This window comes from Scomber scombrus, chromosome 4, assembly GCF_963691925.1.
Source record: "Scomber scombrus chromosome 4, fScoSco1.1, whole genome shotgun sequence".
In the NCBI taxonomy this organism is placed as follows: Eukaryota; Metazoa; Chordata; class Actinopteri; order Scombriformes; family Scombridae; genus Scomber; species Scomber scombrus.
The window spans coordinates 26245113-26375737 of record NC_084973.1 but is presented as its reverse complement, the minus strand read 5'-3'; the positions used below and the strand labels follow the sequence as shown (position 1 = coordinate 26375737).

General features: G+C 39.3%; 4 protein-coding genes across 4 annotated transcripts; 3 read left to right on the top strand and 1 right to left on the bottom strand.

The window, feature by feature from the left end:
• Positions 1–73784: 73784 nt before the first annotated feature.
• On the bottom strand, positions 73785–85850 carry prodhb (proline dehydrogenase (oxidase) 1b). Its single transcript, XM_062417546.1, has 14 exons — positions 85402–85850; positions 84186–84394; positions 82067–82101; positions 81825–81974; positions 81467–81531; positions 81241–81357; positions 81041–81114; positions 80314–80395; positions 78920–79012; positions 78237–78383; positions 77258–77433; positions 76350–76448; positions 76116–76204; positions 73785–75050 (listed from the first exon to the last, which is right to left on the bottom strand). Exons 1-14 carry the CDS (start codon positions 85753–85755, stop codon positions 74860–74862), a joined length of 1881 nt encoding a protein of 626 aa, XP_062273530.1. The 5' UTR covers positions 85756–85850; the 3' UTR covers positions 73785–74859.
• A 2088-nt stretch (positions 85851–87938) lies between these two features.
• On the top strand, positions 87939–106446 carry scarf2 (scavenger receptor class F, member 2). The gene is made up of 11 exons (XM_062417376.1): positions 87939–88543; positions 91091–91149; positions 91247–91348; positions 91595–92114; positions 92645–92863; positions 93126–93254; positions 93567–93670; positions 95068–95182; positions 95498–95595; positions 101294–101449; positions 102734–106446. Exons 1-11 carry the CDS (start codon positions 88434–88436, stop codon positions 103969–103971), a joined length of 2850 nt encoding a protein of 949 aa, XP_062273360.1. The 5' UTR covers positions 87939–88433; the 3' UTR covers positions 103972–106446.
• An 8686-nt stretch (positions 106447–115132) lies between these two features.
• selenoe (selenoprotein e) lies at positions 115133–117140 on the top strand. The gene is made up of 4 exons (XM_062418206.1): positions 115133–115240; positions 115593–115669; positions 115960–116038; positions 116966–117140. The coding sequence occupies exons 1-4, from the start codon at positions 115133–115135 to the stop codon at positions 117107–117109; spliced, it is 408 nt and encodes a 135-aa protein (XP_062274190.1). The 3' UTR covers positions 117110–117140.
• Positions 117141–117891: 751 nt separating this feature from the next.
• Positions 117892–120091, top strand: zgc:112294 (transmembrane protein 17A). Its single transcript, XM_062417913.1, has 4 exons — positions 117892–118018; positions 118798–118904; positions 119356–119469; positions 119771–120091. The coding sequence occupies exons 1-4, from the start codon at positions 117892–117894 to the stop codon at positions 120089–120091; spliced, it is 669 nt and encodes a 222-aa protein (XP_062273897.1).
• The last annotated feature ends 10534 nt before the right edge of the window (positions 120092–130625 follow it).

Genomic DNA, 130625 nt, shown 5'->3' with positions numbered 1-130625 from the left:
GTCAGCGATAAATATCCAAATTGGGATCAGTAGACACACCAGTCGACACCTCCCCGAAATATAGGGCGCGCAAACAGCTCCGGAGAAGAGCTCAAAGTGTTAACACACAAGTGAAGAATCAACGACACAAGCGAAAAATCAGTATTGGATCCATGTTTTGAAATCGCAGCACATATCCAGTCCGATCACTTACCCCGGTGTATATTTCCCAAGTACACGGAGAAAAGTGAGTGGATGCGCACGGATGTCGGTCGCACTGGTGAGCGTCAGTGTGCGTTTACCACGGGGAGGTGGAAAGGGAGGGCGGGGCAGAGAGGTGCGTTTGGCAGAAAGAGAGAGAAAGAGAGAGAAAGAATTCAGAGATGAATGTTTTATGGGACTGTATCACGCTGCAAAAAAAAATCCTCTTAAATCTAAAAGTGGAATTTTCACATCAGTCAAGGCAAAGAGACTTTATTTATTTATTTTTCCTGCTGCATTTTCTGCCTGGTTTCACGAAACCTGGAGTTATTTATAGAAAAATCACACACACAAACACACGTGTAATGGAAAAACAAGTAATTTACATAACTGATGGAAGATTTTAAGAGTTAATCCGAGACTTAATAACTTATTCAGACAGACATTTCTTGCAGCGCAGGGCTGCGCTCTAATGAATGTTTTATGTGCAGGGGGTGGTGGGTGGGTACGAAGGTGACATGAGGCGAATCTATTTGGATCGGACACGGCCAGGCACGCACATGCATACGAAAACACCCCAAAAGACAGGCGAAGAGCCAGGCCTGCTGGTGGGACCCGCGCTTCCTCCTGGGGACTGGACAATTTGGCTGGTCTGATGTCGTAGGCGGAGTTGGTAAAAGCTGCCAGGAAAAAAACAAAGATTTCAGTTCTGTTTGGTTTACTGGACAGACAGGATAACATTTTAATCCTTATACTTACCTGAGACCTTAGGGCTGTGGACACTGCTAAAATGTTCTCCTGGCAGCTATTTTTTTTTAATGTAAAGCTTTACATCATTTGGTTTAAAAAAGACCAACAACTTTATTTCCCCCTTATAGTTAATTGCTTATATTTTTAAATAGTCTTGAAAATATAATTGCATATTATTATTGATATTATCGTGATCATATTTAAACTTAGATATTTTATTTCTCTACATTTTCCATATATGGAAAATCAAATAAGTATACAAGTCCTTGCACAGAATCCAACATTATTCATGACATTTACATGCGTTTGATGTGATAATGGTTGCTTTTACAAGGTGATTAGGCCTAGATTATTGCACAGCATATACACATTCTGGCAGTGCTGATTGGACCACAGACCAATTCACTGTCGCTCTTGTCTGCAGCTATGCTGGGATTGATGAAAACCAGGGGGATTGGATTCACAGCAGCAGGATATTATCTTTAGGTACCACACGCCCCCTACCGGCAAATATGAAAATAGATTTTTAAGCACCATGGACAGAGACAGAAACGCCTCATCTTTGGTGGATGATTCCCTGCTCCCACTGAGACAGCAAAGAATCATATATGTGTGTAAGCTGGAGCAGATAAATTATTGAATCGACTGTGGAGACTTTGTTTTATATATTCAATACATTGTCTATAAAGCAAACTGTAATATGTCTATCTGCTGGCATGTGCATGCAAGATTAAATATGGGAAAGTTTCCAAACTGCAGACTTGACGCTCAATATTTCACTGACAATGGCAGCTTAGTTGTTGAATGGTGATATATGCCCACAATACAAGCTTGTGTGTATTATGAGGCACACTGGTACAGGATCAAATGTTTACGTTAATTACAGTATAGCGAGCACACTGAGACAGGGGAAAAAGGCAAGAGATTACCATAGGGAGCAGGTGAATGGAAACCACAGCCAGGTGGGCTTGTGTAGTCGAGCGAAATGTAGGTATGAGTAGCAGACTAATCCCAAGCTTACAACTACCACCGATATTGAATCACACCATCAGAAATATGTCAGCGAGCCACTTGCTTGGTATTTGCTCACAGTGGAGACCGGCAGGGCCAGATGGCCAGTAGAGACAGTCCAAAGGCACCGCAGTGACCTGCTGAGAACGAGGTCACCCCGTGAGAAGAGGAAATGCTGTCACCTTTCACAGTTATCTCTTTCCTGCTTTATCTGAGTGCATTCATGTGAGCAAATACATGCATGTACATAATCGTGTTTTGCATTTATGAGCTTTGTGTTTATGTGCACTGAAGAGTTTTGTACTGTAACAGCTTTTTGAGCGGAATTTTATTAAGCTTTTCACAAGAGAAAGAAAAAATAATGATGAGACTTATCGCCACTACTAACACAGTGGGGAGTAACAGACAGCACTATAGCCCATCGAAAATGATTTTTTGAAGTAACCCAGTTCTGGAGACATGTTTACATACTTGCTGTGAAATAACTTTTTTGCATGTGGTAAGTAACTCTTAAGCTTAAAACAGAGGCATCATTAAACAGACAAGAACACAAGTTGCATATAAAACAGGATTCTAATTAAGTCACAGAGTACAGTGTTGACATGATCACAAGAATTGGCCACAACAAGACATTCCCGGGGTGTGTAACTCTTCCTAAATATATTCCCAGCTAAAAAAAAACACTTGGCTCACATGGTTAAGCTGTCTCCTTGTGCCAGGAAGTGAATGGTGTACTGTAACTGATTACTATACCTCCTCCAGTTCATTATACAACATGCCCACTCACTCCTGAGCCCCCACTTATTCCATTATATTATATCACAATGATATGCGCCAGCAAGTGAAAAGGACACAGGTAAATTGTCATGGGAGCTATGAGGCTAGAGGCCTTGCACAACGAGCAACTGTAAATTAACTAAGGGTGGATCATTGCCATGCGAATGAAAAAAGGAGATTGGGGATCTTTAATTCATGACAGTAATGAAATGAGTCAAGCTGTTGAGTCTCAAAGGCCGTGGGTCCCTAGGCTGAGGCTCTACTATTCTTTTCATCACAAGTCTGACAGATCAAAAGGAGAACAGGGGCATAAATGACTTCCTTTGTTAATGGGAAAGTTGTATCCTACTGCCACAGGAACTAAAGTACAGTAGCATGTTAATTACATGAATGGAAGCTGCTTTTTACTCACTCTCTAGATTAGTGTAAAGTTAAAACATAGTGTAGTTATTCAAGTGACCACACATACAAGTTATTTGGACTGTAGCATTATTGTCAAAGGTCATAGAGTTTCCTGTGTGGGATATGTTACATGTTTGGAACCATAAATCCATCATACACTCAAATCAAGCATTACTGTGGCATATTCATTTTTCCTCCTGACTGAGCATTCCTCCTATCTTGAATGTGCTCAAACATATGCAAATATGGTATAAGGGATGCAAACTTTTGCCATTATAACATATTCGCTGCTGCATTTGTTCATTGCTAGTCCATAACTGAGCTGGAATAGTACATTTTTCACTTTAGGCAATACCTGTTTTTACAACTTCCCCTCCAAACCTGCAGCAAGGGGTGACTATGATAAAACAGCTTGAATTTAATAAAAGGAACCAAAAGCATTAAAAATCTGTGTAAAGGAAAAGAGAGAAAATGCAAACCGTCCCTGGGGAGGGAATCCTTGCTGGCTGAGTTCCCCAGTATGTGTGTTTGAAATATGATACGTAAAACCAGTTCAGATGTTAGTGGTAAGAGTTTTTATTTTTATTTTGTTTTATGGTCTCATAAAGCTGCACATAATGAAGAAGTCGGTGGATTGCTCCTGTGGGTCACAGAGATATGAACATATATCAGTAGGTACAATAAAGTGCATGTTTAATTTCAATTATGAGATATAGAATATGGCATTTATGTGCACTCCTGCTTTAACTATAAATATTTAAAATAAATAAATATTACCAAAATACACACACACACATGCAAATGCATTATCTGCAGGCTTCAGCTGCCATCAGAGTGAAAATGTTTATCTACACTGTAATGCCAATTTACAGTGTATTGTGTGCATATACTTTTTGCAACATTGGCCACCCATTCATGTAAATAAGCCATATTTGAACATGAACTGGTGTTGTACTGGAGCCACAGGCAGGACTTTGGAAATGCTAAGGTCCAAGCTAAATTGTCATGGGAGCTCGAGGCTAAAGGCCTTGCTAAATTGTCATGGGAGCTCGAGGCTAAAGGCCTTGCTAAATTGTCATGGGAACTCGAGGCTAAAGGCCTTGCACAATGACTGTATTGTAAGATGTAAAAATCCCCAAAGTTCCAAGAAGAAAATACATGACCTCATTGTCCTCAGTGGTGGCTACAGCACCACAACCCTGTGAACTGTGTTCCTGTGTTTGTATATGTATGCATACAGTATATCATAGCTACTGAGAATTTAGGGTCACTATATACATATGCACTGTATAAGTGATTTTAGGATAGTAAGTGCAGGTACTGGACATAAACAGTGAACTTTACAGCTACTACTACCTAATTAAGTCCTTGTTTATAGTTTTGTGGTGTAAAGTGAAACACTTTGAGAATGTTGTTAATTTTCCGATCGTTGCACTGATAAGGCATCTTTGAATTCAAATTGCCCTTGGGGACCAGAATCCAATCACTGCAATGTATTCCCTCACAAGTACCATTACTCTCTGCCCCATACATTTCTTATTTTCTCATATGCTCTCTTATTTCTTATTTTAGTCATTTATTTTTTGCTTTTCCTTCTCTTTCTTCTCCAAACTTGCAGGACAAAGAGTTCACTCAGCTCTCCCAGCTCTTGCTCATTAGGCCTGGGAGTCAGATATTAATTCTGGCCTGGGTGAAAACTCTGTCGCCATTAAGATCGGGTGACAGCTCATTTTACTTGGTGGCCTGCAGAAGACAATAGCAGTGATGGAATTGTTTTTTCCAGTCTGTAACCTCATTAACTCATTGGAATAAAGACAATGTGGAGTTGTTTGCATTAAGCTGTAATTATGCTGATTCACTCAGTTCCTACCTCTCTCTCTTTTCTCTTTCCATTTGGCACTTTAATTAGATTCTCCTCTACTCAAACACTGACAATATGGACTTGTTTTGACTCATGAATTAAGCACCTACCCACCTGTCATTTCCTATATGGATTTGAGTGTTGTGTGAGAGAGGACAGAAAGGTGTGGGAAGGAAAGGTAGACAGTTCAAACATGCCATACGTCTTTGCTAGTCATATATTACCTAGCTTGACAAGGCTACATTCCTTGAGACTGTCAGCAGGTCGGAAAGGACAAGTATGTGGAAATTTATTCTCCTGCAACTTCACATGTTCGGTGGCCTGACCTTGATTTTTTCTCCTTCTTTTCAAGTTAGAGCTGGAGTGAAAAAAAAGAGAAAGAAAGATAGAGAGACAGTGAGACAGAGTGATGCTTGGATGAACACAGGCTTTGTGCATCTGTCTCATATGGATTTGATTTGATCTTGTCTACTGGGTGATAGGGGCACAGGTAGCAGATGTCAGCCATGACTTCTTCCTGTTGATCTTTTCAGTCAACAGCAGTAACCTATACACATAATCTTTGCATTCAATGAATTAGATTTTTTTAAATTATATAATCAAAATTCCAAACTTACTTTAGAATCAATTCACAACTGTATGCCCATATGATTTAAGGGAAATATGGGTTTGTATTTGTTGACAACTCACTACCTTAAGCAATCATGATTTTATTCAATGTTTGCTGGTCTGGTTATTAAGCAATAACTCTTAATAACCAATGCACATTGGTGTACAAATTAAAGCTTTGCCCCCAGGAGCATTTAGAGCTGCAATTTCCACAAATCTAAGCTAAACAGACCCCTGATTCCAAATTCTGAAAATGGAAATATAACATTTAAAGTCATGCATTAGTTGTCTCCAGTAGCAAGTTGGAGAACAGTTCACTGCTGCCAGACATTCTGTCTGAATATGTTTTAGTTTTTATGTCAGCACTTAATGAGGAACATTTGTGTTTCCAAAGTGTATTTGAAACAAGTTCACAAAGGTGTTTGAAACCTGAAGAAATCTGTTGGCAAGTACACACACTTTTATTACACACATTTTATTAGATATAAAAAAGCCTTAAGGTCTAGTAGCTCCCAGAGGTGCCAATATTTTTTACACCTCATGATGCAAAAGTGTTGGGAAGTTGGAACAACATACTGATAATTTTGATATGTTTAGCTTGCCTTAGGGCTAAACATATTAAGTTTTTCTTGAGGGTTCCAGAGGATGAAAGGCCATTAAATACACCTGAATTTCTTCCGCTATGAGCATGAGTGTGCTCAGCAAATTTCATAGTGTTGGTTTACAAGAAACAGTATGTTTAACTGAACAATACTAATAGTCTACTGTCATGATTGTGGTTCTGTGTGGCTGTACTCAGGCATAGTGGTATTTTGTGTTTAATGCTAATGCGAACAAGCTCATGATGACAATGCTAAATTGCAAATGTATAGCAGCTATAATGTTTATTATCATCTTAATTTAGCATGCTCACATGTAAACACAAATATTATAATAATATAATATTGCTTTTATGTGTATTTGAACATGAACCAAAATATTGGACAAATATAGACCTGATGGATGCACTTGGGGGAAAAAAGTTAAGAGCTCAGCAAAAGATATTACAGTTAATCCTGAGAGGGATATAAATGATTACCAAATGTCCATTCAATAATTGTATAGACATCACACCACAAATATCAACCTCGTTGTGGCACAAAAGTCCAAAATCATTCGGATGTATAGCCTGGGAACCACAGATGTCTGCACAAAGTATTGTGTCAATCAGTCCATTAGATGCTGCGATACAATCCATCCAATAGTTGTTGAGACATTTCAGTTTCATCCAAAGTGGTGGACCAGAAGACATGAAGCAATAATTAAACATCTTGTAACGGCCATATCTGCAGCTTTTAAATATTCTATTTTACACATATCTCTGCCTGCTATTCTTTGTGCATGTTGTATTTTGAAAGTCTTTCTTAAACTCAACATTATTTATTCATAAAGGACAAGGATTTATTGATTCTTATTTAGCAGTGTATGGTCATTGCATTTTAAAAGTAGCCGAAACCCCCCTTCAGATCAAACACTTGTCTTTTATGTACTCTGCTTTGTCTAACTATGTTACTAACAGCTACACAGCAGAACAATTTGTCCTTACTTGCCTTTACATAATGAAGCCATATTGCGCTCCTCGGACTCCAGGTCAATGCAGGTTTATAGATTAAAAATCTTCAAGGTGAGCTGACAAGCACCATCTGAGGCACTACTCTCTCAGTTCCCTATTTCTTAAGTCCTTCTCATTCCGGATTATTTAGGGCTCTAATACCATCTCCATAGCAGATAAAGCCGATTATACACTGTCTCTAAAATGGAATTAGGTAATTTGCCTCACTTCATACAGTGTAATCTCCAATGCTTACATCGCTTCAACTGCTCCCTCACTTGACTTTTCATTTACTATTAAATTTAGAACCTGATAATGTGTTTGAGATGTTTTAGGATGTCATGTCGAAACTATGGTAATTGAGGCACAGTAGCTGGCTCCCTTTTCAATGTAGATGTCACACTCTCTACATACTACAGCTGTTATGCAATTGGTTGAAGCACAATGTCTAAATTCCACCTATCAAATTATTAAGGAAGTCTAGGATTTATCACAACATTTCTAGCTGTTTTGGGGCTTCTGTTGTGCACAAGCTGAGTGAAGCCAGATCTCATTGTAGTTCTGAATCAGATTGGATTATAAGCTTAGTCTATTTTTTTCTGTTCTCTCATTGTATTAGTCTTGGGTAAAGCATCACAAGGGGTGCAATGATGCAATGCTTTTTCCCAGCACAATCAGATTTGTTGTATTCTTCCAGACAATTACTGTCTAAAGTCATTCCTTTTCAGCAAATGTAACATGATACGGCACAAAGTTATTTCAGAGAGCTTTATCTATTGATGATCTTTGAATCCACTGGAGTTCAGTGTTAAAATTCATATGCAATCCCTGGCCACAGTTCCTGAGTTTATGATGTGAAATCATATAATGAGATCTTCTTACTCCCAAGATAAATAAATGGTATCACAGAATGACATCAGTTAAGTGTGGCATACATGTATTGCACATTTATAGTGCCAGATTGATAGTTTGATGGCATGTCCATGTTAGAATTTATAAGCAGTCTGCTGTTGAATATTTCCGAATAATATGGTTTCCTGTGAGATATTGAGATTCTGTGAACATGCATAGTCAATCTCTCATAGAATCTAAATCTTTTTTCTTTAAGCATACAAAAGAAGATAAGACACGAACATCAAAATTGCATCACCGTGGATACTAAAAGATGACCCCTACACGACGATTAACCACAAAAAACATGCTACATTTCTCTGATTGTCAGTAATCTGTCAGTCTGGCTCGCACATCTATTCATTTTCTTTAGAAATCTTCTCTGACTGCTAAAAACCTCTTAAGCCTAAAAACCCTAAAAGCCTCTTAGCAGAACATATGAATATACATAGAGTTCCTAGAAATACTGTGTAAATCTTCATTATCCATTTCACAGGTACTAAAAGAGAACTTTGCCCAAATGAATAACAGATGAGGCAGTCCATTTGAGTTAAGGAACTTGCCCATGTACATGTGGCTTCAAAGTAGCCTTGAGCAGAAAGTGAAAGAGGAAGCTGGGTAGCCCTGAGCCTGGCAGACTGCATCTTATTGCTGCATCTTCTTACTTTACCAGCTTTGCTTATGAATTGAATGGAAAATCACAAGAGATTTAGCCTAAGGATCCTCTGCCTAGATATCTAAGAAAGCGGGCGATGGTAAATCCTAGGTCTTTCAAATTCAGTTTAGAAGAACTTACTAGAATTGCTGACTTTAATTTGCATTTCACAACAGACAGAGCTAATGTGTTTCCCAGTAGGCATAAGCAAACTATAAATCCAAAGATGCATACAGCTGCCACTATTTACATTAAAACCAATGACAATCCACTCTAAGTGAAATAATGACTCCTACCCTTGCTAGCATGGTCTCTCATGGAGAACATGTTGTTATGTGATGTGAACATGAGGTACTTAGGAGCTCAGTGCTCTGCAGAAATTAATGAACAATGGATTGAAATCCATTACATTAACCATAAAAGGCACCAGGGGAGCATGTATGGATAGACTCACGAAACGTGCCAATTTACAACAGAAAACAATGATAAATGGATCTATTATTCTAGGGTCAGCTAGTAGTCTATTTTCACCTCTCTGGTCCAAAACATTTCTGAAAAATTCATAAGTGATTGATTACTCACATGTCAGCTTGTGACACCCTTCACGTGTCCTGCAGTCACAGATTTGACTGTTGAACCTGCCATCTGCACAGCCAGGCACCACACAGAGATGGACCACTGGGTAGCATTTTAGTGTCTCTGTTGGGCATTTATTGTAGTATCTTATCACAGTGAAAATAATAGATAAGAACAGATATTCCACAGCAGGGCATTTTCAAACCTATAGTTTGCTTACTCTTGTCTGAATCAGTAGATGAACTGGTAAACTTGCTGTGTCTGTGTATTTTGATTATTTTACCTTTCACACAGAAAAACATCAAGCAAAGCAAAATGCAACTGAAAGACATGATAATATTTGCTCTGCTCATTGCTCAGATGTTTCTGGAATAGAAGTACCCAAATATTAATCATGGAAACATAATTCATTGTCAGTGCAAGTCAGACCTTGATCCATTCTCTGGGCCACACTTAGAGCAAGTACTGTTGGAGTCAAATTTTGGGAGTTTATTAAGAAGCAAAATCTCATCATGTAAAATTATTCAAACTAAATCAAGGCAGCCCAACTCTAAATTATGGTACTTTCTGCACTCCAAATATATAGTTGAAATGACAGTACTAATCATTCGTTGCATTAATTAAAAAAACATGATGATTGATTGTGGGTGGGCTTCAATTCAATATGGAGTACTGCACATTGATTGGTGGGTGTTGGTCATCTAACATTTAGAATAGCTTTCTAGTGAGGGGGAAACAGTAGGGAGGAGCTGTTTGTGAGTAACGCACTACACTTAAGCCCCGAATGTGGAGCTGCTCAGTGGTCAAAAGGCTTGTACTGGGAAGCCCCCTGTTGGGAATGTGCAGAAGCGTATGCACTCATTTTAATTTGATTGAAAAATAAAGATTTAGATAAAAATGACTGCGAATGAGTATTGGAGTAATCACAGTAATCATGGGATGTTCACAGGTAGGGTGGCTTTGGACCCGACATGATGAGCTTAAAGGCTGGACTTTATCCCTGCTACTGCAGAAGATCTGGGCAGCTGCTTCCATACAATCCCATGGCTAACAGCTCGCACTTTGTCTCTCTACAGGCGTCTGGCCCCGGGCTACTGGCTATCTCCGCAAAGGTCAGCAGGAACCCTCTGGGCTCATAAAGACAGGCCAATTAACACACCCACACTTGGAAACCTGCATTATTTATTCAGGATCCCTCCTTAGCACAAGAATGGGAATGAGGAGGGAGGCAGGGAGGATGTAGGAAGAGATGAGGGAGATCAATGAAAATGTGGAGTTTAATTACCGTCAGCTCGGCAGGCCATCTTCACAGGACTAAATCCTTGGCAGGGCCTGGTGGAAACAGACCGGCAGCACCCGGAGCCAGTATCCGTGTTTCTGACACGTTTCACTATTCACGGTGGTGTTGTGTTAAACAGCACTTAGATCAGGGTGAAAGCAGTCCTACTTGACAAGGCCGACACGCTTTATGATGAATAATGAAAGAAGTGTTTTCGTCCAAAGCCCTTAATTGGCTTAAAGGAGAAAAGCATTTGCGAAGAGTTTGAAAAACCTTCCTTCTTGTCAGGATGTAATTGAGCATCCTCTGTAGATAACTTTCCAGTCATGATGCACTTACAACATCACTAAACACAAATGTGTTAGCCCGGCTCAAGGATAAACACTTAGTTTCACACCAAGTGAAGGAAATGTGATTAAGTCCCTACATCAACACATCAAGCGATAAACATCATTAGATGGAAACCGCCCCATCTAATTTGTTGTGATGTGCCTGTGATGTCATGATTGGATGTGCTCCTCTAAATGAGAGAGAGGCAATTCCAGCAGGTTCGGAAAAACACTTTGATTAATCATGCTATGTTGTTCACTGCAATTACGCTGTGATAATGAAACTGGCTATTTCAAGCATGATTCACACCAGATGAACAAAGAAATGTACAGCCTAAATGTGCCCATACATAATGTGACACAACACTGGCATGTTTTGGTGGATATCTTTTGCACGAAAATAAAGAACACCCAGCATGACAACTCACATGTCTGGACGTGGACGCTGTTTTCATGGGGGGGAGGATTTTGTCCATTTTAGCTGTCATACTAAAAATCCCAAGACGGCATGAATTCTTCATGTAAAATAATATGTTTATATTCATGTAAGTTGTGTTTTATTTTTCCTGTGATATATGCAAAATGGCGATTCACATCCCCTTTGAACACATAGAGGAAACACATTTCCATGTGGTTGTTAGTGCTACTAAACAGCAGTCGTAGCGGTGTGATCTACTTCCATGACATCAAAGATGCAAGTATGTTAACCCACCAATACATTTTTGGTATGATTGTAGCATCTCGGCTGTTTGTACAGGGTGTCACAGTAAATTAAATTAACTGCGAATCATATGCCTTTAATTGCATTTAATTAGTACAACAGCATGCAACAGCTAATTTGGCATATGATCTTTAATGGTAACACTACCTTGTTAGTAATTAATTGCAATTAATAAATGCTAATTTGTGAATTGGTATTTTAATATAAGGTTTGTCAGGTTGACTTCAAAATAAACCATCTTGCTTTGCTCATTTATAACTCCAGCCAGGCAAGATAGCTGCCAACTTCATCAGGAACCTCAAAAGAAAACATACCGGACTCCTCTATGCACATTTGCTTATGATACACAGACTCATCCATGACCTGAGGGCAGAAACATGACACTGAGGGTGTAGACAGGAGGGCAGTTTCTCGCCTTTGACCGCTACCCTCAGTGTATCGACCGTGCACAGCACAGCAAGTGGTCAATACACTCAGATCCAATTAAAGGCTTCTACTTCAACACAGTCAGTGGGGTAATTTAATTGCCTTCCCAGACGGACTTCATACAACTAACATATGTACTGTATGTAAGTGCATACGGTGTGTCATCTCAAACAATCACATCTGATTTAACCAAGTTGGTTATCTGAGAATACTTTACAGTAACTGTTGCTGTTATCAGAGCATTGCAGACTATACAATTTCATCAGCTCTTTTGGTGCTAATCTTGGCAATGTGTCAAATAATATTTAACAGGCTGTCAGGAATCTGGAATTTGATGCTAAAAATGTTGTCAAGTTATGTTTCTTCCAGCTCAAGATACTCACTAATGTTAGCCCATTTTTATCAGTTGCTGATTTACAAACAGTTGTAAATGCTTTTAGCTATTATTGGCTTCATAACTGCAATTCACTTTACTTGAGTATCAGCCGGGGCTTCCTCCACTGTCTCCAATTGTTACAAAATGCTGCTGCTCAAATTATTACTGGAACAAAACAGCATTGTCACATCACCCCTCTACTTGCTACACTGGCCCTCTGTTAAATTTCGCATTGATTTAAACATCTTATTGTACACTTTTAAGGCCCTAAACGGCCTCTGCATACATACATCTCCGACTTATTGACCTGGTGTGTGCCCTTTTGGCCATTAAGATCCATGGATGGAGCCCTCCTGGTTGCTCCCAGGTCACAGCTGGTGACTAAGGGTGATTGAGCATTTGCTATTAGAGCTCCCACACTATGAAACTCTCTGGCTACTAAACTCAGTTACACTGATTCACTAGCTTCTTTTAAATGTAACAGTCACAGCCACACAGTCTCAGCTTGGATTTTGTTATACCTTGCTGATATCTTGGCTTGGATGAAAGAGTGACACTTTCAACTTGACTTCTCTAAGACGGAGTTCCTTGTTATCCAGTTAGATCAGTATCCAGTTCAAATCAATCCAACTCGTGCCCACAAAGTCAGCCTGAAACTTGGGTGTCATGAATAAAAATCTGCTTCTATATTTTCTATGCACTCTATGCATCGCCCCTGTGCGATGCATAGAGAAACTTAACTTTATGGCACTTACTCAATATATTCTCAAAATATTTCAAAATATTTGAAGCCTAATCCTAACTAATGAACCTAACTGGAGTTTTCCAGAATATTCTCTGAAAGTTAAAAGAAATATCGTCACACAAAACACAATTCTACAAAGACAAAAAAACAAACAACCTCATTATCATTATCGGGTTGGTGGTTCAATCCCTGGCTCAGGCAGTGTCACTGTGCCAGACACTGAACCTCAAAATGCTCCCAATGTTTGTTTTAAATTGTAAGTTGCTTTGTACAAAATAATTTGATTTTAGTCGCTGGTTGACACTATGCATGACACCAGTCACTATTCAAAAACAAAAACACAATTTCCCTGGCTATGACACTCTTATGTTTTTGCTTTTCAATTGATTTCTACATTATGTAGCCTTAGACCTTCTGGCCCAAGCACCCTCTCAGTTATTTTCCAGTGTCCATGCCTGTCATATTATTCTAGTACACAACACAGCAATGTGCATTAGTACACCATATCCATTGAACTGAAGTGGCTACTGTGTTCTTTAGACCAAGCAAGTGGGTGTTAGTCATTAGTCACTGCTGGGGTTGCTGTTGATTTTCTCTCTGTGTGGGTAGGGGATGTATATTATGAGATTACTGCACTGATCCTCACATCCTCACAGTTATAATTAATGCAGGGCTGCAGGTTGGCTGAAAGCTTGCTGGTTTTTAGACCATGCAAACTTTAATGTACCCTTGAAAAAGGTACTTTTCTGATGAGCCTTCTGAAGTTTGGTGGTTTGATGTATTGCGAAGGTCAGCCTCTTGTGTACCATTACTATTATAGAAGCATAGGCCTTCTTTATGCATTTAAAGTTGATTTAATGTCTTCAAATTCAAATTCCCAAGTGACAGCCAAACATTGAAGGAGAAGTAAAGTGGGAGATACACATGCCCCCATTCATCCATTTACTATAGGCATGTAAGTGTCAAAAGATAGCATCAGATACCTAAAATATCACCATCATGATAAAACGATAAGCCTTTGGTCAGATTTAAACTAGTTTGATTACAGAATAGGGACAAAAACATGTGTAGTTTTGCTTTTAGAATCAAGATGAATGTACTGTGGATATACAGTATGTGCAGGTGGCCTTTATATTCAAGTTACAACATGGGTCTTATTTTCATAGTTTTAGCCATCAGATAAGATGATAAGGTTGTAAACAAGCAATCATGATCTAAACCTTTTTTTAATACCTTTTTGGCCTGGCTATCAGCAAAGTAGTCTATAATTGTGAAGCCTCCATCATATGATATAGAATGTTCAATTAAAGTGTGACTGCAGCCGAAGAGTATCCAGGATTTCTTTAAAAAAGGAAAAATAAGAGAGAAGTCATAAATAAACATTTTTTCCCCTTTATCATCTTGGGAACCCTCTGATTCATTTTAGGATATAAACCACTTTATGTTAAAGTGAAACTGAAAGTGAAAGACTGCATCAAAAATGTTTATAATAATCCTGTATTGCCCATGAAAACTGGATGTGCTGTGCACAGTAAGAGCAGTACATGAAAGTTAAACGAGGAAATTAGTCCAACAATTTTACTGTTTGTCTTTGTTTTCTTTTCTAAACAAACATGGCTAACCTGTACATTTGTTTTAAATCTGTATGATTGTCGGACTGCTCATGTTTCTTTCTCTATCAGATACATTTTTGATGCTGCCAGGTCCATGTATTACCATTTGACTTGTTGAGAACAATTTTATCTTTAAAATCATGATAAACAAAAACTACAAAAAATGAGACCCGAGTTTTAAAACCACAATTAGGACCCTGTATGCTACAGTGACTCACATCAAGTTGTGCCTACTTGAAATCAGTCTTCCTAAATATAACTGCAGTGGCTTTGAGACCAGACTCCAGAGCAACAGCCTTGACTATAAGCTCACAGGTTGGTTATGACTTTCACAATGCCTCTTACCTTTATTACTTTTCATAGCATCAGCCCTGCCAGGTAAGTATGGTCTCAAAGCAAACAATACACATAAATTTCACAGGAGAGCTCCACATGAGAAAATTGAAGGAAGCTTGCAACAGACTTGTATCCTGTTTAGGATGACCTTGTCCATCAAAATGACACATGCTACACAATCATAAAATTGCCTCTTGGTCCAAGAGATAGTTATGGGCTTGGATTTTAGTTATACCGCTCGACTCCCTTTACCTTTATTATTTTCTAACTTGAGCCCTATAGGGGTTGCAATCCAACTTCAGTTTTAGTTTTATTTACCATTATTTATTTATTTATTATTCATTTAACTTGTGTGTCTTTGTTTCTTTTGAGGTGAGGAGTTTTTATAACCCCCTTGGGTTATTTTTTATCTCCTCTGCATAATCTGTTCTTTTTTTTCTTTCCGTTTTATCTTATTCCACATGTGCACACGAATAAATCCTCAATTCTCAGCATACTTGAGAGCTGGGTATAGAACGAGAGTTGGAACTACAGTTGACCAGGACTGTGACAAAAAAATCATGATTTCTTGGGGAGCACTACACAGTCATTTCAGTCAGTGTCTTGCCTCAAAAGTGAAAGTTAAAATACAGATTCCCTTCCACAGAAACAGTCTATTACCATATTTGCACTTAAAAGTATATGCAACTACTGTACATACTGTTATTTCTGCTGTATTAGGGTTAATACAACAACTAACAAATACTCAAATGCATACACTAGGAGAAATACAGCAATAGCAATGAGTTTGCTTTGAAACAAAGAAAATAAGTTCAAAGAAATAATAAAATCAAGAAGACTCGCCAACTTTGGTTCAGATTAGAGTAAACTGCTAAGTGTTTTTCAATAGATTCACACAGCAGTGAAATAAATACAGTTTTATTACAGCTGATAAGTTCAATAAGACGTGTTGACAACTTAAAGTCAACTTAATCTGCATCATGCTGAGTGACAAGCTGACAGAACTGCTGGATGCATTTTGAATTGAGTATAACAAAACCTGCTTGTTCCCAGCATCAGAAAGTATTACATAACAGAAAACAAAACAAAAAAAAACAACTAAAAAAGCAACTCAATCTGCTGCTATTGTAAATTGTTCTGTTTAAAGCTCTAAAATAGTCTAAACGCCCTGAGTGGCTTTATGATTGACATACTGTATGTGTGCTGAGATGCAAGCCAAAAAACGCTTCAGACTGTTATTTGATTTATGTAGAGAGGTACTGTAGAAAGATGTTTTTGTTCTGAATCAAATGTTTTTGAGTGAAAACCAGCACCAAAGGCAATTTGCCTGCAAGCTTTTATTAATTCAGAACTTCATATTTCTACATAAACTAAAACACAAGATGGGTACAGCTATTAAATCAGAAAGAGTTACAATATTATGAATAAAAAATTACAGTTTAAAAAGGCATTCAATGGCAACACAAAAATACATCACAGACTATCAATGCATATCCTAATTTCCTTCAGATACATACGAGTCACATCCTTAGCATACACTGATTATATGTCTATACCCTGTTGTCTGTATTCTTCTCCATCCTCACTGGCTGCTGTATTCTAATATCTCATTTGTCCACTGCGCCTGTCTCTGCCGCTCCAGTCTTGTCAGCGAAAGGTCACTCTGGCCCTCCAAGCAGAGTGCACACTTTCTCCAGGGAAATTAATGGTTTGAGCCTCCAATTGCTGCTTCTCTCTTTTCTTCGTAATTTGCCAGCATTGGCTTGGTGGATGCCTTCAAAAGGTAAACGTACACTTGGCCACGTATGGAGACTGGAGACAGATGGACAGTCCTCTTGTGTTGATACATTTATAAATTGGAGGGTGCTTCTTGGTTTCTGTTGTTTTGCCACACATGACCAGGCAGTGAAATAAGCCAATGGAACAAAACTTAGTTTATGTGTTAGTAAATATTAACACATTACATCTGTGTGTGTGTGTGTGTGTGTGTGTGTGTGTGTGTGTGTGTGTGTGTGTGTGTGTGTGTGTGTGTGTGTGTGTGTGTGTGCATGTATTTGTGTGTGTGTTGCATCAGCCACCCACCCACTTCCTAACGTTATGTTATTGATGATGTTCTCATCCTCCCAGACAATCACCAGGGATACATGGACAGACGAGGGAAATATGTCTTCATTCTCCTGTCAGGAAGGTTTACGGGCAGTTGATGTTCAAACGCCCAGCCCTGCCCCAGAATGGATGATCAGGAGTGGTGCATAGTTGTGGGAGTTTGTGATGAGGGCAGGCCAACCTTCACAGAGGCATAAATCTGGAGCATTATGTTAATTAGTATGTGATAGATTGGAGGTGACACTTTTATACCTAAAAACATTGTTCACATGGCAATTACACTTTTATCTTACAATATCAATTATTGGCTGGGAATGAAAAAAGTAGTGTACTTGGGCCACAGAGTATACAACTTGACATCAAAGAGCTCTTTATGCTGTGGAACATTGTCTTCTTCTTATGCATTTTAATCACTGGCTTTTCAGCACATTCTTGCCTGCTCTTCCGTGTAGTTATCCATTATCTTGGGACTAAATACGGCCTTGACTGTCCAGTTGTTACATTAGACCTCAGCGGAAGTCTCGCCAGGCTCAATAAATCACATATGCAGATACTAATGGAGATCTTCTGACCATTTATAAGCCACTCTCTGGCAGGGAGAGAAGGGGGGAAGGGTGGGGTCTGCTTGAGAATACTCAAGACTTGTTTTCCGGCTCAAAAAAAGAGATCTTAATACATTTGAGAGCAAAGTGGTCAATTAGGCATACCTCTGGGAGAATTGGGTTAGTGCCAACAGCAAAATCTGCATGGCTCTCATCCAAAGCGATAATAAAAACTCATCCAGTCTTGATCTTGATGCCCAATCTGTATTCACATATATTAACTTCACGGTTGCTCTCACACCTGTAATTAAGTTCCCTTTGTACAGAACAAAAAAAAAAAAGAAACATTGTTGCCTTTTAGTTCAAATCCATAAACACACACACATCTAAAGAAGGGTACCTAAAGAAATGCAAGAGATAGGGTGTATAGAGTGTAATAAAGAATATAGACCCCATAACTAATCAGTTCAGCTATTACAGCTTTCTGAGCTATAGCAACTCTCATGCATTAAAACGATAATATCGTGAATAATTAGATATTAAATTCACATGGGGTTGTGCAGTCCTCAAAATCTGTCCTTTAAAAAGAGTTTTTATTTGTATGTGTAGGTTAAGCTTTAAAGCACAAGGACTACGTAGCTCTTATGATGCAGGATGACAGCTCACCAAAACTATGTAGCGAAGGAGTTACCTGTCAGTTCAGGTGACGTCAGCTCTTGAACTGAGCCAAGCAGCAGGTCTGAGAGTGACCTTAAAAATTGAATCAACACATACAACTTAAATGAATCAAATTCGTTGTCTACAGTTAAAAAAACACACATTTTCATTTCTAATTCAAGTAACTCCGTAAACTTTGCACAGAAGTTAAAGCATCATCATGTTCAAGTTCCAGCATTGATAAATACCACTTCAGATATTCCATGTGGCTAAACCACACTTTTTTAAAAAGTGACATAATGTTATCTTTTCTGCCACACATAAACTCAGTTGGACGGCAATCTGAAGAGAACTGTGCTTCAATGGTCTGTTGATGGGATCAATACTTATGGAATGATGTGTGTTAGTGTGCAGTGAGTTTAACATTGTGCTGGATGGAGGGTAGACTCTCTCTTCAAGGCTGCAGGAGAGATATGATAGGTGTGAGGCCAAACCGCAGGCCTTCTCAGGTCTCTGCGGGGTGCCCAGGGCATCTGCAGTTCAAAGTCCACATTGAAGACATTTGAGGACAACACAACACCGGATGACTGAGAGGCTATCTAATGTGTGTGTGAAAAATCCAGGGGGAGACGGGGTTGGAATGATGAGGATGAATGGAAGGATGGTGATAAGGACAGAGAATGAGATAAGAGGCGAAGAAAGTTCATGTGACTGTACCACAGCAGACAGTAAGAAGACTTGAGAGCAAGGGAAGAAAAAAGTCTGAGCCTGTATGCACCATCTTTTCATCAGGGTTTATGAGTTGTGCTGTGTGACAAACATCATTTTTACACAACATTTACAGCACACTTGAGAGAACATGGAGCCTGCGGGATTACAGTTTGCTGTGCTGTGATTATATGGTAGAACCCGCTAAAGTGTCCCACTTCTGGGGTTAGGGATTAAGGATTTGTAAATGGGAAAATGTGAGTGAAGCCTTGCTGGTCAGATGCGAAACAGTGGGTTCTGAGTAGAGGGCCATGCACCTCAGTGCTTTCCCCTGGTGTTGATCTGCTCCTAAGGGGATTTAATACATGAACCTTACTATCTCATCTCACACACACACAAACACAGTTAATGCACAGGTTGTGTATTATGCATCACTAGGGTTTAACCCCTTTCCTGATAAACAGTACTTTTCCCCCCCTGACTGTAATCTCAGTTTCTCTAATCTGCCTCTGTGTAGGTTTTGGAAGCTGCAACCAGCTATCACCAATATGTTCCCACAATCCCTTTCTCTTTCTGCAATTAGAAAGCAATTGATACAGCTTTAATGTGCTTCTCTGTCGCATTGACATTTTCCTGACTGTATTTTGTGCCGTGTGTGTAGTTCTCTCCCACACAACCTCTAACGGTCTGTCTGTATCATGTCAGTATTTGTATCATGTACTGACTGGAAGCCACTAAGCTCATAATCTAACTCGTAGCAGCAAATCCTATTGTCGCCATGCTACATTGTAAGGGACAAAACTGAATATGCAGTGACAAGTGACCTCTGTGTACTGTGTTTTGGTAGTCACGGGGCATCAGTGATCAATGGCAGGCTAATCGTGAGCACAGAGCCTGTCTTTGTTATTGACTGTGAAATGGAAAAAGTCTAGACAAAAAATGCTGCTCTTGACCTCATTTTGGTGCACTGCAGTACATTTTGATAGCTGTAGTTGAAAGTTAAAGTTTATATTTAGATACAGAATGTTGTGCAAAATCTTTCTACGGGAGAGGGCATGTACCTCACCTCTGAAACATTTACAAGTTGATGCTTGTATCAGCATGTTCCACTCTGGATATTGTTTAGGACAAGGGAACAGCATACAACATTTGTCACTGAGGTGTCACTGGTGTATAACAAGCCGTGCTAAGTCAAATTCCCCTCGCTTCAAAGTCTATGTTGGTTTAAATGTGTTCCACACTTGTCACCTTCAAAACAACAACTCTAATCTCTGTGAATAGCATTGCTTGACATGTCTCACTAACGTTACAAAAAGAAAAAAAAAAGTGTGCTTTTTTTTTCCTTTCCTTTGAGTCTTTTGCTGAGGCGGGCAAAAGTGTGGACCGCTTGGAGTGTGCAGACATTTGTTATTCTTTTTTCGTAATATAATTTAGTTGAAAAGAGAGGGCGCACTGGCGATCAATAGCAGGTCAGCCAATGATGGATGGCGGCGCGATTACTAATTTCACTGCGAGACAAATAACTCTGCGCTCGGCCCTCAGAGCTGAAAAATAGAGAGAGAAAATGGCAGACCAAGCTACACGGGGAGCCTCAGCTCCCCAATCCACTTCCCTATTCACATGACCATTCATCTCCATTGCTTCTGCACTCCCAGCTTTCACTCTCACTCTCTGAAGGATCATAATGACTGCTCGGGTAATCACATGTGGGAAACGGTGTGCCTACCATCACTGCACTGACTTTACCACGACTTACACAGCTCTAACTTCAGTAGCTACAGGAAATCAGGTCAGCTCAATAGCATTCGATCTTCACTGTGCTATGTGTTATTGATACACAATAATAGAACAAATTAACAATGAGGTACCTGCATTGTTATGTGACCCGAGACGGTTATCAACCCCAGATTGGAAACAAATAATCCATTTTGGGTTACTGCTCCGCTAATAGTAATTTCAAATGTTATAATTTAACTATTCATCAAAATGGTCCCAAAAGAGGAAAGAGTGACATCACAAATAAAAACAAAAGATGATCCTCGTTGTGCCTTCAAATCAGATCGATAGATGCAGGAGAGGTGGAGAGGAAAGGCGGGGGACGGGATAGGTCAGAGAGAAAGAGACTATGGGACGTGTCCAACGTTCTGGGTCTCTCAACGCTCAGATGAACTCATTAGAAGTTAATTAATCACAGGTATCGATCCGTTGTCACTCTTCCCCGCACAAGGCTCCACTAGATTCCAGGGCTCGGGTTCTGCTCAGCCGGTTGAAATGCTGAGTTTTCTTGTCTCTCTGCCTTCTTGACTGGGCTGTGGTATTATTCCTGGCGCCATGCTATGTGTCAGTGTGTAGTATGAGATGGCAGATCCATGACTGGGATGTAGGGCATTCAATAGGACTAAAGTCTGGTTAGGATCAGACCTTAATTGAGTGTTAATGCAGTATAGATTTCCATACACATATCACATTATTATCACCAAACAATCCATACTGTATTTGTCAGTCATCCATTAAGAAACAACAGCATTTTGTGAAAACAAAACACACTCTCTGTAGAACATAGTAGACATCCTGTAGTATCTACAAATTTCAATAAACATAATTAATTTCTGTGTTTCCTGATCAGAACTGATTATTTGCTTTGCCAAATTTGGCAGCTGGCTTATCCGTTTTAACTATGTGTACTTTATTGCACTCCTCCTCTGTCTGTAATTATAATAACATTTTAAATCTATTGACACTTCCATCCATCAACATTGTCTGTTTAAAGTCAAATGCTCCAATAAATCTTCATGATAGAGAGGAGTGTATTGTTGAGTCTTAAAAAGTTTCTCCCTCAACTCTTGCTTGAGAGTTGAGATTGTGTGAATCTAAACTCTGAATAAACTGCACATAATTCACAACATAATTCAGATAAATGGATCATTAGCAAAATTCAGATGTGAGGCTTTATAACACTTGACCCAAGATTCAGCTGGTACTTAAAATTAAAAAAGGCCAGGCATTGCATGCATAATCTCTGTAGTAACTCATTGCAGATAATGACTGGTTGTTGTATTTATGTTTTACCCCAGCTATTCTTTTGTTGAAAAAAAACAAATGTGTGGCTGCATGCTAAGTGCAATTTTACCAGAGTAGTTAATTTACCATTAGCTGGAAAGCCATATAAAATCACAGAAATCTTGCACAACATCCTTAAAAATGGAGTGGGTCATTTACTTTCCTGAATGTAGTTATTTAAAGGTTTATTTAGTTGTGTCACTGTGTCCCAGTTCAGGGATCCTCTCAAGTGCTCGGCCCACAAAGCTGTGTCCTTTGGAGAAGCTGGAGTCTGGGCTGAGCCTGTGCTTCCTCCTGGAATAAGAAAGTCACAGCGACCTGGTGGCCTATGTCAACATATAAAGTTAAAACTATCCAAGTTTATTTCTAGCACATTGCCCTCAAATAGCTGCCAAAGTGTGAAGAATGTGTTGAAAAACCACATTTCCTGATAAGTTTACAGTTTGAGTTGACATTTAATTTGAATAAATGTACACCTACAACACAATTTACCAGGTTAGTGAATATATCCCTACAGCCAGTTCTGTCTCCTATAAGTTACATTAATCATATACTACTAAATTGTTTTCTCATTCATATTGCTGTCTGGATTATGTTCACAAGCAACATTATTTGAAATTAATCAAGCACACAAGGAGCTCCTAACTGAAAGGCAAATAATGTGGATTTATGTATATTAAAGAAAATATAACAATATCCATAGATATTAAGGAAGTTACAGTAACAGTTACTTTCGCACACATGCACTAAAGTTTATACTTTGTGTGAATATATCTTAATGAGTTGACACCACACTTACTATGATGAGTAATTGATTTTGTTTAAGTGTCACAGTACCAGGATATTAACAGCTTTGGCTTCAAATATCAGATTCACTGAGGCAATAGTATTACCACTACTTGCTTCATAATTCTGGTCTCAGTGATGTTAACAGTTTGCAGAAGGTTGAACACATTATTGACATTTTCTGCTGATGCATTTGAAATTGTTTTTAGACAAATCTGGAACCATAACAGAGTAACACTAATACATGTGCTAACAAAGGGTGTGAGTGTGTGAGTGTGTGAGTGTGTGTGTGTGTGTGTGTGTGTGTGTGTGTGTGTGTGTGTGTGTGTGTGTGTGTGTGTGTGTGTGTGTGTGTGTGTGTGTGTGTGTGTGTGCATGTGTGTGCATGTGTGTGCATGTGTGTGCATGTGTGTGCATGTGTGTGCATGTGTGTGCATGTGTGTATGATGCGTTTCTGAAGGGGAAATTGCTTTTGTCGGCAGTCTGACCTCTTCTTGGTTCAATTCGCCTCAAAGATTTGTCATTTCTGTACAGACTGCAAATAGTTTAGGGGTTTGTGTTAAACCCCATTGTACAGAAACCAATAGTACATTACACACACACACACACACACACTAGAGTATAAATGTATTCAACAGTCTGATTAACCATTCAGCAGTACGTAATCTCTTGTCTTGGGAGAATGCAGCGGGCAGGTGAGGGTCATTTTTCCAATTGTAAACAAACACAACATGTCTGAATGGCTGTTTCACCCACTTCATTCGCAAAGAAGGCTACACACCCTTTTATTTATTTATTTATCGCTGACATTCTGTTGCATTAGGATAGAACTTAGTCTACATCTCTGGAGAGTGCAGAGTGGATGTGGCTGGAAATAGAACTGTCTGTGTGCCCAGTGCCCTCGGTGCATGAGCCCATAGTGCTGACTGCTGCCATTTTTGTTTCATACCACTGGGGGGGGGGGGGGGCGGCGACACCTCTCTGATATTTGGGGTTAGAGAAATGAATAATTAATCCATTATTTGGTCTGGTTTTTGTGGTTATGCAACATAAAACCGACTGAGGCATCCAACAGATGGTTTGAGTCATGAGCAGAATTTGAAAAAAGCGATGTTAAATATCCCTATTAATTCTATTAAATATTTTTGTTATGACACTGAATTATTCAGAGAGAAAGCAAACATGTTGCCCACCTTTTTTTCCTTCTTTAATTTATCATAAGTGCTGTGACAGGGCATGGATTGGTTATGCTTTAGGGGTGTGATACTTAAAAAGTGTATTCATGTGTGCCACAGCAGCTATTAGATCATTCATAACCCACACTAACAGTCACTGGATGTCCTATTTAAACTTACCAATCTTAAATTCAGCTGCTTAGGGTTAGTGGCCTATAGATCGACAAAGCATATAAATGGACACATATGGTTGCTATTCGTAACACAGATTGTTTACTCTTTTTTATTTCCACTGCTTTAGTTTTACAGATTAACTCTCAAGAGTGAACATTAGAGTGTGAGAGAGCAAAATTGTTGAAAAAAGATGAGATGATGCATCCACCTTCCCTGGATAAAAGTGAGTGAAAAGGACACGGAATAAATATTTCTTTAACAGCCTCATCATTTCTTCTTTCATTATGTAAAGATCATTTCTACTGTGGATACTGGCTTATGTCAGCTTATGTTTTCTGTAGTATTATTACTAATATTAACAGTATTAAAGACCACAAAGAAAGTAAGCGTGTGTGTGTGAATATGGGTTGGTGCATGCATGTCCCAAACTCCCCTCAATTGTCTTTGTTTGGATTACTTAAACGATTAAACAGTATTATATTTATTTATATTTTATTTCATCATAATTTGCACAATTACAATGTGGCTTTGTGAAAGTATAATTTTTGAAAAGGAATACATAAATTAAAATTTCAAACAGTGTTAAAAGAACAAGTCATCCCTGTAATGTATGCAGAAAACATTTAATGAAAGTATTTAAATCTTGTCTTAAACCTTGCAAATGTACATCTTGTTTCAAAGACTGGAGTAGGTGGACCCAAATGCAGGAAACAGCAAGATCAGAATCCAAGAAACAGAACGGGTGGAATCTAGGAAGCAGGGGCTGGGAACCATGACTGAAACACAGGGCAGATGGGTGGAGTCATTCAGGAGGGGGACCTGATGGCAGGACAGACAGCCGGTATTATTCCAGAGGGCAACCGGGAGGCAGGACAGACATGCAGAGTCGCTTGAGAGGGGGCGACCAGAAGGCAGGACAGACGGTGGTGCTGCTGTGGAGGGTGACCAAATAGACTGAGCAGCTCTAGAGGACAGGCAGATTAGCTCTGGAGGATGACCTGGAGGCCAGTGACTGCTCTGGAGGTCAACCAGATGGCAGATTAAATGGGTGGAAACGTTCAGGAAGTTGACCATATCAGCAGGAACAGGGGAATGCAGCAACTCATGAGTTACAGAAGATAGCTGCAGCTCAGCAGGAACAGAAGACAGCTGTAGCTCAAGCAGGAACAATTGTATGCTGCAGCTCAGGAGCAATGCCATTATGGTGCTGGACTGCTGAGAGAGCCAGTATCTAGGGACCATGCATCCTTTTGGAGACTCCATGGTACCCTATGAAAATGGCAACGCCCTTCAAAGGATGACTGCTGGACGTCAGGGTGGCTTCTTAACTGTGCTATATAAGGCTCCTGGGTACAAGGAATGCTGGAGCCAGCACCGGGGTCTACAGGCCAAGATTGGAAACCTACAAAAGCCCTGGATCTGGTGGCCACAGTGGCAACATGGCCCAGGGAAACGCAAACTATCTGCCAACAGGTTTGAAGGCTTGGCTGGCAAATTGACATCCCCCAAGTGCCATACAGGTTACTCAGAAAGGGTTTGTCTCTGTTGAGTCAATGACTGGTTGGATCCTTTTCTTACAAAGAGTGAAGCAGGTGGACTCGAATGCTGGAGACAGCAGGCCCAGGATCTGGAGAATGTATCTTTATTCAACATTTGGGATAGCAGGCAAAGCAAACTGAACGGAAAAGAACAAAAGATCCAACAAAGGCTGAACTCAACAATAAGACTTAATACAAACTGAACAAGCTGAACAAACTGAACCAATGAGGGAATCAAAAACAGGTGTCTAAACAGAAGAACAGGCAAAGAGTTGATTAGCTGAGGTAAACACTGGGAGCAGGACAGGGATGACGAGACTGATGCAGGGCAGGTGTGGAGGGAAAAGCAGGCTGGGGAGGACCACAGGATACTTGGGACCACAAGAAACAATGAAACGAAGACAGGACAGTGACAATTCTGAGACAGAACCCCTCATACTGTGCAAAGTCAAGTGTGTCTTTCTCAAAAATAGAAGAATAATCACAGCTCCAACAACGTAAGAGACAATGACATCCTTGTCTTTAATACATAACAACAAACAAAAAATAAAAAATAGAACTACTATCAGACTTTAAGAACCGTAGTCTGCCCATTTCAACAGCTGATTGCTGTATTTGTCTGCCAGTGCTTCACTACATATCGGATAGTGATCCATAATCCTCGCCACAGAGCAGGAACAGGCAGCTTGCTGTCAAAACTAATGTTATATTATGTGTTGGCCTTGAAAAGCTGACATTATGTTCTGTTACATAAAAAAAACAAAAAAAACAAAAACCATGCAATGTGATTTCAATATGATGATGGACTGTTTTTTTAGTCACTACATGGTGTAGGAAATATTATAAGGCTAGATTAAATTTAATGTCAAAGTGATTAAACAAGGTTAGAGTTAGTTGGGTTAGGGGTCATGAAAATCCTTGCATTATTTGTGAAATGAAGTATGAACTGCTTTAGTTAAAAGGAAATATCTGCCTATGTGCTAACCCTTAGCCTTGAACCACTTCACTTCCCACTGCTTTATTTCATTGTCAAACTACTGCCTGCTTGTGGTCCCATCTCTGCAAAACCTCATGTGGGTAGGAAATGCATTTCTCTCAATGTACATGCATGAACCATGTTATTTGCTTTTAAACGCATCACACTAATTTCACTCAATTTTCTCTCAAGACCAGGCTCCATTAACCCTTCATACTCTTTTACATGGGTCATTAGGTTTGCGCTCTAACCTTGAAAGATATGTTTTACCAAGGCTTCAAACCCATTACTTCATTTTCTACCCTCTCTTGAAAGATTAATCCTTCTCTGTCTCCTGCTCATGAAAGTAGGGTTGCTCATTCTCAGGTATCCAGGGGTGACTGGCCTTGCAGCAGTGCCATTTCCCTGAGTCTAAATAGCCAATTAGCTGAGACCTTGGGAACCACAGCAAGGCAACCATTAGTAATTAGCCATTGACATTTTGGCTGCTATAGCAATGGAATAGTAGCCTGATATTCAGACTGAATGGCCATTTCATCGAATCACTCGACAAAATTTCAGACGTTGGCGGCGATTCAGAGCTCTGGAACCAGGATAATAGAATAGTTAAGGTGTGGCCAAGGTGATGCATCGATGCTTTTTCATCAATACATTCAAATCTTTATCTCTCAGTGACACCTTCTTGAAAGGATTTCATCTCGCAAGATCATTCAAGCAATTCAAGTCAGATCATATTTAATGGGATATTACAATAGTATATTCCTCCATGCTTTGCAAGGCATAAAAGATTGGTTTGACAGCCAGGGTTGTTGCTTAATCTTTTATTTTATTTTCAAAACATCATTGCAATTCAGTACAACTCATACATGATGGAGGAAATCGAGTATTGGGAACATTTGGTATAGTTCAATAATTTCCAATTCTATGATGTAGGATGATTATGTATATTGTAAAGTGAAGCTTTACAATGAATATATTTTACAGTTGATTATGATTTTTACTATAAATTTTATAGCATTAAAGTATCAAAATGCAGCATATTTTAATACCTATAGTATGTCCACTTCAAACAGGATTCTGTGCCAAAAATGGTTTCATGTTTTATTCATTTGTTGATTATTATCCTAATTGAAAAAACGAAAGAGTCAGAAAGAAGTGAATTATGCCTGTAAAGTTTTTTTTTCTAAATCCCAAGGTGGTATTGTCACCTTGGACGTGATGCTGTCAATGTATGTCCACTAAAAGTGCTTGCTTATGCCACTGGCACACTGATTGCTAAATATTCAGCCATGACTTTGAAAATCTTTTAAATACACTTTCTGTACTCCAACACAACAACACAGCACAACAAACTCCTCTAGGCATTGCTTTCCCCAACTTTCCCCAACCCACATTTTTAGTGGATGTACATTGATGGGGTGCAATTGCCTAGTCTGATTACATTGCAGCCCATTTTGCAGCTGCTGGCTGCAGTGATCTCACTCAATGCTGGACCATTTCCTAAAATTGTTGTCCCCATTAGTCATTTAGACACAAAAAGATGGGAAAATAAGGTACAGGTCAAAAAATACTGACATTTCCCTAGTAAATAGTTTTGTCCAACCAACACTCCACTCCATCTTTTTAGATAGTCATAGTTAGTCATATTAAAATAACTTCTAAGTCTGCTTCCAAATCTACTTGGATGTACAACTGAGGACAAAGAGGTAACATTATCCAGAAAGAAACAAGAAAGCACAATAAATTAATTATTTGGTCCATAATTAAGAAACAGAGAAAGTGAAAACCTCAAAGGGATTTGAGATAGTGTTGTATTAGCTACTTTTCTTTGAACAAAGTTTTATCCAAAGCAAAGTAAGCTCTATGCTAATAGAACCCCCTGTCTGCATGGGGGGAGTCCAGATCTTTAGTTTTCCGTGTTAGTGTCTTCCTTCAAAGCTCACAGCCCAATACGCGTCTGTGTATTTCTACATGTAAGTGAGGAGAAACAGAAGTGTAAAAAAACAAAAACGTATTGATGTATACAGCTGCACTGGTTAAAATAGATATAAGTCTGTACAGTGAGGCAGACAGATTAATAAACCAAAAAAACCAAAAACCTGTCTGAAACATCAAGTACAGATAGGGTATGTAAAGGACGCCTGGAAAGGTTCTGTGAATGGATTGCCATCAGAACACTTGTATTGAACTTGTATAGTACTCTGCATATTCCGCAGGGTGCATGTAATATTAAGATGTGCAACAGGATCTCTGTCCTATTAGCTTTAATGTAATAATTAAATAATAATAATAATAATAATGCTTCAGGCTGAAGCTAAGAGCTAACCTGTGTTTGCTCTTGCTGGGTGAACTGAAGGCAAAAGAATGAAATTTCAGGCTTTCCTCTGAGGATGGGCGTAAACTCAACATCCAGTCAGTGAGTCAGGAGCTGTGACAGGCTGGGCAGCAGTGTAAATCTACCTTTCAGCAGACCGTCAACAACCTTCCTCTGACCTACATTCTCAAAAACGGACAATAACAATATGAGAGAATATTGTGGAATTAAGAGCAAGCAGAGCAATTTTATCAGGACGCCCTGGCTGTGCTCACAGTTCTTCCAAATCTCCTGGGACAATCACTCATATTACTGGAGGCAAAGGATGATTTTTGTCAGGCATTTCCCATCTCAATAATACATCTACTGTTATTTTTGCTATTCTATGAGCTGAGAGGTTTGGAGGCAGAGTAAAAATGCTTCAAGGCTTTCAAAATCTATTTTTCATGAGCTTCGTGGCCTTCAGAGAAAATTGCTATGGAGGTAGTACTCATTTTAGTAGGACACAAATGTTCAAAATATTTTGGAAGCCACAGGGTAAAACCTAAATTGCACATGAAGAAAAAAATGTTAATGATTAATGAAATAAGTAAGGCACAGTCATCACCTTGGTCCAAATCGAGACCGTCATCCCAAGAACAACACCATCATTTTGAGTAAATAACCTAAAATGAAATGTTTACATTCGAGTGCCAAAGCAAAGGAGGAAGTAGAGTGTTGTTGTTATAGAGCTACAAAACTCACAGATAGAAAAGGTCAGTGTGGTCAACACAAATATTGACATGGAAGACTGTTGTTCATTTACCATTGTCTACCAAAACCCAAAGCTGTTCTTATAATCATGGCCATGGCCCGTAACCTGAACAGTAAAGGAATTTAACCCAAACCGTAATGATTCCCTTATCCCAACCAGGTAATTTTTGTACCAAAATCTAACCACACTTAGCCATAGTGGTGTCAGATCATTTTCAAACGCGTGAGGAATACAGAGACAAATGATTTCGTCTTGCTGATGAGGGCATCAGGTAGAATAATACTTGTGTATATTTTCCTGGCGGGAAGACATTTGGAGGACTTGTCCAAATATAAAACTGGTTATTCATGTAAAAAAAGATAATCATTGATGAGTCTCAGTTAAAACAATCTGAAAGAAAATCTCTGATACTGTAATGGCTGTAAAGATTGCAAACTAAATTATACTACAAACAATTGCTCGGACTACCAATATGAAATAATAGTCCAACCAACACTGATCAATATGTTTGTCACCACAGACACCATCTGTTTACACTCATAAAAGTCACAATAGGGGTTTTCCAGTGCCTCTATGGAAGCAGCATAGATAGATCTGGTAGTCTGCCTTGGGAATTCTATTGTGGTTACAGGATATTAAACAGTGTGGGCAGAGGGAGATATAGATGAATAGTATTTAACGACCAGTGTTTAGGATTTTGTGGCATCTAGCGGTGAAGTTGCAGATTGCAACCAACTGATAATCCTTCTCTACTTCTCTACCAAGCATTTAGGAGAACCTACAGTGGCTCAACCAGGCTTCTCCAGAGCTAGTGTTTGGTTTCTTGGCTACTGTAGAAACATGGCGGGGATTGTGGAAGAGGACCTGCTCCCTATGTAGATATAAAGAGCTTGTTCTAAGCCAGGGGCATCCAAACTATTCCACAAGGGCCATGTGACTGCAGGTTTCATTCCAACCAAGCAGGAGCACACCAGACTTGATTCATTCAATCAGCTGATCTCAGTCTTCAGACAGCTGATTGGTTGAATGGTGCGCTCTTGATTGGTAGGAACAAAAACCTGCAGCCACATGGCCCCTTTGTGGAATAGTTTGGACATGCCTGTTCTAAGCTAACGAAAACATGATTCTTGTTAGGTGATTTAATGAAAACATACTCTTGAATATTATATGCAATTTCTGCCAATATGTCCTCCTAAATGTTACACACTGGTCTTTTAAGACATCCTTTGATATGTGGTGTTTTACTGTGATGGTTGAGCATCAACCTTACTGCTGAGAAGAAGATACCAAAGTATCCCTTTGGTTTCTTATTCATTATTTATTGATAATTTCAGTGAGCAAAATCTCCCAAATGTAATTTTCCTAATCTTTTCCATTACCTCCCTGGCTCCGATTTCCAGCAGGAATATTATATATTGGCATTTTTGACCATATACCTGATTAAGATCATGTCAAATGTTGGGCCATTCTCAGCAGGGCCTGTGTGAAAGGAGACAGAGTGTAGAGAATAAGCAAGGAGAGAAGAAGGATAAAGTGTAGGAGGTGCATTCAAAATGCCAACAGCTACAGTCTCATCTGTAAAACACCCAGATGGCATTTACCTGACAGCAGGAGAGTAGACGAGTAGTGCCTTTGCCTCCCTTGGAATTTCCATTCCTCCTGTTTCCCTCCTCCTTCTTGTCCTCTTTGTCTTTCCTTTCCTGTCTGCACCAATTGCCCTCACCTTCATCCTCTCTGTCCCCCCCTCGAAGTCCTCTCCGACCCTCTGCCACTACTCCTGAATAGCCGCCCTTACAACGAGGGCGCTGTCTTGTGCAAGATGTGTGCCTGATGAATAAAGATCCAGTCCTCTGTTACATAGGGGGCCCTGGAGCTCACCGGGGGCTAAATCACCACCATTGATTTTGCAGCTTCAACGCACTGACAAAAGGCCATGATTGTTAAAAGCGGATTATCGGCCTGTTTGTATCTTGTTACACCCATAAAGATTTTTCTTCCTCCATTTTCTCCCATTTTAACACATTAGATGTTTTTCTTTGGTCTAATTTGCTGAACGGATAATCCTCCACGTTGTTTTTTTGTCTCCAATGGAACTATGGATTTGATGCTATTTAGTATTGTCTTCTTGTGAAATGACTGACGGTGTGGTGATGCACTGATTCATTAAGAGGCTTCTTTGATTTTCTGGTTGGTAAAAAAGGCATGGTGGATATGGTGTTCAGCTCTTGGCCTTGGCTGCTTTCTGTTACAGTATGGAGATTAAGTTGACCCGAGTGGTTTTCATACATGAGTGCTTTGTTGGATCCAGGAAATGAATGAATCAAACAGTCCCCACCCCCATTGTTTTAGAGGGTTGCAAATTTGCAGAGCTCACCTTTTGAACACCTACTGGTACACTTACTGATACGCACTTACACCTAGTGATTTTGTCTGCAATAATTAACATATTTATTGATGAAGTAATTACACAGCAGTGTATAGAATATAGATGTGATATGTACTGTGGCGTGCCGCAGGATCGAGCCAACGGTATCGTGAGTCATAGAAAATTAGATGGTGTGGTGTTCTGTTTCTGTCATGAGGATCGTGTCATCTGCATAATGATTTAGTCGTTTTCCAAGACAGGATGAAAGAACATGTGATTGTGTGTGTATTCTGGGGAGCAGGGGTCTAATGACATATCACTGCCAAATCCTAAACTCCCCAGCACAAAACCATTTACCTCCCTGAGCTTTTTGTCCAAGCTGAGCGCTCAACGCAGACAAATGACAGATGAGTCACAGAGAAAAATGGAACACCAGCATGTTAAACTGTTGGTAAATAAATCCAATTTTACAGAAGTGGCTGCTCCATACAATTAAAGCCAATGGACGTTAATCCTTGCTTTCACATTTCTCTATAAATAAAGATAAATCAAGTCTGGATAAAAGTTAGGGTTAGATAAACTGTATCTTATCTTATCTTATCTATTTTAACTAAATGCTGCACATCACACAGGAGGAGTGACACTCTGTCAAGTCTGTGTTTAGGTTTTTAATGTGTTTTGTGTCCACTACTTGTTTGCTTGTTTTTTTGTAGTTATCATTCTTGTGTATTTTGTCAACAGTTACTTGCAGTCACTGTTTCAGTTTCCCACCAGTTTCCCATAAACACCTGTGCCTTGTTGTAATTAGTCTTGCCCTATTTATACCCCAGTGTTTCCATTTACCCGCTGCCAGATTGTCATAGTGTCACTTGTGTGTACATGCGCTCCAGCCGTTCTCACTTTGTGATTGCTTGCCTGGTTTTTGTCTCTGCCTGGATTAATGGACTTTGGTTTTTGTGCTTTTTTTCCTGAGTGGATTCTGCTGCCTTCACTGACTGCTTTCCCATGTATGACCTCTGAGTTTTCAAGTAAAGATTTTTATTATATAAACTGTTCTTGGTATCCTAATTTTCCTCTGCGTCTGAGTCCCAGTTTTGTACAAAAACATTACAGTTGTGATGTTCATCCTGGTTTCATTGTAAAAATAAAGTCTATACTTAGAAGTAACAGAAAGTACAGTAAATGTACTGGCTAGGACTATAAATCATAAATTGAAAAGGGTCATTCTGCGGAAGCTATATGTGTCTAACAACATGAGCTTACATGAATATACAAACACACAATGAAAAACAAAGGATGAACAGTTAAATTAATAACCCCTTTGAAAATAACATTGGAAAAAGAACAAAAAGGCAAAGATAAATTGACAATAAAGCACCCATACTGATAAGGTTTATCGGATGATTATTTAATTTTACTTTTGTACATGGCAGCCACATCTCTGACTGTTATCACTGGAGTCAAATCAAACTGAAAACACAAATACAGGATATAGGAGAAAAGAAAGATAAGATGTGTTCCTGGTGATGCATTGCCATTGGTTACGCTTTTCTGCTGAGGGAGATTTGCAGATGTCAGTGGCCATATGAAATAGATGTTGAGCAGATAAGACAATTCAGATGTTAACAGGTGTGTGAATATGTGTGTGGAATGACTCCAAGTGAGTATATGACAGATTATTTGAAGGGAGACAAGAAACGGTGGCAGGAAACTTTGGCATGGCAAACATGTAGTGTTGAACCCACTGGTCACCCTGCTGCAGGCTAGTCTCATCTAGTGTCACCACCCACATTTTAATTGTTGTTGAATAAATTAGTGTGCTGCTTTTGTGAATAACTGGAACAGGAGTCAGAAAAACAAAAGCTTTGTGAGCGGGTAGATATTACACCATCAGCAGAATAAGTAACTAAATAAATAATCAAATTAAAGTGAACACTGAGTACATGCAGAGCTTATGTAGATCACCTTTATACCTTATTATATTGCAATTTTTAAAAATCTGCAATGACAAATATGTTTATTGATTGAAAGTGATTCAAATGTAATTAACAAAAACTATGCAGTGACAGGGTACTGCTCAGTCGTGCAAAGCCCATTTACCTCCTTTAGCTCATTGTCTAAGGCGAGCATTCAACATTGGCAAATGACAAATGAATCAAAGAAAATGGAGCACCAGAATGTTAAAACCGCTGGTACACAAATCCATTGTAGTGTAGTGGAAGTGACTGCTCCATCTAATTACAACCAATGGAGGTTAATCCCTGCTTTTGGAAAAAAAGCAAAAAAAAATTTCTGCTTCGCTCTCCCTCACTGTACCTACTGCATCTATCATCGTTTGAAAATATGTGCCAACAGAGAGGATATCCAGCCTACCTTTTAACCGCAAACCTTTATTCTGCTGCTTAATCCTAACAGCATCCAGTTAGAAGCCTCAGCCTCCGTGTCAGAACAACATATCACTTTTTGCTGATTGTAATGTGGGAAGAAACATTTTATATAAACTCTTATAATCCAAATTTGGCAGCATGACCTAGATTGGGATTGGACAACAACTGTTTCCTTTTGATTGGCTGATCCTCTCTTACTTATTACATAGTATTTAACAAGCCCTTACAGGCAGAATATCATCTACTCTGCCACTTCTACAGGTCTATTAGTACATATTATATTAATATTATAGTGCTTTTCAGATTTAGTATTAAGGGTTTTGACATCATTATCATGGCATTTTAGGCAGCTGAATAAATGCCATCTCTAAGTTTACAAATTGCTGCGGACACCAATGGGGAACCTGCTATAATAATCTCACAGGGAGCTTTCAAATTAGTGTGCCCACGAACAATAAGGCAAGTCAAACCAGAAGAGTTCAACAGGATTACATGATTGATGAGGTGATTCCCCTGCAGTGTCTTGGGAAATGAAGACCTCTTTAGGGAAATATTTGAATTAATGGTACAGACTGGTGGCGCATGGAGTCAACTGTGCCAAGAATTACGTATTGTGAGTCAAAGCGACATCTTTTTTTGTATTCAGTTCCACACTTGGTACATGCATCCTAAGAAAAGGCTGGTTTTCTGCTTTTTCACATTATTTTAGAACTGATTGCATGAAAGTAATGGGTTCCTGAATTGGGTCTCAGTCAGAGACAAATTACAGCATGGCAAGGAATTGGCCATTTATTTCAAATGGTTATAAAGTCAGATTTGGCAGAAAACACTCTGGTTTTTGAAAGAGTTGTCTACAAATTCAGACAGCAACAAGAATTCTGCTGATAGAACTAATCTTGCAAACACATAATGGTACAGACTCAGATATATTGTTGTAAAACAATCAGGAGAGACAAGGGAATAAAAGACAACAAATTGTTTATTATACAGATAATATTGATGATTATGTCTTGTCAATAGTCTTTGGCGGGAGAGAGGGGAGATTTTGTAATCAAAGGACATCAGTCCTGAACAGCAGCAAGATAAATCCCCCCCATGGAGTCCAGACACTGGTGGTGGTGGAGGCTGCTGAGGCTGATAAGGCTTATGAGGTTGATGAAGTGATGCACGGATGAATCTGTAAAGACTAGGCAGTGATGGGCAGTTGGTTGGACGCACATACTGGTAGCATGAAAGGACTGAGGCAGAGACGGAGATATCATATTTAAAAAGACAGCCACAAGATGATAGGCTGACAGTGAAGGTGAGTCACCATGCTATTGGTTAGATGTGACCAGTTGATGTGAACAGCTGATGTCTCAATTTATGGCTGCAGGCAAAGACAGCAAGGAGTAAGCATGTGTGAGGGATGGGAATGATAGATGGTTGAGTAATAAAACTACAGACCTGAGCATGCAAAAGATAGTCCTCATGACTGAACTTTTGCTAAAGCTCTATTATAACTTAAACAAGACAACAATATCAAAGCTTCTGTAAATAAGGAGGCGGTTAGGATGATGGCGTTGCAGCAGCACAGGAAATTGGTATTAGGAATCAGCAGAATAATAACACTGAATAGTAAAATCTGACTTGAAACACAACACAGTTCCAGTCAGTCAGGTTATGTTCATATGCAACATTTTCCCAATCCTGAGGCATTCCTGTACAGAGAGGAAGATGGGCTAGATGGATGAGCGTACAAAACTCAGAGCCTGGGTTCACTTCCTGTATCCCATACGTTTCTACTAAAACACTTACTGTAAGAAACCGTTCAGCAAATCCTGATGACAGTTGAGATCGCTCAAGTTAATGTTGAGCTTGGGAAGTCTGAGGTGTGTCATTTTTTTGCAAAAGATTAACAGTGAGCCTGGAGCTAGCAAGCTAACAGTTGTAAATTATTCTGACAGCGTAGAGGAGTGGATGTCGTGTCTATTTACAACTTTCTCTTACACCACACACCAAAAACAGATGCAAGCAAACACACACACTCACACCCAACATGATTCTAATGAAGTGAGAACTACTTCATACAAAACTTTCCTGCATGCTAAAACAGTAAGTCACAGAAAATGTCTTAGTGTGAGGGTGTCAGACAGAAATGACAACAGTGTTGGAACAGTGGTTGAGAGTTGATTCTAGCTTATTGCACTCACAGTTATTACTGCTGTGGAAAAGACATGTTGATAACTCCAGGGGCAGTGCTGCGCAAGGCAGAATGGAGCTTGTCTGATTTATTCAGAAGACCATATGTGAGGCAGATTAAAGTACCAAAACCCCAGATTAAAGGACTGCTATCCTAGCTATAACTGAGCCCTAATGAACCAAATGTGACGGCTTCTCGTTTTACAGGAATTGAGTAATATGTCCCAAGCCCCCTGACTTTTCATCAGATATGCACGGCACGAAGGTTAATGGTTTCAAGAGAAGAAAAGCTGTAAAAAGGAACCAGAGAAGGAACTAGGGATTGAAGTCATGGGGAGATTTAAAGTGGTTAAATTAATTTTTGGAACCCCCTACCAAGGTCTATGGAGCAAGGATTAACTAAAATGGCTTCCTTGAGGGACTGACAAGGGGAGGGCTGTAGTTTGTTGTTGCTGTTTCTGCTAAGCCCATAATGTGTTCACAGTAGTTGTCAGTGTTGAACACTCACAGGGGTTTTGTAAATCACTACCTGTTGTGCTTAAACACAGTGAGACATATTGAATATGGCTCACACTTAAGTGAATTAAGCTGCTGTGTCATTTAAAGAGTTCCTCAAAGCTGCAACACAGTCCTCTGTGCCTGTGGTTGAGTGCTGAACCTAAGCCAAGTGGTGAAAATCACCATTTAAATGTTCCTGCAAAATAGAACAGTAAAACTAAAACCACTTGACTGTAATACATTGCTAAAATAAAGTGAGGAAAATGCACCCTGAATGTTAATTGGCAGTCTGCCCACATTAGGGGAATAACTGACGAAAGATGGTGAAAAACAAAAGATCTCTGTGTCCTGTCCACGTGTAATTAAAGAAATGGATGCGTTACAATTTAATTGATCTTTATCCATGCATAGATAATAAGATCATCCACGGTTCCCATTACATACGTCACTTTGATGTCAGTATCGCTACTGAATCGTATCAAAGCATGCCATCTTTCACAATAGCAATATCTCCCATCTATCTAAGCTGCTTTGAAGTTGCACCACATGCCCTGTCTCACTGATATCATCACCAAGCTGTTGCTGCTTTTTTTTACCAGCTGTCATGTTACCCTCAACCCTGTTTCCTGTGACTTCTGAACCATCGCTTAAACCATGGCCTACTGTAAATGTAGCATATAACAGGTCACTGCAGGTACAACATGGGACACACATCATGTTATGACTACAACCTGCCAGATGGCCCATGTTTTATAAAGTGATATACACATCTACTCACCAACAATGGATTATCTCTCTGGACAGGATATTATCATTATTTCTCATTTAATTCAAACAAGTTACTTTTTGATTATTCTGATAAGGTAGATAGATTCTGAGGTACAAGCAGAATGATAAACCTGTACTGTTCTGCTGTCAAAATGTCTGCAGCAAAAAAAAAATCATTTTGAGCTGGGCTGAGAGGAAATTGAATCTCAAAGTGCTTACACCGGTGTTAAACATTAAAGTCAGTTGATTCATTGGGCAATCAGAAAAAAAACATTTCAGACTGCAAGTAGCTTGTACTCTCTGATCTGCTTCCTGTAGGGAAAGCAGCAAGCTGGTCCTAGGTGGGAAGAACAAGGCCGCACATACTTTGATGCAGTGACTAACAAGATGAATTAGGAAATGTTTTACTTAAGAAGAGGCATCTCGCATAGAAGTTGTAGTTGTGCACAGCTCATAGAAGGAAACTCTTATTCAATTATTCAAACTATAAAGAAAGAGGAGCAAATGGAGAGCAGATGCCCAACAAAGCTGAATGAAAAATTCAGTTTAATGAGTTTAAATGTTAACAATGACAATTATCAGTTAAGTGTAAGTCATTACTCTGGCAGCTAGCCTTTGTTGCAAACTATCTCATTAGCAATTCCATTTCATTTCATGTTCTTCCTGAACTCCCGTCTTGCAGTCAACAAAATGAAATTGTCACTCAGTCACAATTAGTTATTTATAGTTATTGAAGGCAAATTTGTGGAAACCTACTTAAGTGGCCAAAATGTCTTTTTTTATTATAAAAAGTGTTTATGAAAATGTGAAAATGAAAAGTGAGTTATGTCCTATCTTCTCAGAATACAAAAAACACAACAGAAGATACATGAATGTGTTGCATGTTAAGCTGTAGGCAGATATAGTAATGATGAAGGTGATGGTAGGTTACAAAAGTGTGAGAGGAAAATGACATATGACAAATGACATGTCATATATGAAACTAGAAAGACAGCTTTGTTTTTTTGATATAGAGGAAATAACACCAACGCCTGACATTTACCACTGATGTTAGATACAACAGAAGAGATGAGGATGTGTTTGTTTGTTTGTTTGTTTGTTTGTTTGTTTGTTTTTCCCCCCCATTAAACTCTATTACAGATACATACAAGTTTTTGACATGATATTGATTATTCTTTTTAGTGAAAAAAACAACATAAGATAACAAAATAGGCCTATAAAATGAGAGTACTATGCCAACAGCTGTATTTTACCAGTGCTAAAATGTTTCACAGCAGATTGTTCATTTATACTTCCTGAGAAGGGGGCAGATGAGGTGTGTGTGTGTGTGTGTGTGTATATGTGTGTTTCCATAGCGTGTCTTGGCTGGCAGGAGGAGTTGCATAACACCAACACAAGCAGGCGGAGGTGCCCAGCCGGGAGCACAAAAGGATTAGGAGAAACTCACCCTACAGAGATCTGGGTTAATTAAAACTGTTTTGGTGAGCTTGGTGACCTACCCAGCGAGATGTGCAGAGATGCCGACTCCATCTGTTTACGCAACGATAAAGCTGCAGTCCACAGTAAATTATTCCGTTCAAAGCATCCCACGTACAGCAAATACATGCTGGATTGTACTATTTTGGCAACAGTTTTACATCATGCCGTTAAGCCTTGCCCCTGTATAGTGTGATCAGCATATTGCATGGGGTTTTCCTCATCTGAGTCAGGATCTAAGGATAGATAGTGCAGTATGTTGGCAGACTGTAAAGCTCTTTGAGGCACATTTATGATTATAAGATACATTAATAAATAACAAATGATAAATAATTTATTATTAACAAATAATAATATATAACATTGACTTGACAGTAAGTACAGAAGTGTTGGTAGCATGCAGAGAAACAGTATGTTAAATGCATATTACATCTACATAAGCAATAGAAACCAAGTGAGAGATTGGGTATATACTGATATACTACAACTGAAGGAACTTTCTGCCTCTTGATATGCTAAATTGTCCTCTATATTCACCAGCTAGTTGATTTTTTTAATGTGGCTTTGTAGCTATTTTGTCAAAAACAGCTTTCTACTGTTGGAAACAACACTGATAAACTCAGTAAAGTTGAAAGTAACTGCAGACTGATCATTTTGGTGGGTTTGTCACTGCTATGAGTTACCCTGTAACATTACTCAAAGTCTTTCATTCAGATAAAGAATATTGATAATAGCAGCATTAAGGCCCTGTACACCCACATGGGTGTTTGAGTTTCTGGCTAATTAGACCTCTGATTAGTTTGATATCAACAAACTTAATATAGTAATAAGAATGATGAAGAGCTTGGGAAATGTCAGTCAGTCACATACCCATAGATTCCAGTTAGTTATTATACTAAGTACTTAATGATGATGCCTTACAATTAAGTGACCTTCCACCACTGACTGTCCCACTAGTGAATATGTTTTAAGTAGAATAAGAATAAGTATTGAGACTATTTTCTTTTGGTTCACTAAGGCCATTTTGTATATTTGAATCTTTGAAAGATCAAAACTAGTATTATTAATAATACAATTTAAAAAAAATAATAATAATAATATCTTCATAATGCCACCCAAAAAACCCTAGTGGGAAAGGGCAAATGCTAGCTGAAGTTGCCAATATTAAATTAAATATACTGATGGGTAGTTAACAGCGTTACATGGTATAAAAGCTAATTGTACTTTACATGTAAAATCCAGATCAGAAAAATAACTATGAATTATAGCTGTCAAATGTAGTCCAATATCCCCTCATAAAATGTAAATATGGATTGGAAGTATAAAATTGGAATGCAAGCATATAGTAAAGTACAAGGACATGAAAATTGTACTAAAGTACAGTTGTTAATGTGATTATATTTTTTGTGCACTGCTTTGAAATTGAGTAAAAATAGAGGAGGAAAATGGATTGGTATGTGGGGAGTACAGCTAAAATATGCTCTATGAGTAATGCAGTCATCATTATGGAAGGTATTAGGGATGAAATGTGGTTTGCCTTTTATATGATGAAAAGTAGGTTTATTTATCTAAATCTGTCGATGCTTGCAACCGTTGGGAATAGAAATATGATGGATCTTGTATTCTGCCCTGGATGAATTTCAATTTTAGAAGGTATAGGCATATATCTGCTGGATCTCTTTCTCTCTCTCTCACACACACACAAATAAACACGTTCCTACCTTGCATCATTTTCCCTATGTCCTTCAGGTTTTCTTGCTTATTTCTATGCTACTCTGCTACCTCTCTTTTCTCACATACATACTCCTCCCTGTCTATTGGCCTCCCTCCCTCTCCATTCGCAGCACTCAGTGTTCTCTCACACACATTCTCTCTGTCTGTCTCTTTCTGTTTCTCTCTCTGATCTCTAGCCTCCTGAGCATGTCTTGGAAGCGGATTGGCCACAGCCAGCCAAGCAGCTGTGTGTTGTTGGTCTTATGCCACCACAGAGGCGCTTTGGCTAACCCGCTATCTATTTGTTTAGAGGAATTAAAGGATGCACTCTCTCCAGGGACCTCTGGCCTCCGAGTTGCCAGAAGGGGCCCATATCAGAAATTGCACTCAGTAAACACACACCCTGAAGTAGATAGACAGAGTTGGGCTCATATAGAGGAAACACTGATAATCTATCACTGATCTTTGGAATGATCATCACATCTGATTCCCGACCACTGTCCACTGCATTGTGTCAATGGACAGGGTGGGGGTTACAGATGTGAGCTTTTGAGGTAGTTCTCACGGGTGTCATTATACTTACTACTTGACTGCTTTCATTTTTTTCTCTGTGCTCATGGGGGAGCACAGGAATGATTCAATATCCATTCTGCCACGCAGTGTGCACTGCACGTTAATGCAATCCATTTTCTATTTTCTTCAAGCGCTTTTAGTTACGGTGCAGTGGGAAAATTGGTTTCCCTTCAAGCTAAATCATAGTGTATATGCATATGTATAACATGTCACGATATAAATATGATTTGTGCAAACTTAAGTGGGTGAAAAAAGTAGTTCTGTGCCATATGTGTAGCTAAATGAGAAAAAATTAAAGTGGCAATCAAATACCTAATATGCTTTGACGAGGCTATAGGCTTGAAAATTGCCTTACCACTTTTCCCAGCTTAACTTAGATGGCACTTTTGAAGGAAATGTTTGTTTGTTATTTTCAATGGACTCAAGCTTGCATATGTAATGGGAGGTATAAAACTCGCTCAGTGGGTGGGGAGGACATCATTTTCTCCTGTCCGTTCACCTTAACAAAAACACATTCGATGGACACAGCAATTAGCATACAGGCATGATGTGTATGCTCCCATGCTGTGAGCCATGTATGCTTAGCCTTGCTCAGCTGCTGGTGGGCAATGAGCTGAGAGTACACAGGCTGATATCTGCTTGCCTGCCAGCAGTTCTTTTGGGAATTGCATCACTTGGAGGCTAGCGAAGGTGAGATTTAATTCCGACAAAACACTTTCAGAAATAACAGTTGTATTCTCAAGAGTTCTCTAAAATTTGGCCTGCCAGTGTGACAAAAACATGCTGAAAAATAAAGCTGCATTTTACATGCAGGGCAGAGGGTAATAGAAAACACAGCCACAACTAATTAACTGCTACCTTGTTCATTCCGGAAACTATGAACACTCAATACAGGATCCTGTTCCTTACATAAACTAGAACCCACGGCTCCATTGAAGTAGGCTAATGCAAAACTTTCTTTTCACCACTTGACAGTTCACTAGAAGTAATTATGTTGTATATTGGTAGAAAAGAAACAGCCATCTATATCCATACAGCTGAAGAGAAAGGGTGAGACAGAGTGCTCGGCACTGACTAATCATTATTGATGGAGATTCACTTTCACTTAGCAACCGGATGGCTGGCTGACTGCTGATGCTCAGAAGGGGAGGACTGAACGTGAACCGCCATTGGCTGGTTTTCACGGCCTATTGAGCCATTCAAGGTGACAGTATGAATGCCTGCTGCTGGGTGCCACCAAAATCTTTGCAGAGTCTTGGGTGAAATGCGGTCCAGTTCCACTGTACTCATATTCCCTTACTTCAAAGCAGGGAGTTTGACTAAAGTGTTGAGATTAAACTCTCTGTTATATCAGCATTAAACCACTCCGGGGGGAAGTGACTAACTGTCACAGCACTGGACATGGATCCTTTTTAGGCATTCCTATTGTGTGTAACTTTTACCTTCAAACATTTCAGGGGTTTTTTTTACCTCACAAGTTCCGTAAGTTTTTCTCTGCTCATATTGCCACAAGGAAAAGCCAGTCTCCACCCAGAAAGCATCTGCATAAATCATGTGGATGTATTTACCATGATGTATTCTCCTGCTTGTGTTATGTTCATGCTTCACAGGATTCCAGTGTATTGCATGCTCGTGAATATTCATGACTCATTCTATATTTGATCTTGATTAACCCCGTTAGTTGTATGTACAATGCTCAAAAATTCACCCTCCTCTTCACAATTCGCTCACACATAACTATGCATGCTCATATTGTTCATGCAGTTATTCTTATACAAAAGGTTTTTGTTTTTGCCTGTATTTTTTGTGTATTTATGTGTCTGCCTGCTCTCCTTTCATATTGCTGGTACATCATGTGCCTTCATGACTGTCTGACACTTTTTGTTCACCTGTTGTGTGCATGCTGTGATAGTCAGTGTGCGTGCTTTGCCACCATGAGCATGTAAGTTTGCATGTGTGTGCAGGCCTGTGTATTCTCTGTGCACCAGAGCATAATAGCATGGAGCAGCTCTAGTCATGCTTCAGTCACAGGAACATCCCTGCTTTGAGTTGCCCATACAGGTGAGAGGCCTGCTGTTGTTGGTGCAGATGACTGTACATTGAAACTCCTGTATGGGCTTTCTGCATGCAAAGTACCGAACTGCACCCAGCATGTCGCATGCAATAAGAATCCTTCCACATGACATAACATTCAGCCTGCAGTCAGCAAATTGTATGCTTTAGAGAGAGAATAATAGAGGACAGTGTGTGGTAACCTTCTTGAAATCCACTGCTTTTATCATTCAATAGGATTAAATCAAAGTCATTGTGTGCTGGTCTTAAAATTTGTGAAATACAGCTTATTTTGTTTTTTGTAAATATTATGGTAGATATTAATCCTTAAGTGTATTATTGTGGTTAATGTGATATCAATTTAATTCGTATCCTTGAGCCACACCTGCTGAGTGAATTTTAACTTTCATAGGTATTCATGAAAGCAATAAAGGCATGTGGCCCCAATAAATATGAATTTACTTGTCATTGATACCACACAGTAAATATGTAGCTGGAGCCAGCAGCCAGTTAGCTTAACTTAATGTAAAGACTGTGACTGTAAACAGGGGAAAACAGCTACCCTGCATCTGTGGTAACCAACCAGCACCCCTCAAACTCATCAATTAACACTCTTTATAATTGGATCAGTAACTTCATAGAGTCTGGTTGCCTTGTAACTATCAGTTTCCTCATATTTCCAGTATGGTATTGTCAGGTCATTTAAGGTAAAGTGTCAGTTTCATGGTTCGTGCAAAGTCATTTTGGGTGAGGCGCTAGGTAAACAGGAAGCCATCCTGACTCTTGGCAGGCTGGATATCAGCCTCTGTGGAGCGATAAGAGAAAGGTGGTTGTGTGAAAGATAGACCATTGCTTGCAAAATGTCACAAAAACAGGAAATGTTTGTGTTCTGGCTGATGATGTCTGATACGTGTATAAATATGAAATGTACAAATGGATTTCTGGATTTCTTGGGTTTCTTGCAATAAACCACTTCAATTCTACAAGTCGATGCATAAGTTAGATTTTTAACCCTCTGAGACACGACACCAGTCATTATACTGAACTAAGCTAACCAGCTGCTGGCTCCAGTGGAAGAATATTTCCTAAAATGCTCTAATATTCCTTTAAGTTCAGCAGACTTCTACATACTACTAGTTTTTCTTACTTTTTCTTCTAACCAGGGTGCAACTTTCACACATTGGAGTGGGGAACAAAGGATAGTTATAGCATTTACACTGAATTGACAAGACTGTGATGAAACACATTAATGCTGGTATATATAATATTTACATTGACTTTATTTTTTTTTTTAAAAATGGCTCAACACACCACTTACTGTTTTAAATCAGCCTGAACCTTGCATGGTCCCTCAATAGCAACACCATTGCTATATACATTCGATGTAAATTATATGCAATCTGCATTTTTCAGTAGATTACCATTCCAACTACATGGAGGTTTTGTTGGGATTTGTGTCAGCCCACCATTTTTCTGTTCATCCTACAATGTTAACATTGTCATAATTCTACCCTCTAACTAACTTCATGCAATCAAACACTAACTTGATGTTACTGACATTATAATGTTACCACATGCAAAATGCTGTTATTTTGCCCATTTCATTAACCTGTCTAAAAATAACATACACTGGCTACTAGAGCTGTGTTTTTAAAAAGGCTGTGTGTCAGACTCCCGGTGAGAGTGACTTTGGAGTTAAATAAACTGCATGTCAAACTAGTCCAGTCTGCAACATGCCATTGTACAAGCTAATGTGAAGCTCTCGAGGAGAAGCAAGGTTGAGTGTCTACCTTTTTTGATTACATTTATTAGAGTGATTTTTTTGTTGTTGTTGTTGCAAAGTGGTATGTGTGTCAAATATCATTCCTGTGTGTCAATAAAGGGATGTGTACTGCTTTAGTCACCTGATGATTCAACCTTTATCCTGATGTATATAATTGAGTTGTGCACTTATATTTCCTATAGAAATACCTTAGCAATTGTTGTATTTGTCACAAACATTGACTCTCATTGATAATTTCAAAAACGGTGCATGTAACACCATTTCTCTAGTTGCTGATCCATACCTCTCTGGCATCACAGTGAAGAGGCCCATGTGTAAATTGTGTGAAGATGACTCAAGCATCTGTCCTGAGGTTACTGAAAGTACTATTTATGATGAAAGGTATTCCTGTTTTATTGCATTACAGATATCAACCAAATGTAATATTCATGCATTTGTCATATTTAAATATAAGATTAATGATTCACCTATTCCATCACAATTAGAAGAAGTTCATCTTATATGAAGGCAACCTAATGCAACTTTTTCAGGGTCGTCCTGTATGCACCAGAAGTAGCATTGTCAGCAAAAGGACTGTTGGTTCTTTACTCCACATTGAGTAGCACTGCCCCCACTGTGAACATTCATTCCAGTGGGATAACTAACCCTTTGTGAATAGGATCCCAGCTCGAAACCTTCAGCTTGCTGCAGCTGTGATGTTTCCCAGATCCTCTTTTCTGAGGGTCTCACGGCGGAGTAACGGATATGGATACAAAAGATTATTTTAGTCACATAATTTACTTCAGAAATTAGATTTTGCTCAGCCTGTCAGATTTAAAAATGTTGGCTTAGCAAAAGCAGAAGTGTCTCAGGAAAGAAGTGAGACAATTCTGTGCTTCATGACTTAAATTGCAAACTGATCAGACTATTAACCAAAACAAGAAAGGAAAAAAAAGTATAACACTGTGCTGGAAAGTGTACTGCAATCATTTTAAATGATAATGCATTAAATTGCTCACATTTTATGACATTCACCATACTGACCATACTGTTGATTCCTTATTACAATACATAATAAATAAATGAATACAGGAAGTATGAGTAGCCCTGGAATTTTAGATAAACAATATATGCAAAGTTACTGTTGTGATCCACTACATTATTTATCAGGCATTTAACATTCAAAGTATTGGTCAGTCTACTTATCATCAGAGAGTTATTTTTGTAACATTGCTCACAATTGGCCAGGGCATCCCAGATGTGCTGCTCTGGTTATATAATGCCTTTAACTGCAAATGTTTTCTCCTGTATCTACCCTATCATGTAATGAGATTATATATTTTGTATTATGCAGTGCAATGAGGTCAGACACAGCCTGCAAATGGAAAAAGAAGGCTTTGGGCAAAGCCTTAAATTCCTTGAGTGCAATGGTGTTGCCATCTAAAGCGTTATAACTGACAGACATATTGGGATGCAGAAGTTTAGATCAAACCTCACATTGCTCACCATTACGTTCTGATAATCTATGATGCCAAAATGTTAATGTTTTTAAACAAGGGTTACAAATTCAGATAATCTTCCTCAGGAGAAGAAGATGACAGAGGAAATCTGTGGCAAACCATATTCAGGATGTCAATACACATGAATCTTTCCCTGCTGTGTGCACCATCCTCTTGTCTGTGACCGGGCATTTCTCTTTGACATAATAAGGCATAAGGAAACAAACATTCATATTTATTGATACTAAAGAATAAACAGGTCATGGGGTTCATGGTCATAACACTGACAACTTTTTTTGAGCAGGTACACTGCAGGCTGCATTATTCCTGGATTATTTTTTTTTGTATATAATTGTGTGTATAACATATTAGACTCTTGTTTTCCTTGTCAGACTCCAGTTGTCGGGGATGCACTACAATGAGAACAGCAAATGACTGCATGCTTGCACCTGAAATGGAAAGCTGAGGTATGCCATATGGTATCAAGAGTACAAGCATGGAGATAACACTGTGTGTATTCTCAAGAATAGTCTCACCTCCTTTGAGTTATTTTTCATAAATATCAGTGCTGCATGAGTTTTATTGTGGGTACGTTTTTCAATATTTTGATATGTCCATGTTTTGATACAAAACTACTGTAGGTTATGTCAACATCTTCTTTGATCTGTTATTTGATCATGTTGTGGAAGGGCCTGATCAATATCAGGAACTGCTGAAGCCAAAAACGGTGCCAGAGGACCTGTGTGCCTAGATTATCAGACCAGACAAAAAGGAGGCAGTAGAAAGACATCAGTCACGCTTCAGGCTTCTAAATTGACTCTGATTGAGATACTTCACTACATTCTGTTTTCTCTGCTTATTGGTTAAACAGGCTGCCATTGCAAATATGATCTCAAATGGTCTAGTTTTGTATATTGTTATATCAATTCCATGGTTCATAAATCACATCACAGCATACAAATGTAACTGGGTTAAAAGTGTCATACACTGTCATTAAAATGTTTAGATAAACATATTATTTAAATAGGTTTAAAAAGAAATTTCATAATACATATTTAAAAGGTAAGGTTCATTTTATTTTGAAGAGTTCATGGTCTTAACAGGTGAAGACAAGTATGTAATTTGTGTCTAAGAGACTTTCCACTCAACAGTCTTTTCCAAGACATTATTTCTGCATAGCTACTGTCTGTGAGCAGCTGTAGATATATCTGCACGTATTTGTCAGACAGTTGTTTACGTTTTTTATGCATTAGCTTGACTTCGCACACCTATGTTAGCTCATTAGCCTACTGAGTGTATGTATTAGCGTTAGCCGGGTTAATTAGCCACTGTACAGCTAAGCTACAGGCCACAGTTTGCCCTTTCCGACCTGCTAAATCAGCTACAAGCTATTGATTCAATGTGCTGAGTTACTGGACTATATGGGAGAGACCTGCCATATCTGGACACACTTTGCTACATGCCGTCCTGTTTTCCACTCAAGAAATTGGTTTTGCTAAGGGGACCACACCATCACACCTGCCTGCTGTCTTGTCCCACCCGAGGCAGAGAGAAAGCTGAATCTGCAGAACCAGCCGTTTTGGGACACCTTTTTACCTGCCATGCTCTTCACAAAGGATAGACAGACTGGGAAGAACAGCAGATTGGATTCATAACGCTGAATTAAGGTACCACCACTTTTATTTAAAGCTCTTTGAGTGAAACGGCCATACAGTTTTGGGCTTCTCTGCTCCCAAGCTTCTCATCGGGCCTTTAACAGCTGTGGTTTTATCCTCATTTATGTTAATATCTGCCGGTTTGTGCATGTGCTGAGTGAGTTTGGACATAGAATAGACACCAAATTAAAAAGGAGTAAACTGTTATTTCATGTTGCATTCCTAAAACGTGCATAATAATAATTGTATTATTTTAAAACTCCCTATGTGTTAATTACTCACCTGCTAACCACATCATGTAGCTTTAAAAGAGGGCAGTCATAACAGCAATACTGGTTGTACAGGTCATTTTAAGTAAATACAGATACTCAAGAAAACTATAAGTAAAAGAGAAGCAGAGTAAAATTACATTACATTTCAAGTATCCTTTAACATAAGCTAAGTTGGCCACATATCAGCCCTATAACCCTGAATGTATGTCTGTCTGTCTGTCACTGATCCACTGACTGAGTGATGAAATTACACCATTGATCAGCTGGCCCAGTGTTGGAGTTTCTCCATTGACTGTTGCTCTTTCAAAAAGAAACGTCCCAACAGTTTCTATGACATCCTCAGGGGTAGTTCACAGCAGAGCCAAGCACAACTCACTCTCAGCAGGACTGCAAATTAGAGGAGTCCCAAAATAAAAAAAATAAAAAAAACACATTTACCGAGCGTCTCACATGGAAGTTCTGAGACTGACAGGAGTATCAACCTGTAGAAAGAGAGACAACAGATCCATTTAACCAGTCTGCACAGCGGCTATAGCATAGCGTTACATCTGGTACCTTCCCACAGCACACATTCTCTCAGGGACACAATGTACTGTTGGGACAAAAAAGTTATTTTCTGTTGTGGATGGAATCTGTGTCTCGTAAATTCATAGCTTTACAACTTATTTGAATGTTCACTAACATTAGCCTTCTGATTAACGTTATGTCACCATTCCTAGACTCAAAGAGACTGCCCCCATCATTTCTTGCACCTTTTTTTCTCTGGCCAAGGGATGTCACTCATACATCATGAAGCAACTCCTTCCCTCCTCCCTCACACATCCATGTCCCCCCCACCCCCTTCCTCAGACCCTCCTAATCTACCACCCTCTCAGCCCACTGCCACTTTTTTTTTTAGCATTTTTCCAAATAATGCAGTGGATGAAGTTAGGTTCAGAATTGGGGTTAAATATATACTTTAAAGTCATATAGCATCAGGAGGGGGCTGCAAAATGTTGTTCCTTCATTTAAAACCGCATCAGCTTGATTTGTGTTTGCAATGAATCACAATGGCAAAATCCAGAGCATTCATAGAAATGTTTTAAACCACTCAATATAATCCACTTTTACTCTGTTCAGCCATGTCCTCTGCATATGCCAAGAAATTATAGTTTTCTCACTAGCACGATTTTGGCGCTTCAACAAGGGCGATTACGATATGTCTTTAGCCATCATTTTGTCATAACTGCAACACACTGAGTTTTGATGAAGAGAATTATGCTGGAAGCCTGATTTCAGAAAACCCCATTTCACACCTTCAAGCATCTTTAATTAGTGACGACTGGTCAACGAACATTTCCCACAGTGCTGTAGTACTTCAAACCCACGCTACCTTTCCCCACCACCAGCATGACTTGTTACCATCCCCTCTGAGTCACAGGTACCAGCAATCTCAATTTACCTTTTCACTCCTGGTGGGCTAACTGCTTTCAGTGTGTTGCCAAATTAAGGACCTGGGAATTACTCCTGGCGCGGAATAATGATGAGCCGGCCTCTATCAGGACAAGGAAGTGTGTTTATAATGAGATCGTAAACATATGCTTGTGCCAGCACAGCAGCTACCCATCAGCTTAATTGGCTCAATGTGGAATTTTGCTTCTTGTTGGTCCTCTCCAGGGGAGGAGGGGTATGCGGAGGCGGAAAGTGCAGAGGTGTGTTGTGACATTAGTGTGACGTTAGTCTGCAAAGCATTTTTTTTTATCACTGGAAACACACAAATACAAGTGTAGAGACATCCCCACATACAGTAGATAATCCTGTATGATCCATACATTTAAGCACGGGATTTGCAAACAAAGACACACATACACACTGACACACACATACACATTGCACTAACCAGAGAAGGCCTTAGGACTACCAGATACAGTAATTGGCACCTGAACAGACAATATTGAGGGTAAACAGACCCATTGTGCATTGTACTTGCCTTTGTGAATCAATGTAATTGCTAAGCCAAGTGGGGTGCAAAATATAATGAATTGGCCCACAATTGACATAGTATGATTTATGCACGTTTCTTAGCGTAATCAGTCTTGCTGAAGCTGGATTTAGTCCAAAGGGGAAGAGAACGAGCAGAGGTTAAATTGCACTAACCTCTGTCTGCTTAGGAACTGTTGGGAACAATTTGGCAGCCTGGAATTGTATAAATGCCATTAATCATCATTGCTCATCATACACAGAAAGACACATGTTCACCAGCACACATGCATGCAAACACTGTCTGTCCATTTATCCACAACAAGATGCGTAAATATCCATGAATGAGACAAAGAGGCTCAACTGTGTAGAAATATAAGATAGAAATATTAAACTTACAGAAAGTAATTATCTACCATGCCAACATCCAATACTAACATACCTTAAACTTGAGATATGTGATATGAATATTGATGTAAAATCCAGAAAAAAAACTACAGACCTTTATCATTTGACATTTTTTCATAATTTCCCACTCGTATATTTAGTGAACCTCTGTCCATGTAATTAATGAGGATTGTGATGCCAAAAACTGAAAAGAAAACTTGAATTCACTTTCAGCCTGACAAATTAAAAATTCCAACTTATGCTCTCAGCAGATGGACCCTTTGCATCTTCATTGTTCATCCCTGGCAAGCTGTCCAGTCTCTTGGCGTGCTTGGTGCCCACGTATTCCCTGTCCTCTGCTGCACCCATACAGCCTAGGTAATCACACATGTGATGATGCTATATGTACAGTACAGTATGGACAGATTATGCATGTTAGCGTGTCATATCTCCCCTGTGGTGACACTTATAAGAGGCTATCTCAGCTGCACAGGACTAATATGTACGTAGCTTCCAGCCATCCATAGAATGAAAGCTCATTACAAGCCTGAGAAGCCACCACCTGCTAGTATTGACAGAGATGTGATGAGTCTGAACCTGTAAGCACAATCTAAATTGTTAACTGCCTGCAAATGTGCCGTGACGTTTTATTGCACATAAGCATGGATTTGGTTAATCTGACAGCATTTTTTTTTTAACAAACCGGAAATATATTTAATTTGGGCAGACATTACAATTAGAGGCTAATTATTCATCAGGAGATTGCACCAAAAAGATGTGTGTGTTGGGTGTTTCAAAGGATTTTCCTTTTCCAAATGAAAAATAAGCATAAAAACAATAAAAAAACAGAGTCTATGAAATTACCATATCATTGATTTTCTCTACCCTTCAATGTGTAAACATTAAATTGCTAAATTAACTCCTGCAATAGTTGATAGGTTTAGTCACGAGAGCAGTGAATTCAATATAATGGCAATTTAGTGTGTTGTAGATGTAACCAACCATGAAGACTTGCCCCACTTGCTTTTCCGATAACGATATTACGTGTGACTATTGTCATGATATGTTTAAACCATTTTACCGTATATGCTCATGTGTGCATGGAATTTAAAGTTCCAACAAGATGAAAAGTGACTTATAGCCTTGCAGTTACCATATTTAACAACACATTTTCTTGCTTTTCACTTTCATATTCAGATATTGTTACTTTCACTGTTATCTCATTGAAAAAGAGAAAATACTAGGTTCAAATCCCAGGAAGTTCAAATAAAACGTCACATGTTTGTACAATGCTGACAGCTCCCTGCAGGGATATCAAATAAAGGTAGCAAAATACTTCAGAATTGCATTTCATTGAAATATTAAAGTCCAACTAAAATTAAATAACTTCTTTCTTTTTTAAAAAATTCAGCTGACACAGTTTCTCTGGGAATGTTCTACTTTGAGAAAAAAAAAAAAAACCTGAATCACAAAGGAAGAAATTTATATTTTAAATTCTTTGGTGTCAGGAATGTGTCCCCTAGTTTTGCATTAATTACATAAATTATTTGATGGGATTTTGTTCTGTTATCCACCTATGCACACCTTGTTTTGATACAGCAAATCAAATCTGGAATAAAGCAATAACATGGTGTTTAATCACAGGAAGGACAGACGGTCACACTGAGCCTGATGGCATCCAGCTACACAACAAAAATCCAAAGACACTGAACCGCAACCGACATCAGTTTTCCTGCTATAATCTTATCTAATTCAGGAACATGAACATGTCTTGTCCACATCTTAAGCTTGTTTCACAAGCCACTAAGCAAACATCACCGAGGAAAAGTGCACCACTAATGTCAATTAGCAGGCCAGATATCTAATAGCTGCTCAGCTGCAGCACATTAAACAACATGGGAACGTAAATGTCTCTACGGTCTGGTTAGATCCTGGTGTGTACATTACTCCTCCAAATAATACAATAAAGCATAGCAGTTTGTCTAGCAGTCTGCCAGCTACTGCCAATCAAAGTAGACATCAACATGCCCCTCCAGCCTGCTGAGTCAAAAAGGAGCATTTCTGATATCTCCCCACCTTTTTTCTTCATTTTAATAATACAAAACTATTCCCAATATATTTGAGAAACATATTTTTTATTACAAAGAGGGATGGTTAAATGGGATTTCAGTTGGATGAGACTTTACTGACACAAGAGACAATATGAATGTAGAGTTTACGACAATCAATAAAAAAAGTTTGGATGGCTATGTAATGAATAGTTAAATGAGCAAGGTTGCCTGAGGGTGCACTTGATGAATGTGGAAGCTGAACAGAAGAAATTATCACAGGAAGTTTTTTTCTTTGATGCCCCGTCATCATGTGCAGATGCACTCATCTTTGACATAAAACTTTTTAACCGCATACTGACTAAATTGATCTTTACTTCATTTGCATTTGCTTGATGTCATAATGCATTTAGGTTGTCTAATAATCGCTCTGTTGCCAATATCAACAAGGGAACAACTTCTACAATTACCTGATAACTGATCAGATGTGGTAACAGCATTGTGTTGATACAAGCTACCTAACAAGCGGAAGAAACTTGATTTGATTCATAAACAGTGAAATGAACAGCTCCCTGTCAAAAAGAGCACAGTAATGAAGTGTGTACTCAGTTCATTTGAAAGAGAGCCAAGTCATATGTTTAGAAACACAACCAGCTGTTCACAGCTGCTGTTGCCCAAGAGCTTTGGATAAATAATATGGATGTTAGAAAGTCACTTGATTGGTTGTTTCATATATTTTACAGCTGCTATAAAAACATGGATGAGAGCAGACTGAAATGTATTTGTATTTTTGAGGTTGTTTTTAATGCTGACAAAAAAATCTGTCAAACGCACTACCCATTCACTCTCAATAGCTACTCTGCTGACAACTTCTCCTGTCTTTGTAGACCTTAGAAAGGATATGACTTTCCCTGTCTAAACCAATTACCTCGTCTGCTCCATTAACAAACTCTGTTCGTCAACCTTAGACTTGGTCGTTCCTTTTAAAATCAAACCTCATTGTACTGTCAACTCATTCTCTTGGCCTTGCATTACATAGCATACTTTGTCTAAAAGAGATTGCACAAAGGTTGAGCATAAGTGGAAAAACACTAAGCTAGAGGTTAGAATAGAATAGAATAGAATATCCTTTATTGTCATTGTACAACAGGTGTCACAACGAGATTGGTACGGGGTCTCTTCCCGTGGTGCAAAATAGTCAAAATAAAAAATAGTGCAAAATAAAAGTCAAAATAAAAAAATTCTAAATAAATGTATCTATTATACATAAGAACAATGAAATACTACAAAAGCTATTTACACACACACACACACACACACACACACAAACACACCGGTTTGCCGGTTTGTGCGGCTCTTCAGGACCCTGTATCTTCTGCCAGAGGGCAGAAGTTTGAAGAGGCCTTGGCCGGGGTGAGATAGGTCGGACAGGATCTTCCTTGCCCTGTTTAGCCCCCGAGAGTCTGCAATGTCCAGATCAGGTTCACTTTGCGGATGTGAACAAACTACTTTCATCTTTTCATCTCGACTTTGTCTTGACAAAAGTGACAGCCCTACACTGTCATATTCAACATTGTATACCGATTTTCCATGGACGTACTTACATGCCACTACCCAAACTCCCCACAGCCTCCAAAACCACTGACCTCAAGTGTCCACAATGTTATCCTACTCCACGGGATTCCAACCATGGATTACAACTCATACCCCAGGTGTGGAAGGCATTCAGAGCATCTGTAAGTGTCCGATTAGGTTACCATCCCCAGACCAATGGAAAGTTGGAGCAGGCCAACAAGGATCTGGGAGCTGCGTTTTGTGTGCCAGCCCGGAACCCCTTATCATGGATTAATCATCTTCCCTGAATGGAATATGCACACAAATCCTTGTCCAGTGCTGCCACAGGAATGTCACCCTTTGAATGCTCTCTGGGTTTTCAGCCGCCTCTGTTCTCTGCTCAGGAGGATAAAATCACCATAAACCTCAGTCCAGGCCCATCTTTGCTGCTAACGCAAGATATGGAAGGATGCCTGCTCTACCCTGCCAACCACAACCAGCACATCGCTGACTATCATTGGACTCCAGTACTGAACTACCAGCCAGGTCAGAGAATATAGCTTTCCTCCAAAGATATCCCTTTATAAACCAAATCCAGAAAATGACCACCCTGATAAATTTGACTTATTGAAATAGATTATATCATAAATCCTTCTGCCATTAACCTCTAGTTGCATTCTTCCATGAGAATCCATCCCACCTTCTATGTCTTCCAGTTAAAACCAGTTTCTGTCAACTACGCTAACCATGACTCTACTAAGCTCAGCTCTGCCATCCGCCATCACCTCTCTACCTTCTGCCTTGCCAGCCATCCTCATTCCCCTTCATTATTACTTGATTTCATTGTCTGTATCTACAATTGGGTCCGCCGTAACTGATCATAATAATAATTATTTTAAACATATTGAGGAATTGTAAGATAGATGAAAAAAAAGTGTTTAAATGAGTAAACTTCAGCAAAAAGGTCAAAGAACATCTGCACCAAAACCTTTTGAAATGTCACACGTCTGCAAAACCCCACTGCTTCTGATTTGTTAGAGGTACAGAAGGGGAGGGTGAGCGTGAGTAGTTGGATCGACATCTATTAAGTGATCGTGTATGTGCAGCCTTTTTTTCCCCAACACCATTTCACTTGTCAATCAGATACTTAATTGGCTGGTTGGTGATGGTGGCTGGGAGGTGGGGCACTGTGTGTTAATCAATTCGAAATGGCCAAATCGTTGCTGTCATACTTCTGCCATTGTCCTCTGGACCACAGGAGCCTTTCTGCCTGACTCTCATTAGACAGAGCAAGAGGAATTGTGGGAGTTTGTTTGAGGAAGGAAAGGACGGAGGGATGGATGAGGGAAAGTGGAGTTACATGCTGAGGGTTTCAGGGCGAGGAATGGAGGATATAAAGACGAGAGATGAAAAATACAGTAAAAGAAGTGGAGGAAACAGGATGATTATTATAATGAGACCAAGATGATGAAAGGAGTGAAAGCGAGGAATGACCAGAGGGTGAAGTCAAGTTTTGATAGAGAGGGAGAATATTGCAGTACTGGCCACATGTAATCCGACACACACTGATGCATATCACATGGTAGCAAATGCGCAATTTTGTGGGTTAATCAGTTTTAGTTATAATGTTCTAATATGTCTGTAATATAGATTTGATCACATTTTACAGGGTCAATTAAAAAGACAAGAAGATTTTTTCTTGCCCCATAGCAAAGGAAATGAAGAATTTATCTGCAGAGACACAGTAGATCGCTGATACTGATGACTCAATTAGTTTATAAAATTACAATTGTACTGTATTTAACATTTATAGTTTTCAAAACTCTCTTTACAGTCTCTGTTCTGGTTTGGAAGACAAACTCCAAACATCTACATGTGTAACTCAATTACACTGCCTTTCTCTCTAGCCAATACACACAAAAACAAAGCAGGATACTTTGGTATATACATCATGTCACCTCCTCACTAGATGTCTTGTTGGATCTTTTGTCGGCCCTCATTAGGCAGCTAACATGTCTAGTTGAATCACTGTTTCTTTATTTCTTTGATGTTAAAACATGACTATAATGTGCATGTCCATTACATGATTAAATTCCCACAGTTTGGTCACGTAGTTTGAGCTGCAAAGGTACATCCAAACAGAGTAACACTAGAATAATTACAGACTTGTTCAGTGTTTAAATTAAAACATTTCTAAATCAAAAGCAGCCATTATATTTATATTCTATGAATATAAATGTAAACAATACAATATAATATGCACAAATAATATGATTAATAACAAGATAATCATATTTGCTAATCAGCCAGTCACTTTGGTCCTGATTGAAATATCTCAAAAACTATTGGTTGGACTGCCATTAAAATGTTACATTAACAGTCCCCTAAGGACTGATCTGACTGACTCTGGTGATCTTCTGACGTTTCCCCTGAAGATTCACCTTTGCCATTGAGGGAAATGTCTCAACAAGTATTGATGAGATTTCTATGAAACTTGGTACTGTGACATTCATGTTATTCTCTGGATCCAAAATTCACTTTGTGAATATGTTGCTTTGGTTTAACTAAAGTCTTGTAAAACCGACAGTCCACACGCTAATTTGCTATTAATAGCATTCTAACATGCCCAACTAAGAAGTTGAACATTGCATAACGTTACACCTGCTTAACATAACATTGTCATCGTGAGCATATTACCTTGCTGATGTTAGCATTTAGTACCAAGCTTCCCCGTGCTTAAGTTCAGCATCATAGAGTCATTAGCATGGCTATAGATTTGTTAAATGATGAACTGATAACTGAATTGTAAATGTAATCGCTAAAATAATAATAATAATAATGATGATGATAATAATGCATTTTATTTAAAGGTGCCTTTCAAAGCACTCAAGGATACCTTACAAGGCAGAGCTAATGCTGACAAAAAAGTATATTCTTTGTTATTCCATTTACTTCAATGTTAAAATGTTGCCCCTTTGCTGGTACATCTACACAAAATACTAATCATAAGTTCACACTGGAATGTTTCTTTTTTTGCCATGACTCTCCAGCTGAATGAAATTCCTGATGGGCAATAAAGCTTCATAAATGTCACATATTACTAAATGCCATTTGAAATAATCTAAAGGAGAGAGCCCATTTTTTGCAGCCAGCCTGCTACACTTCGATCTTAGCTCAAGCCAGGTAAGGCGGGACTAACTCTTGGCCAAAGACGGTATTTCTTGATGCTATATTATTCTGACTGTTAGTGGTGATTACAGGCACATACCTGACATACTGAAAATGCCACCAATGTGTCAAGAACAGGCCACAGATGAATACTTTAAGAACATGGAAGTAATGATGAAAATTGGCCCCAGGCTACCCTGTAGGCAGGAACATGAGACGGTACATCTACAGTTTTTCTCCCATCTCGTTTATCTTTTGAGATGGGAAAAGGGCACAATGCTGTCGGGAGAAAGGAGTTCGGGGGGGGGCTTCTCTTGGATCAACAGTGATTGACTGACTCATATGTGGCTGATTGCTTGGATGGTTAATTTATGGGAAAATTGAATAATTGATTTGTGGAGTAATTGGTTCATACATTTATTAATGATGTGATGTTTTTTTCAATCACCATGGAGTGAAAAATGTTATCCAAAACTACAGAGAAAAAGCATTTGTAATGTTCACTGAGACGAGCAGGAATTATGTTGAGACATGCATGATTGTGGCTTATGAAACAATATGAAAGAAAGCTTCATGTGCTGTCAGATGCATGACACCTCGACACTAAAATCCTCTCTTAGAAATAGCTACAATCTGGCAAACCATTTTTTCATCCTACACCTAACCCCTCTTCTCCCTTCTATGATGAGCAATGCAAGATGATGATGCATCATTTTGACACCTCACAGAATTTAAAGCCTGCACTTTCCCCAAGCTAAAGTTTGCCACATTATGTGGCCTCGTACTGTGCCAGTTGTGCTGTATACATACAAATGTTCACAGTTTAGCCCAAGGCTGGTAATGAGCTAGTAAGCAGACGAATCCTCAATGGAGAGCGAAACGAAGATGAATCCCTGGACTTCCACATGGCTGCTGGATAAACCTGGCCTTGCTGAGACTGAGAACACCCACTCACATCTGCACCATCTGCTTTGTGGCTCAGTGGAAATCCCTCCCATCCCCACAGCACCAGCCCGCACACACACATACACGCACCCCCACACACACACACACACTCTTCCTCCGCCCACCCTCCTACTCATCTTGCCCATGCTTGCACGCCCACACACTCCTGACACTCACTCGCACACCACTGATAGTGTCAAGCTCTTAAATGCCAGACCACCTTCTATCTACCGGCTGCATCCCCCATGCATAGAGGAAGTGAGCAGAATACAGATATGCCATCCTCAAACACAAATACACATTCATGCTCGCACACACTGGCTCAGACAGATATGTACAGTATCCTGCTGTCCTGTAGGATAGGGTTAATCCCCTTCTCTCTCTGCCTCAGACTGTTTTTCAGCTCAACTGCTTCTTCTCTACTGAAGGCGAGGCAAAAGATGACCTTTTAATCCGTCTAACTTTTTGTCAGTGTGCTCCTACATGCCACAGCCTAGTTATCCATTTTAGACATGTTGTTAGGATTTCACCAATGTTGGATTTCATGAATGCTTGTGGCAATATTTTGTACTTGCAAGGACATTGCTTTTTAATTAATGAGCTACACTACTTTAAGTTTCTGTTTTGGGTGTATCTTCCAAATCTAATCAAACTCAGCAGTTGTTCATCTCAGTGAGGGAATAAGGTTTTTCCTCCATCTTTTTTTTTTAAGATGATATATTTTACCTTATTAATTGGGTAGTGACAGTTGATATAGAGATGGGAGAGAGAGAGTGGTCTGACAAGCATCAACGGTCTCTGGTTGGAATCAAATTGGGGGCATTATAGCTATAGGATGTACATCTTAACCACAATGCTGCAGAGTTTCCCTCCTTACTTTTTTCTAGCAAGAGTCATGGTCAGTGCTTTACATAATTAAACATTTTATTTTAACAGAACCAATTAATATTCTGAAAAGAAAAATATCACATTTTGTGAGAACAATGCAGGCAGTTAAAGAAAAAAGTGCACATTGATCGCCCCCGCCCCCCCGAAACAATTTCAAATGCTACAACACAGAGTTACTAATGGCTTTGCCTTATGTTCTACATGTTACTGAAAGTGCTTTACTGAAAAGAATGAGACAAGTATGGATTAGAACATGGTGAGGCTGAGGGATGAAAGAGGCATTAACATTACAGAAATACATCAAACACGTGCAGCATCAGTTTACTGTGTAAGAATGAGAAAGATATAATGACAACAAATGTGTGTACTGTGTGTAGGATGTCCTAGAAGCACTACTTGTGAACATCATGTTACAACTGTGCAGTTAGGTAAAGAAATGCAGCTGAAATTGTATTTTTCATTTAAAACATAGTATTCATTGCTGTAATGTCTTTGTCGTTTGCATTTTAATAGGTGGCGCTCATTTTTTTATCTGTTGCTTCTTGAAAATAGCAAATGCATTCCTTCCCAGATTTTCATCGTACTTGTAAACATAGAAGCATCAATATTAATATAGAAGATACAGCATGCCTAGTTGGCTCACCAACTACTAGTCTGTGCCAGTTATTGCAATTATAAGACATATCTTTGGAACTCTTGGTATATGTTTTTATGTGTAAGAAGTATTCTCAATGTAAAGTTTATGGGACAGTGCAGTGTGTTCAGTGAAAGAGATCTGAATACAGTATGTGCAATGGACCGCAAAACCTTGAAGAAAAACCAGTAGGAGAAACATCTGTTGTTTATGCGCCAATTGAGCAACTTTTATTGAAACAAATTTGCCCCATCTTTCATCTACACCAGAGCTCGGAGCCAAACATAGGTTTATTGAGTAATCTTGGTAACTTTTTGAGCAAAACCTTCAAGTTATCAGTTGGTGTTCCTCATGAAAATAATTTAAATTTTGCCCTCAGTAGATTTGGTAGGAACAGGCAGATCAAAACACACAAGGGGCAGTGACAAATAAGGGTTGGCAAGATTGTCTTAAAAGCATGCATCAGGTTTGTTAAAATGTATATTTTGTTTTTTGTTTTTATGTCATGTTTTTGCCAAAAGTTAGACTGAGTGCTTCAGAAAATGTCAAATGTATATTTAGGTCAATTTATCCACCTACAGTGTATTTAAGTGTACTATTCTCTGAAAATGGATTAAAAGCAGAAATCTTATGCTGGGTCCACACATAAATAATGTGTGCAAGTTATACATACATTTATTTTCAAATTCTAACCCCTAAAAGCTTCCTGAACTTGTCATTAGTTGAAACAGTATTATACCAACTGGCAACAGAAAAAAGCAAAGGATAAATGAATGTATAATCAAGAATAAATAAACAAATGTAATATATTCTGGTACATGTGGCAACTGATAATGGCAGGGAGGCAATTGATGAGATTAGTGTACGTGTGTGTGACAGAGGGAGGCAAAAGGAAAGACTGTATAAGAGGTGGACGGATTAGGGAAAACACAACACTTATTATGTGAGGCTGAGTTAAGAGAGGAAAATTGAAAAACAAGTAGGTGAGAGGGAAGTTTGTGTGAAAGAGAAAGAGACCTTTGCTGAGCCAGACAGGCAGACAGCTTTCTACATCTCTAACACCACCTCAAGGTCGACTGCAGTTGGGACTGCTGAGACTGGAATATGCGTCGACTGCGACAGCCTAGCAAATATCTGCTTGGCTTTCTGTTTTTTTTTTTTTTCCTCCATCAGTGCAGTGTCCCACAATCCTCTGCAGTGATTAAACAACTGAAAGGGAGTGTGAATTGGGATGATGGGATAGAGAATGAGATGAATTTGTGTGTGTGTGTGCATGTCAGTGAATATTTTGGGGCTGTGTGTGTGTGTGTGTGGGGGGGGGGCATATCTGCAGACAGAGACAGATGTGACTCAATGGTCGTGAATGCCTCTGTTTACATTTAGAAATAGTCTTGCACGCTTCAACCACACCTCATTGCTCCTTCACACTGGAGCTCCACCAACATCAGGTGAGATTTCTGGTGCATTTTCTCTGTCAAAGAGAAACACAAAAGGGGAAAATACCAGCAAAGCACTTAAACACATTCTGTCTAGGTTTGTCTCTGTCATTGTCAAAAGAACTCGGATAAAAACCACTTTGAGATTCAAGATTTATTTTATTTTATTGTGTACTTGCATACACATAAAACCCCAAATGCTCCCAGTCCACATCAGTATAAAACATATACAGTATATAACATAAATACCAAGAAAAAAACCCAAAACAAAAACAGAACAGTTACCATCACATTGCATTACAGTGCATTTGGAGAGAAAGTGCAAGATTAAATTCGATGCTGACAACTGGTACATGTCTCACTTTGATATTGGCAACTGATGCATGTTATTGTGTGACCAGCACTGATGGGAACATTAGCCAGCATGATTGTTGGAAATGCTCATTCGCATCACACTTGTCCTGCTTCCACGTCCTGAAGCACCACTTTCGATTTTCCTCTCAGGCACAGCTCCAGGCAAGACCGTGGTCTCCTGTGGGCCCACTGGACATAGCAGACTTGTCAGCTGATGAAATGCTACCAGCCAGTATTTCTCCTAGAAAAAGCCTTTGTTACAAATATCCAAAAGAAACTGACAATCATAGACATATTCCCCATGCACTCAACATGATGACAACGATGTGGATGTAGACATGGATAAAGACATTGGTAGTTGCATCATAGTTGGAAATTGGAGAGGCTTTGCCACCACCACACCAGCTCATGAAAGAGAGAGACAGACAGAATGCCACCTGTCTTCATTAAATAACTCTACTCTTAGCTTCCCCACTGCATTGTGTGCACCCTTTGGGTTTCTTCCTATTATTATGCGCTACATAACACAACAAAACAGCATTTAAAGACCCAACAAGGCTTTTCTTTTCTTTTTTCTTTTTCTGCTTTTCTTCGCTTTCTGCTTTTGAAAGGAGAGCAGGATCAGCTCCAAGGAAGTATCCCCTGGAACATGCTGATGGTATTGAATGAGTGATTGTTGTTCATCCATCAGATGCAGTGCATTACATTACATAAGGAGGTCTAAAAGTTTCATTGGCTATTGACCAAGCTGTACAGAAATGTATGTGTAACAGCTGAAGTCCTCATTAAACTACACTGAAAGCGCATGAAGCATTAGTAGTATTTCTCTACTATCAGTAACATTCCTCTATACCGCTATAATGCTTGTGTGGGATGATGGGTCTTATTGTCTGGGCGTGTGGCAAGATAATCAGAACTTCAGCTGTTTGAGATGACATTATTCACAGCCCACCACTATTCCTCAGTCAACATTAAAATGTAGGTGAAATATGATTTGATGTCAGTCGTGAATAATAATACGGTTGTACTTTTAAAGACTATATTTCAACTTGCAATAAGAACTAGGTGACAGCTTTCGGCTTTTCAAGATTACTTTTTGACAAATAGTGAAAAAAATGAGGAAAAAAAGCTTCACTTTGTTGGTGTGACAAAAGCCTTGCTTTGCTACTGTGTAGCATATACTTCATGATTCCATAGTATTTTTCCTCTTCCATACTTCTGATGTATAACTTTCCAATCTACAACTGATCAGTAGAGATTTTTTTTTTTTGCACAGAACTGAACTCAAGACCTCCTGAAGTGGTCAATATGATGCCTTTATCAGAAGTAGTTGGCAGGACAACATAATTTGTCTGTGCTTCCCAAAACCGTCACTGTAAAAAATAATTCTGTTTGTGATGTGATAATGCTGTGGTTAAGAACTGGCAAGGTTTAGCCACAAAAACTTGGTTAGGAAAAGATCATGGTTTGGGTTAACATGATCACTTGATACGTGGTAGAGGATAAAGTTACTACTTCCTTAAAGTTAGGCAACCATCATTGTCTTAAAACACCACAATGTCCCTATGATAGGAAGCGGAAAGCAAACTGTTGTCTCCTGCAGCAAAAGCCAATTTTTTTGAGTTAGGATCTAACCAGCCATACAACCTGCCACCTTCGAATATGGAAACTTGTCACCTAATATAGACGTCATCTGAAAAACATCACTTATCTGGGTCATAATGACTATGGTTGCTCGATGGCATCTGTTACTCAAGTGTGACTATAGTTTGTTTTTGGCTACTGAGAGTATGACCTATAGCGTTATTTTTCTTGGGAGTTCAGGCTCCTTTTGTCAACTTAGAAGTGGATGTTTATACATGCACTACAGCCAGAACACGGAATACATGCTACTATGCATTTGTGCTGCTGCAAAATGCAGTTCTGTACACCAAATATCATCATCTGACAATTTGCCTTTATGCCTTTGAATCGGTTTCTTCAAAAACGTTTTCATCATCACCTTGCTAGAAATTAGTTTTTTTTTTTTAAACTGTAATAAACATAAATTCACATTAGTATTATAAAAATGTACAGTAAATCTAGCACATGCAGGATTTGCATCACAAAGTGATAGATCTACTATGCTGCCTCCATCTGGGAACAATACGCTCACTGCAGAAAGTAAGATCAAGGGGTGAGCTGGCTGTAATACCCACATGGGACACAGAAGATGAAGAAGAGAACAATGTGGGTGTAAGGGAGGTCTGAAGAAGTAAAATTGTTTTCCACACACATATTTGTAAACCGCTGGAGCAGCTTGTAAGCAGCTTTCACTCAGACAAAACAATTCCAACAGCAGCGAACGTCTGCCTGCTTTTGAGATGTCTGCTTTCTATGGATGGATGTGTTTAACTTACAGCTTACATCCAGTGTACATTTTCTGATTGAAGCAAAGCATCCCTGCAAGCCAGCCTCGTTTTTATGTACAGTACATGCCCTTTACTGCTCACTGCAGACTACAGTGTGTCTCAGAGCAGTGTGAGTATTAGCAGTGAGTTACTGAAGAGGGCTAGAAGAGCCACGTGGGGCAGGTGAAGCTATAATGATGATCTTTACCAAGAGTGATAATGAGTGCCAAGGTAATCCTCGCCTAGGACCACGCGCAAACACACAAACTAACAAATACACACCATGCTCTGATGAACAAAATGCCACCATGAAATACACACACACACAAACACACACTTACATCCTGGACCCCCCCACACTTTGCCTGTGTCTTATCAGTCTGGGTACTGAGCTTGCAGGGAAATTAGAGGCACCCAATCTTGCCCCCAGGAGTCGAACTTGAGGCTCCCCAAAAGCTGTTATGCTGATACTCACCCTCCTCCTCCATCTCCTCCTCCTCCTCTTCTTCCTATCTTAACAGCTTTATTCTTTTATCACACAGGCAATCAGAAAGATAGCACTGCTCTAAAATCCTTCCTCCAGCTCATTGATGGGGACTGTGGACCAAGGACCTGGCTAATGCAACCCCAGGCTTGTTAGCTGGAGCCATCTCTGAAAGAAAAGAAGGGGAGATAGAAGAAGAGTAGGGGAGAGAGGACAGATGAGTGCTTGAGGGATGTGTGCAGGGAGACGACAGTAGAGCAGAGTTTGCACAGTGTTTTTACAACTGTATGTGTGTGTGTATGCGATGTGCGTGTTGAAGAGACACTGTAGTACTTCCACAGATAAAAGAAAGGAAAAACGAATCTCTCTCCCATGCGTCGTGAGTCTGCCCCTTTGAATGAGAGTTAAATCCATCAAGTCAAAGTGAAAGAGCTCTCTCTCTCTCTCTCCCCCCCCCCCCGCTTGCTTATTCTCTTTCTCACTTCCTCTTCCTCTTTGATCTGATTGTTTCTCTCTCGCTGGACCAAATCAATCTGCCACCCACATATCATGTCATCACAGAAAGAAGACAAGGACGTGTGTTGGAGCCGGTCCGCATGACACTTAATGGTTATTTGCACATGCTCCTCTGTGTGTATGTGTGTGTGTGTGCTTCTGTGCGCACAGCAGTGAGCGTGTGTGTGTAGCCTGAGTGTCCCATCACAAGCACGACAGGAGTCTTCCTGCTATGCTTATGAATAAAGATATTATTAATCCTTAAAACATGGAGGAGGGGATTACTCTGTTTACTACAGTGCATGTCTGTGGAAATGGAGTGCTCTCACCCAGTGATGGTGGCATATTTGGACTTCCAAGAAGCCTTGTGAAATGGTAGAAAAGGGCAAAACAAGAAGAAAGAAGAGGAACACAAGAACCAGTGTTATGTCTCTCTGTGTGCGCACAGTGGCTGTGTGTGGGTGCGTAGCTGCCATATGTTCTTTAGGTGGGCCTAATTTATGGAAAATAAGAGACATGACTATTTTTAGCACCGATGTTCTCAAACCATTGCTGGTGCTTCTGTGTTTTAAATCTGCCCCAGTAACTTGCCAATATTTCTTTTGCCTTCTCAAAATCCTGATCACGATAAGAAAGAATACAGAGAGGGGAGGAGGGGGTGGTGGAGGGGGGAGAAAAATTCACAGAAGCCAAGCAACCAATCTCCCAAAATAGGTCAGTTTGAAAGCACGATGAATTTTCATACAGCCTTTTAAAAGGGCTTTTTAGGACTGAGGATTGTGGAGGAGAAGATGCTGCTGAGGATCTCTTTCTCACACACACATATACACATAGCTAGGTCGAGGTTCATGGAAGGGCCGTGAAGACTACTACTGCCCCCTGCTGTTTGCCACCGGCATAACACATTCTTGATGATCACTTGGGCTTTCATCCAGGGGCTCACCTCGACTAAGCATTTGGCGAGGCAGAAACGTGTGGGTTCAGTTTCCTCATATAGGCATTGTGATAGCAGCTTCAATGAAGATGTGGGTGTCCAAAACGCTGAACGAAAACGGATGAGATGTCCATATTTTTCCCCTTCACACACCCGCCTTCTGTACCTCTCAGAGTGGGGAGCCTACACAAACACAAGCAAGAGGGAGAAATCAATGAAGATGTACCAGACTTGGCTCTCATATCCAGAGAATCGTTGCTCTTACAGGCTACAGCCTCACGTTCATCCTGAGGTTGTGTAAGAATAGGGAGGCGCTTTCTGACTCATCATCCTGAAATAAAACAAGCAATTATTCATATCCGGTTTAGAGAAGGATAATATATAAGTTATTACTGCTGACATGGCTCACAGTTCACTTCCACTAATTCTTCCTTTTAAATCCATACATCTCCTGTAGGCTATTTTCTCTATAGATGTGTCTTCATGTGATTTAAGTATCCTGTGTCAAATTTGTTCTATTCGTTTAGTCTATTTAATAAAATCAATTATTCATTGTGTTCTGGAGAGAACCACTCCATCCGTTACTTTTATAAAAGCTATCCTTTCTTAAGCTAGTTTAATGAAAAAAGGTTGTCAAATTACTCAGATTTTATCACAGGAGCGAATAATGCTAAATAAATTGTTAGAATAAAATAAGTTGACATCATGGTTTTTAGAGATATAGAGAGATATATCTGTTGAATTTGTGAGTATATTTTCCAATGTTTTGTCTCAAAACAGATAAAACCATCTAAAAAAAACTAGCCATATGGCTGAATGCAGTATTTCTTTTGTGATTTGGGCGAACAGGCCCTTTCAGAAAATAGGAAATACTGTGAGTCTTGAAGAACAGGAGTCTAAAACAAAAATGGCACTAAAACAAATGCCAGTGAGAGAGAGGAAGAAAAGGATATGTATAATTTGGAAGTGGGTCAGACCCATAAGGTTTGGTTCAACATTGTTCACTCTGGTTTAGCTGTGCTGCCTTCACAAAAGCACCTCAGTATTATCTCTGACAAATCCAAACACCGATATGGTCGATCGCTGTTTGTCTGCTCTCCGCAGAGTAGCACAAAAACCAGCCTGGCTGCTTCTCTCCCTCTCTCCTTTCATCTCAGCATCACTGCTTGGGTAAATGTTTCTCCGACTGTTCTGGCATGACAATTGGATCACCAAACTAGGGAGCACTATGCCACATTTACTCGGTAGCACGCTGCTTTCTATAGGCATACACTCAAATATCCAATAACATGCACAGAAACTGACAGAAAGCCACAGGCACACATACAGGCATAACCAAACAGACAAATGCATACACATGTACGCATAGCAGTGAGCAGGCGTTTGTGTGTGTAAACAACACCAGGGAAAATAACATGTTTGTTTCTTTACAGAAATATCTTTAATAATGATTTGATGGGGGTGGGGTGGAGAGGGTCAAGTTCTGATGAAAAACAGCTGTTCATGAGAGTATTTTCTGAACTGCCATCTTCAAACAATTTAGGTAATTAAAACTATGTAGATAAGGTTATGAAAATACCACAATCACAATTCAGAGAAATCAGTGTTGACTGTTCTTGCACAATGAGATATGAGCTGCATGTGCCAAAGTCACTTTCTGTGCAAAGTCTTTCACCTTGACTTCTTCCAGCACACAATACCTGCCTGTTTTTTACAGGTGTCAAATTCGAATGACTACAAGAGGTCACTTGTCATGACAACATCAAGGTTGCGTTAATCATTTCAACAAATGATTGATGTCTTTCTATTAAATTAAGTTGATATGACAGAGTATCCAGTCACTTGACCAAGAGTAAAGCTGGCAGGGTGGTCAAATAACAAGCTTGCATGTTTAAGTCCCACAATTAAACTGTAAAATATCATAGTTATATTTCAACCATGTCACCAGACAGGAACTTCAATTTGGCAAAGGTTGTACTATATCTGCATGTGGCAATGATGGTATGATTAAAGTTATTGAAATGCCAAGTAGAATAAACAATTACTATGGTATGATTAAGTTTGGTCACCAAAAATACTTGTTTAAAGCTAGGTAACGATTGGGGTTATGGTGAATAAAAATGTCATTAGCAGGTGTGTGACTGGATTGGATTTGTAACAGCCCTAACGTTTAGGCCTAGTTTTGTTTGTATACACATTTTTGCAGGTAAATGATTTCTATCCTGTTTTTGATAAACAGATTCCATTTTATAATCAGGAGTTAGCCTAAATCCAAAGCCTAAATTGGAACATAGCAACTGTTATCATTAACCAACAGACAATTAGTAATACGGTTACTTTTGTATTTAAGCTAACAGTATTTTAAAAACTACATTAGCATAGCTAGAATCTCTTTTAAGCAAACACGTTATGCATGAAAACTTCTGGTTTAATAGTAAATTAAAAGGACTATTGAAGGCTATCATTCAGTTAGAACATTGCTATAAACACAGTTTAATAATAAATAAATGCTTACCAAGGGGCTAACATGGTTTTTCAGCTGTAACTGAAAAATAGGCAATTCTAAAATAAACATAGTATAGAAATAGCATCTTGCACACTCTACAATTGATATATTCATGCTTATCTCCCATATGATCTTTGAATTCCAATAAGATGTATGTGTTATTTATATATAGGCTCTATTGCTCACATACAGTGTATGCACAAACAGGAAGAGTTTATTTCATATGTATACGAATGTCGGCACATATAAATAATCACTCAACCAAGAGCACACATACCAACATGGTTTTCCTCTCCCTGCATCAGGTAGCCAATCCATCCTGTAGTGAAGAATTGTTCTTTTTCTTATTAAAAGAACAGGTGGCCATGAGATAGCAGTCTCATTTTTCACCACTGCTGCACTCCATGAGTCCAAACTAATGATCAAAACATTGAGTTGCTCCAATTCATCTCTTACCCCAGACTGATAGATATGGGAACTGATGGGAGGAAGAGAGTGTGTGTGTGTGTGTGTGTGTGTGTGTGTGTGTGTGTGTGTGTGTGTGTGTGTGTGTGGGGGGGGGGGGGGGGGGGGGGGGGGGGGGGGTACAGGTGCATTTGGATGACTATGCATGGATATTTGCTTGCAAAGCTATGTGTTTTCTGTATATTTTTATGCGCATATGTTATTATGCAAGGGTGCCTTCTTGGGTCTTCATTTGAACTTGCACATGTGTGTAGGGCAGAGGTGAGAAATATAGGTCTTCGGGATAAAGTGTTGGAACGAAGTTGTTTGGCCAGCGGCTGTGACGGATCACTCGCTCTGCTCCTTTTCCACACTGGTGGCAATCTCTAAGCAGTTTCCCCTTCAACACAGAAACCTCCTCTTTTTGTTTCGTGGTTCACTCGTGCAGCACCATGCTTATCGCTTTCAAAGGGAAAAACAGCGTGCATCTCAAAGAGAGAAGATGAAAGCGGTTTAATGATCTATAATACATGGCTACCATTCATTGGCACAGAACAAAAGGTGTGGGTGCTTAGGGAGAAACGGCAGACTGTAAGAAATCTAGACAAGATTAGTTTTTGTCATACACCTTTACTGGTGACTTTGATGCAGAGAATTGGGAGGCCGCTGTCATGACCATTGTGTTTTTAATTCTTACTGGACAGCTTTACTCGCCTCTTAATGAGATTACTAATAATACAAACCAGTCAGTGATGAAAGACTGACTGGAAGAAGAAAAAAAAATCCACGGATGTGTGAAGAGTGTGATATGTTATTTGCATTTTTTCAGCACTCACTGTTACAAAACCTGTGATAAGTGACAACGCTCTGCCAAACACATCCACTCGTGAGACTTGGCAGATGATTTTTAGTGATTTGTGTTTGATAGCACAGTGATGACACTGATTTGACGCTCTGGTGTGTGAAATAAAAGTGTTTTTTCGTACTGCACACATGACAGCCTAGAGGACAGAAAACACAAACTTTCCATTTCTCCCCTCTCCCCTGCCCTCCCTCAGCTTTTGATAATTTGTGCTACATTCTGCCTCTTTATCTGGACCGACGACATTAGTCATCGCCTGTCCCATCTGTTGTGTTTATGAGTCATTTGTTTACTCTCTGGTTCACATCAGAGAATAACTGTGGCCAGGGGGATTCCTTCAGCACAGGAATGGGTTCAGGCTCGGAGGTCAACTTAGCTCAATGATTCATCACATTTATCACTAAATAGCTGTGATGAACAACACAGATTCCCTTCGTTTGTGACTGTAATAACTGGAAAAGTAAACAAAGATGCCATCTGAGACAAGCAGAGTCCAAAAAGGAAAAGTGTAGACATAATGCACATTTTGACAGCGCTGTTTGGTCAGGTCAGCCAACTATCTCGCTACTTGTAGATCTGCCACACCGTTGACCAGGGTTAACACGTGCTCATTTACTTCAGGAGTTTGGACAAGTCCAACACTTTGCTTGCGATTGCTCATGACAGCTGTGTGAACATGGCTGAACAGGACAGGTGGTGATGTGAAGCAAGCCTGTACTGTATAGTTTCACATTATGTAGTGGAGCAGGTCTGATTCGAAAAGATCCACTGTGATGTTTCGTGCACACTAAATTAGAATTAGCTCCCAGTTGAAGCAGTAATATGTTTTTACCATCCATCTATCGCTACATCCATTAGCCATACCTCTTTGTCTTATTTCTGAATTACAGTAAGCTTGTGGTATTCATACACTGTGTTATATGATACAGTCTTCAAAGATCAAGTGTTTTTACAGCTTTTTATCTTTGAAAAAAAACAACTGATAAAACAGCTAATCCTTTGTCAAGTCACATTCTTCTGGTGCAAAATAATTACAAGTTTCAGGACAGAGTGGCTGATTTGGACCACATCTCCTTCTTCACACACAGAACAGAAGAGAAAGCAAACACGTCTACATGAGAAAAATATAAATGTAAGTTTTAATAGAGTCAGAGAGTTCCTGCTTGATTAACAATGTACTACATTACGTATGCATTTTAATTTAGCTGCTGACAAGTTTTAAATTTGATTTCTGCCACAACATTATTTGATTAGTATACTGCAGTTTTTTATGTAATATATTATTGCTTTTATATAGACTATAGGATAATATTTAATATTCTATCCTAATTATAGATACTATGTGGGCTACTCATTAATTATCACTTAGTTTCTATGTTCCTCAGTCACAACCTGTTTTTTGTTATCTTATTGTAATGTGTTGCCAATTATTTTACTGGGGAAATGTCAGTGTCCTGCAGAAAGTTAACAACCCTTTCTCCTTGTTAGACATTTGAGCCAAGTTAGTCTCTGATGTTATAAAATATTGACAACATGTCTTGCAGCATTTTCACTGATGCCAATTTACCGAGTTATACTGTGCTTGTCATTCTGTCTGGTCATGTAGAAATGATGTAGAGATTATGTTGCAATGTCAGGAAATACAGTCTACTGTGTATTGTTTAAGGCCTCCTTTTAGCATTTCCTCGGTTTCTCTACTGTGTTCGAGTTATATTTGTACAAAGGAGCAGAAATGATTGTAAAATTCAAATTGCCATGCAGAATAGTCCTTGTAACTGATGGGAGCTGAAAAGGCAGCTAAACTGGATTTTCCTTTTGTGGTTGAAGCAAAAGAGTGACCAAAGTTCAGTCAGGAGGTTAGTGAGTAGTTCTAGCGTTGCCACAGTCGTACGTAGGAGTACACTGTTATTCATGTATGTTTCCAAATAAAAAGGAAAATGTAATAGCAATTATTGTGACAGAGAACAACTCCCTTTACACTTTCACATGATCAAATCCGCCTTCTGCTCTTTATTGTGAAATTATTTCAGTAACCTTTGTCAGCCTCACTGGAGTGAAATAAAAGTTTTAACATCTGCTCATTACAGTGGATAGAACTGAATATGCTTGGACCTAGTTTCAGTTTTAAGCATGGGGAGCCAGCAATCGTTCAGTTTGCTGTCAAAAGATAAAAATGCACGGCACTCCTGGGCGACTCAAAGCCACCGTTCTCCTTACTGACAGTTCATCTATTCACACACCAACTCTGATTAGAGATTAAGTGGCTGCTTGAATGCAAGCAGCGAGCCAATCCATCCATTGTGTGACAGAAAAACAACATATTTTCAACTATCCAAACCTGAAGAACAATGCTCAATATATTTTCACATCAAGGCCTGTCACACCATATGTAGCTGTGCTTTGAAATGCACCGGACGGCCGAGCAGTCCCACCGAGACCACAAAGCCAAGGGCACAGTCGAACAAACAATCTAAGACATCAAATCATGTGGAACCAATGGCAGAAGAGCCCGACGAAATCTGTTACATATGCCGTCCTTCATGTCTTGCGTAACACAATGTCAACATCATTACGTAAAGTAAATTAGCTCCGGCTGCCCCCATTACATGCCTTTATGCTATAATGTCGGTGTTGCTAAGTCTCAAAGACTGTGCTGAGCCCATGCTGGTTTTGACTGACTCGAACCTCATGTAGAATATTTCACACTGTGTAACTGGAATGTGTGTCCTCTAAATTATCTTTGCAACTGAAGCTAACCAGGAAAACTCCAGCGCCCTTGTTGGCAAATGTATACCCAAAGGCACATCTTACATCAAAAGTGGACTTGATTCTTAATTAAACCGATAGAATACAGCAGCAGTGACAGCTCTGTGGTGCTTTGCCTCAGTAAAACTTAACAGCCACTAAAGTTTCTTCTGAGTAATGATTAATGCATCCAATTTCTGTGATCTGTATTGAGCATAGCATCATGGGTAATTAAATGATGGTCTACAGAGCACTGACTGCTCTCATAAAATGACAAGGCCATAATTATCATGAAGCTTGGTTACCCTCTGATTCAAGTGCAAATTGTGTGTCAATAACCAAGTGGAATATATATTAAAAAAACCCAAACAACCCAACCTGTGCAAACAGCTCACAGCAATTTGAATTGAATTTCAGTCAACATTTTGATGTAAACTTTGTACATATTTATTTATTGAGCATTTTTAAAAGGTCCTACAAATGGAATCACCTGCTTCAAACATATTTACATTGTCAAAGAAGGTATAGCTTAACTCCATCAAAATATAATAAAACCAAAAAGAATCCCTCTAACCTATTATTCCCTTGTATGTTATCTCATGTCAAGAAAAAAACAACCTGCCAGGCTTGCAGGTGTCTGTATTAAAAGGAGATTCACCCACTGAATACTGAACATTGTGTGTTCACATGTAACACCTCAGTGACCAAGAATATAGCTTCCTTCAGTAAATACAATAACAAAAAAGCATTCCACTCTTACAAGAAGAGGGATGTGCTGTGAAGAGCTTTTTTATACTTTCTCACTGATTCATAAACAGGCATCATTTTTAAACCAGCAATACAACCTCAAACACAGCACACAAATATATAGAGAAGCCTCCTTGGGGTACTGTGTGACTGTCCATGAGTAAAGAAAAACATAATATAGGAGAATATTGATGTTTCCTTTACTACCATTTAAATCAAGCCTGTTATTTTTATTATTGTTGTCCCCTTCCAAGATAAATAGGGTGATAAAAAGAAACGCCCGCCCTGGTCTCGTTGACATTTTAGGGAGTCCTTTTGGAACAGTAAAGATGCCCACTTGATGGATACTAGAGCTCTGTAGACAACGGGAAGACAAAATGAGGAATGCTTATGGACGCAGAGGCGGATAAAGAAATAGAGAGAACATGAGCATAGCACATAAGAAAGGACATGGGTGAAGGTGGGTGACATCGACGAGGAACAGAACGGTAGCAAGCAGTGGAAAAAAAACAATGGTGGAACAGAGAAAAGAAAAAAAAAGACAGAGGAAGAGAGTGACATGCAGAACAGTCCATCAACAAGAAAACTCCAGGACAGGGTAGAACAGGAGATGTATATCCAGAGAGAGCCTGAACAGAGGCTGAAATAGAACAGACAGCCACAGCAGCAACCGTCAACCAGAGAAGATATATATAAAAAAAAAGAAAAAGAAAAGTCGACATGTTGACACACTCTCTTCTCTGTCTCTTCTTCAGTGATTTCAGTACATCGGTCTGTAGAGAAGCTCCCCGGAGGCAAGCCTGCGTTTCAGCTCTTTCCACAGCAGATCCCTCTCCTTTACGGCACCCTTCATGAAGCCTCGGTTCTCCTGGGCTCTCCGAGACAGGTAGGGCATCACCTCATTCACTGGGCCATAGGGGACGTACTTATAGACCGGGAAGCCTGCCTGACCTGGGATTGGATTGGGTGGGATGGGAGACAAACAAAAGGAAAAATGGGCTTTGTAGCATGACATGACATGGATAAAGATGATAGATGTAGACAAATTTGATCAATTAGAATGTTCTTCAATTTGTGTACAAATATGATGAATGCCACTTCAATATATTGTTACTGAGGTAGTTAAAATTACTTTGGCATCTGTAGCATCTTTTTTTTTTACAGCCTATTTTGAACAAATTGTCATCGTGATTGGCTTCCTTCACTGAACAATTAAAGTTACTGTAATCAGGTAAGTTTGCAGGGTGCACAGACATCCTCAGTTTGCTGCATTGAATTTGAGGTTATACTGTTGTCTCCTAGTAAGCCTTTTTTTTGCCTTGGCTAACATAAAATACTTGCCCTTTTAGTAAATCCACAATACTTTCAATTTGTTTTTAAAGTCATGAAAACAACATCCTGAGCAGAAAAAAACAACAAAATCATCCAAATCAAATAATATGGTGGCTTCAAAAATAATGATGGACAAATAGCAAAGATTTCAACTCCAATGTTTGTATTTCACAAAAGAATCGCTTTATTGTTTCAGGATTCAAAGACACAGCACTGGCTGCTCTATCCCTCAGGAGAACAGAGAACAAATGGGTGTCTGTTTACATCAATGCCGGTCAAGGCCGTTTCAACTTGAGCCTCACATTGACAGACAACTGGCTGACACTGCTGTGTCTGTCTTTGACTGACAAACAAAGTGGTAAGAGCCGGCAGCAGTACTTCATTAAGACAGCTTGTCAATACTGAGGTGTGTTCATGTGTTCTGTTTTCATACTGTATGTCACATAATGGACCACAGACTGACTGCTACATATGCACTCTGTGCAGTCCTTTGGGTCTGCATGGAGTACATGTGCCTAGCTCGAAGGTCTTAAGGGACACAGCTGAGAGCTATAGGGTAAGACAGCCATCACTGATCCTGCAGAGGCTTGGCTTTAACTGTCAACATTATGTAAGGTGGGAAAGATCAGTACCTAGTGACTGTATGGTTAGGTGTAAGAGAGTGCCAGAGTGTGTTTTTCTCACCCAGTGGGAAGCTGATCTGATCACACATACCCAGTAGCTGACCAAAGAACACCTTGTTCTCTCTGGGCAAGAGACCCAGCTCATTCATTCTGAATGAGAAAGAGAGAGAGAAAGAGAGAAGGAGAGAGATGAAAACACAACTATATTCATATAGATGCAAATGTGCATACAGTATGAAATCAAGCCTAATTGTGTTTTTTTTAACGGTGTGTAATAAAACAATTTAAACTGTACCTCCTCAAGGTGTGTTTCACCGTGTCCTCATTATGGGAAGCCACCATAACATTAGCATTTCTTTTGAGCGCAATCTCATCCAGCACATAGTCCAGACACCTTACACAAACACACAAAAGGAAGGGAATGCAAAGTGAGACAATAACCATTATAATTATTTTTCTCTTAACAATTTAATATAAAGTCTTAAATTATATATCATTGTATATATTGTATGCATATTGTGGGTTACATTGTATTATAACTCATCCAACTCATCTTTCTCATTAGCATAAAATATTTATAGTGTGGCACAAGATCATATTTACACAGCCTAAAAGTAAAACATGGGAGGTCCTCTGCACTGTGCTTTCCTGATACTGTTGCTCAATGAATTGATACGCATTTGCATATTTTTGAATCCCACCTTTTACTGCACTGTTGCCTATCATCCAGATGTTAATTTTCTGTGTTGCTGTTTACCTCAAAAATATAATCAATTGCTAGAGGAGGGTGGCCTTTACTCTAGTTTGTTCAAAACATCTCCACAGGTTGATTTCTTTCAGCTTGCCTTTATCTGGGAACGTCAGAGAACTGGTTCGACACAGCACCCCTGGAGCTGGATGGTTTTGTACCTTGCACAAGCACAACTCAATGTGGTGGAAACTTGCTGACACAAGATCTTAAACTCAGATACAATGAGGGATTTCTCTAAAGATTAAATGCCTGTGCTGTCCATTTCCATGAGCTTGTGGGTAGACGGTTGCCACGAGGTAGCTTTTGGCAAGGCGCATAACTCTAAACTGTTTGCTGTTTGGTTGCATTGGACTACAGTAATAGTGGACAGCTTTTCAGTGTGAATGTAAGGGAGGCTTGCCTGAAAAAGCTGGTGCAAATTTGGACAGAGATAAACAGCTGTTAGCCCTCACCTGTGGTACATCCAATTAGTAGACTCGTAGTCAGGGTTAATAGGGTCCTCATAACCAATCTCTTTGGCCCTCTCTCGCTCCTGATACATGTAGGCCCCACGCACCAACTTGGCAGCAAAGTGCCAACCTTCACGTCTAGACAATTCTACATCCATAGTTACATTGTCATAGGCCTCCTGTAGAACAAAAAGGGAGATGATTGACTCATTAGCAAGTAAAAAAAAAAGCAGCTAGAATCAAGTTTAGATACAATTTTAGATGCAATCATTTTATATATTGAGCTGTGCAGAGCAAAACATTTTAATTTTCATCAAGATCGAACTACACTAAACAATACAATATAATTTCTACTCTTTTATGCTGTGTCTAGTCTATTGTCTAATCTACCTAACCTGGCCTTGAACACATAACATCATTCACCAACCAGACACCACAGCTGCCTGCAAGAAAAATCAATGGCTGTGTTTTCTCATAAATGACAGTCGTCCTCATAGGAAAAGAAAAATCAACACTTTCTAAATGTCTGAGCAAAGCTGTGGTGTATTATTATGCACTGCAACTAATTGGATCCAACAATAATCTTTCTATCCAATCCAATCTATCCAACACATGGTATATGTTATTTTTATTTCTCCAAACTGTATGTTTTAGGTGATTATTTGGTTAGTCTCAGGCCACTGTATGACAATTAAGTTATAAAAGAGATGTTAAACAAATGAATGTCTGATTAATGTCAGCAGCATTTAACTCTTTCGGGACCTAAAAGTCTAATTTGAAATGGTGTATAAGAAAAAATAAAAATAAAGTTCCCCAATTTCCCACCAACATTATCCTATTCTTGGCCCTGTCTCTGTTTCAATCTCAACTCCGCAGCCTCACAGCGGTTTGTTTACACTTCATGGCAACAATCTGTATGCATTGTGTGCATGTTCATTATTAACACATCTGAAACATGTTTTTTTGCCTGTTGTGTTCTGACCTTGAGGTAGCACTGGTAGGTGTTGAAGATGACAGGTTTGTCTTTGTTGTAGATCCTCTGCATCTCCACTGTCAGTCTGCTGATAGCTGGCTGAAAGTAGGTTTGCTCTGCATCCACCATCAAGCGAACGCCATTCTCTATGGCATGCTTGGATACAAAAAAAAACAATTTGTTTGTTATAATAAGCAGTGTTTATTATGCTATAGCTTAATTTAAAATATGTGTTATAGTTGAATTAATAAAACTTTCTTTCTTAGTTTCTGTATACACATATTGTGACTTCGGACTCTTTTATTATACTATACAAAGAATACCAGAGGTTCATTATTGTGCTCATTGTTACAGGGTTTAGCAGCACTGCAGTAGCCATGGTCAAATTAAACATGGCTCTACTGTATAATATGGCTTTTAGACAATAGCTACACATTATTAGTACTGACAAATAAAATATGCATTCATATTAGTGTACTATATAAAAGCAAGACAAAACAAGACACATTGCAAGATGCTAAACAAAAATGTCATGGCAACCAAGAAAAAATTTAATTATCACTACTGTACCACAATGATACCCTAAACACAATTAGTTAAGTGCTCCCTCCTGCATTTGTATCATGTATTTGCAACTTAATGTGTGTAAGTCTGTGTACAGTAATCAGTCTCTTAAATGTATGCAATATTACCTTTGCTAAGACATCCATGCGCTGAAAAATCCTCTCCATTTGTCTCTCCTCCTCTGCAGTGAACATCCCCAGTAGAGGCTCTAGCTCACCTAGCTGGGCAAACAACCCAGGAGATTGTTCACAATGAGATGCTCAATATCACACAGCATGACACCTATTAGTGCTTCTTACTTCATCCATCTGCCAGCTGTCTTTTGTTCAAGGACAACAGATATGGTACAGTATGTCCATGCTAACTTGCCCACTTTATCTGTACACATGTAGTTAACTCAGGCCTTTTCTTAACCCAGCAACAAGCATTCACACCTGAAATTTGAGCTAACACAGCTCTAAAATGGAGATATTTTACTTACACATTTACTCAAAGTTGGGCATAACACCAAAATAATCAGAAGATGATAAAAAACACAAAATAAATTTTAAAAAAAAGCTGTAATTGGTGCAACTCTGACCGTGTGAATTTCAAATTGCTGTTACAGCAAAAGAACGTATTAATTAATACTTAATAATAATTAATAACAATAGAATAAAACTTTTCAAGTGTTTGGACAAAACTCTAAATTTTCACAACTGTTACTTGACATTAGAGGAACCAATTAGTGAAGTGTTTTACATAACAGTATATTTGACAACAGTTTTTATTCAACTTTTAATTTTAATTACTTTCAGATTTCCCTTAAATTAGTTTTTGTTTGGGAAGTGTCAAAAGCTTATTTATACAAGAAAGAGCTTGTCTGGTGTTTGTTTGTGTGGAATTAATCCTAAATACACTTGGATTTTCACATTACATGGTTGCTTATCTTATCATATCATATCTTCTAGGTTATAGAAAATCATTACAATCATTCTTGGTAATAAATGATTTAGCTTTCCTACATTCTGGCTGAAGGCAGATGACACTGATGCAAAATTTGGAATAACAAATACCAATTTAGCTATTGTTTCACTATGTTTGAATTATATTTGAATTATATCTAAAGTTACCATCCACTCATAAGTGTGTTTTGTTTGTTGTTATGTCACTTAAATGCAGTTTGTCACTAGAAAGCTGTTTTCACATTATTTTGCTGAAGGGGGAAAGTTTCTTTGTACATACCATAAATGTCAGTTTAAGGCGTATACATACAAACATGATTTTGCAGCATTGAAACTACTTTGGAATGAACAATGTTTGCATATTCAAAGATTGTGGATTTTCCAATGAGGGAGAAGGAGGAGATGTAATTTTATTTAGGTCATTGAACTTCTTGTGGAAAACCTCATCAGACAAATTTATTGCACCAGCAGAACATTTTTAAATGTCTTAAAATATACTTGGAGGGCATCTATAAAGATACTGAGATGCTCTGTTGGAAACATTTGAAAGTAATTTCATCAGGGTTTTTTTCACTGACCTCTACGTTTGGAACAACAAGCAGGTCCGAAATCTTTGTTCTGTCATCTATAAGGCTGTTCCAGTCGAGCATGTCAATAGTTCTGTCGAGGCAGAGGATTGCAAGATATCAAGAGGAACCAGAAAAACTATTTTTGGATGCATTTCATAGCTTAGCCACCTACTGGCTACAAATATTCTCAAAGATGAACTGGGAATCATTTTAGACCTGTGATTATTATGTGAGAGAAAATAGTATGTTTGCAAGTTGTTATGATGACAGTTTAAATATTAAAACTTTTTCTCATTAGTGTGACTTAAACTTGTGAAAGTGAAAAGGAGAAGCCTGTTTTCATCCTTGTAATATTATGCAGCAAAACCTGACTTCTGCAAATATTTTTTCAGCAATTACATTCTTGACAAGCAGATCTCTTAAGCAAACAATTTGTCTTTAAATGGCAAAACTGTACATGTAAAGTACTGTGAACTATGACTGCAACTTGTGAACAGAAAATATATATTTCAGGAAAGAAATATGATGATAAACATGTTTATTTATAATGCAATGTGAATTGTGTGTGATTTCGTGATACTGAAGTTTATCAAATGTTACCACTGCAAATCCCTTAGGATACTATTTGTTCATCATACTTTTTTCAGGGAACACATTTTCTTATATTGCTTTGAGCATAATTATAATTTTCCATAGATATTGCTGGTCTATTTTGGTATTCTGTGTTCATGCTTACCCTGATGATTCCTCTTCTCTTCCAGTAAACCAGCCATAGTAGCCACCTTTTGCACCCAGTTTGGTCAAGAATTCCTAGATGGATACAGTATAAAAATCCAAAGTACTGCATTTCACATACAGTATAAATATCTGTAGCAACATCCCTACACCGTGTGTGTCATAGACATCACCAGGTCAACCGAAAAAGAAAAACTCTACCTGCAGTTGTTTGAGGTCCAGCTTCTGCTCTAAGGCCTCCATACCATCTTTCCCCTGGTGTGATGACAGGAAGTCGAAAAATCGCTTCCATTTCACCAGGACCTCTGAGAACTGGAGCTTTGAAGAAAAGAAAAAAAACACGTAACATGTCAGCCCACCTCATCTCTGTTGCTAGAGTGTCAGCTAAACTGATGCATTGACCTCTTAATCACGCTTTAGTGCCTACCAGAAACTGAGGTCGTCCTAGAGCAGTCATTTTGATGGCAGAAAAACCGTCCATTGAACTCCCACCTAGAGGTAAGACGCAGTTTTGAAATACATCAAATGATGTTAAGACTGAGATATTAATATTATAGGTGATGCATGCTGTAAGACTGTGCTGCATGTAATACATGGAGTGAATAACATAACTGAACCAAATATCCACGGGTTGAGGGATGACAATATTTGCAATATTTGGTAGAAAATACCAAAAATGACTATGGACAAGCTACATTTAGAACAAGCAGACACTTTAACTTTAACACAAAGTGCCAAAACAGACAACATGTGTTAGTCATATCGTTTCACTATTGTTTACTTACCCGACGCTTTGATACATTTAATAAAGGTTTCCATGTGCTGGTCACATTTGGCCTCGTCTGCATATAAATACGTGCGGGCTCCCGTTACCCCCCCACGTTGGTCACCAAACTGCTCGTGTGCTTGAAATCTTTGCTCTATGTGGTCCTTGCCTGAGGGGAGAAAACAAATTTGCATCCCTATTACCTCTAATTACATCATAGAATGTGCCCACAAATGAGAACAAAACAAAAAAAGAGCTTACCTATGCTATCTTTCTCTGCACTGGATACGCATGAGCTAAATTAGAAGGAACACAAAGTGATAAAATAAGTTAATTTGACCTGTATTTGAACAACATTAGACATGAAAGTTGCATGTGAATTTCAGCAAATGTCTTGCATTTTTAAGTCAAATTTAAGAACTAGAACTAGAACAACACTGAAAATGTTGGCCTTATTGCTGTGGCATGCCAGAAGCTGACCTTGTGTTTAGTGAGCCTATATATGCTGAATTGTCCCACTGACAGCCTGCTGACCCTCTGGTAAGGGCAGTTGTAGCATCACACCACACTTGACCTATTCCCCCCTCATCATAGGGCACTGAGCAGCAAACAGATGACTGGACATGAGGGACGTCAGTGGGATTCAAATGCAGGCAACTAGGAGTTCTTTTATTATCACATTGCAGGCCATTTGGCATGTGTAATGCTCAATGACTGAATGTATTGTAGAAATCTGGATGTGACTCCAATGCAATCCATTTGACATCATCTGAAATTGTATTGGCCTGAACACACATTATTTAGTTACTGAGTCCACTTATATTGTTTTATGTACTTTCATTTTTCAACCAAAAAATCCAAACTAATCAAAATCTTTTCTGCAGCATTGAATAGCTGGGAAAGACAGAGGAGGGATTAAGTGTACCTTAAATTCTATTCAAGATGTTTTCTGTGTTACACTTTGAAACACTGATTATAGTCAATCTTCTAGCATCAAAAGATTTAATTGAATTTGACAACTGGAACAAAATATTGGTTATTGGCAGCTTTGTTCCAAAAATGTCAGTAGTAGCCTTCAAAAGCCTGCGTTAGTCAAATCCTAACTGTAACATCGGGGATTATAGTTTTAGTTAAGATGGCCTACGCATCTCAATCCTGGCACAGTAAGTATCATGCTCTCAACATCAAGCCAGGACTCTCCTCTGCACCTTATATCTCTTTCTGGAACAGACTAATGTTCCTGTTGCTATCTTGACAGATCATTGGAGTGCCTGTCAAACACTGCTGTCTGAGATCAAGCTGGCTTAATGTGCCTTGTCCTCCTGCCTTAGGTTTTAAGGTGTATGTTCGCCAAACAAAAGCTTTCTAGGCTGAGATTTGATACCGTGTTTGATGTTTCCAGGCAGGCATCCTCTAGACACAGTATATCAAAGCTGTGAAGTGATATCTTGTTACCAGTGATATGGTATGAAAAACTTACAAGAGGGGTCGAAAAAGTCATAACAAAAGGCTTGCCTGGGAGCTTTATAATTTCACAGGATATGTGATAACACAGGGGGAAAAAAACAAAAAACATAGGACGTCCAGTCTGGCGCAAGTTGACATTGCCGTCAGCTGTCAGTCTGTGTCAACAAACGTAAACACTGGATACTTAAATATACTGCCTAAGAGCCTTGTCTATTCTCTACACCTGACCTTTATAAAAGTAGAGATGTTGTTTGAGATAATAAAGGTCAGTCTTTTTTGGCTGAGCATTATGCTCATGGTAAGTAAATCTGACAAGTGCATTTGCCTTGTCCACATGAATGAAATAGGCATATAAAATTGTCACTTTAGCGATCTTATTCACTGATGTGACTATGAACCAAATCCTAAATGTCCCGGTTTTTATTTTGGAAGACGAGACATCCTAATTAATCATAATGCCTGAATTCCCAAATTAAGTATCATTGCTGCCCCTGCTGTACAGAGAGACTGCTTGCATAAGGTTTATACTGTCATCCAAGTTTACATCAGTACATATCAGTCTTGTGCTCCTCATGTGACAGGATTCCTAACAAGTGTGAAATTATTTCCCGACAGCCAATCCAGAGCAGGGGGCCATATCAGAGCCAGCAAATCATGTTGTAGAGCGTGCTTACTTCCTGGTTGGAATAAAAATAAACCTCAAACGACTGGCATCAAAAAAGAGGAAAATACTTTAGGGTGTAGGGTTCAATTTACAGTGAGGAAACAGTATTTGCAACTCGATGTTAGTTTTTTCTCAGTAAGTAATCCCATGACTCCTCTTACTTTGATGTTAATTGTTCAACATTTCACATGAAACACTGACAACACAGACTATCTACTGAAATGTATGGTAATACTGCAACTTTTGTACTCCTTTTCTTTCTGCTCAGCCTCCTCTTGACTGATATCTTCCTCAACACTGTAGTCCAGGACAGAGCCAACGCCAAAGGCCTGATTCTTCTGGATCAGCGGCCTGATGGCCCGATGGTCCTCACCAGCCACAAACTGGCCATAAAATGTCATCTTCATGAACTGATTGAAGCCTCTCTGGCCCAGGATCGTCTTACCGAGATCCATTATCTGAACAGAAAGAGAGATTAGACATTACAACCAGTATTGTCAGGTATCTGTAACTTTTTATTAACCATTTAAATCAATTCCAAAATAGGTCATTTTGCTGAGATTATGTGAACCACGATGTCCCATAAACAACAGCTTATGTCTAGGCATGTTTTAAGGCAACAGGTTTTACCTGACAGACAGAAAAAACTGCAGCAGCAAGTTGCTCTTTCATGAGCAAAAGAAATTCAAACCTTGTAGTTACCCCCAAGCTAGAAACTACATAGGGCATGTCAATTACAGAGGACAACATGTTGCAACTCAATTTAAAACCACTCTGATGTCAGATTAGCTCACTACTTCACATTCGTTGTAGCTACAGGCTTCACATTTATTTAATTTGTTACATGACATAAAACGTGTCAGTTGCAACTTCAGTCTATTCAAACACTCTCTCCCCATGCACCACAACATGGGCTGCAAAAGGATATACAGTATGTCCATGACTGCAAAGTGTGTCTTGTTGTGGCCAATCAGTTAATATGCTATGTATTGATATTACACTACAGTAAAAACTGGAATGACATCAAGCTGAGAAGAAGCACCATAGGCTGCAGAGAGGTCAACTTACATGCTTGGATAACTGGTTGTAATTTGAGAGATGAGTTTTACACGTGAGCCTGAGGCACAAACAGTTAGGCCTACGGGTTGACATATAACTGACTGATGTTTGTACTGAACACAAGGTGAGACCTTTCATGTTAAAGCAACACAGTGTAATCAATAAGCGGTCAGTATTAAAACATGTTGTTTAAATGTGCACTCTGCTATGTGATGAATGATATTGTCTCTAAACTCCCTTATCTTGTGCATACTTGATTTTTTTCCGCTTCATAGTGTTAACAACCCCTTTTCTCCACCATGTGAAAATGTCAAACAATTGTGCTGACCTTTAATAGCCTGCAGTATCATTATAAAGTCACAGTAACAAACAGACTATGGTTTGGTGATGGTTAACACATCTTTACCTCTTGATTCTTATCAACCAGGAAGTCATAGGAGCAGAGTTTAAAAACCACCAAACTTCTCAGCAGCTCTAATGAGTCTTTGCTCTTATAAGCCTCCTGGCTTTGGTCAAAGTCTACGGTGATCTCATTAGCGGTGCTGCTGCTGCTGCTGCATCTCCCTCCTGCACCGGGCTGTCCGGGACTCTCCGACTGTGTCGAGTCATGTTGACCGGTGCTGTCGTCCTCCTGCTGCTTCCTCTGGGTCGCCGAGGTGGAGGTGACAGTGGACCGGAGTCTTCTGCTACATAGTAAAGGTTTAAAGGTAATATCCGTCCCTGCCCGTGTCAGGGTTGGCACTGTTTTGACATAAAACATTAGCCTAGGGGTGTAGATATCAGCGGAGAGGTGAAGTTAAGCAGACCATATGTCGGTACTAGCTGCGCCCGCAACAGTGTAAACACATAGCAAGCCAAATAGTCCCATTAGCATCACTTGGTTGACGCATTACCTGTGACGCATTTGTTTCTCATTATACCAAACTTTTTTTTTTCTCTCCCCCCACCCCACATTATACGCCCCACACAAGTGCACATGCAGTCTTGAGTCGTGTTTTAACCCAGTTTCAGTTTCATAAACTTTTAAAGGAGCAGTGCGGTCATGTAGTGACGGACATTTCTCTGTCAGTCACAGGTGAGACCGCCCTCAGGCTAAAAGCGTGTAAAGGCTTGTAGGACAGGCTATTATTAGAGGTGGAAAGAAACCAGGTGGACTTTCTGTAAAGCTACTTAAAACATTTGAACTACTTAGCTAGATCATATTTTATCATATTGGATATGTTTATTTCAATCTCTGTTTTTAAGGGCGTATTTGTGTATAGTTTTATTGTTTTACTTCTATTAGTCTATAGTCACTCTTCTTTTTTGTCTTGTTTTGTTTCCTCCTTTTGTATTAAACAGACACATACAACACATAAAAAACAAAAAATGCAAAGGATTGCATGTTCAAGACAGAAAGAAAGGAAAAATAAAATATAAAGAACCACAATCAACGTCAAAAAATGAATAATACAATCCTGAAATGGCTTAATATTCACTCAAGGTACTTTACAAGAATGCACACTGGCCCTGGTATTCTAGTTATGCTGAATATGAACCATTGTTATCTGAGAGCACAAGTATTGAAGTGCATAGGGTGGATTAGGGTAATGTGGGACATTGACTAACGTGGGACAACTAGGCTCCAGTGCATTCATCTCTTTTTCTATTCAGTTATTTTAATTGAGTTTTGAGGGGATGCATTTAATAAATGGAATATTATTTTGCATCACCTGCAGTTTAACTGTCAAACCACTTTACCAAACAGAACATGCATAATCAAAACAACACTGTATCAATGACGACATGAGACATCGCTTAACAGGAGCTTGATTTTGCTGGCACACTTGAGTAAAACTATGTTCTTATACTTGTAATGTACTTCATATACAACATCCCTGATTGATATGCCACAATCAGTAACATTTCAGATACTTTTCTTACAAGGAAAATACCTCACCAATTTAGACAGCACTAAAATTGAAGGAAAATATAAGGATTGGCTGAATTGATGTGGTAACCAAATAAGAAACAATGAGTAGGACTTTACCTTTAATCACAATTTGCTCACAATTCTCCCTATTGGAACATTTTTAAATCAAAATCATGCTATATTGTACCATGTCAATGATAAAAGTTCTGTCAATCCTGTCAATCAATCAGTAAATGTCTCCTTCTGTTAATACTGACATAGTGATTTTGCTAGTAGAATTATGTTACAAACATGTCATAACATTTTGTAGAGTGGTGAGGAATAACTTTGGGAACTAAACCTCTTTAAAGAGATCAAAGGTGGCTCCTGTGAGAAAACCCACATTGCTCCTGTAAGAAACGCTCCAGACCTCAGGCGCATGATTGTGCAACCGTGCGCAGTTTTCAGTGCTTCAAAGGCTCTGCAATGGCACACTGTGTTTAGCTCAGGAGGTGCCATATGCCAGCATCCCTTCGTCAGTGTTAACAGATGGGGGAGCCATTGTCTCATATGTAGTTATTGCACTGCTGCCCCTCCACCCCCACACAAAGACACACACACATATATATATATACACACACACTCTTCATCCGTCAATTAAAAGCTTCATAAACTGACATAAAGAAAATAGATTACTATCGCCTAAGTTGTTTTGATCTGCACATCTGCCGTTTAATTTGCAGATGCTTAAAATATGCAACTGCTGGTAGAGTTTATGGCAACAATGACAACAGTGGTATTTTTGTCCCATATAAAATATAACAATCCTTTTTCACGGAAATCACCGAAAATAGTTTTCAGTCTGTTTAAATGCCAAATTAGACCACACGTCATACTTTTTTTTTAAGCATTAAAGCAGACCCTGCTGCACACAGGCCTATGCAAATTTGGTGGCGCACGCATGGCGCACACAGCCAAAGATAGAGTAACAAATCAGGAATTTCCCTCCTGCCACTCCTGAGAGCGCAAGAGAGGACAAAAGTTACGGATTAAGCACTTCTCATCACAGAGGAAAAAGCAAAGGAGAAATCATTCACTTTTATTTTTAGTCAAGGTTACTTTCAATCGACACGTTTCTAGACGCACTGAGGACATTACATGGGCAAAAGTTGTTTTGATGTCATTATGAGTTTGGACCCATCATTTTTGCGTAATGGCCTCTATTAGAGATTTTCGTGGAATTAACGGCGCAATACAGGAGAACTGCTTCCATCAACATTTGCAAGACTGGGTTTTATGACTTTTTTTCTGGGATTGCTGTCGCAGGTCACTTTTTTGTGTTGCTGAGTTTTATCGATGGCGTAGTACTTTTTTAAGAAACTCTTTTTGGACAAGGATTTGAATTTCTTACAACAAACACATCTGGATTATGTGCGTGAATAAAATCGGAGTGTTTAAAATCCAGTGAAACACTTCATCATTATTACTTTTGGAGAAGGGAAATGTGGAATAAAAAAGGCGTCTAGAAGGATGCTGCTGCTTGTACAATGGAAGTGAAGAACTCTTTTGCTGTTGTTGCGGTGGTTTGTCTCTTTTTTTGCTCCTGCGTCAGCCAAGAACTCACTCCTAAAGGCAGAAATGTATGCAAGGCATCTGGGTAAGCATCGTTGCAAAAGAAAAAAGGAGTTATCCCGCTGGTTAATGCAAATCAGCTTGTTTCTTTTCCTTGTGACGTTTTCTCCCTCATTCTCCCTTGTTTCAAAAGATCCAGTCAAAGGTGCGAAAAGCATTGAAAAAGAGTGATACCATCTCATTCCTCAAGCATTTTCTAACTATCTTGAAGAAAACGGGCTTAAAACCGAGCATGAGACAGTAATAACTTTATAAAACTTCATTTTTTTGTTGTGAGCGATCCAGCGTGATTCAAGTGGCCATATGCACGAATAACGGTTTTCACTAAAGCGAAAGAGGCGCTGTAACTATTTGAAATCCACCACTCTCTTCATTCTTTGGACTTTTATTTTATTTTTACATCAAGAAGTCTCAGTAACGATCTTATTTCCACATTTTAATTTGACTTTGACCACTTTTCTTTTTACATATAACATGTCCCCAGTCCACCGTAGCAGGAGGAGGAGTCCATTGAAGAAAGTAGCTATACAGATGTGTGCATCTGGAACACGTAGTGTTTGCATTGCTCCGTAGGGGGCGCTCTCATTGACCTTCACAGCATTCGTGGCACACTAACACACTGAGGTTGATAATGTAATTAAAATGCGGTGCAGATAAGTTTTGGAAAACTGTTTGGATGCTCTGAGGAACTTGTTATGATTTCGTGTTTCAGAGTAAAATCCAATTATGTGAAAACTGTATTCCTGGAATACACATAACCAGACAACCTTCAAAGGTGAAGATCCAACAAGTTGTTCTTAATGACTCTAGGATTATAGCTGTGGATCTCTGGTTACAAGTGTAACAGAAAAACATCCGTGTCCACAATTGCTGAGTGCAGCATCCACAGTTGCTGGACTGATGTCAAACAATTTTGAAATTGTGGTTGGCAGACAAGTCCAAGCCTCATTCTCCAATATGCTATAAAAGCTGCATGATAAGGAATTATGTGCTTATATTATGTTAAAGTATTTCTTATTTAATATGACACATTGGGCCTCACTTGTAGAGTTTGGGACAGACAAGAAACAAAATAAAATGTGCAGTAAGAGTTTTTATAGATTACAGTTCAGATTGCAGCCAAGCCACACTCTGCTTTTTTCAGACAGAATGAAATGTAAAGCAATCAGAAGCTGCTCTTCAAAGCTGATGTTGCTTGTCGTCTCACAGATTATTACTTTGCTTCAGTGGGCAACACAATTTGCATCATTTAACAGAAAAGGTTGCTTATTTTAGCACCTTGGAAAGTTGTCATTGTGATATATATATATAGTGCTGGCCTTCTCTGCTCTACAAGTTTGACATTTTGCCCTACTTTCAATATCCAACAGTCATTGCAGTGTGCCCTCCACTCACCACATACTTGTTTTTCCCATTATGTTCTTATTTTTTCTGTCTTGAATCATATGAATAGAAGGAAGTAGTTCAGCATTTATCATCACTGGTCAGCATTTGTTTTGTGCGTCCTCGGATTACAAAATCAACGACTGATTCATGGTGATGGAAAGAAAAATGTTTGATGATTCCTTCAGCACGCATTGTTTCCCAGCATCAAGTATTCTTCAAAAAATGCCTGGGAAAGCTGCTAGCCATGTGATGTTTTCAGTATTGATGCAGAAAAATGTGTTTTTGAATGAGCGAAAGAGCTGCTATTGACATCCTTGGCAAAGATAGCCGGTACATTCTTTATGCAATAATGGAAAGCAAACAGAGGCGAAGCTATACTTCTAAACACCAATTTAATCCCACAAAACAGTGAATGCAGTCTTTTTTCCCTGAGTGCTGACATGGATTGACTATATCTTAAAGGTCAACAAGGGTCAACTCTATACAGAGTATGTAAAAAGTTGAAGTACTGTAGCACAGTTGCAAGTTAAATCCATTGCCATTTTATGTTCATAAAGTGGTAAAGACGTTTTTTTTTTCGAATCATTCCCCTTTCATAAGAAGTGAAAGCCTACAGAGGTTAAACCAGTGATCCCTACCACGCGCGTATTTTGGCAGGATAAAAAACAACGTTTCTCCCTGCTCATTGACTGAATGCAAACTGCCATCTTCAAACACTTAAGGGGAAGCTGACGTGTTGCAGGGGCCCCACAGAGATCACAGGCGTGGGAGGGAGAGGAGATGCATCCGTCCTTTCCTGACAGGCCTAAAACTCCGCTGCAAAATGTTGCCTCTGAATATTTACACTTTTCCCGTCTTTCCCCAAAGGTTTGGAAAAGCTAAAAAAGTTGATAAACAGCAAATTCAAGGGATGAGGGATGCTTTTAAATGTACACAATATACAATTGGATGTGAATGACCCAAATTCAAATAATTATACAACCATGTGTTAAACATATGCACCATAGTTACAATACCCTGCATATGTTTGCAGTGTTGGGCATCAACCACATCAGTGAAAACTGAGATCAAAGAGCCGTGAGCTGGGTGTGGATGCTGCAGCTTTGATATGTGTTTGTTTTACTCTCTTTTAGCTAGGTGCTTTATCTTTCCCCTCTCATTTTCAATCTCGTAATTTATTTTCCAGATCATCAGGATTGGTGTGCTGCAGTGGATGGGGGCAGCTAGGGGATGAATGCTTGACACGTATGTATCATACAGAGTGCTATCATTTATCAATACATGTCATATTACTTATTGTACAGGCCAGTTAAATAATGTGCCCCATTCTTGTTCACCCAAGCTCTCTGTGAAGGCAACTTCACCTGCAAGGAAAATGAGGTGTGTGTCAGGCCAAATGAATGCCGCTGTCGTCATGGATACTTTGGAGCTAGCTGTGACACTAGTAAGGGACTTTTAATTATTTTACTCGCATTTCTATCAATGTTGTGACTAAATTGTTTAAAAGGTCAAATAAATACAAAATGTTTCACTTTGTAAATACCAATTTCTAGCTCTCATTGAGAGCATAACAATGTATTATATTAAAACGAAAAAAGTAGGATTTAATATCAAAATACACTTTCAAGGATATTTGACAAGTCAGAAGAAATTTAGCTTATTTCATGATTACTGCACTGTCTTTTAACAGAGTGCCCTGCCCAGTTCTGGGGCCCTGACTGCAAGGGTAAATGTAATTGCTACCCCAACGGCCAATGCGATGACTTGACCGGCGAATGTACCTGTAATCACAATCGTTGGGGACCTAACTGCGAGAATGCATGCTTATGCCAAAAGGGCAAATGTGACCAAGAGACTGGCAAATGTACATGCCACCCTGGCGTCTGGGGTCCCCAGTGCAACAACAACTGCTACTGCAGCATCAACTCGGTGTGCGATGCGATGACAGGACGTTGCCAGTGCAACCCCGGCTGGACAGGAAGGAACTGTGCAATCCAGTGCAACTGTAACAATTCACCATGTGACCAGTTCACGGGACGCTGCCAATGCCGGGAGAGGCTGTGGGGCCCGAGGTGTGAACGATACTGCCAGTGCATCCATGGCAAATGCAACCAGGCGGACGGCTCGTGTACCTGCACACCAGGGTACCGTGGGAAGTTTTGCAGGGAGCCGTGTCCTGCCGGATTCTATGGTCAAAACTGCAGGAACAGGTGGGGGAAATATCTTGGCAGAGAGCAAATGTACCATTTCAGAAACACAGGAAACATGCAGTTTTACAGATGCCTAATGTTCAGTTCCCTTGTCTGATCCATTTTATGGTGCGGTTTTGTGGTTTTGATAGGAAATAAGATTTGATATATGCTGCAGCTGATAACCCTTTAAATATCTGAATAGGTTACTTAATGGAACAATAATAAAGTGAGATTTGGGAATTGGTATTCACATTATCCCATAATCATCAGGCAACATGTAAAAGCAATTCAGGTTAAGTGCTTTACCTTCCATGGACTGTGCCGTTCTCACACGATTCAGTTGCTATAAACCAAAAAACACACAGTTAGAGTTCAGTGTTGTTTATCTCCCTTTAAATGATGATTAGAGCAACAAATCAAAGCATACAGATGCCTCACATCGTGTTTCAGATCCTTAAAGCATTTTGCTACACTTAAATGAGATGGAGGAATTTCTGTGTAAACAAGATAAATTAAGCTATTTTCCTGTGTTCCTTGACTGATCCCAGGTGTGGCCACTGCAAAGGCCAGCAGCCCTGCAAGGTGACAGAGGGACGCTGCATAACCTGCGACAGAGGCTGGAATGGGACACGCTGTGATCAGCTATGCTCCAAGGGCTTTTTTGGGGAAAACTGCCAGGAAGTGTGTCCCACCTGTAAAGACGGTCATCATTGCGACCCCATTCATGGCAAGTGCTCACATTGTAACCCTGGCTGGATTGGAGACAGGTAAGAAAATATACACAATACAACCCAGAAATGTTAAAAGAAACATGCCTTAAACAAAAAAAAAAGTACGATTTAGTTTTGTTATTCAGTCAGCCTTTTTTCTCACGTGTTACTTTATCTTTTCCAATGTTAAAAACATAATGGCAGTGACTTTAACTAGTAGCTGCTGTAGTACGATTTTCCACACTGTGATAATGTCCATGACTCAAACTGCTGAGCTTGATAATGACTGTAATCATGGAATTCCTTCTCTGCGCAATAGGTGCGAGGTGCGCTGCCCCAACGGCACGTATGGCGAAAACTGTGAGAACAACTGCAGTCACTGTTATAATGGCATCTGTCATGTTGTCACCGGAGAGTGCCTGTGTGACCCGGGATTTTATGGAATCTAGTAAGTCATAAGACACCTCATACCCAAACACTCTGTGTTTATGCCCTCAGCAGCTTTACTGTACACGGTGAAAAAACTTGATGGCTTTCATACTATGTTTGTCACACATGTATTTATATCTTGGGAATTGAAGGAGCAGGCTTCTATTTCGAGGTATATTTTTAAAGCAACATCAGAGATATAGAATTCCTACAAATAAAAAAAAGGAAGCAATGTACATGGAACAAACAAGTATTGTCCCAGTTTTTGTGTCTGTCACTCAGAATCAATATCAAAAAAATGTTGTTTTTGTCTCTTCTTTCTCTTGTCAAGCTGCAATATGACCTGTCAACCTGGGCAATATGGAGTTAACTGCAACAAAACCTGCTCTTGCCGTGACAAGAACTGTGATCCTATGTCTGGTGACTGCTATCTCCGTAAGATATTACCTTTTAAGAGCAACAACATGCTTTGTGGTTATGATGGCTTTTTTTAAAGGGTTTTCGGCAAACAGCAGTATGTCAGAAACCAGTGTTTTTCTTAACAATGTACCTCTACTGAGACAAATATGTTGTTCTCATGATGCACATACAGAAAGAATTATAACCCTCTAAGCTGTTTGTCCTAAAAGCCAGAAACTACTAGTGCTGCCTGTGTATTAAATGTCTAATAGTTGGCTGTACACACTGAGTACCAACAAACACATCTATTCAGGTCAGTGTGTGTAGTGGGAGAGTTAACGTAGCGAGGCCTTGATAGAGTTTCCAGACCCAGACCGGTGTCCTTTTTATGGCTGTGTTTGTTGGCTCTGTTCCTGTCCAGCTAAAGAGAGAGGAAGAGGGGGAGAGAGAGAGAGAGAGTGTGCGAGTGTGTGTGTGTATGTGTGTGTGTATAAGAGAGAGAGAGAAAGAGAAAGGAAGAAAAAATAAAGAGAGGGATGGAGGAAAAGGAAGCGAAAAAGTGAACTTGGAAGGGAGACCGAAAGCAGAGGAAAAAGTGGACGGTTTGATGGAGGCAGGCAGGAAGAATATTGTTGTATAGGAGTCAAAGGTAATAGAGATTTTGGCCTGTGGACACTATGGGCGGAGGAAGGTGGGATAGTGATATCATAAGACCATGTCACTTTTAACCCCCCCACCCCCACCACAAAACCAGTTTCCATCCTTTATCCATCTGTGAGCACAGAGCAATGACAACACGCCACACCCAGACTGCCCAACAATCCATTGCAGCCTGACGTGACAGTGTAAAGACCCAAGGGACACCACCATTTACTCCTTAACTGATGGCTTGCTTCTCTTCTGGTGGCATTTGTCCTTGCAAGCGCCTAATGCCGTCCATACTTATGCAATACAGCACTTATTATCTTTGGGGTGTATCCTGCTTGAAAGGGAGGGGTACTAATAAATCATCCATGAGTTATGGTGAGAAGCGTGTAGTGAGGAGGGGGTGAGGAAGGAAGTTGCTTGCAGGAAATCAGAAGTGAAAGGGTAAGTGGTCACATGTCTTGCGGGAGATAAAATTAAGAGTGAATTTCACCCTGTTGCATTTCCTCAGAGATGTGTCACATGTCAAGCTGCTATTGAAAATCAATCATTAATGCAACAATCTGTTTTAATCTTTATCATCAAATCTAATCATGACATTAATAAAGATTATACACTGATATAAGTCATTTGAATGTAGTCCACATAGCCCATCATAATATTTTACTGCTTGCCAAGGTTTTTAGTGTTAGTGATGACAGTGAGAGAGAGATTTTTGTGAAACTGGCACTCAGGGCTTCGCTGCGCCAGTGTGGCACACCCTGAATTCCCTGCATCTCGTTTTTCAGAGCGCAACCAACGGATGGGTGTGATCGCGGCTGGATCCCTGGTCTCCTTTTTACTGATTGTCCTCTTCTCGCTGCTGTGCTGCTGCTGCCTGTGTCGACACAAAGATGACCACAAGTGAGTGACAGATAGGTGTAGGGCTCGGGTTTGTAGTAGTAGGAAGGCTTGCCCTGGTTATAAAAACAGGGGAAAATGATTTTTTTTTTCTTTTCATTTTCTCATAGGTACCAAGTTGTTAAATGAATAAATACATATAAATTGTATTCAAAATACTTTTATATATTGACATTACAATGTGAGTAGCAATGTGAGTAGCCCCTGAGCCCTCAAAAGAAGCAAGGGCCAGATTTAATATGCCTCTTTTGAATGATTCATTTGGATTTCCATGGCGTCATCCCTTTTCAATCCTAACCGAGACAACTCTACCAACAGCAAAAAAGCCAAGCGGATCCTGTGTGGACGTTTCAGCCGAATCAGCACTAAACTTCCCCGTATTCCACTGAGGCGACAGAAACTGCCCAAAGTAGTCGGTAAGCCCTAAAACTCCTTCTCATATACCGCTGCAGCGTTGCCAGCAGCTGCTATGTTTTATGTAATTGTACTCTTTGGTGCTTGTACAACACAGACTGCTAAGGTCGCATCATTCTTAGCTACATTAATTGCCGTGATGTAACAAGCACAGGTCATGAAGATTTTGATTTACAATTGGGACGTAAGAAAATATAAAAGCTGTGGTTGCAGTGGCGATCAGTGCTTTTAAATGTCTTCAGCCTAACAACAGAGACAATCACAGCAATGAATGGCAGTCAGAGTGAGCATTTTCCTTTGGTGCTACCTTAGTCTGTGTCTTAGATGATGAATAGGGTTGAAAAGTGTATGGTGGCTGCCAGGCGAGTATGGGGTTTCATTTGAAAGGAATGCACTGGTTTTAGAGCCCCTTATTATTCTTGGCACCCTCAAATGCCATGTGTTCATATTATTACAACCCTAAACTGGGGCTTTTTTTTGCGTCCCATTTTCTTTACTCGTTTCCATCGTCTTCTTCCCCAAGACAATTTTTCTTGGGCTGAGGAGGAGACTGTGTTATTAAAAGAAGGCCAGTGGTTGTCGGGGGGCCCGGGTGGTGCTGAGTGACGCGCTATCAAAGGCTGCACTGTTTGGGTGGACGCTGCAGCTCTTTTGCTCCATGCGGAGGTCTTGTGGTATGTGACAGATCTGTCTGTGACCCCCGGTCTTTTTTATAGGAGGCAGCGGATATATGCTGATCTTTTAAACCCCAATAAGCGGTTGAACATGGTTGTTATTGTTCAGGGTCAGTTTTAACAGTTTAAATATACTCACTCAATTACCTGATTTTCTTTTAGAAGTATTTTTTATATCAGCAGGTTGTTGTCTTGCCTTATTTGCTGTTCTATATCATTATAACAAGATTTGTCTTCACACAATACATGCAGAGATAAATATATTGTCATGTGCTGCATTTCAGACCACAATAGTAATTCTGTACATACTTACAGACCTGTAGGAGCCTATTTGTATTAATTTGGCCTCATATTTGTATGTACTTGTTGAACTAGGAGATGAATAATGTTTAGCTAAATATATTGACAGAATATAGGGATGACATTTGCAGTAATGTTTAAACGATCAGTCAATTAATCAGCTGACATAAAGTTAATACACAACATTTTACCTAATTGATTTATTGTTTAAAAACCCATTTATCAAGAACAAATGCCAAACATTCCCTGAGTTCAGTTTCTCAAATGTGAGGATGCTGCTTTTGTCTGCTTTATAACATTGTAGATTGACCGTCTGTGGTCTGCTGGTCAGACAAAACACACTCTGTGCTTGGGGTCATCTTGGGTATACTATTATAGACAGAAAGATTCATTGATTGGTTGAAAAAAACTATTAAAGTGCTGTAGAGCTTCCTAACTGTTCTGGCATTAAGCATCCTTGTGATACTTTCTAATCTAATGCTTTTAAAAGGGGTTGTTGAAGTCTTTGTGGTGTGGAAGGAGTTAAAACATCATGACCTCGTTTCTTTTGCATGTCTGAGCAGCATGTGCTTCCTCAGTTATCCAGCTGATTATTTAAGCTAGAATCTGTCTCCATTATGCCCTGGTTCAAAATACAACACTGGGACAGAGTTTCCTTTGTCATCACAGTGTCGGTCATGAATATGCTTGTTTGTGAAGAGCTTGACTTAACCATGTGAATCAACAAGCCAGAGGCGTGAAAAGCAGAAATGCCATAGTCAGATTCCTTTTCAAATGAATAATCTATTTCATACATGCACATAAAGATACTGGGGTGTGTTTATACTACAAGCAAATAAATAAATGTTTAGGCTTCTGCTGTAAAGGTTTCTAGTCACAGACTTTCAAAACAAATAAGACTAACACACACCAATCAAATTTTAGAAAAGATCTCAATACCCAGTTACAACTGGTCGAAGTCTCTCTTGTCCTTCCTGGTTTGTCGTATCCACATTTTTGCTACTCTGCTTTCTGTTGGGCAACCCACAGAAGCACGGACTGCCAACATTTAGAAACTCTAACTCTGACTGGGGCTACAGAGTCCTGCACACACACATTCCAGAGGGGGCCCGATGGGGCTGGAAACAGGAAGTGGTCAAATTTACCCCAGCCCGTGTCAGAACTGTGATTTATCCACACCAGGGTCAGTGGCAACAGATGTGGCAAGACAGAATGAAAACGGAAAAGGGGGGAAGTAGGGGAGGAAGACAACATTTACTCCTCTGTTAGCACAGTTAGCCTCAACGAAGTAGCTATAGGAACACTCAGTCACCTATTCCCCTCTTGGCAAAACTAAGGCTGTGTTTGTAGTTTGGCATTCCATGCTAAGCATATTTACTCCACACCCTACAGATCAACGTCTGTCCAGCATTCCTTGCATCCTCTGTGTCCAAATGCTTCGCAATGGATGAGTACTGAGAGCAGCACCACCTGCTTTTTTCATCTTTGTTTATCCAGAGAAAAGTTGGCTGGGATTGCAGATTTGTTTCCACCAACACTCTGTTTCACATTCATGCAGTTGTTAGTTGCCTAATAAAACGGGCAGAAAACATTCTCACACCCTAAAGTAACTCTCAAGTGCATGCAACATGAAGCTGCTTGGGTTTTAATAGTATGAGCCAATGTGTACAAAGCTGCAGTAGTCTTTATCAGTAGATTATATGAATGTGTTGATAAATATGATCATTAATTGGTTGTTATGCTGAGTTGGCCATGTTGAATATCACTCTCTACTGTATTTGTTTTAGACTCTTTATGCAATCCTGTAACCCTTGCAACGGCTATTTCAGGCTAAACATTTTGATTTTCATTATTATTAGCAAGTAATATTCCCATTATGTGCCCTTATTTCCACAATTGGGCAAGGCATTTAAACTAAGTCGTCTTGTCTCTGCCCAGTTCTCTAGACTTAAGACTGCTGCTGCCCCAGGTCTGTAAATGTGTCCCCCCACTGAGCAACTGTGGTGGTAGAGCTCTGCAGCTGGGATGTGTCAATAATGCACTGTTGTGCTTTGGCCTCCATATAGGGAGGGATCACAGTGGCGTCCAGTCTGCAGAACTATCTGCCCCACTAGACCTGCAGTCTGGAGAGAGCAGCTTTCAAGGGCAGCAGTTGTTCATTACTGCGCAAAAGTAATGTCACAAAATGCCCATCTGTTAGCTTGTTGACTAACATAACTAAAGTCTTCGCATAGGTTAGCTGTTTTGCATTCCTCAGTTCCTCGGAGTGCTCTGTGTGCTGCTGCACTTTCATTTATGTATTCTTCTCATTGAGTTCGAGTACAATATTTAAGTTGACACCTGTAGATAAAACACAAAGCTGAATGCAGTTCATCCAACTAGAATAGATACACCATGTTAGACTTTTGAATCATTTGTATTTTGTCATAAAACTTTAATTTATACGTCAGTGTGCTATAAACAACACTGGTGCATGACTGCATGTCATGTAGTCACAATGGTCAAACACTTACTGTCCTACACATAGCTATCTATGTGTGTGCGTTTTTGGTTTTGCGATTATTATTTTTTTCTTTTACACACATCTGAACTTGCTTACTGTAGACATGTTGCCCCTCTATGTTGACGTTATCTGCCCGACTAGTAACACACAAAGACATTACGCTCCATAGCTCAGAGGTTTAGATTACTTGTTTTGGGTAAATATAAGAAAACCTTTTTGAAGAAGGCAAAATGTTTTAGATCAGTGTTGCAATAAATATTAATCTGTATCTTATTTCTTAGCGTGGTAGCAAGAAAGTTAAACAGATGTTATTGATTCAATAGGTAGTAAGTAACAGTTACAATCTATAATTTGGAAAACTACATAAAAGTCAGCGTGGGAAAACAAATTAAACAAATCTGGGTCCTTGAAAATCTCTTAGTACAAACATGTCAGCAGCACACACAAAATGTTCTACTGCGACTAAATCTGGTTGTTGTTTGAGAAAATGCTGGAAGTTGAAAGCAAAAAAAGGCACATCAGAAAGTCACATGGTGTGAGGCAGAGGGATGGACACGGGAAGCAAGAGAATAAACATCAGATCTGCTCCTGATGAAAAATAAACCAGACATGTTTAGTTTGCACTTCAGAGTGAGAGGAACCTCTAAACATAGTATCTTCTCAAGTTATAAGTATCAGAAATCCATGCATACCAAAAACAAGAGGAAATGCATTGAAAATATAAACAAATTGTGTAAAACCTGAGTGACATAGACCTCCCATTCTCATAAGAAGTTAGTGCTGTGTTTTATCAGATGGTGCTTCCAAATAACACCAGGTCAACAAACACTCGTTAAGTCGCTCGTCTTTTTTGTAACAGTCAGGGAGTCAAGGATTTGTTCCTAGCCAGGATCCTGGCACAGTTGGAGGATTCCTTCCACTGAGGGTTTATCTGAGGACTAAACAAACGGATGGACCCATGTGTCATCGAGTGTTTAAGCAGGGGCATCTGATGTGGTCGGTCATGTCGCGTTAACGCCCAGTACAGTTTAGGCCAAAACTGCACTGTTCACGCCAGATGGGAAGATCAAGCACAACCATCCCTCAGGAACCACAGCTGTCCTCACAGACTGAGGGGTCAGCAGAAATAAAGGAAGGAAGATGGATAGAGGATGACAGCCAGAGAGAAACACGACTTGACGTACATATCACTGAGGGACAGGATTCAATTAAAAATTACTTGTAAAAGGTGTTGTTTTTTTTTCTTTGCTCAACACCTAAATACTATAAAATACTATAAAATACTAGAATAAGAGAACAAGCTATGATGTGTTAATTGGTGTGTTTTAGAAGTTTTGGTATGAATTTTTCATCTTCAAAGACAGCCTGGCTAGTTGTTTCATCCTTGTTCCCAGCCCATATGTCAGGCTATTCCTGCTCTGTAGTCACTCTAACAGACATGAGATTGATATCGATCCTCTTATCTCTCAGAAAAAAAGCAAGTATGGTTATATTCCCAAAATACTGAACTATACCTTTGAAGAAAACTGTTCACTTTTTACTTTTTTGGTATTTTTCATTTAATTACAGTCAGAGACACTAACATCAAGGGTTTCACTTTTTATAGCAAATGTTTATATAGTTAGATTTGGTGGGAAAAAACGGCTCTTTGACGGTTCTCTCAAAGAATGTGAATGAGGATTCTGCTCTTACTACTAAAAATATGAATAAATCAACATGAACAGGGGCGTAGTGTGTTGGAGGGAGCAGCAGCAGCAAACAGTGTTGGCATGAGTGTATCAGCAGAGTAACAGTGATTTACAGTGAGTTATAATGTCCACACTGTACACCTGCATGAATATGATTGGATGTTATTAGTCCCACAACTGTGAATGAGCCAATGATTGTGAATCTCATATGAAAAAGCTCAGCCAGTACTACTACTTTATTTAAATGATTATGAATCTTTCTTTAGCTTTTGGTATCAAAATGTAAAAATACCAAAAAACTGATATGTGAAAATATCAGCATTCAATATGAAAACCCCACAATGCTGGAGCCTTAGTTAACTCATATGTAAAAATCAATAAAAACCCAATTTTGTCTGCAGACTCACTTGAACCAACAATTTCTACAATTTTGCTGCAGTTGTGAGAGTGAGCGAGAACAGACTGTTGTTCTTGTAACATGGTATAATACCCTCCGACTGACCTTTTGGCTTCTGCGTTTGTTTTCTGTTCTCAGTAGCCCACCACGACCCAGAGAACACCTTCAACTGCAGCTTCATCGAGCCCCCTTCAGTGGCTGAGCAGCCCTCCCCCTCCTCCTGGTCGTCCCAGGAGTCTTTCTCTTCCTTTGAGAGTGGAGACGAGGGGCCAGTTTACTGTGTGCCCCATGAAGGTGAGTCATTGTAAGAATAAATAAACTGTTTAGTTATCTGGAATGACGTACATAAATACATAATTTGGCATGTAGGAGCCTTTACACACAGACACACTTAAGAAGAAGTCAAGATCCCTTGTGTGACCGCACAGTGACTCACCCACTTCTGTAAATCTCATTACAGAGATAGTTGGCTGCTATCATGTGCCATCTAGGTTCAGGTTTTTCTTTGAGAACAAGGATAGTATAAACAGGAAATGGAAATGGTCAACTAAGCATATGGCGCAAATCCAAACTGTGACTAACTCCTTGAAGTTTGGTGGAAAACACCCTTTCCACCAGTTTCTATTCTGAAAGTCAGACAGTGCAAGTCAGGTTTTGTTTTAGGGGATTTTTTTGTCTGTGTTGTCTGTCTTTGATTGACTGACTTTAAGTACTCTCTCCGAGTTTATATCTTGTACTCCACATGAATGGTTCAAGGACTTTGAAACAATTGATTCTGAGTTAAGAAGCCTTGGGCACAAAATAATTGCCGTAAACATCATGAGAAGGTTTTGAATTAGAGTTACGCTGATAATATCTATTGCATTGGAGCTGTTCCAGCTCTCAAGTATGTGTACACAGATTAGAAAATGACGTGGAAGAGAAATCAGTCTTTGAATAACCTGTGTGCCAGTAGGAATAGAAAATGTCCCCATATAATGTAAATAATATGCTGCTACCTTTGGCTATGTAGTCTGTTTTCTACTTTATATTTTATTTTATTGGAGACATTTTCATTGAGTGTTTTGTATTGCTAAGTAATCCCTTTTCATATAGTACAAAATAGCAAATTAAGTTTGCCTCATAATGCTTTACAATCTGTACAATATACAGCAGCCCATGTCCTTATTTGAAATAAGGAAAAAATCCACAAAAAACTAAATTTATAGCAACATCAGTGCATTGTTTTTGTAATTATTTTGTAATACCTGTATGCCAGTAAAAGGTTTAATATAGTCTGCGAAAGCAAACCTATGTAACTTAATGCTAAAATGTAGCGTAATAAAAGCATAAGTTGTTGGCTAATATTAGTTAACATAAGCAACCAAGTATGGCTGTATTAGCAGAACACCCATGTGAGTAAAGCAACGATTAGTCAATTCCTTATGAATTAAGAGGAATAATATGATTTTTTTTGCATAAATATTGTCTCGTCTCTTAAATGTTTTGTTGCATTTGCGTTACAAATTAAAAAAGGATTTTGTCATAGCTTGAGTTTGATCCCTGACTAATACCTGTTGATGTGCCAATGATCCACAGAATCTGTGAATGAAAGCAAGGAGAAGTGCTGCCCCAGCCCAGCAACAGACAAGCCAGAAGCTAACCATTATGAGGACGATGCAGGAGAGTACACCTCCCTCAAAGACACCAGCATTACAAAACCAGAGGGCAGCGAGCAGCCCCTGCTGAAGTCATCAGATAGTGAAGGCTCCACCAGTGGCTCTGAGTCCACTACAGCGGCCCTCTATGCCCGCATCGCCCGCCTCTCCAAGCAGTCCAAGGAGGATGAAAGCAGCAGCAAAGATGGGGATAGCACTCCTACCCCAGAGGCCAAGCGCAATGGAAAGCCACCACCATCACCTGGCAAGCCCAAACCACGCCCACCAGACCCATCCACTAAGCCCAAAGTGTCATGGATCCATGGGAATACTACAGGGTCTCTCCAGCCAGAGCAGCAGGGGCAGGGGGGAATGAAAGCACTTGCAGTTCCAAAAGAGAAAAAGAGGAGTTCCAGTGATGGATCAGCCAAGAGTGAGGAACGGCAGAAAATGAAGGAAAAGAGCCGTGAGCAACAGAAGAAACAGGAGGGTAAGGAGGCAGACGTCAATGGCTCCCCCAGCAAGCACAAACCTCTGCGAGGCAAGAAGTCTGGGGATGAGCACAGCGGTCCCAGTCACATGGAGCACATTAATGGTGTGGTTCAAAATGCCCTAAAGAAGATTAGTAACTTCCACAGTTCCTCATCTGAGAAGAAGAGTGCTGACAGTCCAAAGGAGACCGCCAAGGAGCCACCCAAGAGCCCTAAGGTCATCCATCCTCATATGAACTCTGAGGCTGCCACACTCCTGGCTGCTCAGCTCAAGGAGAAAACCCAAAGCATTAACAGGAACGAGGGGACAGGCCTGACAAAGACCAATGGTCTATCAACACCTAAGGGAAACCGGGAGAAGCCCACACCTCCACAGAAAGCCAAGAGGACCCCCTCCACTGGCTTGAGCCAGCAGGGCTCCACCAAGCCCCTGCTGCCCACCTCAAGCAGCCTCCAGAAGATGGTGACGCCTGTCGCCATTGACCTCGGGACCCCTGACATGAAGAGCCCGGAGAAGCAGGACTTGAACGGCTCAAGGGCAGGGGACCCAAAGTTGGATCCTACACCAAAGAAGACTCCCATAAAAAAACCACCAAGGAAGAAAGGCAAGGAGGGTACTTTGGATACCTCGGAAATTAAAACGCCCCAGCAAAAGACGGCCATTATGCCACCACAGATAGTGAAATAAGTGTTTTTATAAGACAAATTGCCAAAGTTTGTGATGGATTCCAAAGAGACTAAATGGATTTGTTGGAAGGTGAAGCACATAGCTTTTCAATCAAGGAATTTAAACATTTTTTGTTTGAGTGTGCTGTGACTCCAGGACCAGTCAAGAGTGAGAAATGCTTTTAAACCGAGGGTGCACTTGAGTTGTATTGGTGAGTTGTATTATAATGACCTCTATACCATTGTATTACACTTCAAGAATTTTTTTTTTTTTGCATAACAACTATGTATCAGTCTCACACCACAACCTGTGGCTAAGCCGGACACAACTGTGAGAACAGTGGCGCACAGACATAATCCAAAGTTCATTCATCTCTATTCCTCTGCAGTATGTCCACCACTATATTTATATATGGATTGCTTTTTAGGTTTCATAACTGTAATTTTTTATACAGGTTTCTGGAACAAGATATCTCTGTGTACGCTTTCCACAAGTACTGAAGGTACTAAAAATTACATACTCTGAGGATTGCAAGCTATTTTGTTTTGGGGTTTGTCATATTTCAGTGGACCAACATGCAAAAATACAGTTCTATGCCTTAAACTTTAGAACAAACAATATTTTTTCTCCAGCAAAGAAAGCACACAAATGTTTCCTTTTGTCCTCTTTTTTTGTTACCAGGCAAAGTTTCAGGTTGATATACCACATTAATAGGAACCTTTTTAAAATAAATGTAACTACCCAAAGTATAGAAGTTATAATACATTAAGGACTTTGTTGTTTGCCCCGCATATGAGTCACCTTTAATTCCTCACTTATTTCTTTATGGCTCCTCCATACAGAAATATTACATTTGTAGATTTAAACACATAGCTCCGTTTTCTCCAACTCTGTCAGATATGGTTTGTTGAAGCCCAAACATGGTCTTTGATCTTTGTTCCAAAAAGGCTGTTTTAAACCTCTTTGATACTTTTGCTAACACCAAATCACCAGAATGTGCTCTTACTGTAGGTTGTATTCAGTCAGCTAAACCACTAAACCAAAAATGAAATCCCAAGCTATCCTATGTCCTCACTTCATGGCATACTTATAAATCACTTTAAACTCCCGTACTTTCTCTATAATGCAGCAACATCTACAGTTTGCCAATGCTGTGTTAAAAAAATACTGCCAGACAATCACACTCCCTGTAAATCAGATGCAATAGATAGTTTCGTTGAAGTAATGGCTGTTAGTGACATTCTCCACAGATCAGTGAACATGATTAGGCCATTACCTTGTCTGGCAAACAGATTTTGAGGAAGATTGCCATGTCTGAAAGAGAGAAGACACTTTCAGTTTTGATAGAAAATCTAGGCCAATATCACCATGTGAGTTATTCTCATTTCACATCAATTTGTTTATGCCATCAGGGTATTGTTTGAAAAAAGAAAGCTTGTATCAGATATGTTTTGTCCCTTAAGGATCCTCTCATAGATTAATGCTGAAGTAACAAGCTGCTTTTATTACATTGTTTTAAGGTTTAAGACTCTGTAAGACTAAATGGTACCATGCCTCTAGTATTAAAATGTGCCTCAACTGTGGATCGGTTTAAGCAAAAAAAGCTATGTTTGCCTAAATATCTTTGCCAATTTTAATTGTAAGTGTCTATCTTAAATGAACAAACCAAAAAAGGTGGAACCAAAGATACCTTAACTGGGCTGATTTTGTTTCACATTTGTCAGGAGGAAAAGTGTTATTCCAGGTGTTGGTCGATAGCTATTTTGAAAATGTTTGGTGTTTTTTTCAAGGTACAACAAGGTTCTATGGTTATTTTTTCAGCATTTTCTACTTGTATACATTGTGTACTTTTTATTATCTTTGTAAGCTGTGCTTATATGACCTCTTTAGTTCTGTTTTTCTTGATGTCAATGAACTGGCTTTCATGTTGTATTTGCTTTTTTTTGGATATGTTGCTTATTTTTGGCTCTGAAGCAAACCTGCAGTATGAGTACTTTCCTCCTGTAGAGTTTACATTGGCATTGTAATTGTTCTCTGTTGATGTTATTGTTTCTGTAACACTTAACTGCATGACGCAGAGTGTAATTATATGGCATTAATAGCTGCACAGGAAATCTGTAACCTTCTTGTTCCCTCCAGTTGTTGTTATTGCCTTCCATAAAAATAACTCACAGAAAGGATTGTACAATACTTGATATGATACCACTGTTGAAACAGTTGCATATACTTAAAACCATAACATTGTGTACTTATGAAGAGGCAATTTTTATTTGACTGGCCCTATCCTGTTTTTATAGGCTTGCAGTGCATTTTTGTAAAGAAGGGCCTAAAAAGCTGCAAAACTGTTACCAACTGTAAGGTATATTTTGTCTTTTGTGGTTTGTTTTTTAGCAACTTTGATTTCCTTTTGTGTATGGTCATTAAATCGGTGTTTCCTCATTTACTTCTCTGGAATAAAGAAAGCAATACATGTAGCTATAGTGAAACAAAAACTTAAAAATCACTCCTCATTTAATCAGTTTTTAGTCATCAGATTCTAATTTTTTGACCCTATTATTTCTCATGGGGGCATGACCTCTCTTCAGCTTCTCGTCAGCATCTTATTCTAGCCTACAGTCAACTAGAACAACAGTGAGGTGAAGAAGTATGCACCGAGTAATAACCACATAAATCTCCAATTGTATTCTCAAAAGAGATTCATGTGAATGCTGATTGATATTTGACCCTTTCCTGTGAATCTGGGCTGCTGAGTCTCGGGGAAGAGGCGGGAGTCCTGCAGAGTCGTTCGGTCACAGCAGCTCTTCAAAGAGCCCGAGGGAACCAGGGGACTGTTCATTTGGTTCCTTCAGAATGGGGGACAAGAGCTCCTTTCATGGGGAAAAACAGTGGAAACTCTGTGCTAAGGAGTTAATCACGCGCTGCATATGTGTCCTCTTTTAGAGGGGAGAAGAGGGATATAGGCAGGACTGGGCCACAAGGCAGTGAAGGAGGATAAATGGATGGATGTAAGAATGGATGGAAAGGTCATGTCATAGGTAATTAGATCCAGAAGGTGAAGCAACTTTGTTTGGGAGTCTATTCATTCTATATGGTGTTGGCGTCCCTTTATGTATGTTTGTCTTCAGTGCATACATGCATGATAAAGTGTGGAGTTTCTCAGGGCTAGAGAACATCAGTCTGGTCTCAAATCCACTTTTGAACTTCTCAGGAACCTGTAACAATTACTATCAGCCTTTTCTTGGTCTCAAACACCACTGGATGTTCCTCTGACACATTTAAACAATCTAAAAAGACAAAGTATTGGAATGTTTTTTCACCACATGGTCCTTTTTTGTTTGCTTTCTCCCAAGTGGGCTAAATAATTTCACATAATTGCAAAATTACTTTGTTTATTGCCTCTTTTAGGTCTTTACTATTCACATTTTGATCTAGATTAGGCCTTTTTTTCTGGCCCTGTCTTGGACCTGGTCTTAAGACAGACTCAACTACCACAACTTTGATGACTCCAAATCAATCTTCCCTTTAACTATTTTTTACAGACTGTCAGCCTAACCCATACTGGAGTCTATACCCCCCCCCCCCCCAAATTATCCAGTTTTTTATGCGACAATGGTTCAAAGTCTGATTCAGTGCCAGGATGGAGAGAAATGTTGACACAACTGCCTCCATCTGCTCATTCTCAATCTCAGCTGAGCATACCAACACAATGTTCTCTTGCTTTTCATCAGCATGTTGTGGGAAAGTCACAGCTTGGAAATGTGCATTGCATGTCACCACTGCACAGCATTTCAGGACAAATTGTGTTGATTGAGCATGTGTACGGCTTGTGACGGATTTTGGAGCCTGCTGCTTTTGAATTGATTGAAATGAGAGAAGTCTGTATATGATTATAAAACTTGGCCTTCCTATATCCCCATTGCAGTCAGCTAAGAGCAATATTTTGCTGTTTTTATTGACTTGGTATTGAAGGTTGACGTGTGAAACATAAATCTGTTTTGGCAATGCAACCCAAATGAACACAAAGGAGTGACTATACAGGATAACAAAAAGCTTGGTCAAAGAGTCAGGGTTAGGAGTGTGGGAAGGGGTTTCAATGACATGTCGTCTGCCAGTCTAAACATGACTTGGAGCTGTTGCGCCCTCAGTGTGCCAACTCTATAGAAACAGCAACGCTTTAAAACTCAGTCCTTATGAGTCAGCCAAAAGCCCTGGACTCAGAAAACCTATTCCAGTCCCTGTGTTTCCATAGCAACGGGAACAGATTGGAACCACATCTGGTAGCCATTTCAGTCCCTGCAAGGAGAGGAAGAAAGAAATTTATGAGTGAGGGGGAAAAAGACAAATATTTTCTGCAATGCAAAGCAGAAAGAAAGTGGAGTCGAGTTACACTTGAAAGGGGTTGAAAATATGAATTCTACTGTGGACTGTGGAGTCAATAGGAGTTTTCTGGTGCACATGTAAACTCAGGATAATAGATTAGGCTTTATTCCATCCGAGTTGTAATCTTGTAAAATGGCATTCAGTGTAAAGCAATTTTTATTATCTGCATTCAGAGGTATGCTCAAGAAATAAAGGAAAGATTTCATGTGGTCATAGAAAGACATCTTCGTAAGCAAATCCTTTTATTTGTCTGGAAAATCTATTGTTGAGATGCTTAGTTTTTTCTTGACAAACCTCAAGAGTCTGAGGTTTGGACAATTTCAACTGAAAATGTGCTTTTAGCTCTGTTGTTCAAATGACTGACTGACTGACTGACTGACTGATTGACGCAAATGTGTTGCAGTACGATTTCCTAAAATGCAGTCATTTCCCTGGCTGATCCATTGCATCAGACACGACCAGAGGAGATTTGAAAATGCTGTTTTCGTCTCTCGTCCCTGTCGACACGCTGTCTGCGAGAAACACTATCTAATTGCAGTCCTCCTTACACGTTAAATGTTGTTTCTCAGCCCTGTGGAAATGCAGTAACTATGAAATGACATTTACTGGAAATGGAGCTGGTGCTTCTCTTGAGCCAAAACCACTGAGAACTGAGGTCAGCACGCAACCAGAGGGGGTGGGAGGGAGGGAGGGGGGGACAGAACCAGCTTTAAATGTGTGTTTATAGATTTCCAGTGACATCTACTCACTCGCGATTTAGACCCGAAACTTCTTCACAGTGGCACTGAGCTGAAATAGGCCGCTCTTAATGCACGAATTAAGAGCAACCACACAGCAAGCCGACCTCCCAAATAGATGCTCAGACAAGCTGCTGATTTGCTGAAACTAGGTCAAAAGAGCTGTTTCGTTGAAATTGAAAGACTCTCAGTTTCGGATCATTATTACACTTTAAATAAGTATATGAGTCAAAAAACTATTAATTCAACTTACTTTGATGTATTTGTACCAGCTCAAACTGAAGTACTATTAATCAAACTGTGTCCAACAGCGCTTATGGAAGACACTACAAACAGTTTTCATCTTGACTAGTTCTGCAAATGTGGAAATACAAATGATTATGATTTGCCAGAATTGTAATGAAGCCGCAGTCACTCTCTCTATCCAGATGGAGATTTTTTTTCTTTTCCTTTTTTCCCTTTCCTCTCACATGGAGGGGTGTGCAAACTGTTGTCTGGGACTTCAAATTGCCCTGGATTTTTCCCCCTTTGTCAGCATAATTCTATGGAACGAGTGTATTATAGTATTTGGATGGCTAATAGAAAGCAGATCAGTCAGATGCTCTCTCTTTCTGTTCCTTCCTTTCTTTCTCTCCTTCCTTTCCTGTATTTTAAACCCTCTCTCCCTCTCTCATGTTTTTCTCTATAGCCTATTTTCCTTCTCCCTCATTCACTCCTACCTCCTTCTCCCCCCTCCCCCTGTCTTTTATTTCCTCACACACCCATCCATCCGCTATCTGTGCAGTAAAGTGGGACTTCAGACTTCATAATGTGGCTTGAGGTTTCAGCTTTCACATAATTCCACAGTCTGACCCAAAGTTTTCTTTTTTTTTTCTTTTTTCTTTTCTGCCTCTCACTCACTCCAACCTGGAGCAGTGGAAAGAGAGAAAGCTGCTGCCTTATTCCAGATATTAGAACGGAAAATGATCACAAGACCGAATGTGTCTGCCCAAATGCAGGGAAAATAAGCAGATGTCTTATGTTTTTATGCACTGAACCCCAAGTGTACCGACAATCAGTCCTGTCTGTGACCGACGAACTGTAGCTTACAACAGCTTTGTTGTTTGAGACGCAAACTTTCACTCCACTTTTTGCCAAGACCAGTCACAAAAACACATGTTGATGCAGCGTTAAGCGCCTTTAGCCAGCAGGAAAGTTTCCCCATTTCAGACCACATCAGATTAGCTTTATCACATCTTTTTGACTCAGAGGCCAGGTCTGGATTATTCACACCCTTCTTATCCATGACTTATTTGGTTAGACGGACTTTGATAACAACCTTAAACTTGCCTTTACTTGCATATTGATGCCAGAATACATTACTGTATGTGGTTGCAGTGCACTGGCATGTGAAGGGATGTGTTTGCTGTATATTTACCATCACTGTGGCTGTGTGCTAGTGTGTACACGACCCTCACAGCCCTGCTCTACTTCACAGGACAACACTGGAGCCATTATGGGGAGCCATGTGTTTCTGATTACACAGGCAGAGATTAGAGGGAGGGGAGCAGCGGTTGCTGTCTGCTTGCCCCCCGGCTCCTCTGATGTGGCCAGCAACTGGACATCCATCAGTGCAAATCCCTCCGCCGCCTTCGCCCTCTTCCCACCTCCACGCCAATCCCTTTCCCGCATCTGCCATGATGTCATTACCAGGCCTATCTGTCACCTCATCCTGTTCCCCATTTAAATATGTAAACACTGGAATCTTTGTCAGTGAAATTATTCCTACTTGACCCACATATCGTGTCGAAAGCAGCAAGCTGTCACTGCTGAATTCTTGAAAGTGTGCTGTTGTTACTAAATCATAAACACTGTTGTGGCTCAGGATAAGAGTCTCTTTTGATTTGCCTTCCTCTAGAGAAGTCAGAGACCAGGGTCTACAGAGCAACATCTCAGAGAGTGCGAGGAACCACAATGATTAGCTCAAGACTCTTTAGCGGGGTAAATGTATACTGTCACAAGGCATTAATGCAAATTGTGGCACTGAGGGAATACTTTTCCAGTGGCCTCCTTTCCACACAAAAGGCAGATCATTCCCCACATAGATTGCAATTCTAGACTTGTCATTAAAGCAAATCATATTTAATTTTCTTTTAAACCTTTCCTGCCAAAATTGTGAAGTGATAATCCATAAAATACTAGTTTTGTCATCCTACTTGTCAATGAGGCTCTGTTGCCAGTAATTTCAGTTATTTCCATTTGCATCATCTGTCAGTGGAGTTTATGTTTGTGCAGGTTTACTTTTTTAGTTTTTTCTTTCCAGAAATGGTTATCTTTTAAAAAGAAAATGTAATCACCCATTCAAATGAGACAGATGATGTTTAGGAGAGTGGTATAAGAATGCAATACCTTCAGCCTCCTGGATATACAATTACATATATAATAATCTTCTCAAAACCCCATAAAGGCACTAATAAGGGAGTTGAAACACAAGCAAAAACTGCCTCCAGTTCCAAGAGATCAATGCAAGTTATTTCAATCAATATTTAAAATAGTACATTGTTTCAAAAGAAATTAGTTGTTTCAAGACGAGTGAGTCAATTTCCCATAATCAATACTTCCCCATGTGTCAATTACTATATCATATGCTGTACCTAAAATCTGAGGAAATAAACCATAATCTTGCAGGAGCACTTTCTCACCTTCACCAACAACATAACAAAGACACTGCAAACAAGATCACTGGCAGCAAATCCTCCTCGTCATCCGTGTCTATATAAGACGTATCCTCTGCCAAGGCCAGCAGCGTCTCACAGCCTTCTGCGGCCTCCCTATGTGGGGAAAATTGGAGCCACTTATTTTAGGTCGTAGGTTCAAGCTAACCACAAGCTAAATCAAATTCGGTGACGTTGTCGTTTACTCCGTGAGCTGTAAATTTGCTTACAGTTGCCATTACGCATAGACATTTTACTGTATTCCCCTCTCTCCATTGCTCTACAATTTATCAACAATTTATAGAATGAAAAAAGCGTATTCTATATGTTTAAGCTTTCTTTAACAGGAATAACACAAAACCACAGACAGGATTTTCCTGTTTATTTTCTTAACCAGATGAGAGGTTATTTTATGCATTGCATTAGACAAACAATTTTTCCAAGTGGGGGAAATAATATTTTGCACCTTGAACTTGAACCTTAATGAGGTTATGTCCACTTACTGCTCAATGTACAGTATAGCACAGTCATTAGCATTGTATTCTCACTGAATGAAGCCCTGCACATGGCCTGCACTTCCTTCAACACTGCCTCTCTTCTTTATGACCAGGCTGGAGCTCAGCAGGCAGACAGACAGCAGGCTCTCCCCCCCAGTTGCCCTAAGGCTCCAGACAGATAAGAACAAACACACACATGCACACATACACGCACACAGTTAACTATTTATACTCTAACTTATATTTTTATTCTTCTCCCCTGCTCATGCTTAAGCATATAAACAATTGTTGTCACTGAGGCAGAGAGAAATAGACACTAGAGCCAAATATACTTGAACTCCCAAATGAATGTGCACATCATAGACTGGTACACTAGAGAGCACACACACACACACACACACACACACACACACACACACACACACACACACACACACACACACACACACACACACACACACAAACTGAAGTGTCCTTAGCTTGTAGGCAGCATACGGTACTTTGGAGGTACAGGAAGTGTGTGTCTTTATAACAAGCTCGCTGAAGGAGGCAGAATTACAGTGAGGTGTTTTAGCGTTTGATCTTTTGCCAGCTGCAATTGTTGTAATTTGCAAAAACTCCTACTGGAAAAAGTTGCTCACCACACATTTTTAAATGTTTTCATCGACTATGTCTCTGTTCCATAACCTTCTGCTTATAAATGACTGCATTTTCCACTTTGTCAGCAGATTAATATAACAACGTCTCCTTTTGGCACGCACCACGTGATGTAAGCTGAAACATGCTGATTGTGAACACATATGGTATGCATCCACACATATAGAGGACTCCGCACACAGCCGCGGCAAGACCACCCCACCCCCACTGCTCATTGTGCTCTCTCTTTGCCTTTCTCATCTCATCAACTTTCTTTTCCTGAATCAACATTTTAACTTGTCCAACTTCATTCAGGAAAAAAAAAAAACTTTGTAAGAACTTTTAGGATGCAAACGTAAAACCTCCAGCAAGGGGAGCGTATGCATCCGCAGGTTTACGATGGCTGCAGAGGGGAGGAAACCTTGTTAAAATAGGGGACTGTTTTACTGCTATTTGACACATAATCTCAAACAGCACATGCAGAGCGCAGGACTCTGAGCTTCAGCCCTCTGTGTCTGGAAAAGATAGAGACAGAAAGATGGTTTTGCTTCAGCATTCCAGGCAGGAATGGTTTATTTTTGTTGGAAACATAATTGTCTGTGGCTAGGATTTGGAAGTACATTTTACCCGCCAAACTGCCAGGAAGTGTACATATGGGTGTTACTGCCCTCTTGTGGTGACCTAATGTAGTTGCTTTTTCATAACACAAAAGTTAGGTAAACTTGGATTGGAGAGATGTTTTCCTCTTTCGTTGTGTTAACACAGTGCAAAATAGTCATGATGTCATAAGGTCTGATTTCAATGGAAGCACACAATGGGATTAAACACTGCTTCTTATGATTAGTAAGAAAGATACTGGAGGCTTGCCATGTAGTAGTTTTTGATTGTATCGGTCTAAACTTTGTGTTTTGTTTACAAAACTGTTCTGGAATATAAAATATGATATCAATGTATAAAGATCTGCACACAGAATAAGAATTAACAGTGACATACAAGCAACATTTTGTAGAGAGAGTTACCATGTGCACAATGCCTTAATGAGCAACAATGTATCCATCTGCTTTATTATCTAACTATGAACACCAGACTCTGTGAAGTCAGTTCCACTGGCTTTCATTTGCCAAGAAATCATACTGCAAAGCACATTTGTATATGGATTAAAAAAACAAGATACAACATGTTTATGAGTGAGCTTTAGAGGTGTTGGTTGAACTTTGGAGAGAACTTGCCAAGCAGTTTCCCCCTGCTTTCAGCTGCATGCACACATTTAAGAGTGGCATCGATCTTCTCATATTACTCACTGCAAGAAAATGAAACATACAGTACATGTCAAACGTTTGGACACACCTTCCCATTCACCTAAATAAGAAAGTGTGTATTAACAATTGACTGGTACTGTGTATCTCTCAAAATGTAAACAATTAATTTAAAATGTAAAATATACAAAATATAAAACATAATCTAAAAATGTGTTCCAAAAGTCTTGCAAAAAGTGTTTCTGGTGCATTCCTATTTTTTAAAAATGGTTAAGGAACCGCAAAGGTTGTGACATAAATTGAGGAAGTGTACATGTTACTGGAAATGATCTGTTCACCCTGTGACATCATGTTGATTGTTCAGCACTGGTGAACAACAAGTTTAAGTCGAAGAATGTAGAAATGTGCCCTACGCACAGATAATATGGACACTATCCTACCAGAAATTCAAGAAACTTTCCTTTTTTCCAAATAATTATCTTTAAGAAAAGAGATGCATGAGGGCAATTGCTATTCAAATCAGGTTTAGCTAAAATGTGTGCTTTCAGGAGTATGTGGCTGGATCTCAGTGGTCACCAACCACCTGCCAGTTTGCTGTGTGGGAAAAAGTGATAAGAGCACAGATGTTCCATGGTTTCTCTGCACCCCCAGTGACATCTGATGTGGAAGAAACTATAAAGCTAGGGACCTCTGTATAGCTTTGGAAAAATCAAAAACAGCAAAATAACCAAGCATACAACAAAAGAAGCATCTGTATATAGGCCAGTTTGTTAAACAGTGACACACTGCTTAGATGAAGCGTGTTATAATAGATAAACCACAAGAAACAGAAAGAATAATCTAACACAGATAGGCAGTGCCCCCCTATGGGGATGTGCCATGGACTTGTCCACCCTGAGAAAATGCCCATATAGATCAAAAGGTTAACTATTCTGTTGGTAACAACTTTGTAAGAGCACTGTAAGACACTACTTTGTCATAAAATGTGGGCCTTGTTGGTGCTCACTCTTGCCCTTGTTGTTAGTGCATCAGAGAAAACCAATGACACAGCGGTTGAAGAAAACCTTGCTATAGCCAGAGGTAAACTGATGGTGAGTACAAATGGAAGTGTGTTCAGCATAGTTGACATCAAAATTTCATTTGGATATGTTATTACGTCCCTGAAACATGTAGGATTTTGTGATATCAGAGCAGAGACATGAGCACTTTAAAAGTCTGAAATTAAATATACAAATGTCGAGGGAGGGGGCACACAGTAATAGCATTCAACGAGCAACTGGGGAAATGAGTAAGATGAGGGATAAGCCCTGTACTGTCATGTCAGTTTGTATTCTGCTGAGATACAAAACCTATTTCTGGCACCTTTGATCACACAAAAGAACGAAGCATGCACAATGCTATTTGTCATGCTGTTCTAACAACTGTCTGTTGTCATCCCTGCAGGCTCCTAGTGTGGTCGGATGAGGCATAAAGAAAATGCCCGAGCTCCATCATTTTCTCATGGAGCGACTGGCTTTGTAGTATCCTTGTGTATTTGTTATGTTCCTCCGGCTTTTTGGTGAAATGTGACCTTCCCCAAAAAAACACCACAGACTTTCTCATGACCTCCATCATAAACAAAACAGTGTTTCTACTAAGCTGCCAAGCTCAGTGCCAGCTCTATGAGTGCCTCAAAGCTTTCCAAAACTCCACTCATCCAAGTTGAAATCATGTGGAGTAAGTCTAAAAATAGCTAAACAAATGGATGTGCCTTATTCTTCACAACACTGCCTACCTGTTTTTTCTCCTTGATCCGCTTTTTCCTGTGTAGCCACAACTTGGAATATGATTCATCGGAGGAGAAGAACCCCCGTCTGATATTCTATAACGAAAAGGATGAGGTTGTAAAGGTGAGATGTGAGTTTATGGATCTTTTACGTATCTGATGGGGCTTATCGGGGGAGCACCAGAAAGTCAATGCACATTCATGTAGGGAAGTTTTAAGACTGCTGCATCTGATATGAAATCCTCTGTCACACAGACTCACACAGATAGACTGTGTTTGAAGTAGCGAGACAGAGTTACAAAAAAATAAATAAAAATGAAGGCAAGAAGCAGGGAGAGTGAGAAAGTATATAAATGAGGGTTCCTGACAGCTTAGCAATATTTTTTTGTCCTGAAAAAGTATGAATGTTGATATAAATGATAAAAAAACATTTGTATGTCCCCAAATCATAAGTGTTCCGTTTTTCCCAGGCTCATTTGTTGTTAGCAAAAGCCCCTCAACCTGCATTTAGACCATCATGGGACAATAAAATTCTCCACTGAAACTAATACTAATGAATTTCTCTAGCGTAACCCTCCACTAAATGCATAAAGAGCCATTGTTCTGATTTAATATGAAACTGCCTCCACACTTTATTGCTTTCCTGCGGCCTTTACCTTTTATTTTCCATTTTAAGTTTTATGTGGGAGTTTTTCCTTTTGTCTCATTCAGGTTATAATGTTTGTTTTCATTTATTTTTTCATTTGAGACTGTACATTGACTTCAAATTATTATTTGTTCTTCCAGAGACTAAATTATTGAACAAATAAATTAAAATAAATGAGCAGGAAGAGCCATCATATCAGCAGCAGCTGCACACATTTTTTAATAAGAATCAATATAATGGCAAATCAATCAGCCGAACTTAACTTGGATCAAAAGACACTGTATGTCTGCATGTATATACTTTTGTGTAGCTATTTTTGTATCTCACTTATAGACACACAACTTTATTTATTTTCTGCTTTTAACCTTGAATCGAAATGTCTCACTGTACTCCCGAACATTTTAGACTGTTCCTGTGAAGAAAATGAAGGCAGACGAGATCAGCAGCCTGTTAGACTCGCTTGGTTTCTACAAGAGGTCCCAGAAAGGGGAAGAGGTGCCAGAGGAGTTTCAGCATTTCCCCATGAATGCCCCCAGGGACGAGCTGTGATGACACCTTGTGGCCAAACTCTGCCACTGCACCCTGGCCACATTAATGACGAGTGGGGCCCCAAGGCCAAAACGATAGGCCAGGCACTACTTCTGATGACTTGCTGGCCGAGTGCAGTGTGCAGGGTTTTAGACACTGCTGTTAAAAATCTGGAATTTTAAAACACTGCAATAAATGTTGATTGGAGCAATGCATTTGATGTGCCTTATTTTATTCTCTCACCTTGAATGTTATACAATTTTTAGTGTACATACAGTACATTGAATGACATATCTGTATAGGAATAATTGTCATCATATTTTATAATTTGTCTGCACTTTGGAACATGGATTTTAAAAAAGTGCTTTATAAATAAATATCATTATATTATTACAATTAGTATTTCCTTTTTCTTTAATGAACTGGCATTTTCCCCGTTTTCTATTTGGTCCATACTTTATCTGTGTAGACTTTAGGTAACACATTTTTCTCTAATTAGAAAATGTACTATTGCTAATTGCAAATTTACTGAGCATATTAAATGGCCACTAACTGACTAACAAACTGCCATGCCACTGTTTCAGCCTAATCCTCAACCCGCCTCCTTCACTATAATCTGATTAGCAGTAGTGTCTGCCAGCATGCGTCTGTGTGTGTCCATTTGTATCTGTGTGCACAATGCATTTGTGCATTTGTGTGACTTAAGACAACGAGGATTAGCAGACATAGAAACACAATCACAGTTTTGGACGGTTACACTTCCTGACTTTGCAGCTTGGTCATGATCACCATCTCTACCCACAATGCCTGTATTTTATTCGCCTGTTCCCGAGAACCTGCAGATGGGTCTGGCCTACATGGGAGGTTCTGTGTTCACCAACAACAGGACGGGCGATAGTGACTTCATCAGGGAGCAAGAGGATGTTTCTGGTTGGTTACTAGCAGGAGACTGCAACTGTTTGCAACTGTTATATAGATGTCTAGTTTAATACACTGTAACATGAAACATAGTGCTGTAGAATGTCTTATGATGAAATGTAGTAAGGACATTGAATACATGTTATTATGATTTTATAAAACTAACTTCAAGGGGTAGACTAAATAAATGTAATGCAAGGAACTACTGGGCTCTGGAAAAATTGAATCACCATTGTGAACATTAAAAGTACAGTATACAGTACACTGTGCTGAACATAATCAAGGATCCCCTTAAATTCAAGATGGCACATCTGAAGGGGTTTATCTTTAAATTTTGAAATAAAAACATATCCCTCATGCTTAGCTTCAGTTTCAACTTGTAGTCAGTGCTGTTGTTTTTGCTTTTCTGATGCTCCTGTATTGTAGACACATTTGGGTTTCTTAAAAACTTAGTTAGCAGTTTCATGTTGCCTTATACACTCATATAGTGTTGATTTCTTGACCTCATCTATAACTGGCAAATTACTGGCATTGGCCAAATTAAGCAGTGTCTGTAATTGTGTTTCAGTGCACGAGTCCTTTTTCATAAGGTGTTTATATTATTCTGCCTGTCGTTTGTGTTACTTTTTACGGTGTCTCAATGACACTGAATCAGCATAGTCTTAAATATTAAACACTGAAATCGAACATCATACAACAATCAGCTGTCATAATTTTAAATTGATTGCTAATGTTTTGTTAATATATAACAGATACTGAATGTTCATGTACTGCTATTACTTGCCTTGCAGTGGTCAACGAGCTGGTTTCTCACCTTCCCCTTCAGATGCTCCTGTACTTCAACATGTTTTATTTTCCCTGTTGGTGGTTCGCAGCGGTTTTCATGTTGGAAGTAAAGGTTAGTTAGGTGGTGGGATATTTTTATATACTTACTTGAGTATAGTTTTTCTTTGATAAAGCCTTTAGCTACAGTAAATCACAGCATAGTTTCCTGTCAGCCACCAGGATATATTTAGTATTTAGCATGTAAAAATCAAAAACTCGTGTTAAATTAAAACCACTTAAAGCCTGGAAAACTTGGTGTGCTAGCACCCGGCTGTGGTATCATCAAAAAAGATACTATGGCAAACTCCTCAGATCCAACCCAAAACACTAGGGTGACACAGTAGTTTAATGTTGTACTTGAGATGTGCTGAAACTTAATGAAATTGTACGTTTTACTGTGTTTTAGGTGTTTTTGGAGACTAAATAGTTGTCTCTTAAAGTATCAGAAGTTCTGTGAGGAGAGGATATTTCCATACCTGTTCCCGTACACTGACATACTGATGTCGCAGTTCTGTTTTTTTCAGTTCTATTATCTGCCTGGGTACTACCAGGCTCTTCTCATAACCGGGATGATCCTCTTCACAGTCATTGAAGTGGTCCGACTTTATCTGGGCTACATTGGCAACCTTGAAGAAAAGGTAATTCAAACCAACATCCTCTCTGAACCACAACACAGAGCTCTTTTATGAACTCGTCTCCTGAATAACAGAGCAGAGGAAGTGGATGCTTAAGTATTCTGTCTGTGTGTGTAAACAATCAACTCTTGGCTGCAACTGTCTATGTAGTTTGTGCGTGTGCGTGTGTGTGTGTGTGTGTACGTAAGGGTGTGTGCCTGCGCTTTTATGTGGATACAACCGAAGCACTTGATGCCTGACTGCTCTATCTTTGTATCGCTTCCATCCACCAACCCAAACTCTCTCTCTACTTTGCTGTCATCAGACGCCAGAGCTGGCAGCCTTCTGGCTCCTCTCTTTTATGTTCCAGCTGCCAGTACTGCTGTTCTTCCTGACCGATGAAGGAATTATCATCCTGCCTCTGGAGAGAGCTGTCCACTCCCTCTACCTCTTCTTCCTGCTTGCCCAGATCCTGGCCTCCTTCCTGGCTCTCAGGACCATGACCCAAAAGCTCACCCTCCTATTCCATCTGCGCCAGTTTGGCAAGGTGGACAACTTCCGTCATACAAGGATGAATCCTGCACATGGGCTGCCCTACCACCGCAGTGTACTGCCCATGTCACCTACTCGTGATATGAACCATTAAATAAAAATAAAAAAACAACATCTGTAATTACTGCACATGTTTGTTCATCGGATACTTTTACTCCCAGATTGACTTTCAACAACAGCCAGATGTGAGCTTGTTTATTTCAATCATATGTCACCATTGAAATATAGTTTATCCAACAATCAATCTTTGTGAAAAGCATGTTGTTTCATTCTGCATGACTTGTATTTATGCATTCACTAATTGCATTTGATCTATTTAGGCCACAGTTGGTGTTGAAATGTGTCTCTGCTTCTTTTTCTCCTCCAGTCATGTTTTATGATCTGTAAAAATACACTGCTTGGAATAATAAAGTGTCTGACATATTACATTTTTTTCCCACAACAATGCGTCTTCTCTTTCTCCCTCACTAAAAAATCCAGAATCTATTAATATGCAAATATTTTTCATTTCAAAAGTTTTTACTTCACTGAAAAGTCACTTCTCAATATTTGTGCACTGGACACTTCAAGTTTCTACATCATACTTCTGTAAGTTGCATACTGCACCACAACTGGCCCCAAACCAGTTGTGATGTCACAAATTGTAGTTGTGTTTGCCTTAAATTTTAAGGTGAGCACAGTAAAACTTTCCCCCTTCAGCATATGAATGTGAAAACAGCCTTCTATAATGTCAAAGTGTGCACATACATCATTATGTACAGTGAAGCTCAAAACATCCAACTAAAGGAACAATTATCAAACCAAATATTTGACTGGAGGGACTTTAAGTGTATTTTTTCATTCATTTAACAATAGTTATATTTGATGTGACAGGAAAGACAGGGGTTGACATATATAAAGCATCTCCTTTCAAACTTAAATTGGGGATATTATGATTGCATGGTCAATGCCTCAAACCCCTCAGTTACCCAGACACACCATGTCTGCCTCTTTTTTCCTTTATGATTGCTGATCACTGGTGTAAAATGACATTTTTTCAAAACAGGCCAAACTACATGATTTGGAGAAAAACCCCCACCAATGTCAAGTCTTGACCTTTGCTGTTTATGTTTTAAAAAAAGATGAAAAGCATCATTTTATCCCCACTCTAAATGTCAAAACCAAATGCCATGTCATCCAAACTGCCCTGGGTGACATGACTTTATGGAGAAATAGAGAAAAATACACCACCAAACAACAAAAAGGGCTAAGAAGTACAATACATTGCAATAATGTCACTGGGATTTTTTTTTTCTTCTTTAGTGATGATGAATGATGAAGGCTGGACACAATGGCGCAAAAATGTTAGTCGCTTTGTTCAAGTGAGAATCACATTTTTCGCACATGAGACAAAATGTGTTTGCCCCCAGGTATATAGGAACCTGTTCTTTTATTTCTGGATGGAACAATATGAAACATAAACTTAATTTTTCCAATTTGTGTTCAAGTTGTACCGATGATATATAAAATTACTGCAACTTTTGAAGGTAATCAAATTTGTTTTGTTGAAGTGAAAGAGGTTCAACCTGACTGCAGGGGAATTGTGTTAAATATTTATGACCACACAGTGGCAGTCAGCGACCAAAAGAGGAATGGGGAGGATCTGACTGTGCTGCAATGTCCAATGAGAACAGATTATCATGCAGCACATGCCCTGATCAGGAAACCCTCTAGCAGAGGAATAAAGGTCAGGACTGTCCACACTTGAACATGATACATTATTTGATCATCTAAAACTCTACATGGAAATCAATTTTATATTGTGTTATCTGCACTTGTTTTCCTCTTTTTGGATACTGTTTTGATATAAATTTAAGCACCACAGATGTCACACTTGCTTTACTACAAACACACAGTCAGTATTTTACGCTCCATTATTTCTTTGTTGGTGAGAAATTAATTAAAGTGTGTTACACAGTGTAGTCAACAAGCTGGGTGTGTGAGAGACAGTTTCTGTGATACAACATACATCAAATCTACTTTACATTCAAGTGACAACAAGCCACAGTGTCTGCTGCTCTGTTCATAGAGAACAGAACAATTAAAAAATGTACACTTAGTGACTTGAGTGGATATTCATAAGACATGAGGTCACATTTTTCTGAAACAAAAAATATATATATTAAAAGTGTGTCTATGTATTTATTTATTGTTCAGTCTCAAAATCTAAAGACTGAATCAAGATAATCAGGACTAGATAAATTGCTCCAAAAACATGTGGCTCTTTAACCTCAACTAAAAATGCTCTACGTGTATTGAATTTTATTAGCGTGACCTTCAACCAGTAGTGCTGTTTTGCTAAAGTGGAAGAAGAAACAGCACCAAAATCAAGGCAGCTTTGTTAATTAATTCCTCTTGTACAAAGATGAACTAAGAGCAACCAATGCCAACAACAGGAACAAAGCAGTTTATTCAGTGTTTAAGTGCTTGGCATTGTAGAAAGGAAGGTAGGTTAGGTTAGTACAACTTTGATACATTTCTATTAAGTATAATTGCAGTTGGGATTTTTGGAAATTTAATTGCAACTAGGAAGTTACTATTACTACTATCAGACAGTAGATACAATTATACTCTATTAATCCCAAGGGATGTGATGGAAAGCAACACAGATGTTTTCTGTCAGATCATTTCCAACAGTTAAACCCTGTCATCCCTCTCTGGGTTTCTTCTTCAGCTGATCATCTGATTGTGTTCACCTGCTTGTCCAGCTGCATTGTGTTAGTCATTAACTCTTCCTAGCTTATATATAGTGGGCAGTTTTCATTTGTTTCTTTCAAAACTGCTTTTGGTCTGTCATTACCTGTGATGCTTGTTTGTTGCTGTTTCATTTGGAAGCCACTTCCTTCATTACCAGCACAGACCACTTTTTATGCATGGAGACCTTTACATTACTAGCTGACATCTTAAATTGACCGATGAAAACTTTCATGCCATAACCATGCAAAACATTTCCTGGGTTTGACTGTTGCCTGTAGTAATAGAGGGTAGAATTTTGAGATCACTGTGTCAAAGTCACTTTAAACATGTTTATCCTCTCAGTAAAGCCAGAGAGAAAACAAACACATGCAGAGAGACATCAGAAAAAAAGAGAAAAAGCTCTAATAAAACTGCACGCATCAGGTGGAGCCACAAATCCTCTCAACCAGGCTCTCATTTTCTGGCAGTATTAATTAATCTTATTGTGCCTTGTATTGATTTGTTTTAAATGCTGCTCAGAATCTTTCAATATTTAATCTCTTCTCTCCTCCAACCTATATTCTTTATGCTTGACTGAACTTTATTGATCATATTGCAAAGGTTAAAAACAGCCCTGCAGGTGATGAGCTTTACAAACTGACCTGTGCTCTGTGAACTAGCATTACTTTCACACTCCCCCATCTCAAGAGAGTAGCCTACTGTGTTTTCACCAGGATGCTCTGACATATGCTCTGCATATTTACCAGCTGATGGTAGAAAAACCGGAATAGAAATTCCCCTCTGAGCCACAGTGTTCACATCTGAGGCAGCTCCTCACACCTTTCGTCACATCTTTCGTTTGGTGGAGTGTGGTGAATAATAGCCTTGTACAGTCTAGGGACATAATGTGTCCAATCTCACTAAACATGCTGTTTCCCTCCATGCTTTTTAGCATCCTTTTTAAAAAAACTTCTGATCAAGTTTTCTCCTTCTCCGTCTTCTCTACAACGCTACAGCATAGCATCGTTAGCTGGGTTTTGGCGAATCTGTCATCACCGTAATTATAATTGGGTGCAGCTAAGAGGTATTCAGAAAATTTGACTGACTAGGCTGTGTTAAGCACCGGCGGGAAGCAATATCCAGGACATCACAGTGACATCCTCATCCCTTATTTCAGTAATCCCTCACAGTGGAGAGCACGCCGGTCCTGCCAAGATGTCTGGAAATGCTCCCATCCTTTTAATCCCAGGTGGTTGCATAATGAGTTTTAACCCTCACAAAACTATTGTAGTTCAGCTTCATTCACAAACTGTGATGACAAGTTCCTTATGTGCAACATTTCAAGAGGTTAGTTCAGGCAAATTACAGGATCACAAATGTTCTTACTTAAAGGAAAAGGCTGGTGATATTCTATAGATTGTTTTAATCTATAGAATAGATATGAAAAGACCCAAACATACAATGAACCTCTTATGCTTGATCCTTCTTACAAAGCCTATTCCACTGTGCCATAGAGCTCCATTATTGTCCAAAAAGTATAGTTCAATGAGTCCCAGTATTGCACTGGGTGACATGTTCCTTCATTGACATTAACATGGGCACTGCAGTTTATTTTAAGATATATCCACATATTGTCTTGCTGCCATAAATACTGAACAGAGCATCAAATCCACACAGCTCAAAATAATCCAATAAAATCATTATTTACTTCTGTGTGAGTAACATTTGCTTTTAGATATTATTCAACCTCTTTTAAAGTTAAACTGTATACTTGTGAGCTATTTTTGCTAATTTAAGTCTTCAGTAGAAATTAATGGTCTTGGGGCTGAGAGCCACAGATAGGCTGGGCAAGTATTGACAACAGACTTAACAAGCCTGTAGGGAGTATCAAGCTGCGAGCCTACTGCTAAAGCCTGTGGGACACTGTTCAATCTTTCTCTCTCATTTCCCCAGATACAGCTGATAGAATAGGACCTGGCATCTGCAAAGAAATGGGAACATGACAGTTGATAGGAACACATGTATAGCGCCATTATTTTGAAGCCATTCCTATAACCCAAGTGCTTGCCCACTCAAATCTGAATGAGCGAACTGCCTTTTAGGGGTACAGAATACATATTGCACAATTATGGACTCTAAATGATCTTGGGCCATGAAATTCAAATCTCATTCATAAGCCACTTATATTGTCTCCACCTTATAGCCACCAGGCTCCATTGAAAATGTGACATCATACTGGCAGGCTGGGAATATTGAAACTCAGTCTGAAATTGGCGGCTGGATATTTTCAATTTGGGTCTGATTACCTGGGTGAGGGGAATGGCAGGGCAATTCACTTCTCCCTGTGGTTTAAATGGCCACTCACCATTGCAATACTGTACAGATGAATATTTTATCAGGAGCAACAGTATTAAATCTGCAGGGCTTGGTGACACAGGGAAATGTACTGCCTAAAGGCTGTTATTGTTTTTTTGTATTATTTTGCTATAATTTTGAGAGGGTTTTGATACACGTATATGCGGCGAAAAGGAAAGAGTTTCATCTCTAATGCACACTTGTTTTATTATGTTCATATTTTACTAAAGTCTGGAGTCCTGTAGATATGTTTCCCCACCTTTTACTCTATTGAGAGACTGGAGACTTTATGTAAATGTTGACCTCAAAAAAAAGGACAAGATTTTAATGATGGCTGAGTTTTGACTGGAGGGTGGTGACTATAATGTATCTGTAATAGGTGATGCGCAAAAAATATCACAAATATACGTGAAACGTGTGATTTTTAATACACTGGCATCCGCTTTTTGTCAAAAAAAAAAATATGTTCAAGAACTGTGTATTCCACCACTTGTAAGCTTTAGCAGCTGACCATGTGTGACCAGCAATGGAGCCCAAATCAGTTCTGTCAGGTATACTGCTAGAAGCCAGGCTGTTGGTCTTTAATAGACCAGTTGTCTTGTTGTTCTTATTTATAAAATGTGTACCCATGTAACTGCCTTGAAATACAGTAAACCGACCTGCTCCACACATAGATGAGTGCGGAAACAAGTATTATTCATACTGATAAGGACCTTACTGTTAACAAATGCTTTATTGCTGCTTATTGCACTAAACCAGCTACCAATACGAATAAAGAAAAGTGAGGAATAATTTTTTTAATTGCATGTAAAACATGGCAAAACATCAAAGCATCTTACTCCAGTCTGGCTAGAGCTAACTCTCTCTTTTCTCTCTTAGAAAAATCTAGCCAGAACTCTTGCCAGCAAACCTATCTATCTATCCAACACTAGAAGTTGTAAATCCCCCACCATTACAGTTAAAACCTAACTACACCATAAATGTAATCCATCTGCCTGTCAAATCCCTTGTCCTTGGTGAATTCTACAAGTAACAGATGTTACTGTAAACACTTTATTTGAGGAATGTGTGAAGAAACAGGCCTATGAGAATACAGTTAAAGGAAGCAGCATTATAATACCCACTGTACTTACAAATTATACATAGTTAGTTTAAACTATACTATTGAACATGCTGTATATACTGTACATCACCTACTATGTGTATATACTGTCTAAAGTAACATGTCTTTTTTTTACCATTTAATATTTATCTCAGCACTCATTGCACTATTGTACTATTTATATCCTGTTTGCAGTTTACAGAAATAGTTACACCTGTGTATAGTTATACCTTGTGCATTATTATGAAGATTGTTGTGATGGTGGTTTGTGTAAGTACATTGAGAGCCACTAAACCAGGGTCAAATTCCTTGCATGTGTGAACATATTTGGCCAATACAGGTGATTCTTATTCTGATAGTTGTCGAGGACACTAAATCAAATATACAGTCTTAGGCGCAGTAGCTGCAATGTATATCACACCTGTGACTCTTAAAGTTAAAGGACAATTACATTTACTGAAGTGATATAAGTTGAATAAGGCAAAATTAATGTGTAACTGGAATTAACCTGCTTAGATCATGAAGTGCAATAGACAAAAGCATCCCAGCTCTATGACATGCAGCCCAGTAGAGTAACTATAGATATAATTCTGCTGTTGCTCATGGTCACTGACAGCACATGTAATGAATCAAAATAAAATACTGCTCCTAAACATCCTAAACCCAGCATGGCTAGGCTGGTAAATGCAAACATCCTGTGTGTAATTTACTGACATAATGAGATGATTTCTAGAGACACTGAATTCTAAAAACTTTTCTCTGTTATCTACAGTTATCTTCAGCTTTCATTCAGAGTCACCCGTCTGTGACATTGCCTTTATTGCAGCTCTAAAGCTGCTACTTCTGCCAAGACCGTTGATTAAATTAGTAGACATTTCAATAATCCAAGGTTTGTGAGACAGTTGTCACTCTGACCTACAGTGAGTACAGTTCAGCCTATAATCAAACAGATGACAAAAACATCGCACTTGAGCGAGTGTGAATTGTGGTTTAGCCATTTATCTGATGACCAAAGGGTCTGTTATTGAGTGAGCAGGTAGAGGTTAACCATCTCTCTCAAGGACCCTTCAGCTTGACACTTGACAGACTGACAGTAACCTTGGTTGTTGCAGTGACTGAACACATGAACCATATTTATTTCATCACTTTAGAAATATCATCATTTTTGCTTGAGGTAGGTGCTAACAAAGAAACTAGCACATGCTTTTACGAGATTTAACTGATGTGGGTTTTTTTATTTTTTTATTTAGCAAGGTAAGAATTCAGCGCCTGGTTGCGCTAAATGAATGTTCACCAGGGCTCAAATTAGAGTGCATGTTTTATGACAACAGTCTCATTTTCAAAGAAGAAATCACAATCTTCCACTTACAAATAAACATTGAACTGATAAATGATGAAACAACCCTTGGTTCAAATGATACCAGTCAGATTTTTGCTCATACAGCCTTACTTGGTCTGGGATGAGCAGCAGGTTATAGTGGCTAATGTTAGTAAACTTTAGATGGATGTGTAATGTGTAACTCCATTTGCTGACATTTACTCCCTTATGGATGTCACAGATAAAAATTGTAATGATTTTATTGCAAAAGTTCTTAAAAAGTACTGGACCTAACCTAGAGGTTATATTTTTTTCTTGCTTGTTCCCCCATTCCACTAACAAGTTGTGTACTGATAACATTTTTAAAGCATCTGACCTGAAAATCTTTGGAAATTTGAACATTGCCTCTTCTAGCCAATGTGCCTACTCTTCAGCAAAACTTACATAGCCTTACAATTAATTGAGTTGTGGCTGGACAATGAAAAACATGCATGTCTTTGTTTGTGTTGAAGTGAAAAGATTTCGACAGCAAATGTATGATTCATCTTTCACAATTTGGCTGACCATGAAAATGCAGGTGTTACATACGGTGGCCCTGAGGTGTAAAACACAATATTTCAGGAAGCACAGCATTTTCTGAAATACTGTTTTTGTGTCTTGGGAAAAATAACTTTGTGAATTCTTGTTTTTTCCAAAATGCTGAAATGTTGTTCTTGACACCTCAGGGCCACCATTGTTATGTGAGAGGAGGAGCTGAATTCCTAAATCAGTCATGATGCAGCTACATTATGTAGTCTAATTTGTATATAATTTGTTGTTAATCATACAGCCAAAAGAGGTCAAAAGTCATTTTTCATTTCAGTGTAAATAAGTTCTCAAATCTCACAAAGTTAAAAGTTCTCAATTAAATCTGTTTATTAATGCTTTCTTTGTGCTTAAAAGAAATCTGATTTATGAAAGCTTATTTTGGCCCTTCTATTAAACAACAGAGCAGCAGAACTCCACTTCTAAGCCAAGATTAAGTAGTCGTGAGCCTGCCAGACGTTTGATTCAGGTGAGGCTCTGATAAGCGTTTGAGGTGTGTTCTGACAAAAGTATTAAAGCTTTTAGAGTGTGAGATTCCTGGAGGATATGAACAGTTATACTAATTGATCTGTGAGATGCAGGTATGTGGCATGTGTGCAAACACTCAAAAATGATGATACATTTTTGAATAACAATAATTCATTCAGGAAAAATAAGACCCATTACCCCATTACTCATTATAATCTAAAAATATTCTTGTGAACTGTTTTGCATGTTCTGGCATGCTTGTGTTTTTGTCGGGGCAGCAACAGCAGAAGCAGAAGCCACTGAGCTTCTGAGAATTCTCCACAGGCGCTTATGGGAACACATGTTTTAACTGTGATAGTTAGTCGGATGATCGAGCTGCCTTCAAGCTGACAAACAGATGAGGGAAAACATGGCAGAGAGTGATGCCAGGCTTTTGAAGAAAAGAAAAAACTCTTTTCCCAGTCTGACAATTCTTTATGTGAAGCCCAGTACATCAAAGACAAATAAAGGGGGAAAATATTTGAAGATCAAGATGTAGAGATTAGAATTTATGATCAGCAGTGTAGACACAACTCCCATCTCATAGAGCTGCATTTATCATCACATTTTTCATTAAATGTTTATGCAGGCTGTATAGTTTCTAAAGTGATGGTTTGTTTATATTTATTCTGAAATTCAATCACATGTACTCTGACTGATAGAATGGGTACTTACAGATAGCCTGTGTCAAAAACACTGCTGTATTATTGATATTCACTGGCTATTAACCTCATTAAAGCCTGCAGTTAATGCACCCTGACCATCTCATGCATATTCTTAATGCTCTGCTTAGTATTTTCTACCCATGGGCACTGATAGACTCCTGGGGAGAGAATGGCTTCAATTCAATTAAAACTGGAAGTTCGGTGACTGCTGATCCAATCAAGCTCCTGGCTCTGGTCCATGACAATGACGTGAATGATAATGCCACCACAGACAATCTTGGAGACAGACAGACATGACACACTTGAATCTGGCAGGCAGGACTGTGATGGAAATTTATAGCACTGAAATGAATTAAAAACAATGAGACCAAGCATATGTGTAGAAGTCACTACAGCGTGATGGCCAGATGTCTAGAGATTATGTTGTTTGTTTCAGTTTCAATGCTAGAAGGGAAGTTTGAGGAGAGGGAATAAATCTTCTCCGATGCTGCACTGCTTTGTCAATCTAATGGAGAAAAGAAACACAACACTGAACAATGCCCAAATGAAAAACAGCCCAGATGTTACTGAAATTTCAATATTTACTGTTCAAATAACATTTCACAAATGTAATCCAAAACAGAAAAATGAAATGGCACGACAAGCAGAGAACAGTCAACAAAGTGACTTGGTCATGTAAGTTACACAGCATGTTTGGTAACGTTAGCCAGCATTAGCTACTGGTCATACCATATCATGCTGTAGCAGAAAAGTATAATGAATAGTATTATTATTGAAGTATTCAATCAACTGCAGGAACAATTAATTGCTTTTAAATTCAACTTTACATTTCAATCTCAAGTTACTCTGAAATTTTGCATCAATTTGAAAGTTTTCATAGTGCACACTCACGTAAATGTTTTCACTGGTTAAACCTCTGCTGCTCAGGTTGATATAGAGCAGACCTACGCACTGTTTACTTTATACTGTATGGGATGAATGGTAGAAATGAGAAAGATTCCCATGTTTATTATGACTTAAAACAAACACATCATTGGACAGCACACGATTGTTGAATGATTGCAAGGTTGTCCATGTTGGGGTTAAATTACAGTATAGCACCATAGCCATTACATTTAGGTTTACTTACCTTGAATGGCTGACTTAGGCTGACATGATGCAGCCTTGTTTATTTGGATAGCAAAAGTTATAATACACAATACACAAACACAATAACAGAGGAATGACCACAAAACTGGTGCTAAGAGTGGAAGAGATCAGCAAAGTTACTTTTACATAAATTACATTTTAATTAGCATTGTTTTACATTGTTGGGAACAACATTAAATGCTCTTAGCAACTAATACAACATGGCTTCTGTATTACTAATAATGACATAGGC

Coding starts and splice junctions, on each gene's coding strand:
- prodhb (XM_062417546.1), bottom strand. CDS start 85,755: ATGTTTTATGTCAAAACAGTGCCAACCCTGACACGGGCAGGGACGGAT. Junction 81,532..81,824: donor TAAATGTATCAAAGCGTCGG/GTAAGTAAACAA, acceptor TCTTACCTCTAG/GTGGGAGTTCAATGGACGGT. Junction 81,358..81,466: donor TAGGACGACCTCAGTTTCTG/GTAGGCACTAAA, acceptor TTTTCTTCAAAG/CTCCAGTTCTCAGAGGTCCT.
- scarf2 (XM_062417376.1), top strand. CDS start 88,434: ATGGAAGTGAAGAACTCTTTTGCTGTTGTTGCGGTGGTTTGTCTCTTT. Junction 93,671..95,067: donor GTCTGGTGACTGCTATCTCC/GTAAGATATTAC, acceptor CTCGTTTTTCAG/AGCGCAACCAACGGATGGGT. Junction 95,183..95,497: donor CGACACAAAGATGACCACAA/GTGAGTGACAGA, acceptor CTCTACCAACAG/CAAAAAAGCCAAGCGGATCC.
- zgc:112294 (XM_062417913.1), top strand. CDS start 117,892: ATGCCTGTATTTTATTCGCCTGTTCCCGAGAACCTGCAGATGGGTCTG. Junction 118,019..118,797: donor GGAGCAAGAGGATGTTTCTG/GTTGGTTACTAG, acceptor CTTGCCTTGCAG/TGGTCAACGAGCTGGTTTCT. Junction 118,905..119,355: donor TTTTCATGTTGGAAGTAAAG/GTTAGTTAGGTG, acceptor TGTTTTTTTCAG/TTCTATTATCTGCCTGGGTA.